At 39.7% G+C, this 144,179-nt stretch overlaps 1 protein-coding gene across 2 annotated transcripts; it reads right to left on the bottom strand.

The window, feature by feature from the left end:
• Positions 1–34,162: 34,162 nt before the first annotated feature.
• TBC1D4 (TBC1 domain family member 4) lies at positions 34,163–143,609 on the bottom strand. 2 transcript variants are annotated; one of them, XM_035561289.2, is made up of 20 exons: positions 142,978–143,609; positions 79,672–80,274; positions 78,132–78,221; positions 74,386–74,490; positions 71,429–71,561; positions 69,402–69,493; positions 68,494–68,604; positions 67,760–67,879; positions 64,157–64,231; positions 62,912–63,138; positions 60,931–61,080; positions 52,452–52,612; positions 51,402–51,611; positions 47,899–48,057; positions 47,170–47,328; positions 46,569–46,813; positions 44,020–44,179; positions 41,802–41,971; positions 38,861–39,037; positions 34,163–36,410 (listed from the first exon to the last, which is right to left on the bottom strand). In XM_035561289.2, exons 1-20 carry the CDS (start codon positions 143,446–143,448, stop codon positions 36,192–36,194), a joined length of 3,837 nt encoding a protein of 1,278 aa, XP_035417182.1. In that variant the 5' UTR covers positions 143,449–143,609; the 3' UTR covers positions 34,163–36,191. The 2 variants fall into 2 exon arrangements, with proteins under 2 accessions (XP_035417182.1, XP_035417183.1); XM_035561290.2 differs by lacking the exon at positions 60,931–61,080.
• Positions 143,610–144,179: the final 570 nt, after the last annotated feature.

The following is a 144,179-nucleotide window of genomic DNA, read 5'->3' as shown; positions in this document are numbered from 1 at the left end:
ACTAAAGAAAATCATGCTGAGCAAAAGTCACAAATGAAAAAACTTGCCTGCCATACACTTGAAAAAAAAAAAGAAAAAAAAAAAAGAAAAAAAAAGAAAGAAAAAAGAAAAACAGTGATGATATGTAAATAAAAAAGAGCACAGTCTTTCTTTCAAATCTCAAGGTGAATTTATTATTTTCTGATCAGTCTAGTACTATTCACAGTATTGCTTCTCATAGCTAAAACACATGTTGAACCATGGGACATGGTGGATTATACCTACCTCGTGTTAAAATATACAGAAAAACGTCAAATATTATCTAAATGAACAGTGGTAGAAGATGCTATCATACATCTTAGTTGAGGAAACTAAAGAAACTATTGTCGTCCTCCACTGTGTCCTTTGTTTCCCTGGCATTCCCCTACATCCCAATTCCTCACGTTCATGAAGGTGAGGGAAAAAAGTTTCTATCTGTACCTTAGGAAATTAAGACGTCAAGAAAACTTCTGCATTTTCATCCTACAGATTCCATCCAGCTGACACAGATGCTTAACTTTAGGCTGCTCCTCCCTTTCCATACTCTCACAAACACCCTTTCACGGATTTGTTCCTGCCTCCCTCCATTGACCATTTAACATGTAAACCTGCACCTGGCCAGGGCAGAGCTGGTCGGTCAGTGGTGCTGCAGGACCAGGACCTGACCTCTTCCACACACCCAACCTGGGCTTCCCATTCCCGTGGGAATGGTGTCAAGCTGAGGCAGGGGAGGTTTAGGCTAGAAATCAGGAAGAGGTTCTTCACTGGGGAGGGTGGTTGCACACTGGAACAGGCTCCCCAGGGAAGTAGTCACTGCACAAAGCCTGTCTGAATTTAAGAAGCATTTGGACTGTGCACTTAGTCACATGGTCTAAAATTTTGGGTAGACCTGTGCGGTGCCAGGAGTTGGACTTGATGACCCTTATGGGTCCCTTCCACCTTGGGATATTCTGTGATTCTATGATTCTTCTGCTGGAGGGTGCAAGGCTCCCCTTATGAATGCACTTTATTGTCTGCAGACCTGAGGGCTAGGAGGGGAGTTCTGGTAGTGGGAGGAAGAGTATGAAGCAGACATAACAAGGGTCTCTTCCCATTTTTCTCTATCGCTGTAGAAATGTCTCTGTCTAACCCCCCACCAAAAGATGCTCTCCCAACCATCCCAACCTCTTGCCCATCCCCATCTCCCCACTGCACATATTTATCCACGTCTCCAAGCAATCCTCTCAGCTCCCTGTTCACATCTACAAAGGGTTTATACCCTCTTCCTGTTCCCACCTTCATGCTGCTTGTGTGTCCCCAGCTGGAAGTGCTCAGCAGAGTCACTGCTGATGCTGAGCACTGGGATGAGCCAGCAAGAGCAGGGCCGGGAATAATTTGGAAGTAGATGAAGCTCTGAGAGTTCTTGTCACCTCATTTGAGCTCTTCTGATGGTTTCAATAAGCAAGTTCCAACTCTTGTGCTCCTGTGAGCTTGGTGTTTCTGGAGGAGAGTCCAGCAGCTGCACTGGTTGCAGTCTCACAGGGCTGTTTACATGGCGGTACTCACCCTGTCCCCTTCCACCCTCCTGTCCATTTCCTGAGCCCCTAATTCCCACAGCACACTTGTCTGCATGGCCAGACAATGAATCAGACAAGGAACTGATCCACGTTGAATCTGAAGCGTGATTTTAGGAACCATCTGAGGTGACCCAAGAGACTGCTACACAGCAAGTCCTGGTCCTGACCTTCCCTCATCCACAGCACACAGTCCATCTTCCTCCACTGCACCAGCATGTCTTTAGCTGAAGGAACCTAAACTCACAGGAGATTACTCCTTTTATTATATTAGTAGATATTTGCTACTGGATGAACTACCTGGACCAGCACACCACAAGATCAGCAAAGCTATCTGTGCTGATGCAAGGGAGCAGCGGGAACAAGCAGTATAGCTGGCTTAGTTCATGAGGACACCAGTAAATGCATCCCATGCCCAGCCACCCCATGCACAGCTTCTCATTACCCTGGAGCATCCTCCTGCTCTCCTGCACTAGAGGACCCCAGCAGAAAGGGGGGATGAAGAGCAGGAGGGAGCAGCAGGGGTGGGGGATAGGGGCTGCTTCCCCCAGGGGCTCTCCTGGTTACGCCAGCAGAAGTGTTTGTGAACTGAGGGGCTCAGAGTTCTTTTTGCAGCGCTAACTGAGTACATCTGATCAGGAATTATTCTCTGATTTTTTTTTTCCTTTGGAAGCGTCCAATTGTAGAGTACTAGGCTGTTCTCAATATTTTGAAATGATATTTTAATTATTAACATGTGTCAGTTTGAGATTATCTTTTATTGGAGATCTGGCTACTTTTTGGAGTTCAAAATAACTCTTCCTAAAAGTTTGTTTATTGTAAGAAATCCTAAAAATCTGAAATACGAATTTCCAAATGGACCAATCTTTTTTTCCTTTTAAGTTGTCCTCCCTTCTCCCCTTCCCTTTTCATCTTAACTAAAGATAGGAAAAGCCTCACAGATTCTCCTTCAGGCAGGAAAATCAGTTCCTCTCCTTCTGTGGCTCTGAAGCAACATCATCAATAGCTAGTGTTTCCCTTGAACACTGACCCCTCTGCCGGGGTGGGGTGAGCTAGAAGCAACCACCTGTGAAGGCAGTGGAAGGAGCAGGAGCTCCTGTTTGGATGCAGAGAGCTCCTGCAAGGTCACCTACAACCTTCACCACCTCTCAGGGAATACAAGTATTCTGGGAGCTGAATCCCCAGATTAATTTTTTTCAGCAGGAGCCACCCTCCACAGGGAGAATTATGATAAATGAAAGCCCATGAGTAAGAAATTAAATGAATGTATCATCTCTTATTTAAAAAGAGAGAGAGCTGCATGTAAGCATTGGTCTCTTGGCAGGCAATTCCTAGCTGTGGCAAGTTTTCTTCATGGTTAAGTAGTTGGCAATAGGTTGTCTCCTGCTGTAATAATATGACTCTGAAACACAATCCTTGATGCTGTTTTGGAGTTCATAGATGAAAATCCTTACTTAGTTATTCTCTGTATGTCCTAAACATGGATGAGACCCATCTTCTCAAAGAAGGGTCTTCTGCCAAGATAGCAATACTTGCTTGCTGGTCACGAAGATAGGACCATTTTTATAAAAGCTGGCCACCATCAATAATGGATAGAGAGCTATTTCCATATATTCAGGGGTGTTTGATAAATCAGTGAGAATTTTTAAACTGTATTTGACAGTCCTGCTTAAAATTAGACTGGAGATTCATTGGAAAAATACTTAGATATTATGACAAGCTGGATGAGCTAAGAGGCATTTTTCTTCTCTCTTCCTTAAATAATTTTACAATTCTTTACGCAGGCTTTGCCCCTAATGGGAAGGATCTTTCCACACACCATATGAAATAATTTCCTTCAGGATGATGTAGTGAGAGAACATGTTCTTCTTTGTAGTAACTGAAGACAAGTAAGCTGTGGTACAACAAAGATGTGCCAGAGTGCTTGTCAGGGGCACAAATACACACAATGGAACAAAGCTTAACATGCTATTATATAAAGGAGAGAATGGCTATAAATGCTAGGTAATCAGGTTTTTCACGTTTATAACCCTGCACATCTATCCATTCCTCGGACACGGGGCTGCATTATTTAAAGACAAGTGCTGGACTATATCGTAAAGCTCCAAGTGCTTTTCAATTGCCTCGCATTCCCTGACTGATATTAAAAGGAAAAAAAAATACACAACAAAACAAGCAGACAGTAAAAGAAAAAAGAAAAAAAAAGGAAAGAAAAGGTTGATGAACATGAAATATAGCCTTAGACTGGATTATCATTGTTATTATTATTGGCAGGCCATAGAAAATATATTTTTAATAGGAAAGGAAGGTATGATAGGCTAGACTTATGTTAGAGAACTAATAAACACTAACAGACTAAGTCATGTAGATGTGTTTGTGTCTCTCCCAGTCAGACCCATAACTGCTTTGGCATATTGTTCAGAAAGAAACCATGAAAAGGGAGGCACGCACGGTTGAAACACTCCTGGCTAGCCTTCAGGGTTTATCCACTGAATATCAGCTCACTGTCAGCACTTGATGTGCTGCATCTGTGGGTAAAGAAGACAATCAGGGATCCAGCAACATTTTGAACCACAAGAAAGCTGACACTAACCCACAGGAAATGAATTTTTAAATACATAAGAGTAAACACCTGTGCTATTTGTTAACATTCTCCTTGCAAACTAAGGTACACCATTGCTTGCCTCTTCCCACAAACTTCCAAGTAATTAAAAACAAGGACTTGTGAGTGGGCAATTTTTTCTCATTTCATTCATTCCTGTTAGTACTGTGGATCAGAAACAGTATCTCCAGTATCTGGATAACCTCAATAAAATACTCTTTCTAATTCACTAAAATTAATTTCCTTTTTCTTTCTTGGCAGTGCAAAACCTTGAGAACAAAGGCAAAGCAGCAAGCCCTTGGAAACTGCCCTCTTCTCCTTCCCCTGCTGTTTGTGCTGCAACTAGTGCACCAAATGGCTGCAGCCAAAACTCCACTGAAATCTCTTCATATGGTAAGTGCTTAAAATTGGAACATATAGCTGGAAATAGAAAAAAAAATCATAGAATTCAGAGAAAATTTTCTTAGAACTCATAGAATTAGTAAAATTCACACCACTTATAGAAAATCAGGTCACAGGCATTCAGGATAAGGTTCACTGGCCATTTCTGTGCCATAAGGTCATTTTATATATAGTGGAGAGCACAGGCATTACATCTAACCTATCTAGACAGCTACATCAGAGTGAGATGAATCATCCTCTGAGGATTCCTACTCCCATTTTCTAAAGGAGCTGTGGGGGGACTAGCTTGGGCTTTTGTCTCTGTGTTAGATACTCAGCTTAGGTCAGGTGAATCCACAGCAGTTCATAGGAAGTTTTCTCCAAGTCCGTGCTCCCCTCCCACCACCACCACCCACCTCCTCTCCAGATCACAGAATATCTTTAAAATCTAGTAACAAGCTTGAAGTCTACAGCAAAAGACTAAAAGCACAGACATAGTTGGGCAAAGAAAAAAGCAGGAGAGATCAAAAATTCGTCAGTGGTCTAGATCCCTCCAATAAAAGTAGGTGTGTTAAAAAGAGAATTGACATAAGTTCTTAAAAAGTTGTCCAAGCCCTTATACTGTGGTCAAAAATACCCTCCAGTGGTCCCTGCCAGTCTCACCTGGAGGAAAACTCTCTTGGTTACCATGTGGGGAACAGCTTCACCTGAAGCAAGACACACTGCAGGCACACAGCAGAAATTAATCTGAAATCCTTAACAGCATAGTCGTCATCCTCATGTGTATCATCTCTGTCTGAAAGGTCTGGATTGGCTTGTGCCAGATGCCATCATGTCAGGGAGGGGGGACAAAAGGGCCAAGTCAAAGCAGAGGACAGGCTGGCTGAAGGTAGCAGGAACAGGGTTTGCAATGCAGGGCAACACATGCAATCTGATTGCTTTTCTATAGACCCTGCTGTGTTCAACAGACCTATTCATCATGGGTAGCTGCACTTTGCAGCAGCAAATGCATGTCTGATATGAGGATTAAGCCTAAAGACAAGAGAAGTATAGATTCCCTGCCTCAGGGACTCTCCCTCACTCCTCATGGTAGTGAATGGTTCTTATAAAGAAGGATTCTGTCTTTCTCAAAAGAGGATGGTTTTGCCTTTGAGATGCACCATCTGCACCTGTATGCACATCAGGAATTTCCAGACCATTTTCCCGCAGCTTTCCATCCTTCATGTTTCAGGAGATGCAGGAGCACATCCCGACAGCCGCTCTTTCTCTCTCTCCATCTCTCTCCCTCCTTGTCTTTATTCTGTCACTTCAGTGACACAAGTAACACATTGCACTACGCTCCCTGTGCACTCAGCATCTCAGTCTTCACTCAGAGGGTGGTGAGGCACTGGAACAGGTTGCCCAGAGAAGCTGTGGATGCCCCATCCCTGGAGATGTTCAAGGCCAGGCTGGATGAGGCCCTTAGCAACCTTTTCTAGTGGGTGGCATCCCTGCCTGTGGCAGGGGGGTTGGGACTAGATGATCTTTGAGGTCCCTTCCAACCCAAGCCATTCTATGATTCTATGATTCACCAGCTTATAGTCTACCACAGGCTATTTCAACCATGGGCCAGATATTCAAGAGTGCTCAGCAGCGATAGGAAGTCCTGAAAAGCTACCCCATAATGAACTGCAAGTTTGTCTTGGCAAGTAGATGGCCGTTTCATTGCTTATGACAAAGTATTCCCTATAGCTGAATATATTATAATAGATTCCCAATTCCTCCTCCTGCTTAAATTTCTTAGTGTGTTCTGTGCAATCTGTGGTATTAAAGCAGTTATGATACATAGGAAGATTCTTGTTTTGTTTTGTTTTTAATGGAGAATGTCTCAGAATACTGAGTGACTCAGCTAATGTGACTTCTGAAAATGTACTGACACAGCTAGACACTTGGAGATATGGGGTTTTCTTTGTTTCCTTCCCCTCCCACCTACTTTCTCATTGTTTGCAATTTCTCTGGCAGATGAGCTGAAAATCAAAATCTTACTGCTGGAGGGAATATACCGTACATCTGTTTCCAAGTTCAGAAATTATTGAGATCATATTGTTTGTGGATCTACAAAGGCATTCCCTTGTTCTAACAAAGACTAATGCCAGTTCTGTCTTGTTCCTGCTGCACAGAGTTATATTATTGCTGCTCTATATTTTCCTTATTAGTTTTTAAAATTATTACATTTCATCTTGATCATCAGATTGGTACGATACACAACACCATGTAGCTGCTTAATTATGCATGTGAGTGTTCAGTTTATCAAAACTATACCTTTCATGTGCAAGTCTCGTAAGGCAGTGACTCCTTTGTAGTTGTCTTGTGAGACATCCCTACATGACTTCGCAGATACCTACATCAATGTCACAACATTCACAACAGCATGCTGTAATGTAATGCAATCAAAAAAATAGGAAAATGCTGCTGTTATGTCATGCTGACATTGTGTAGTGTGAAATGCATAGTAGCCACATTTTGCTAAAAAAGCACAGGACTTGCCTTCTCAAAACCATTCTCTCTGTGAAGAACAGAATCGAGGAAAGAGCCCTTGGGTGTACTTCCAGCCATTACTCAGTTACTGCTGTTTGTCTGCAGCTTTGTTGTCCTTCAGTGTTACACCTACACAATGACACTGGGATAGAGGGAAAATTCTCACCTTTAACAAACTCAAGAAGAATTAAATCTCCAGTGCAATGACACAAAAGTCTCAGTCCAGACCAAAGTGGACTGGCCCCCACATTAAAAATGTGGGTGACACTCCTGGTGTTTTCAGTAAATAGCTAATGATGAATACTCCCTTTACTCAAAAAAAATGGGTCTACGGATAGTGCAGGGCCATGCATGGGAGCTAAAACTGCCAGAATCTGTTCTGTAAGTACTCTGGTATGTCTCTGTGAGGAGAGATGACTCGATCTTTCAACACTATTTGGTCAAAATATATACAGAGAAACACCTACTTGATTTCACTGTTTTGATTGTCCTATATGCTTTGTAGATTGGATGATTACTTGTCAGCTGTCACTGTCTCCCTTGATTTCTGTATTAGATAAGTCTATTCTCTTGGACAAGGAATGTTATGCTTCTTAAACCATGCTTCTGCAGTGAAGACCTAAATGATTTGCTTCTTTGGATCATTAGCTTGTCCTTGCTGTTGAGAAAGGACAATACTGCTTATGAGTCAAACGTCCACTTCAGCTGATGAAGAATGCCAAAGAGATTAGCATAGCTTCATCTCCCTTTTGTCCACACTTCATATTGGATCTCCTCGCAGATTAAGAATAATGTAAAATGCTTAAATCATTGCAAAAATGTTTTGTGCATGCTGGCCTGTGGATAATAAGATATAATACTGCAAAGAGTAGATAGGCAGAACAAAGAGCTGTAACATGGCAAAGATAGGCAGGATAGGGACATAGTGATCAGCACAGGAACAGGACAGAAGGCTGTGGACCAATTTGGGGTGTAAATTACAGGGAGGTAATCGTACTGCAAACAGTCATTATGAATATGTCATTTTCCTCCAGGCCAGACATTACCTAAGGACCAAAGTAAGAACCATTTCCAAAACAATGATATGTTTATTTTAGTGAACTTTGCTGTAAAATAATCAGTTTTCCCATGACCAATATCTGCTTTTCCACGTATGGTGACAGGTAGTACAATAATGCACAGAAGGGACTTCAGATATTAGGTCATTTCCAGTGGTCTTCTGATCTTAGCTGCAGACCTCCCCTTCTTCTCAAAGCCAGGACCCTTCTCATCCTTATGTGTTGTATGGGGATGGTGCCTGTTGAAAACTCACATTTACTTCTTAAAACCCTTTATTTTTTTATTTTACCCAGAGTTCCTTGCTTTCTAATAGACGTAACATAATTTTCTCCCTTTTTAAAAGTAGTTTGAATAGCTGTTTTTTTATTTATTCCCCTTTTTCCAGAATTTTCTCTCAGTAGGGACATTACATTTAATAGCCCCAACTATGTTCAGTGTTGTGGTTTAGCCCGGCTGGCAGCCAAACACCACACAGCCGTTCGCTCACCCTCCCCCCTCCCTCTCCGGGATGGGGGAGAGAAACGGGAAAGTGAAGCCTGTGAGTTGAGATAAAGACAGTTTATTAAGACAGGAAAATTAATAACAATAATAATAATAACAATAATAATAATAGTAATAATGTGTACAAAATAAGTGATGCACAATGCAATTGCTCACCACCCGCTGACCGATGCCCAGCCTATCCCCGAGCAGCCGGCCCCCCCACCCCGGCTAGCCACCCCTATATATTGTTCAGCATGACGTCAGATGGTATGGAATACCCCTTTGGCCAGTTTGGGTCAGCTGTCCTGGGTCTGTCCCCTCCCAGCTCCTGCTGCACCCCCAGCCTGCTCGCTAGCAGGACAGAGCGAGAAGCTGAAAAGTCCTTGGCTTGGTGTAAGCATTGTTCTACAACAATTAAAACATCAGCATGTTATCAGCGCTCTTCTCATCCTAATCCAAAACATAACACCCTGCCAGCTACTAGGAGGAAAATTAACTCTGTCCTACCTGAAACCAGGACATTCAGTTACATCAATCTAAATACATCAGATTCCAAAATATGTAGTTTCCCATGTTTAACATTCAACTGAGTCTGCTTGTAGCTACTTCTGGGTTTTAATTGCTTTAATGATAACTTTGGTGTCTTTAGTTTATGGAAATTAGCATATTAGATGGATTATCTTCCTTTTTCTTGGCCTTTGCATTAGAAGTCTTTCCTATTAAATATGGAAAATCGTGATTCAATACTAACCTTATTACTTAGACATGAAACATGATTGGAAACATGATTCTTCTTTTTATTCCTATAAACAAAAAAAAATCTGTCCAATTGCTAGAATGCATTTATAGTGGATTATAATGGACTAATTGTTCACACAACCCTACCAATTAACAATATTACACCAGGGATTAATTTGCCTACTGACATTTATGACACATGTTGCACTCACGAAGGGTACCCACTAATATAACCTGACAATCATATTTCTGATTAGCTCAGAGTCTTTCAGAGAAAATCCACCAGAACCCATAACCATCTCTTTAGAAAACAATCAAAAAATATACCCTGGACAGTTGCTCCCCTCAGTACTTTACACAGTAGCTGCACTAGTGTTTTATATCATAAAATGTCCTTAGCTATAAAATATTGCCTTTCACAAATGCTTCTATTCATCACAAACAGAATGTGTAAGTGTTTCTACAAGACTGCATCCTCTAAAGCCCTGATCCTGCAAATGCTTGTCTTTGATGACACTTGAATGTGGCTATTACTCACATGCCTAAGGTTAAGCATATTCATGTCCACTGGATCACGCATTAGGTCCTAAGCATCTTGAAGCAGGAACATTGCCTAGAGATGAGTATACCTCTGGGAATAAATTTTCATTGATGTGCTTCCATGCACAGTGAATAAAGAGTCAATGATGTATGTATTTCCTTTCCTTTAATGAAAATAAATCCATCCTATGTCCTCAGCAAGACTGGTTTATCACCAGTACATCACAGCCAAATGAGTCACAAGTCAGCTAAGGCCAGCCCTGCCTGCTTAGACCTCACCTCCATGTGCCATGCTGGTTTCTACCCACAGAAACACAGTCTTTAACAGCACCTCATCAGGATTTATGCAACAGAGGACATGATGACAAATTCAAACCTACATATTTTCTGTGTTTCAAGTCAGTTGGTGAGTTGAGGTGAATTCTATCCTATTTTTATAGGGCCATATTGGGATGGAAATCAAACAGGGAGCACTGAACCTGACTGCTACAGCAGCAGATGACCAAATGAGTACAGGACTTGAAAGGATCAAGGCTGTGAAAAATATTAGTCACAAATGTTTATTAAATATCATTGCAGAAGAGCATGCTTAGAGTTCACTCCTGCTAGTTCAGCAAAACAGGAGAATAATTTCAGTTTATTATTCTTCACACAGGCATTCACCATTTCAGGGAGACAGTGGAGCAGAAGAGGATCAGAACTGCAGTGTGTGAGCAGCAGAGCAAGAAGTACACCGGTACAGGCAAACACAATGCTTCCACTCGTATGAGAAATCATTGTATCTGCCCAAATACGCACTGCTGAAATCAGTAGGAACATCTCAAAAATAAAGTTTTACAACCAGGTTCTTTGTTTAAGAGAGAAAAAACAAGCAACAAAAGAAAATACATGCACACACCAAAACCTCCAGCATGGCACTGCACACACGCACACAGACTTGCACTCCTGCCACTCTGATTTTATTGCGAGTGCCAGCTCTGCATCTGCCTCATGGCTGGAGGGCAGAGCCAGTGGTCCAGTGCCAGGAGTGGTCCAGAGCCAGGAGTCCAAAGCCCATCCCCACCAAATTTTGCACACAGACAGAAAAATATCGGAGGCGCAGCTCAGCAATAAACCTCTGCACTCCGAGGGAACAGCTAATTCAGCCCAAAGCTCAGTAATGTGACAGTCACCCCACATCTGCTGCGGGAGGGACTCCCTGCTCTCAGGAAGGCCTTCTCCAGGCCCAAAACCCCATGCCGCGTGGGGCTCCGCTTCATCCTTCACCCCAGCCAGCCCCCCCAGCTCCAGCGCTGCTGGCGGCCTGCCATCAGCGGTGGGAATCGGGGATATCCATGGCAACCGGCCTACAGCTGGCCTGGAAGCCTCCATCCTCCTCCTCCTGCCTCCGCCACGCTGCAAATTGGCAGGCGAGCGGTTTCCCCGTCTGCCTGAGATGGGGATGTTTGTTTCTGCCTCCCTTTGTTCCTCGCTTCCTGAGGATGCCCTCGCACTGCTGATGTTGCTGGCTTAGCTCATGCATTAAAAAAAAAAACAAAAACTTTCCCCCGGCGGTCCTCCCGCATCCTTCCAAAATTAGCACTTGGTAGGCAAACCTCTGACAAACATGCAGGCTCTGGCTGTGCCAAGCCATTTGCCCTCACAAACCAAGCAGCCACATAACGAATAGATTTTTTATAACACAGATTGCAGCATCAAATAAATGTAATCATTATGGAGCGATTGTTTATGCCACAGATATGCAGGCAGGATAACAGGTTGCACGTTGCTGCTGCTCTGCTCACCGGTGGAGCCAGAGCAGCTGCTTTGCACACCACAGCCCTGTGGAAAGGCACCTGAGACCCTGAAAGACTTGCAGCAAACCTGTCAGCCATGGACCATGGTCTGTGGATGATGAGCATACAGGCATACAAGCTTTCACACTAATTTTGGTTAATTTGCGGTATCAGCAGCCCTGGACCAAGCTGGGCTGCCAAAGATATTTGAACTCTGTTCAGGCAGTGTTTCCATCCTCACTTGTGAGCTGTTTTTGGATTTCCAGCTAAATGTGAGTTTTTGGATTTGTATTGCTTGAATGAAACACTTTTTTCTTTCATTCCCTGGCACTTCTTGCCAGATCCTTGGAAGGAAGAAAGACAGCAGTTTGATGGGAATACAGCACTGGCACTTAGTCCTTACTGAGGCTGCAGCAGCTCAGCGGCTAATGCTAAACCTCTGTTCAGCGTACAGGTTGCCTCCGACTGCTGTATTACCCTAAAGGGATGCTCAAATTCAAGCATCTTACCTTATTTTTTCCAGGGAGAGACCAGTGTCAAATGCCTCTGGATTTACATTCCCAAAAATCTGCCTTTCTTCTGGCCAGCTTACACAGAACACTGTGCAGCCCTACTTTCTTGTAAAGGCTTTTCAGTATTAGTCACTGAATACATATGCCATTAAATGCATTAGAATATACCTATGAAACATCTGTGCTAAATCTAAGTTTTGATTTTAAAAAGCCACACATTTGTAACTATTTTAAATATTAAGGTGATTATTTTCCCCCAAATACACAAAAAATTTGGAACATCTGTAATCTGGAGAACCTCTTTATGCCCCCCCTGCTTTAAATCCAAATCCCAAGGCTTGCAGTCAGTGAGTTACTGAGAGATGGGATGGCTGAACGGTGTGGATCACAGAGGTGCTGCAGGTGACTGATTGACGTAACCAGCTGAGATGGCACCACCATCTTCTTCAGCCACATTGTGAAAATAGCAAAACCAGAAACCTGTGTTTTCCCCAGACAGATGTGGCGGATGGGCCACATATGCAGCCTATTAATACAGAGAGATGATATATACAGGCTTTCTGCCTCATCCTTCTAAAAAGGTTATTAACTGTCTTACTTACATCTAAGGGGAGAGATTGGCCAGAGCTGTCATATGTTCCTGTCAGATTTTTCATACTAGCGCAGCAAATTAGGGCTTTGGGGAGTTAGCCAAAAATAAAGATAGGTGGTTTGGAGCTGGGAGGAAGGAAATGTTGAATATTGTATTTGCATAGTGTTTAACAAAAACATGAGCAGAGTGAAATTCAGCCCTGTGCAGGGGGGTAGCTTGAGTCTCATGAAACACCCCATTAAACCCTCACAGCTTGTGCACTCCACAGCACCAGCCAGGGTAGATCCTTTGCACAGGAAAAAAATACTTCCATTAAAAAAGAACAGTCTGGCTTGGATGTCCACAGCATTTCCCACCGACTCCAAAAAGATATAACGCAGTGTCAGCATACACTAATGCTATCCTCAAGCACAATGAAGTACATCAGATGCAGCTATCACTAGCACCTGGAAGGGGCGATAGAGATAGATAGCGGTATCATTGCAATTTTCTCCTACACAGGGACAGCCGATATTGGTCAGGAATACAAGAGCTATAGAAGTGATAAATTTCTGCGCTAGAAGCCTAGTTATAGGAGTCCTCCACTGTGATGTAATTTGTATTCTGAGAGTGCTCACTGTGTGTTAGTATGTTTACAAAAGCAACATTATCAGGCCTTATTTTTTCTTTGGAGTTGCTGTATGTGTCACATCCTGTCAAAAGTCTGGGCACTTCACAGGCAGCCCTAATGCACAATTCCGATGTGGAAAAAAAAGGGAAGGAGGAACTTCCTGTCTGGATGCCTACCTGTGAGGAACTGTCCCATCTGGACGCCTACCTGGGCAACCTGCTCTAGGGAACCTGCTTTGGCAGTGGGGTTGGACCTGATGATCTCTTGAGGTTCCTTCCAACCCCTACAATTCTGTGATTCTGTGACTACACCAAGCTCCTGCCACGCCTGCCCCAGCCTGCTCCAGTCTAGAGTGAGGCATGTGGTGCTTAGGTTAGAGAATGTTCCTACTGAACCAAAATTTGATACAAAATGGAGCCGCAATAGCTGCTGAGATGACTTGCAAGGAAAAGATGAAATAATCAGTTCTGGTAAGAGAAGAATTCACATCATGAGTTGCCAGAAGCTTGACAAGCCTTAAAAAAGAGCATGAGTGTTTTGAGAAACTGGCTAACCGCCCACATTTATAAGTTCAAACTACAGAGCTACCACAGGAGAGTTTATTTCCAGCCTAGCTCAAGCTTCACTATCTCCTTTATTTAGATGGCTCAGGGCAGCTGGAGGCAACAACTTGTCATTTCATTTATTTGTAAAGTTTGTTCCATGTATATAGTATATACCTCTTGCTCCATATATATAGTAGAATGTTAATAGTCAATAGAAGCAATGGAAATCTCTGAATAAACAGCAGATAAGTACTAAGAGAGTTTCCAAGATTTTTGAGTTTCTCAAAGATCTACCTTGCATCACTGGAAGGCATAACTCACTGGGTGAAAGGTAATAAAACTTGTGCATGAAACTAGCAATTTGACTTTAACAACAATTTTCCTTGTATTGTTTTTGAAGATACTACAATTTTGTGAAAAAAGACCTTTCACTGTCCAGAACCTGGCTGTTTCTTCTGCTTGATCCTGCAGTGAAGTCATCATAATCCTGTTTTATGATGCCACAGTCTGTTGCTATGAAAATAATTGCCATGTCATAAATTCAGCATTATAACTTTACTGTGAGATGGAGAAAAAGAAAACAGACTGTGGGGTTAAAAATACTCAGTGAAGCAAACAAATGCCTTTGAAAATTAGCCACAAAGTCTTGGGGAGGAAAGAAGATAAAACACCTGAAAGGTAAGCAGATGTAGGCAGTGACGCAAGTCAAAGTTGCAGTGTGAAAACTCTCCCACATGAGACAAACCAGAGCATTTAGGTCACAGAAAAGCCATGCTTGCATAGAGGGTGGAACATATGGAATTTTTTGCATTTAATTAGGGTGTGCCTATGGCAAGGCCACTGCAGTTGGATTTGCTTCAACTTAGAAATGCTCAGCTCAGCATAATGGTCTGGTTGAAATTCAGAAAAGAAAAACAAGTGTTTTTGTTTGTTTATTTGTTTGTTTTCCATAAATGACAGAATAGACTATGCAGAAATCTGGAGGAAGAACAATGAGAGGAATGGAGGTGTCCCCAGAGACTCTGAACTAGGGCAGTGATGACCCAAGTGTGAACCCCAGGTTTGGGGCTCCAGGTAGGACACTGGTCCTGTGCCTTTCCATTCTGCTTAGGGTCAGTTTTGCCCTTCAGAAAATTAAGACAGTGACATTTAGTGACCTACGTGAAGTTCACTGGGTTGGGATGAAGGAGATCTGGTCTTTGTTCTTGCCACTTCCATCATTGGCTGAGTAATGTTGGGCCAGTTACTTTGCTATACCCCAGCTTGAATAGCTAACAATACCGACCTCCTCTACAAAGGCTTCCCAGTCCAAAACAATCTGGATATTATTATAATGATTGGCAATCACAACACTAGGGTGGGATTAATTTGTTGAAATTCAGATGTTTAAAATATTTTTAACTCTTTCATACCAGCCCTAAGATTGTTTTCATAGTCAATGGAGAGAAGATGGACACCTCCGGTGGGCAATTCAACTCATTCTGGGTTGGATCCAACTCAGTTTTAATGGGTTCCTGATACTTAGTGTTTAGCCTAAGCTTTTGTACTTAAAAGACAGTTACGGTTATTATTCTGGACAACTCCTAGCCCTTCCCAACCCACTGCTCCCCTTTTCCACATTAGTCACCTCCCTCTTTGTCATTTTCCTTTTTTTTTTTTTTTTAGTTAGCATTCTCTGTTGTGTTTGTGTACAGAGATCACTAAATGTAAATGCAATCCTCAATTTGAACTACATTTAGAATCATCTTTTTAAGGAAACATTGAATTATCGGGAATTGATAACCTAAACTATGATATGAAACACTCTGGTGCCTAAAAGAAATAGAGAACGGAGCCTGTTGAGGTCCATTTTGCATATACTGATGACTTAGCAATAAATAGAAGCCTTACTTGTGACCCCTAGCAAAGCAGGGCCAATCATACAGTTATTACTGTGATGACTGTTTCTCCTGTGAGATGTTTTTTTTTGTGGCCTTGCTCTTCTCTGAAGTGAACTTCAACAAAAAATCAATTTCAAGACCAATAGCAAAGTGGCCTTCTGTGGACTTTGGATCAGGACTGTGGTGAACCATAGCGCCATGTCCACACTGGGCCTCACACAAGTATGAATGTGTCTTTCTTAATACTGTCTTTGTCACAGCCACACAGGGACCTGACAGGGTAGGTAGGACAGTATGTGCCTTGGGGGCAAACCTCATGTTCAGTAAAGATCCTCAATGCTCATAATGAGCTTCAGAGCTAGAAGAGGCTTGATGATGTCACATCTCAAGCAAACAGTCTTTTAAACTGTACTCTCTCACCTGAGCATGAATGGGTCAAAATTAACATTTTAAATGAGATAATTTGCTGCAGATACAAACAGGTACAAATCATACTTGATCTAGGTCTTTCCAGTAGAAGAGATGGTGAATGAAACTGCAGCATTTAAAAGAAAGAACAAAGAACAAGCCGTGCTGTCTGTCAGCTCCAGAATAAAGAGAATGAAATTTTAGAGAGTCTCCACTACAAGGAGATGCCCCTTTTGTGAGCAAGCTTTATTAAAATAGCTCACAGCTTTCATATTTGCGGTAAAATTTGATATCTGGAGCAAGCAAAAGTCAGCTATGTTTGAGACATGACTCTTATGGTCTGTTTCCTTTTGACATTTTCTGTTACAAATTTGCTTTAACACAGCATGTATTTGCTAGTTCATTTGACAGCCTGTGCTGCCCTATATGTAGACTTGCTTATTATATCAGGCTCACTGAGGTTCAAGAGCAACCCAAATGTGAAAGAGAACCCTCATTTGGTTTCACAGTAGTGTTGTACAAAGGTATCTGTAATTTTCTGAAGGACACATTGACCCCCAAACTACTGTGGGATACCAAGATTTTCCATCAGTGTTGCAGGGGTTGAGAGCCTGAGAGGTTTTTTTGGTGTATTTTTTTCCCCTGCAATGATTTAACAATGGAAATTTACATCACATGAGACTTTCCAAATATAACCTGTACTGATGAGAAGAGTTATATTTATCTCCCTTTCGACTTCTCTAAGACCACCACAGATACAAATAGTGGAGGTTATTATGAGTGATGTCCCAGCTGTTTTAGTATTTCAGTAGTGCAGCTGAGTTTATTCATTAGGCTTACACTATTTAACACCTGAACACAGGAAAAAAAAAAAAAAAAAAAAAGAGTCCTTCACTGGACTGGGGAAAGGAATTGGGTTAAGGCAACAGAGTTTATGGCTTTTGTTCAACTTCAAAGATTTTTTTCCCCCAAAAAATGGAAATACAACGCAAAAACAAGACGTTTTCCACTGTATGTGTTTTTGCAGTCCACTTAGAAGCTTGTGAAATTATTCATGGTATTTTCCTTTGAGATAATGATCAATAGAGAAAGAAAATGTAATCTCTCAACCATTTTCTCCTAGGCTTGAGATAGCTTCTGATGTTGACTAAGTTACTTGAAGTTCAGCATCACATGGCTAGAAAAAAAAAAAAAAGCATAGGAGATAAAGGTTGGATGCTTTATTTAGATAACTACCCATATTTTTTCTTGCTTATCTGAAACATATAAGATATCTGAAAAATGACTGAAACATACACAAAAATCCCAATAACTTGAAGATGCATTCTTGTCTTACTTCACATCTCCAAATTCACTCATGTCTGGGCAGACTCTGCAATGAGAAGTCCTTATTCCTTATTTATACACATAGTTACCATTACAGAGCAATTACTTATTTATTTGTTTGTTTATTTACGGAAATTTAATGAAGGCCATCCATTATTGGCTGTTTTCACCTCTGATTTACCATGTGGCAGGTAAAGGAGAGCAGTCTCTCCAGAACTGCTCCGTTGCAGTCTCAAGTGTTAAATTACTGGCAGCTAATCTCATATTTTCTGCTACGCTCCCTTCATGGTAGGTCAGGTTTGAACCAGTAGTTAGGATTCATTTTCACTGATAACCATGTCCAAGAAATGAAAAGAACACAGTTTATTTGAAAGCAATAAGGAGTCTACAAATCTGTGTTTGTAGGTTCAGCTGGGTTGCACAATGCTTAGATGTGCAGTCTCTGCCTTTTAGTATAGTTAATACCTTTCTTTAGCCTAACTCCAAAGGCATTTCATTACAAGTCTAGACATGACCACTTAAATGACCTATTCCAGAGAGATGATGGCTTACTAAATAAAACGTTATTTGATCTAATCATGTTTCAGAACTGACTTATCCATTGATGACCTAGAAAATCCAGAAGGAAACACAAACATCCACATCCTGTAGCCAGTGTGAGTGGTAGATGTGCTACCACTTAAACTGTGCTTCCTGAACAGTTTGCCAGTGGATGAAACCTAGGAAGCATTTATAAAACTTCAGGTGTACCTGCACTTTGAGGCCTAAAGTTCTTTCTCAGGAACTCAGTGACAAGAATCCCCAGCTCGATTAAATTCAGCAAATGGGCAAGAAATACTGATGAGTTTATCTGAAAATGCAGACGTGTTCCCTATCTATTGCTATCACCATCTGTACTGAAAACAACCGACAGATATTACAAAAATTGCCAATACATTACCCAAACAGTCCATTCACCTTGGAATTTTACTCAGAAGTAAGCAGCTCTGGTAAAAGAGGACAGGAACTTGGACAGGCACTTACCTGTGGGTGGGATTTAAACAAGAAGGTCCTACCACAGCCATCTGCGTACAGAAGGTGTTTTTGAAAGAAGATATGTCACAGCTAGAGACAGAGGGCCTGGACAATAGGTGTGATCAGCTCTTCTCCTCTCCCACACCAGACCAAAGCAACATACAGAGGCTCACTCTGTCTTCTAGTGAGTGCATGTTATGTAGCTTATACCCAGTTACCAGCTCTCCCCAGTACAAAGGGAAGAGCAGGGATCATATCTGAGCCTGTAAAGTATAAATCTACTTTTCTGGGAAATAAAATAATAATAATAATAAAATAATAAAAAAGAACTCATTAAACACACCTTTCCCCATGTCAAATAATTTGAAACATCAAAAACGCCATGTGCCTGCACAGGTATAGAGTTGGAGTGCATATTTGAAAGGCAAACCTGGGAAGCCCTGCCACATTCCCTAGCCTACAGCAGGAAAGGTCATCCCTGCCCCAAAGCCAGCGCTGGTAATGTCCTACAGACGGGGCAAAAAGAGAGATATGCTTACACACTGTATTGGTTTGATTAACTTAGCCAATGTAGCTCATTTCTGAGACAACCAACAACAACAATATTCATTGTTCACTGAGAGAGTTAATGTATCAGGGTAGCAATTTTCCCCACGAAATATGCAAGTAATTGAAGGAAAAGGGATCTTTGTGAAGAGATGGGAATAGTTGGTTTTAAAATGATGAATACTCTGTAACTTCATCTAGAGATGGAGCTTCAGATTCTTGAAAGGAGACTTAAAATGTCAGATGTGCATCAGTTTATAAAACCACGTGTCAAAGGTCCAGCACCATACCTGTAGTCACCCTTTTCTGCCTTTCACTTCAATGAGCTCATAGATTCTAAGTGTACACAAACATGTTATCTTCTTAGATATTGAGCTTCAAAAACAAGGGGGAAAGATGTACTTTCCCAGGTCTAGACTGCTCAAAGGATTATACAGCTACAAAGATCAATCCAGAAGGGAATTCACATGAGAAAACACACAGGATATGATGAAAAAAACAAATCAAGCCAGCTCACTAGACTAAAAAGAATTTTCAAAAATTTAAAATCCTCAGACCTGATGCTTTTCAGGATCCTAACCTTTAATTGATGAAGCCATGAGAAGACAAAGATTATTGAGGTGGCATACTGGTAGTAGTTCCTCCACAAGGGAATAAAAGGTCACGATGATGTTTTCCCTCCAAGATGTAGTTTCCTCATTTTCTCTCTCGGTACCAGGAATGATTCACTGAGAAAGCTGTGCCCTTGTGGAAGGCGTGAAATCCTCTGCTTAATATTTACATCTTTACTGAGCGGTAATATGGAAAACAGGTTTGGGGAATGTAGAAGCAAGCAGCCTGGGGAATACTCTAGCCTGCGCTGAGCCTCTGCAGAGGCAGACAGCCACCTACTGCCAAAAAAATGAAACAGAAAACAGCCACACAGGCTTCCTGAGAGCTGCATTACAGAAATCCATGCCTCACATGAAACAGCTTTGCTTGGCACACCATGCAATCCATACTAGCCAGCATCAGAACAAACCTGTCTCAGAAAACATAATTTTTTTCTCTCCCAATGACATGTTCGTGCTGCATCCAGGGAAAAAAAATCAGAAGCAGATGATGAAGTGGAAGCCTTTTTCCTATAGATAGGCTGCAGGTTTTCAGTTTCCATTTGTGGAAAATCCCTTCTCCCTCTCCCTCCTCCCCCCTCAAATATGCACAGCTGAATTCACAATGAATCCCCACAGACCGAGATGCTCTGAGCACTGACAAGGAAGGGCAGCTAAAGGAGGCCAGCAGTGCAAATTGGAGCAAAGGGAGTATGCCGCAGGTAGCTGAGTATCAGATCATGCAGACGAGGGATGCACACAGCTTTCACCTGGCAGGAAGGGAAACAAAAGCCTCCCTTGCTGCCACCCGGTTTTGCAGGGATTAAACACAGCTCCCCTTGGTGGCAGACCAAGGCTCTCACCAGGACTAGGGGGCAGGCAATAAACTCTGCAGGCTGTCCCCAGGGAATGGCCTATTTTAAGCCTGCTTGCAAACATCTCTCTGTATATGTGCTGCTTTTTCATGGAAGAATAATTTAATCTTCATTGCCATCATTAATTTTTGACAGAGAGCACCATACGACATCCCGTTTACAGCCCACTAAATCTCCATTATGAAGCCATGCTTACAGAAAGAAGAACAATCTTAAGAGCCATGTTAACTTTTATGATTACTTTCCATCCCTGAAATACAGAAAGATGATTAAACTTACAAAATAATAATAATAATAAACACATTAACATTTTTCTCTTTTGTTTTCAGGCTCCAAAACAAGAAAAATCTTGTTTAAATAACCTATAGTAATACAGCAGATACCCTTAAAAACATATGTGAAACATATCGGCGTTCATCCTTACAGCAATATTTACTCTGTTGTCTCCATCTTTGTTGAACAATACAGGTAATTGCCACTATTTAGAGCCATGCAGCAGAACAGAAATCCTGTGACAGCAGCAGAGATTTAATTGTGATGAGTGGGGTTTTGCTAAGACTTGTTCCTTCTCTCTTTCATATCCTTTCATTTAGAAACCTAAATGTTCTAATGTTAGAAGCTTGTAGAATGTTAGAGGCTTGATAAAACTACTTAAACCGCAAACCCACCATCAGCAAGGAAAACTGAGGACAGCCAAGCAGTCCAGAAGGCTTTCAAAAGGGAAGCATCACCTGTACCCAGGGTTATGAGAGAGACTTGTAAAACCCCCACCAAATTCAATCCAATGTCATACACACATGCACAAAATCTTTCTCAGTGCACCATCGAACAGCGACAGTCAGATCAGAAGGATTTCAACAGAATTTCAACATTTCAACAGAAGGAAAGTCCCATCATTTAGGCCTAGACTTACTCAACTAAGTTAGGCGCACCCAATTAATTTAACACTTCCTCAGAAGTCAGTGAAACAAGAGAGGTCCCTCCAGAGAGCAATTCCAGTTTTGGACTAAATTACTTCAAAATTAGCATAAGATCTGGATTTTCCTCTGGAGGTCTCTCACTCATCTCCTCCTGCAGAGAGCGCATAGAAACACACAAATTAGTGCCTCATGTTTTGGGATAAATCTAGACGATAGCTCTCCTCCGACCCACTGCCTTCCCTTAGCTTGGAGACGAGACTTTGTCTTTCATGGTGGTTTGAAGGACATCCAAGACACAGACAAGGTTTTTAGCCATGCCTTACTCTTCCAGGTGAAACTATCTTTTTCCATAAGCATAAGTATGTATTCTAATCAGTATTTTGTTAGAGACTTAAGTATATATTTAGTGCAGATATATTAAAACTTCCCTTTCAATCCTGTTTCTAACAGCAATCATTTTTCACCTACATCCAATCTGCCTTGGATTTAAAAAAGTTGTTTCATGGCTTAACATTCTAAAATAATCCTCATTAATGGTAGCTCCCAGTCACCAGTTTGCAGTGAATAACTTCAGCGGTACGTTTGAGGTGACAGCTCTTGCCTATGCAGGGCAAATCCAGGCTCACCTCAGTATCTCCATACAGTGGGCGTCTCTGGAAAGCATTTCTCTGGAAATCAGGAGGAAAACAATGCAACACTGAAGCCAACAGCACTGTGGTTAAACTAAGTAGCATCATCTTCATAGAACCTTAAAAAAATAAATAAATTAAAAGTTTAGCATTACATGTATTTTTGAAAATTTACACAAAGCCTAAATTTCAGATTCATTATTCTTTTCAGTCTCCAAAAACCTAGCTGCAAGCATCCATAACTCTCTTTGTTAAAGGGGTGAAGGAAATTTAAATTTTTGGTACCATTTTTTTTATTTGGGTAATAAAAAAACAGAGAATGACTGACAGCTTCACTGTTTTTAGCAAGTTCACTCAAAGTTAAAGAGTTTTTGCAAAAAGAGCAGAAAACATTTTTATTACCACCTTCAAGTATTCCTATTAATAGCCTGACACTACTGATGGCTATCAGATAATGACCATCCTCTTTTATATACGTATATATACATATATATAATTAGCACAGCCTGCTAAAACTCACTCGAGTCAGGGTATTGACAAGGCTTCATCTAGGAAGCCCTGATGTTGTCCTGTTTGACACCTCCCCTGCAACCCACATGTATGCTTCCCCAGTTCTGCTTTTTGCCTCCTTCACTCTTTTTTTTTTTTTTTTTTTTTTTTATAAAAAAGTCATTCTACTTTCTCACAGCTTGATGTCCCCAACTGCCTCCCTGCCTTCACTGGTGACAAATGCCTTCCCCAAGCCTCCTCCCCACTCACCCCTCCTAGTCCCTAGGCTCCTTTTGCTTAGAGCTGTCTCTTCCCCTTCCCAGCCCTCTCTAAGCCTTCACTGGGGAATTGCAAAGAGGCTGGTGAAAGAGAAGAGGAAAGCCTGGACTGCTCCTCAGCCTCAAAGAGACAGCATTTCTTTTGCTGTCCACACTCCTCTGTGAAGCTCTCTTTTTTGCTTCTGATTTGCTCCACCATCACTTGACCATGCCCCTTCATTTGAGGTCTCCAGGCTGAAGTGTAAGGAGCAGGTGTAGGAAGAATTGAGACAGTCTTGTTTTTTTCTGAAGATTACATCACTTCTCAATTGCCTTGGTCATCACCATCTCAGCTTGGCACCCTGCTGCTCCATCTGCAGTGATCCTTGTCCTCTTTGAGCTATCTTGCTATCTCCTTCCTTTCCTTCCAGCACACACAGCAGAAAGCAAATAGCAAAGCTTTCAGTGCAGACTGTGGTCTGAAAAGAACTGAGTAGAACATTTGCTTTTGCTGACAATTCTTTGTTTCTGTGGCTATTAGGGACAAAATTGAAGAAGGAGGTAGAAACAGCAACTAAATCAGCTTTGCACAATGGTTCAAGAGCCACCAACTCTGCTGAGAAACTGATGGTTTTTTGCTTTTTTTCTTTCCCTCCTGTCTACATCTAATGTGCTTCTATTTAATTGCTCTGACAAAATTTGCCTAGTGGAGATCAGATATAGGATTTAGAAGAGAGAATAATTGTTAATGCCTGAAACAATTAGATTATGTAAATGAGAAGAGTGCTTAAATACTTAGGTAGCAGACTTGGCAGAAAGCACAACACCACAAACCTTTGCAAGCTCAGTGCTACACTTTAAGTTAATCCTACATGGTATAATAGCCATGAATCTGTGTTGCTTTTTCATGTGGAAAGAAGGGAACCAAGAAGAGCTTCTGTAAAAAGGTACCCAAAGTATCTCAGTACACAAGTTTTATTGGCCCTGCAAAATCACAGAAATATGCTATACACTCTTGTGCCCTCTGTACTGAAGTTTTATTTATCACTTACATGGACAGATGAATGTTTAATTTAACAGAGAGAGAGAAGCAGCAAACAAACCAGATGGATGCTGCTGTACTTGTAGGGTTACAAAAAAGCTAACCCCAAGGAAGGTGCATACTCTTACTGCCTGGCTTAGTACTTGGATTGTTTTCTGAAAAGAATGGTTTCTATTCACCTGCAGTTCATAGACAAAGTCAATGGATTTTTTTTTGTTTTTGTTTTTGTTTTTTTTTGATGTAGTAGATGTTTACCCAAAACCTCTTCCTTTCCCAAATTTCAAAAGTTTAAATGATGCCGAACTTGGTATTTTGGAGGGGGGCAGAGCTTTACTCACAGTACTAGAGGATTTGGTTGTACATGCTCCCACCTCCCTATTTTGCTATAGGGAAAGGGAGGTGACAGTTACACCTTGACATGTTTTCAGCTTGCTGGCAGAGCCTAGAAGATAGATCATGGACCTGATTTGGAACTCTAGACCTCATGGTGACAGGCACTACCAGCAGACAAATGAAAACTGGCATCTAGTTCTCCTTGCAGGCCCAATGCAATCCCACTTCCCTCCTGCAATACAGGATCCTTCTTTTCCTGTTGTTTCTCCTTTTCCTTCCCAGCCTTTGGATGAATTACAGTTTTAGCTCTGTCTGGAATTGGCTATGGCTGTACACACATTACAGATGGTGGTAGAGTGCACATTTATTTCATGATAGATGTATTGAACAAGGCCCCAAGCTCCAACACCCTCTCCATCTACTTGAGACACCTGCAGAAGCAGCTCATCCTTCTCCTCCACCATCCTCTGCAGCTCCAAGCAAAGTTTCTTTACTATTTATTTTCCTATCACACACAGGATGGAATACAGTTTATTTCTGTTTTGACTGAGAATCTCTTCAGAATTTGCGTCCCATGGGATGAGGTGAAAGAAAAGAGAAGAAAGAGAAAAGATGAGTAGCTCGGATGACACCACAGCTGCAGAACAGCAGTGCCTCAAGTGTCAGCATGGAGAGTGAGAGCATTGCACTCCCCTCTTCTCTTTCCTGTCCGTCCCACCTTGACCTGGTGGGGCTGGAGACCCCAGCTCTGGGGGTCTAGGAGGAAAGAAGGGCCAGAAAGTCCTACCAGGATCCTGGTTCAGAAGAGTGGGGAGAGAGATTTATGCACACTCCAAGGAGCAGAAGATCTGCCATATCCTAGATAGCCTGAGGGTTCGTGTTTTATTTAATAGCATGTTCATTACAATTTCCTTCAGAACATGCCATAAATGGGGAGAAAGTCAATAATTGAGAACCTTTGAGGGTCTAATCACACTCTATTTGAATCTCCATGTATAATAATAAAGAAACAGACTGTGTGTGCTATCAGCATTACATATTTTCACTTTACTTACATTTTTTCCAAGGTGCCTTTACTGGAGAAACAAGAGAGGAAGGGGCAAACGTTTTATGACAAAACACAGCCAGACAGAGGTGGATATCAAAATTAGATGAATTAGATTTCCTCTTTGGAGGTGTCTCTATAAAGTCAGTGGGGAGCTTGAGGGAGACTAAATCATGCCTCCCCACTTCTGAAAGCAGGAACCCATGACGTAGTTGCACGTCTGCCCAAACAGATCCAAGAATTGTTGGAGACACGCTGCTCTTTTTAGCAACTTACTCTCATCCTCCTTCCCACCTCTTTGATTTAGTGGTATATTTCTTGGGACACTGTACATCTTTTGCTGTCTTACCAGATTTATATTGCTGCGTCTCTCTCTAGGCTTTGTTATAAAACAAATACTAGATACTGTTTCCAAAATGCAGGTTCACCACTTAGCAACTTCACATCATTTTAGTGCTTTGGCTTTTTTTGTAGCTTTTCTCTAGGATGCCATGATCATTTCAGGCAATACAAGAAAATATACACATTTTCTGTAACGGGTAAGTGGGACAAATGTCAAGAAGCCAGAAATCCTCAAAAATTGGCATGTTATCATGTGCTTTGGCATAAATAAGCTACCAAAAGGCAGAAGTGTCTGTCACATCCACTTTATGATTTCCTGTAATAATTCAATTTCTTCCTGCCTTCCCACACAAAACCACTCTACACATCCCCAGCCCTCCCCAGCTAAACAAAAGTTTACTCCAGGGTTGTTTAACTGCGTCAGGCTGGCTTACACTGTTAAAAGTAACCCCTTTGTGTGCTAGGGGTGTTACAGTCATCCAAATTCTGGACCATTAACAAGGAGCTAGCAGGCATATAAAGCATCCTGTTGCATTGCTTGTGTGTAACCTCTGCAAGAGCACATGAGCTTACCCCAAGGAACTGGCAGGCGAGGCTATCTGCCTTTTCACATGATGGACAGCAATGCTACTGCCCACCTGGCTGGTGGAAATGCACCTCTTCGAAAAACACGGAACTTTGGTGCCACATTTCTCCAGCAGGCCTGGGTAGGTGAGAAGAACACCACACACAAACCAAGGAAATGGCCAATGGTCCCACCCATTGTGAGGAATGCAAGCAGCAGCGGAAAGGCTGCACACGTGGGAGCCAGCTGGCCTGAAAGGAAAACAAGTTACACAGCAGGATCCCATCTTCCTGCAGAGGCAGCAAAATAAAAGAGCATTTAAGAACAAATGTTCAGGAGAGCAGGAGTTGTCTGGGAGGCAAGATATTTGGAAAAAAACAAAAAGCAACATGGATAGAGGCAGTGACATTTGGAAACAAACCTCTGAGTAAAAAGGAGGTGGGGGGGATGATGTTCAAGAAGGCAAAAAGAAAAAGTATAGAAGGAGAAAAATATGAAAAAAGTGGGAAAATAGGGGAAAAGACACATGCATACTTGCCCAATTTTAATATTAGTTTGTACTTTTTGTTCTGAGGAAAGTCAATGAGGACCTTCAGTCATGATCATGCTGTAGAAAGAGTTGGTACAAAGTAAGAGTGCTGGGCTATCATCCATTGCACCTTCACATTTCACAGAATCACAGCATGGCTGAGGCTGGCAGGGACCTCTGGAGCCCATCTGGTCCAACCCCTGCTCAAACAAGGTCACCCAGAGCAGGGTGCCCAGGACCGTGTCCCAGGTGGCTTTTGAAGATCCCCAAGGAGGAGACTCCACAACCCCTCCCTCTGGGCAGCCTGTGCCAGTGCTCAGTCACCCACACAGCACAGAAGCACTCCTGGTGTTCAGAGGGAGCCTCCTGTGCTCCAGTGTGTGCCATTGTCTCTGGTCCTGGCACTGGGCACCACCGAAAAGAGCCCGGCTCCAGCCTCTTTGCACCCTCCCTTCAGGTTTTGGTATACTTTGATGAGGTTCCCCCCTGAGCCTCCTCTTCTTCAGGCTGACAGCCCCAGCTCTCTCAGCCTCTTCTCATGTGAGAGCTGCTCCAGTTCCTTCATCATCTTGGTGGCCCTTGGCTGGACTGTCTCCAGTATATCCATGTTTCTACTGCCCTGAGGAGCCCAGAACCAGACCCAGCACTCCAGGTGCGGCCTCACCAGAGCTGAGCTGCGGGGAAGGACCACCTCTCTCAACCTGCTGATGATACTTTGCCTAATGCCGCCCAGAATACCATTAGCCTTCTTAGCAGCAAGGGCGCACTGCTGGCCCATGTTCAACTTGGTGCCCACCAGGTCCTTTGCTTCAGAGCTGCTTTCCAGCTGGGCAGTCCCCAGCCTGTCCTGCTGCCTGGGTTTGCGTGTATCCTGGTGCAGGACTTTGCAATTCTCCCTGTTGAACCTCATGAGGTTTCTGTCAGTCACTATCCCCCTATTGAGGTCCCTCTAGATAACAGCATGACCCTCTGGCATATCAACCCCTCCTCCCAGCTTTCTGTCACCGGTAGAGTTGCTGAGGTTGCAGAGTTGCACTCTGCCCCACACCACCACCATCCTTTGAGATCACTAATGAAGATGTTTGTACAGGATTGTAGCCAGTATTGACCCCTGGGCTACACCGCCAGTTACTGGCTTTCAGGTTTAGCTGCTCTATCAGTTTCCCCCACCCACTGACATAACCAAACAACCCAACCCTTCACCACAAAGCTAAGTTCAGTGTACCACCATGTCAAGTTTATTCCTGCACAAAAAATAGGAACCAAAATATTTGTGGAGGGAGTCAGCTCAAAGCCAGGAGAAAGGAGGGTAGAGAGAACAGCACAAGTCAGGGGCTGTTCTTTTGCCACTGCCCCACCTCACCTCTTGTAAACACAAAAATGTTTTTCTCCCTCCCCTCCCCCCAAAGATATTGGCAGGTTTTTTACATTTAAGGTTTTGTACAAAGGGCCTCGTAGGTGTTTAAGTCATCTTACCTAGCTTAGTTTCTTAGCCAAAAAGAGCTAAAGAAGGAGAGATTTATTATTATTCTTTTAAGTCAAGAGCTTTACTTATGAGTCTCCATTAGAAAACTGTTAGAAGTACCCCCTAATTGACTTATTACACAAAAGCACACATTATTATAAAAGCAGTTAAGCCCCTGTGAGCAATTCAGTGGTTTGGCACACCTCTCTTCCCTTTACTGGTCCATTTGGAGTAGGAACGATCATGCAGTTTTAAACTGTTTTAGCTAGAAAGTGACAAACTGATGGATGTTCTTCCAAAAAAAAAAAGAAAAAAAAGAAGAAGCAGAAAAAACTGTTATCTTTGTTCCTTCTACATTGTGCAATAGCAGGAGCCAGCAATGAATACCCATTTCAGCCCATCAAAGGCCACTCAAGTTTTCAGGATTACCGCAATGGCAGAAGACACGAACACCACAAATCTCGGTCAGGGCAGTGACTTGGCAATGCATCCAGCCCCAACAGCCCCACAACTGCTCAGCAGCCAAAGGACAGCAGTGAATCACTGCCACGGGGACCGCAGGCTATGCTGGAAGGAGATATGTCCAGCAATCAAGCTTTTAAGGCCCTCTCCCACTCTCTAGAGCCTTAAGGGCTGCTGAATACAACATTGTTCCCAATCGTTTCTTAAATAAAGATGTGACATCAAAAAATTACTCTGTAGATTCTCCCTCATCTATATTTACCCAGGCATAATACCAGCTGCCTACACAATTTTTGTCTTGCTAATGCACGGTAATAATCATAGATCCACCCACAGCCCATCTATTTTGGTAGAGTGCAGAAATAGACATTAAACCTATAAATGTCAGAGCATGCCTTCATTTTAGATGTTAGTATTATTTAAATTAGCTCTTGAATGATGTTTCCACAACGTGATAGCTTTTCAAATGATGGTATATTGCACATGAAGTGTACCGGCCCTGCTTTAAGCACCTCCGACCCATTAGGCCCATCTATAATTTGGTGCTTTTAGGAAGGCAAACACATTGTAGAAGAGATGTGGTCTCTGTTTATGCCCAGAGGTCCCCAGGGAGACGCTGATGCCATAATTACCTAAATATGGCTTGAACACTAGGCTCTGGTCAGTAGGTAAACACGCCTTGCGTGTGTTGTCCAGGCTTGTTGGAGAATAGCTGTGTCTTGGTGGTTGGAAAGTGCATTACCCTGACCATGTCCTCTGCATTTTGGTGGTGTTGGAGGGAAAAAAAATTAACTGTAAAATGGAATTAGCAAGTAACGTTTTCTCTGAACCTCTGAGGAAAAAAAAAAAAAAAGAAAGGGAGGAAATGTTTCATTTTTGTTCCAATCACTGAAAAGTAAGATCACAGTAAGATTAATTAAGGAAGCTTATTGCAAGGAAACTGTATTAAAAAAAAAAAAAAGGAAAGAAAAAAATAATAGCAAGTGTAGAATTATGATGCAGGTAGATCAGCTCAGTGCTGGTTTCAAGAGAAAAAAAAAAAAACGCTACTCAACCCGACCAGCACAAAAGGAGACACCCAGGATCCAATTGCAGGGTCACAATATGCCTATTGTAAGGTTTGAAAGTGGTTGCATAGTTCTCTTGCACAACAAAAGAGGCTAAAGACTGCAACTGAGGCAGCTATTTCCAAGAAGGCTGCATCTGTCATTTAGTAAGTCCTCTTATAAGTACAATAAATTACAATAAATTCTTTGACCAAGAAGGTCAAATTTTATTACAAGTGTGCAAATAAAGCATCATGCTTCACCAGGCAGGAGAATGATTTAATTCTCACAATCGTTTAATTCTCCTCTTTAATAAGAGCCACAGTGTGCTGCTTGCACTCTGTGCATTGCACAGGAGCAGTGCAACCAGGAAACTGTACACAGGCTTGAGAGATGCACGTACAAAAGCAACAGTGACATCTTGTGGACACTGCACTGGTACAAATTTAGCAACAGATTTCTTCTGAAGCATTAACTTTGGTAGATTGATCACTGAAAAGTTTATGGAAAAAATGTTTTGTCACGTTGGAAAACCACCCTTTGCTGAGTGCTGAGACTAGTTTTGGAAACATAGCACGAGGCCATCAATGCGTAGTCACCTACAGCACGGTTTTAGTCAGCATCAGGCACTCTCTTTGATGGAAACCTCCCACTCAACCCCACTCAGCATCATAGTGCAGTCTCAGCACCTAAAATTGAACTGGAAGACATCTTTCAGGAGCACACAGATCGCAAGGGGCAAGCAGGAGCCCAGTCCACAAGAGTGGACTTGCCCTTGTCTGAAGCACAGAGCCCCAAAATGCGGCACAGCGGTGATGTGCAGCCCTGCCAGAGCCATCCAGAGCCCCAGATCCCTTTCTGGATGTTCAGTAAGCCAGTCTTCACATGGTGTTGGAGCAGCTGCTGCCAGGCTCTGGCCAGCCCGGACCTACTCTTCACTTCATGCTGTGCCCCTGATTACCTGCATTCTCCAGGACTTCCATTATTTCAGGTAGCCCACTTGCCCAGCCAGGGGAAAAGCTCCTACAGGCTCAAACCAACTCTTTCTTCACTGTGCATTAATTCTGTTCTGAAACAAGGCTTTCAGCCAGATGGTTATCTTGGGAATGAAGGGAATACTTATGCTATACAGAACGCTTCATTCATGCTCAAAATTGGGTGGTACAAGCAGCTTAGACTTTTTAGACAAAAATGGCTGTATGCTTCTTAAATATCTGCAACTCTAAATGTTAAGGGTGTGCAGGTGATCGAACCAATCATTCGGGCAGGTAGCAGCACTGAGTACACACAGCCAGTGCAACTAGGTCTCTGTTTAAGTTAGACGTAGACCTAATTTCCTGCATTAAGGGATGGCCTCGCTTTGTGCAGCATTTTACAAGCACAAGCTCACTCGATACGTCTCCCAGTGAATGTTCCAACAGAACACAATGCAATACGTTTCTGTCTTCCCTTAGCATGCACTCCCTGCACTGAGTATGCACTCCACGCACTCTAACCAGAAATAAAACATTAGAACCAATGTATTCAAAACATCTAGCTTTCTTTTAAGAGAGCGGAGACTTGAATAAGTCGTAATTTGAGTATCGAAATAGCTTGGCTAAGCTCAAAGAGAAGTTTTTCTGATCATGAGACTAGGAGCACCAACAAGTCCCAGTTCCCTTATTAAAGAGCAGTTGCTGCGCAAGACTGCTGAGGAGAACAATAAGCAGCGGAAAACACCCAAAACCCCCCCTCCAACACAACATTTTGGTAGTGGAGCATTACCAGCTCCTTCCTTTGGTCCAGGATTAAGGTTAATATTGAAATTAAAAACACCAAGTACCAATCCATTCAGATTCTACTTCATTGCAAGCCAGTCAGCTCACAAACCATAAACTGCTCAAGGCACATGGTAATCTCTGCTTTAATCCCTAAATTTTGAATGAGCGGATGTATTAAACTTTAGGCATGTAAACTCTATCCCTTGCATGCAAGATATCTGGGGGAAAGATATAGCTAAACATTAAGTATTCTTCTTTTTTTTTTGAAAATAAAGTTAAATTTTGTTCTAGTCACTAGAAAGACTGATGAAAACAAAGCATATATTGAAGGCATTTAATAGCTAACAATGACCATAGAAGCTGAAATATGGAAATACAGAATCAATTATAATCCTTCAAAACGATTGTATAGCCTGGCAAAAAGCTTAAAATGTTACAGACTGAACTGCCTGTCAACAACCATCTATAACAACTATGTAGATTGAGTGGTTATTCACTATTAACAGTGCCCTGGGTTAGTCACCTCAAAGCACAAAAGACTATTTACACTAATACCTATGTAGTTTTAGGTTTTGATTAAGTGTCCAGATTTAGACCCTCTGGACCATACTAATGATATCAAATTCTTAGAACAAACTGCTCTAATTGCTCTAATTGCAAATTGCTTTGCTTTCTTGCAGTAATGATATTAAGCAAAGCAGGGTCATGCTGAACAGGAGATAATCATCCCACTTAAGATTAGTTAGACATATCAGACTGTGCTTTCAAGTCAGACCCTCAACTGGAATATGCCATTTGTTAGAATATTTTTTCAGTAAAATCTAATAGCCTTTTACAGAACAGGGAAAAAAAAAAGGCAACTTAAAGGCGCCTTGCCTTACCTTACCCTGCAGAGAAGGGCTTGGGGGGTTCTGGTGGACAAAATGTTCAACACAAGCAAGCAGTGTGTGCTTGTAGCCCTGAAGTCCAACAGCATTCTGGGCTGCATCAACAGAGGAGTGGCCAGCAGGTTGAGGGAGGTGATTGTCCCCCTCTGCTCCGCGCTTGTGAGGCCTCACTTGGAGTGCTGTGTCCAGGTCTGGGTCCCCCAGCACAAGAAGGATGTGGAGCTGTTAGAGCAAGGTCCAGAGGAGAGCCACAAAGATGATCAAGGGGCTGGAGCATCACTGCTATGAAGAAAGGCTGAGAGAACTGGGTCTGTTCAGCCTAAAGAAGAGAAGGCTCTGGGGTGACCTCATTGCAGCATTTCGATACTTAAAAGGGGGCTTATAAAAAGATGGAGAGTGACTTTTTGCTTGGGCAGATAATGATAGGACAAGGGGGAATACTTTTTAACTAAAACGGTAGAGTTAGATTAGATGTAAAGAAGAAATTCTTCACTCAGAGGGTGGTGAGGCACTGGAACAGGTTGCCCGGAGAAGCTGTGGATGCCCCATCCCTGGAGGTGTCAAAAGCCAGGTTGGATGGGGCCCTAGGCAATGGGATCTAGTGGGTGGCATCCCTGCCCATGGCAGGGGGAGTTGGAACTAGATGAGCTTTAAGGTTCCTTCCAACCCAAGCTGTTTTATTTTATTCTATTCTATTCTATTCCATTCTACATAAATATTCCTCTTGGGGTTAGGTGGGGGATAGCTTTCCAGCCAAGATTTCCATCCATAGAAGAAGTGAATACCAGAGAGTTCCCTATGTTAGCCCTTCTTACCAGACTGACCTATTTCAACTGTACTCCTGGCAGTGTAGTGTTCTTCATTTACACGCTAGTTTGCTAGCTACAAAGATGGATCTCTTCCCAGACCTTTCAAGAAAGCCCTCTGCCAGCAGAAACCAATTTAAATTAGCTGCTCCTGAAAACAGTGGATACTTTTTCCTCCTAAGTTAGTTCTCAGCACATTGACTGTCAAAATCAAGAGTGCTATTGTGTTTAGCTGAGGCAGAACAATAGCTTTATTGTGAAAACATTTTTCCCCTAACAGAAAAACAAGATACAAGGAAAAAAGAAAAAAAAAAAAGACCAAACCCAGGAAGCATCCTTTCTCCCAAGCACACACTTTTGTTGCTCTGTCTCTGGCATATTGCACCTTAGACTTCCCTCTCCACTTTAACACAGCTGCAACTAAACCCCATAAAATAGCCTCTAAGATAGAGGGTGAAAAATGGAACAGATGGAGACAAACAGACATCCTATGCACAGCCTTCCAGATCATTTTGTTATTTGTTAGCTATTTATCTTAAGAAGGTCTGCAGCATATCTGCATGATTGTAGGTTTCAAGCTAGACACCCTAGAGATAGCCAGTTACAAGCCACACTTGTGTCCAGAACCCAAAGGCTACCAAAAATATCCTAATGTCATGAGACACTTACCTCAGTGTATTTTCACTTCTGTAGTTTATTCCTACTTGTTGATATGGTCCCTCCTCCTTCCAAGCTAGATGTACAGTGTAGAGTTCAAAATACCATTCTCAACATACTTATACACTAAATGTACTTCTACAGAAGAAAAATACCTTGTAATTCATTAAGAACAATGAAAAATATTTTCCTGCTAAGAATTTCTATATTCCCTATGTCCTTCTATAAATCCCATTTTATCACAACTAGAAACTAAGCAAATCCTTTTCATCTTTCACATAAACAGTACTACTACCAATGAGATTGGTATCTGAAGTCTGAAAAAACAGAAGTAGCCTGAGGCCATGGGAAATGCAGCAATGACATTTATTGGAATTTCTCCAGGCATTACATGAAAAATTTGATAAGTGAAACAGAAGATAAAGCACATTCAGTGCATCTTAAAAAAAGATGCATCTGAATAACCTTGATTCTTTGTAATACACACTACTGCAGTTCCTGGGATTGGTTTTTGTATATACACATCAGCTAAAACTTACTTTGAACAAAACAGCAAAGAACTGCCTTTTCACTTGGCATTTTCCCACTTGGTACAATACAATACTCTAGAAATATCTAGACAAATTCCACATAATTTTATACACAGTGTTAAGACCTTGCACCCCAACTGTAAAAAGAAAGACCATTAAGTAAATCAATATTTTTAATCAAGTAAAACACCATGGAAGTAAAAAAAACAACAACAAAAGAACCCAAGAGACCCCAAGCCCCTAAGTTCCGCAGCAGTGTGCAGCAAATCAGCATTGTTGTTCCTCACTTTTATTTATGTTAAAATAAAACGTAATATTCTTTCAGTACTTGCTTTCTAAATTGGACAATCTTATGCATAAAGACACAGCTGGATTTGGCACTTTGCTTAATTGCTTTTCTTTAAAAAAAAAAAAGTGTTTCCTGAAATACAGTATAAATGGTAAGAGATAACATGAGCCACGGTAACACTCGATTAACAGTTCAGACATGCACTCCAAAATACGTGTCTATTACAAATTTGTCTAAGACTTCTCCAAAATTCCACTTCAAAACATTTTCAAATCCAAATGCGACTTTTTATACTGTTATAAAGATATTTTCTCCCACAAAATGACCAGAGCTTACCTCACCTTCTGCTCAGAACACACAAATTCATGACTTTTTTTCTTTAAAAAAAAAAAAAAGACCACAAAGCAGGATTAAAACAGGAATAACCTTAAATATTATTAAACTGCACCTGTACTTCAGAATCCCCTTTGAAATTTATATCCACTGAGAGGTGTACATAATATTTGCAACTTGCTTGGTCCTCTCTCAGTGCACTTACACTCTTCTTTCTGCAACCTACCTCAATTTTCTCTTCAAACAAAATTTCATATTAGCTTTCTGGCTCCCATTATGATAAGACAAGGCTTCTTGCAATATTTCTTTGGTTAAATGAGAACCTTTTATATGCCTAAATCTTATGACAGCAAGTATCCTGCAGAAAATTAACATCAGAATAAATACCACTCCACAGCTTTACTTCCTTCCACCCATAATCACTGACCAATGCCAGTACAGGCAGAAACAAGCAAGCCAGGAAGAAGGTATCACTCTTAGCTCTTACTTTTAAAAGTTCTGCGTGTGTATAGATACCTATTTCTTAAGTCAGAGTTATGGAGGCTTGGCGATGATGTGATGCTTTTTTTCAGGTCCAACATGCATGTGGAATTACATTGCTGACTGGTACAGCCCAGGCAGTGTATGGCACTAGAGTTCTTCCTGTATGAACCAGGTCATGATACTTATTCTGCATTACTGGTCTACGCACACGTCAGTAGAATTAAAAGAGAGGCACGCAGAGTTCACACAGATTTTCCACAGAAGATGTGAAACATGCTGCTCTTTGGAGGGCAATTACATTCTTTTTTTCTTCTTCAAGTATTATTCAACATATATATATATATATATATATATGTATGTATATATATATGTATTTATATATAAAGACACGCTATTTTCATTTCACTACAAGACAAGCACATCCAGAGTGAAATTGTAGTTTACCATTACCTTGGCTCTGACTACTAAAATTTATCTTTTCCTTTAGGTCAACTCTAAATATACATCTATTCATCATAATTACATGTGAGAATCCTTTATTTCCCCCTTGTGATTTATTTACATAATCATTAAAAAAAATAATAGCCTGAATTTGCATGCTGGGATTTGAAGGCCCATCTGTAGCTATGAGTGTCCCAGCACTAGTTTTGGATAATAATTGCCTATTGCTAAGTCCTTTGAAAGCAGCAAACTCATTTTTCTTTCCCTTAATATTTGACAAAATGCTGCCTAGAAAACCCTGGTTTATGGCTTATTCCTCATTTTGTTTTATTATTTGGATTGTAGTTTACTTCCTTCAGGAGTAGCTCACAGTCAGACAATGCTTCTGCTGGCAAATATTTCATTATCTGCTCAAGAGTCTTTTGATATGTTATCTTCTCCTGTTCCAGGGACTGAATTACAGTCTTCATTTTGCTCTCTCGAGTCAAAATAGTCTCCAGGCTGGATTCCAGACTCTGAATTTTAGCATGAGCAACCTATAAACAATAACATTATCTTTTTAATAAATCAAGACACTCTGAACAACTTTTTTTTTTGTCTTACGGCATGTTATTTGGTAACAACACAAGCATAGCTACATAAATGTCTCTAAAAAACATCTGTGTAGGCAGATGATATGAGGAACACCTACTGTGCATCATACACAGGATCTCCTTAGAGGTGCTAGATTAATATGAAGGATTTCTGAAAGCTTTGCAGAGGGAAGGAGATATGCTGCAGCAAGCAAGAAACATTTGGGAGCAACAACGAACTGAAATTGCAGGGGAAATAAGGAAATCAGCAGCTGGAGTAACACTGGAAAAAATTGTCTGACAGCGAGGGAGCAATGGTAACCCCATGGAATAAAATTATCAGAATGGAGAGGTGAGAGGGAAAGAGAACCTAAAAGTTTGGTTGCTTAGCAGACAATGTTCCCTACCCTCCAACAAAAAAACATACAGCTTCCTCTGTGAAAAGAATGTTGACTAGATATCAGAAACCCTGGACCTCATGAGTGTTGAATGCATCTCTGCAAGAAGTGGGGGAATGCTGATCATTCCTAGATAAAGGCCAAAGCAAAGAACAGCAGTGAAGAAGCCATACAAACAAAAAGACAAAGAGTTTAAGGAACTGATGAAGATAACATGATAGTCTAGAATAACAGAAGAATGAAGAGAAAAAGAGGAATGGAGACACTTAACATTATTCACTCATAATTATTCAATGCCCTTGGTGTGTCTATGTCCATTTTCAGAACAGAGATAAAGGCTCAGGTAGCAATGAAAAATAGTAATAATAATTTAATTACCAATGGTAATTAAAAAGCGACTCCTGTTTTCAATAATACTCAAAGAACAGAGCACAGCACCCTCAGCCCATAAACAGAAAAATAACAATGACTTAGAATCACAGAAAATCCTGAGCTGGAAGGGATCCACAAGAATCATTGGGTCCAACTCCTGCCTTCACACAGGACCACCTAAAAATCAGACCACAAGTCTGAAAGCATTGTCCAAACACTTCTTGAACCCTCTGGGTGCAGAACCTTTTCCTAACACCCAGCCTGACCCTCCCCTGTCCCAGCTCCATGCCATTCCCTCAGGTCCTGTCTCTGTCCCCAGAGAGCAGAGCCCAGCACTTGCCCCACCGCTCCCCTTGTGAGGGAGCTGCAGGCCACCATGAGGCCTCCCCTCAGCCTGCTCTGCTCTGGGCTGAACAAACCGAGGGACCTCAGCTGCTACTCACACATCTTGGCCTCTAGGCCCTTCGCCATCTTCGTAGCCCTACTTTGGACGTTCTCGGGTAGTTTTATGTCCTTCTCATATTGTGGTGCCCCAAACTGCACACAGTACTAGAGGTGAGGCTGCACCAGCACAGAGCAGAGCTGGATACTCACTTCCCTCAACCAGCTAGCAGTGCTGTGCTTGATGCACCCCAAGACACAATTGGCCCTTTTGGCTGCCAGGGCACGCTGCTGGCTCCTATTCAACTTGCTGTTAACCACTGCCCCACTCCTCCCCGCCCCGATCCCTTTCCTCTGGGCTGCTTGCTCTCCAGCCTCTCATCCCCCAGTCTCTATATGTACAGCCAGGGTTAGGGTTGCCCCTTCCCAGGTGCAGAATCCAGCACTTGCTCTTGTTAAACTTCATATTGTTGGTGATTGCCAACTTGATCTTTACTTTTTGTTTTTTTTTTTTTTTTCTTCTTCTGCTTCTATTTTCAGGTTTCTGAAGCTGAAGGTACTCTCTAAGAACTTCACGATGCTTGTTCAAATAACAATTATATCAAGAATGGCCTGGTGATGCAAGAACAACAACTTATCTTCCAGGAAAATGCAAGACAATACATTTAGGGAAACCTGAAACAAATCTTGGCCAGGCAATTGGAGAAAGGGTAAAGAATGACAGAGAAAGAGAAGGCTTTTTAAAGCACGACTGAATCAAGCAAGGTCTCAGGAGCACTCAGCTATATTAAAGTCTGCTTGGAGAGACCACCTTTCAAAACAAAAGTATGACTATCTGCTTCAGTAGATAGAAACAGAACAATACCACCTACAAGGGTCTGGAGAAAGCAAGGCTACTGAACTATGGATTATTTCTTGAAATTTTTCAGCACGGAAGCAAGGTGATGAAGGGATAGACAACTGATTTTTAGAACAAGATACGTAAAAATTAGCCAACAGTTTTCAAGGGAAGTAAGTGTAGAAATATTTCAAGAAAAAAGAAATTCAAAACAAGAAGGAAGAGTAGAAGGAATCCCAAAGGAGTTAAAAATATGCCTAACAGAAGCAAATAACTGTATTAGAGAGAAATGCTTAGCTGCATAAGATTTTACAATTAAGAGACTTCTGTACTTACTACTTCTGTGTTGTTTAGAAAAAACAATTCCCTATTGGCTGAATCATAGGAAAGATCACAAACTTGTGGAGAGGTCATAAGTCATTTACCTGTAGCTTCTCCAACAAATCCATGTTTTGCCTTTTCAGATGGCTGTTTGCCCTCTCCAGCTTCTCCAGAGGTTCACCTTCATCACAGGGATTCACATTTTCCTGGAGTTCATCCTGCAGAACATGGTACTCTACTTCATAGGCATGGAGCTGTTTTGAAATATCCATCTCAAACACCTGTCATGAGAGAAAAAAGAATTTTTGACTACAGAGAGAGAAAGCACTTGTTCCATTTGAAAGTTTGCGAAGCGGCAAATCTGTATGATTAACATTTTTTCCTGTTCCTTTCATAAAATAAAAAAAAAAAGTATTTTAAAGCAAGAGCGTTCTGTCATATAGAGTTCTCATTGTAGCCACAATGCATCATAGACTTTAGAATAAATTAGATCACCACTTGAATGGCTGCCAAATACTACCTCTTGCTATCAGATATATCAGCAAAGTTGTATTTAATCCAAGAACTTTATAACAGAGCCAAGTCTTATCATCTCTTGCATGGAAATATTAAGAAGTTGAAGAAGAAGTTTTTAATTTTTAATTTTTGAACTATCATCTTTTCTTGATGGGAGCAGGATCTCAAAATGAGCTAAAATAATCCAGGAATCACCAGATCACCTCTCTCAAAATTGGGTCTCTTTACTCCAAGTGCCCATGTAGACTTTTATAAAATACTCTTCATAGTTACGGTTTCTGTGCTGTCTCTAGACATACTACTTTCCTATTGGGATATTATGGCAATAAACACCTAAACATTGTGAATAAAGACTATGGGACTTAGCATCTCACACTGATGGGCCCATATGACCCTTCATCATTTATATACCTAGTCACAGCCTCTCAGCTTCTGAAAGTTACCAGATAGTTTAGACTGGGAAGGATGTTTACAGCAACATCAATTCTACTCCTTATTTTAGGAGTCACAAACATTTCACCATCAAAAGACACACACAGAATCCCCCAACAAAACAGGTTCTGCTTTATGTTCATCATTCTTCAGGTTATTCAAATGAGACAGAACTTTAAAGTACATATGGTGTTCAAGCTAGGCAATTGCCATTTTCCTCTGAAGTACCAACCCAGTTGACTCTTTATCTGAATATTACAGTCCTGCATACCTGCATTTTTCTTTCATTATTTGCCATCACAAAGGTTCTGGGAATGACAACGCTGAGACAGCCAAATTCCACCTGCAGCCCACTTAGCTAGGAGCAATATGATGTAAGCAGTGGGCATGTGAATGCAGATCCAGAAGGTTGATCAGCATGGCACCATACAACAGGCAAGCAGGTGACCTTCATCTAAGAGCTATGCTAACCCACATATAAAAACACCCACCTCTGCTCAGGCAACATAAACTGTTCCTTACTCAATCAGATATGGCTCTGCACAAAGCCACTTGTACCATCCTCATCACAGCATGGATACTCTGCAACCCACACAGAATGTGGGACAGATATTTAATTTCCAACAGTATCAAAAATATTGAACTACCATCTCCATCGCTGCCAGAATTACTGAATTGTGAAGATAGACACTAAAGTGCCTGACACAGGCTTAGCATTGTGATCACAGTCAATGCAATGAGGAACTGAAGATTTACATGATGTCTACAAGTGAATTAACTGACAGCACCTGAAACATTCAAGCGTTAACAAAGCCATAGGTATGTTTAAGTATTAACTGAGCTCTCGCATATGCAGATGGTTTTCTAGAACTCTTATCTTTGATTTGCCACCTGAACAGGGAAAGCTGCTCATGGGTTCACAGTTAAGCTACTAGACTGAGATTCATGTTTAATTTGCAGCTTCATTGCAGAGGAAGAGGAGGTGAAAAGATGAAAATCCCAATCATTGACTACTTCACAAGGAACTTCAACATGTGCTTTCCTTACATCAACAATTCTTTGTTTATCTTCCATTCTCACCCTTTGCCATGAAGTTTCAATGACATGGATGAAATACTCCAGTCCTCCTTTCTCTTACCCGAGAAAGGCAGGGGTCACTCCTGAGGAGCTTTTACTTCTATCACCAAGCACCTGACAGGTGTGACACCTACAAGAATAGAGTTAGGGTGAGAAGGGGAAGTTATACCAAGGCACTCTGAAAGCAATCCCCAGGAGGACAGAAGCTGCCTGTGCAACAAAACAGTAAAAGTTTACTTGACCTTATTTTTAATACAGACCACAAAAGCAGGGCTTCACAAACCTCCTAATTCATGATATTTTAAGTTGAAGGTGTTAGATGAGTCTCTACAGTGGGAACTAGTCCTGTGCAGCCAGGAGATCAAAGGATCAAGAGGAAACATTAGTGTAACGCTGCCTCTTCCTATCGTGGCAAATTCTGCTTCCCATCATAAATTATTGGACTGCTCACCCACTAGCAGGGAGTGACAGCTGGGTTTAGGTTTGGAAGATAGGCTGCTTTTACCACTCTGATGATGATGTGAAATGTGTAAGCAAAGACATGTTTTCCTAACAGCTGGGGCACAAAAACAAACAAAAAAACCCTCTAGATATCCTTTATATTTATGCTGAGGTAGCAAACAAAGTCTTGCTAAAACTGTAGTTCAAATGCCATTGAAAACAGATCATCACACAGTCACAGAATGCTTTAGGTTGGAAAGGACCTTTGGGGGTCATCTGGTCTAAGCCCCTGCACTCAAGCAGGGCCACCCAGAGCAGGTTGTCCAGGACCAGACCCAGGCAGCTTTTGAAGACCTCCAAGCAGTGAGACTCCACAGCCTCTCTGGGCAACCTGTGCCAGTTCTCCATCACCCGCACAGTTGTGTTTCCTGATGTTCTTTTCCTACACCAGTTACGGGAAGATGATTTCTTTGCATTTCATACCAAAAGAAACATACTGAGAAGACTTTTACATACACCTTAGGCATGGTCTTTTAAAAGTAAACTAAATGAAAAAAAAAAAGAGAAAAACAACTGTACCTGGGTAATAATTTTTTCCATTTGAGGCTGAGTCATGTCTGGAATAGTGGTCTTAAGAAAATCAACAATATTCTCAAAACTCTCACATCCCATTATAGACGTCTCTTGACTGCTAAGTAGGCTCAGTGCTACTTTAAATATGACTTCTGTTCCTTGAAGAAAAATAACGTCTAAAAAAGAAAATAATTAAAATACCTTGAAAATGAGAGCTTTCCAATTGCATAAATATATTATTTGCTGAGATTTTTTTTTCTTTTTAAGCAAACATACTGCAAATTTATTCAGTTCAGGAGAAGTGCAATCTGTCTTATTTCAGCATGAGGCTGAAACATAAAAGCATCTCCTGTCATCTTACAGATGTAAGAGTGCATTAAAGAAAGTACTGCATGCTTTTTATGTCTGTAGTGGTTGTTTGCAATAAACATTTCATTACGGTCTACTGTAGGCTATAGACTGTTAACTAACTACTAACTGTTTTTAAATGCACCTATGACTGAAAAACAATTTGGAAGTGGATCACATCACTATGTACTGATGTTTTACTGTTTTCTACATGCAGAAGCTAGTCCTTAAAAACGATCATGAAGCTTCCAATACCAACCACACTTTTTTCAAAATCCATCACAGTGATCACAATGGCTATAATTTAATTACCTCAAAGTAAAGATTTGAGGCTTAAATTATAATTACACGGATGTGAGAGGAAAGTCCAGGCTCTAGAGAAGCCAGTAGAGACAGTCTGCTGGACAGAAACTAGAAACTTGATCACTGTAACTAAAAACACAGTCTTGGCAGCAGCAGAGGACTTGTAACAACAGACGAACCCAGCACATGAGCAATTCAAATAAGCCTCCTGTGCTGTTAGGCTCTGTCACACCACCAAAAGCAGGGCTATGCTTCTCCACATCCTCAGCTTCTGATACTGATACAGCAAGATCATCCCTGGTCCTAATCTGGTATCACAGGGTAGCACCAGGACACCAGTGAGGCAATCATGTTTCTCATACACAGTTCCCAAATCTTTCCCTTCTCTATGATGCACATTCAAGCAGCATAAGTACAGTCTATAAGCATATAATTTGTGATTGGTAGACATTAACCACCTGTTATTGGTATTTGACAATTGTTCCAAAAACACAAACACACAAAACCAAAGTCTTGAGTGTCCAGGAATCTAATAATCCTACTAGCAAAGACATGCATCAATCACATGAATACCACTGAAAAACAGATACAGCAATCATTTGTTCACTCAAAAAGTGGTCAAAAAATGTTTGCTGTAAAAACACCTCTGGAATGGAGAAATTACTAGGTCAAAAACAAGCAAACAAATATGAAAACCCTCACAAACAACTAAAAAAGTGGAAAAAATGCATTTCAGTAATAAAACAGGAGACAAAAATGTATATTTCTTAAGAAAGTATAAAAGGTCTTTTATGAAAACAGAAAATCAAATGGAAAAAAAAAAGTCTTTTAAGAGGAAGCATATAATATGCACCACAGAACAACAAGCATATATTTGAATATAGCAAGTCTTACGTAATAAAAATAATAAATAAAATAAAATGTTGCATTACTAGTGATTTGATTAAGCTGGCAGTTTTTATTGACAATAAAAGAATACAAAACCGAGTACTTGTTTTGCTAATACTGTGAACAGTACAAGACACAGTCAGTAATTAAGCTTCTGTACTAGACATCTGAAGAGTATCATGGAACAGAATGCATACTGACACACTTCAACATACACGAATACTTATAACAACCTTTAAGTCTAAATTTACTTCAATTTTTACTAGAAGGCACTTCAAATCAGTTTTTCAGAAATATTTTCTTTAAAACCACATTCTCTCCCACACACACTGTGCTAAATTTCCGTTTGCAAGTTCAACAAGATAAACTTTTCTGTAGATCAGACTGAACACTTGATGCATAAAATACATTTGCAACAAATTTTCCGCCGTTCTCACTTCACAAGTCAAATCTTGGTTAATAACAGCACACATAATTAATTGTCCAAGTCTGATGTTTCAAAAAATACATTTGGTATTCCTCTTTGAAAAGGAGCTGACATCCCAGCATGAAGACCATTGCTACTTGCCACCCACAACAGTAATCCCAAACATCATTAGTATGCAGAAAACTATTCCCTTTTAGTTTGAAAACATTATGGACAATGTTGTTCTATTTATTATTGCAATAGAATAATCTTTCTTACCAAATACTCTGGCTACAAATCCTAATGGAAACTGGGATGCAAACAGTGTAAGAAACCATGGTGCAGCATAAAGACTGGGGCTGATTTCATTTTCTTCAAGATGATTATAGAGGTCTCTGTGATAATCATGAAGAAGCCTTGACAGCTGATACATCTGAATCTATAGTGCACAGGGGGAAGGGGGAAGGGAAATGGAGAAAGAAAATTTCAGCTTTACTCAGTTTTCCAAACCATTCACATTTCACTCAAGAGAAATTAACTTCAGTACAGATGGCACTGTAAAATGAAGCTTAATTGCTGCCTAGAGCCTCAGGTGATATCTGCCGCCATATAAACAACCCAGCCCTAATGAATTAAAACCAAGACAGTAGTCGATAACAACGAACAGTTTGAACCTGATTATTAATTAATGAAGTCTCATTTCAGTTCAGATTCACGAGTTTCTGGCAAGAGAACATGTTGATCTAACTTGATCAACAAACCAGAACTTCCAGTCTTGTAACAAGGAAAGTTAAGGCACATTTTCCAAGTAATGTAAAGTCATTGACATGTCAAAACTCTTAACTACAGAGTTGAACTATTTCTGGCTAAACTTAGGTATTTCAGCTTTCATCCTTTGAATCTTGGCCATATTTTTGCTGCATTTAAGACTCTTATGACACAGTCATCACTTTTTACAGCTTCTGTACACACTACATTAGATATGATGGGTCAATAGAGATGTACCATGTACATATTTTCCAGCACACCTCCTGCACGCCAGCAGTCTAGAGAAATTTAAGACTGATACTAGAAGTGCTGCTATACAATCTCTCAAAGGCTGCAAAGCACATTGGTTAAAAGTTGCTATTCGTTACTAAAAATACCATTCTGTAGCAAATTATTTCCTTGCGATTTTGATTTTATATTGATTTTACATTCCACGGTAAGTTGTTCATAAAAAGCAGAAAGTGAGAAGCAGGAATATATCGATTACCTGTCAGGTACAATTTTGCTGTCAACAGTGCCTTATCTTTAATATGAATCTATTGCTCAATAAGAAAATTACTTACTGGATCTAGTTCTATCCTACTTTTAGTGGTCATTTTTCCCTACCACAAACTGACTGCACTTGAAACTACCTGTCAGTCAGTATTGTCCACAGTCAGATCACTTCTCATTCAAGCCAGATAGTTAAATTCGTGCATGCATTTGAGTCTTTGCTTTAATTATCAAAGATGCTAATTAAGCAGAGTTTGAATAGTGTTGATACAAAACACATTTATATGGGAAATTAGAAAAATGTCAGAGGCAATAAACCAATTATTGGATGGGGTCATTATGAAATAAGAATCTAGAAAACTACTTTTTCCTGACAACAATTAAAAGGGCAAGTCAAGTAAGAAGTTTTCATTATCCTAAAGAAATATCCAACATTTTTCTTCTACAGAACAGCATCTAATTCTGCATGAAGATTGCTTGTGTTTTAGTATGGCAAATGCAAAAAAGAATTTGCAAGTGCTCTAATCCTGTTTAAAAAAAAAAAAGATTAGGCTTCAGAGAGATCCTCTATGTCATCTTCAATAGTCTAGTTTGTCTTCAGCAGACAAAACTTCTACTTTTGTCTAGAATAGGAGCAAATTTTGGGGGAAGAGAGCTCATGTAAATTAAAGGCAAACAGGGCTACATGTGGTAAACCTTCCCAAATGTAGGAAGAAATTCTTCCTAATTGCTTCTGATGAGGAAAGTTTCAGACTCATTTAAATCAGAAGGTGAAATCCTAAACATCTGAATACTCGTAAAGCATCATATGTTATTTAAAGTCTACAACTGCAACAGAACATACAAGCTTTAACAGGGCATCTCCCATGGGGGGGAAAAAAAAAAAAAAACCTATGCTGAAAGAGTTCCTGTCTCCTCCTTAACCAGCCGTAAGTATTTGTAGATAGCTATTAAAGACCAATATTGAAGAACAAGCCTCATTTCATAACTAAAATAAATGATTAATAATTTGTCTGTTTTTCCTCTGTGCTGGGGTTGGCAGTGGGAGAAGACGAGAATGTGAGAAAAGAGGGGCAAAAGATGAGAGATCATATAAGAGAGGCCTGCAGAGTACACTGACTGGCCACTGGGTGTCACTATTGGTTTGACTTTAAGTTACAAAGAGAAAAATCTAAGTATGAACAGAAGAAAAGCAAAATTTTATTTTTAAACTGTATGTACCGATGCAAGCAGATAGTGTTTTTTGTTTTTTGTTTTTTGTTTTTTTTTTTGAATAAGGAAGAGAGGAGAACAGTGAGGAAGAGAAAAGGAAGAGCAAAACAGCAGAGAAAGCAGAGTTTGCAAACAGGAGATCATGGGGATGTGTGACAGGAAGAGTCTGCAAGTTCTAAACTTCTTTGTTTGCAAATTCAGAGTTGGAAAGGGGTTTAACAGTTATATTTTTTTGCACCTTACAATCTCCAAAACAGCGTAAGAAGTTTCATAAACCCCTGGAGAAATTCAGCAACCTCTGATTGATCTCAACTCATTCAAAACTCTGTTTTGCTCTAACAGAGGGACCGACTTACCTGTAGTGACATCATGTCTGGCCTGTATTGTTTACGGAAGCCAAGGTCATACATGAGGAACTTCAGCATTTCAAAGGCCTGCTCCTCACTCATGTGTAGAAGCAGCACTCCAGCTACAAAGCTTATACCTTGACAATAACCCACTTCCTTGTCCAGCAAAGAGTATGCTTTCAGGAGATTAAAGAGCGATAGCTGTCCTGCTCCCAGCTGGGTAGAAAAGTAAGGATGTGTAGGGAATGTTCGTCCTGATGTAAAGAGAGGAATAGTAGATATTCAGTTCCTCTAAAAAAAAAAAACAGATCCTTCAGATAAACAGCCCATCTCTCTTCCCATAGGCCTTTTCCCTTTGCTTTCATATGCAGGTTGATTTTAGATCAATCTACATTTTACCACTGACTTCAGATTGTATCCATTGAACTTATTTCATATTCTCTTCTCCTATGACACAAAGTGGCATAGGTAGAATGTATCCTCACAATACAGAAAATGGTGTTTATACAGCAGCATCCATCTCCAGCAAGAGGTTCCATTAAGACTGGTGTGTTTCCACTCACACACTTGGAACACCTCAGAAAAATCTCCCAGCTACAAATGGACATACCTAGATCCACAAGGATGGCGTGCTGCTGTGCCGTCAGTTGTTTCAGAAGTTCTTTGTAAGAGACATCAGGAGGCTGCTGCTTGTTTGGCAATCTGTGTCTGACTCGATGTTGCACAGCCAAAAATTGCCAAATTTCTCCCCGACGACTTTTTGGTACACCTGCAGTTCAGTCACAATACAAGAGGCCTAAGCAGGGGCATATTTTTAGTGCTATAACATGCAAGAATTTTCTTTGTGAAGTCTTGGCTTAACCAGGCTGGAGCATCCCTTACAACAGACAGCTTCAGAAGCTGTCCACTATGTATTCACTCAGCTCAGTCCCACTAACTAAACATTAACTACAATTTCATAGTAATTAAAACAAGCAATTACATTAGGCAACCAAGACACAGACATCACTTGGTTTGCCACCTCTGAGCTGTTAGCCTCCAGCAGGAAGAAATGCACAATTACATGCAGAATAGGATAAGATGCTACTTTTAGAAGTATGCTACTTTAGAAGTATATACATGTTTCTACATTGCTGACAATGCAAGTTACAGACACAACAGCAGGTATTTTCAGTTTGGCAGTAGGAGGTGACAGTATGTGCAAAAAGAAGGCAATTTTTTCATGATTTTCTGCTACTGGAAAGAGGGTACTGGTGGTGGATTTCCTTTGGTGTAAGAAGGCAACGGCAAAAACAACAAAAAAGAGACTTCATAGTTAAAAGTCACCCTATGTAAATACCTTCTTTCAAAGTGCCATGAATATCTTCCATGTCACATCGAATTTTGGCTCTGCAGTTAATTAACTTCTTATCCCAAACATTTATGACATCTTTCTGACATGTACCAACTTCATCGTAGTCCAGTTTGACTTTTCTTGATTGGAGCTCATCTCTGCTTGCTACAGCACAAAACAAAGGAAGAGAACACAAAAAAATTATAACATCAGGAAACTACACAAAACATCAAATATGCAAAAAGCCTTTGAGTTAGATAAACCTATCTGACAATCTGACTAGGGATTTAAAAAAAAATCTACAATTCATTAGTTAATAGTTGAGATGGGCCCACTCCTCTGTCCTAAGATGCTGCAGGTAGCAATTTGACTTCTATTACTGGGCCATGAACATTAGTAATTCATGAAGTACATCAAAACATTTTTTAAGGCTTGGGGCAAGAACAAAAACCCACTCAACACATTGAACTTCACCACATCTGCTCCTGCTTTCAACTGCAAAAACACCTTTGATGATTGTTCTCATTTATACTTAAGATCAGAATGGTTTTAGTATAGAAAATCTCAAACATATTAATGTTTATATTAGAGATTTAGGGAGAGAAGCTAGGCAAATCTTCTAAAGTGAAGTCTGTCACAGTGGGCCCAATTTTTACATGTCCCTTAAGAGAGTCATAAGAGCTGCTGGCACTGCTACCTGGCACCATCAGGCTAATTAGAAGTAAATAAAATGAGGTATCCAATGTGAACCATATTCAAAAAGGAACATCTGTGCCTCAGCACAGAACATGTATTACTGTACACTTAACAGATTTGCTGCATGACTACCTGCGGCAAGATATTTTCTCCAGAGGACTATTTCTAACATAAAACCATGAGATTACTCTGAAATTTCATGGAGCAGTAGCTTCCATTTCCATTACTAAGAAATTAACTGTAGTTATTTTATTATACATGACACGCATGCAGTAAAACACACTATTTCTACACACCACTGCTATCCAGAACTGTAGTCTATTTCTGAATCTCTCTTAATTTACAAAGTTATGTTCATTTATAATTGGACTGAACTGTGCATTTCAAAATATACTCTCTGGAACCTGCAATTTAATTTATCCCCCCAAATTTGCCTTGATTTGTGTGCAGTACTCACTCCTTGCAGAAGTCTGCTTCCCCTACAGATGAACCACTGTCCCCAACATCATTTCTACGTTAAAGCAAACTCTCACATCATTATACAACCTGCAAAGCAACACAGTCAGTTCCTTCACCTAATCACCTTTGGATACAGCCAATATTGATGAATCTGTAAACTCATTGCCTAGCCCATTCAAAAGTGGTAGGTGATAAAATATTTTCAAAAGCCATATGTTACACAAGTGAGACCCTATCTACTGAAGACTATAGGGGACCTTGAGGAGGCAACTATTCTGCAAGGTGCAATACTCTTCTGTAAAAACAGGAATGCAGTCTCACCAAAAGAACTTGCAGTCCAATTATTTTAAATTCTGCCCTATTGCTCTGTTATTTCATTTGAGAAGGCTCATTCTTACAAGCAGTATGGAAGTCTGTGGCAGGTTCAAGACAAAAGTAACATATCTCTGGGCAACAAGGAATTCCAGAATTAAGTGCACTGGTACTTAAGTTCCAGTGCACTTAAGTGCACTTAAGTGCACTGGTAATTAAGTTCACTGTACTTCGGCTCTGCAGTTAACCCTGCCGCAAATTAGCAAGCTTGCCTGTTGAATGTAATTATCCATGTTACCCACTATGCCAACCTTGGTTACTTGCAACAAACCCCGTTAATGCTCTACACATTGCAAGGTGGCCTGCTACTTCTTGTAGCACTTTCATTTATAGGTATTCGACTAGGAAAAGAAGCTTTTAGCTGCTCAGAGAAGAAAACAACAACAAAAACAACCAAGTTTGTGCAATTCACAGAACTTACCTTCTGCAAAGCAAAGAGCTAATAGTATTCAAGTCTCCTCGACAGCAAAAGGAACAGGGAAAAAAGGTTCTATTAACATGTTGTAAATAAAACCAACCAAAATGTAACAGAAAATCACTGAAAACCATTCCACAGCAATTCCAATCTTAAACCAGTCATATACAGTGAATAAATTCACAGCTAGGAACCTGGCAGCAAGTAGAAAAATGGGTGTTTTTTTTTTACTACATTTTTCATCCCCAAGATGTACCTTTAATTGTAGGTCAATTGTTTTTTACTATGAGCAATCAGGCAGGCAGAACTGGACTGACTCAGCTGTTTTTAGTACCTCTTGCCACGTAGGGATGGTATGGAAAAAGAGTTTGTCCCTCTGCAGCTCATACTGCCACAAGGAATAACGTGAGATCCGTCACTACAGCAGACATCCAGCTTTCCCACCCCACAACATTAAAATGCCCATTTGACAAAATAACAAACAAAGATTTTGGCTTAAGTTAAAACAGACACCTCTCTACATGATCCCTATGAATCTAGGAGCTTCCAGAGAAGTGTGTGCCAACAGGGAGAAAAGGCATAGAGAAAGCACACAGAATAATATGCTACATGTGTAAGAAATATATTCAAGTATGTATGCTTGTAGGGACATGGAAAGATTTCTGCCCTGCTGTTTTTCTTTCCGTTCCTTGTCTTCTCAGTAAGGAACACTAGAGAAGAAAAAAGAATTAACTGACCTTTATAAGACCATGATGTTTTGTCTGAAGAATCCAACTACCATATAATGAGGTTAAGCATCATACAGGAGAAGATGAGGGCAGCAATTGCAGAGAGGACATTTTAAAATTTTAACTTGCATTGAAAGCTATTCAGTCTATTATACTCAAGAACTTTTATATTCTAGGATAGACAGTACATCCTACTGTTTATTTGTGCAAGTCCTGACCACTCATAATAAAATATTTTAGCCAGGAGCTCTGACCACTGACACATCAGTATGGCCAACTTCAGATCCTAATGTAAGCAGGCTAAATTTTCAGTGTATGGTGCTCATCGTGTGAAAAAAGAACTTTCTGACCTACCTCAATAGTCAGTTGCTCAAAAATCCTACTTGGGTTCAAATGTTTACATTACCATCATGATATGGTTAATGAGAGACAGAAAGCCTGGTCAGAAAACTGCAAAAGACTGAAGTGAGATATAGATGGCAAGGTTTACCAGACTTAAAGTTCTCACAGCATCCATTCTTCTGACGCCACTTCACATTAAAATTCTTGGACTTAGGTCAGCTAGAACACAGACTGTAGCAATTTTTGTCTAACATGCACTAGAAAGCGTGGAAAAAAATAAATCATTTTCTTCTTTAACTGAAGACTTAGTGAGTTGGCAGGTGGACAGAAAACCCATTAAATTGACACAGGACTGGGCAAACACATTTCATGATAGTACTGTTAACCCAGAAGATACAGAAATACAACAATATTTGAGGCACCCAATTCCAGTACAATTTTCAGTGTGAGGTAGCAGAATCTGTAGCAGTTTTAAGGGCATTTTCTAAATAGCTAACCTTCCAGCTTCTGGTTTTCTTTCTCCATTCGAAGCAATAGAATTTGTTGATGGATGGCTTTTCTCCACAGACTTTGTAGCTCTTCTGAGTTTTTCTTCTCTCCAATTTTATCTGTACCATCCTCATTTTGCAATGCTAAAATAAGAGGGTCCTCCTCCAAGGGTGGAGCAAGAGGGGATAATGGTAACAATTCACTTCCGTCGTGACCATCTGCAAAGAATCAGAAGGCTATTACAGGAAAATCAGATTGTTTGACATACCATGAAAATTTATGTCAGGGCAGAACGAAAATAGCTGTCTTTCATGTTCACCAGTAAGACATTGATTCCAAAGACAGAAAAAGAGGCATTTCAACGGTAGAGATTTTTTTTTCTTTTTTCAAATAAAGTGTTAGGGTTACCCAGTATTTCAACACCTTCCCCTGCTAGTTTCTTTTAAAGTTACAAAGAGACATTTATCCATAAAGTCTCCTTTACTGCTGAACTTGTTTACTGCTGTGATTTAGCACAGGCTCTGTAATAGAAGCAATTTACTCTATCTGCTAAGCTGCAGTATAGATTTACTGTACTGTATGGTCACTAAATATAAAGAGTCTGTAAATTCTGCCAACAGGACTACATCACAGATTTCAGGTTTCTACATTAAATGACCTAAAACTATATGAATTATTAGCACACTCAACAGGTGCTATGTGCAGTACAAGGACAAAGCAGAAAAATTACCATTTTCTGCCAACGCTGCTATTATGTAAGCAGGCTAGAGCAAAAATTTGCTAGCTGTTAAAGAGGATATCTTTGTCTGCAAGAGGCAGTTCTTAGTTCCTTGCTACCAGGGCAGACAGGGCAGGCTGCAATCTGTTTCATTTCTGATGACAGAATCCTCTGTTCAAAGCAACCAAAATCAAAATTCATCTGAGCTCAACTTCTTCCTACTGAGGCTCTACCAAAAGCATTGCATCAAACTGACCCCCTTTTTCCTTTTATATCTTCACATATTGCAGTACAAACTATTCAGTAAAAACTGTTTGTTTATTTAAAAGACCACACAAACCTGGACGCTGCATTTTCGAAGGAGATTTGTTCATAGGTGAAGCTACCCGCAAGAATATTCTCTGCCGCCAGGAGATGCGGCGAGGTGTGAGCGTGGCCCCCACAGCATTTAGAGATTCGCTGCTGCAGACAGTTGATGTTCTTTTCTTTCCCTCACCATCACTGAAGGAAAAAGGAAGCAGATTGGGTGATCAAAGCAAGTCATCTTTGGAGGAAAAAAAAAAAAAAAGAGAAAAGAAACAAACAAACAAAAGGTCTTTATTAAAACTGTCTAATGTACAACAAAACCTGCAGAAGCATTTGCTGGAAAGCTTTACAAGGTAGAGTGCTGTGTGGCAGTTTCACCTTGAATACAGAAGTATCCAACTGTTTTCTTGTAGCACACCTTCCTTGCTGGCTTTACATATTACACACAACCACGAGCTTTTTGGGAAGACACCATCAAATATTGGGAGATTTGTCTGCAACTTCATCTTCATCGCTGGTATAACTGCTGTATCCAACAGCAGCTGCAGTCAAACCTTCAGCCTGTGAAGAACTTCCATGTTACAGAACAATGTCCCTAAAAACAGTTAGATGAAAGGAAGCCCGGTAAGTTGGGTGTTTGCTATGCTTTTAGTGGTATGTCAGTCGCACATGACCAGAGTTTTCCAGCTGCAGCCAGTCTCTCCACATTGGGCTTACACAAAAGGAGAGACCTGCAATGGAGGCGTGACCATGTCTTCTTGAAATTTCAGCTAAACCATCCCAAGCAGCACGTTTCACATTGAATACTCTGTGCTGAATGATAACTTACGTAGCTAGGACAGGCCTTCCTGGTGGATCAAAGCTGTCCCTATGCTAGTGATCTACAACAGCTCCTGGATGTCCATAAGCCTCAGCGAGCAAACTGAACTCACTATTACACACAGGTACTAGACCCCATTTCCACGTCTTAGCAGAGAAATAATTGTGTCCTCAAGCTCACGTGCCCAGACTGAAGCAAGCGTCCCCGCTTTCCCCTAAAAACATCCAGGGCTGACAGCCCATAGAGGTAACATAACAGATAGTCCAAATTATTTGCTATTCCTGATACAGTTTCTGTAATGCTTCAGTTCCCTACCCTTGATCCTATTGGTGGGTGGTCTCAGTTGAGCCCCATGTTGTACCAACCAAAAGAGCAACAGAAAACCTAGTGGGAATCTTCCTGAGCTAACTTTTACAGAGTCTGGGAGGGTGAAGGCGGGAGGAAGGAACCCCTGTTTGTGCTGTCAAAGTAGTGACTACTAAACCAAGTTTGAATCTAGAGCTGCTGTTTTCAAAAGGTATTTCAGTCCAACAATTCCTGGAAATGTATTTGTTTGGATATATTAACCAGAACAACTCATGTTATTTATAAATAACTAATGAAACTACTACTCGCTATTTCAAGTCCTACAGATTATCTGTTAGAACACAAAAACTAAGTCATTCCAGGGCTTAAAACAGAAGTTATGCAACAAGGGAATGAAAACTTGATTTCTGCTGCCATGTACAGAAATCTACACATGGCTAGTGTACCCCCTAAACAGACAGTTTTGGGAATAGCATTTAACTTACAGTAGTAAAATTTACAGGAAAGTCTGAATAAGAGGTTAGCTATTTTAGGCTACAGAACTAAGCTGTTTAAGTCATTCAAGTTCCAGAATTTACAGTGGAATGGATTAGTCATTATGTGCTACCTCACAAAGTGTGCAAATCATACCACTCTTAGGCCTTATATTTCTATTGTTACACCATCCCTACCAAAATTCCCCTGGCATTTTGAGCAAGTACCATTAAATCGTCTCCTCTTTCAAAGAGCTGTCTGATGAGTGATTAGAGGAAATTTTTTGAAAGTCTCATGCACACCCTTTGCCATATTCAACAAAGGGCAAGGAGCACCAGTGAAAACACCAAAATTTAAGAAACAGAAGATAAAAAGAGAGCAAAGTTTCCTTAGTGATATTTTGAAAGTAAGAAAGAAAAAGAAAAGTCATAGCTTAATATAAGATCTGAAGGTATGAAACAATAAAGAATAAAATCAGGATGAAGTCAGAATAAAATGGTAATATCACCTATCCTGTGATGAAGTGGTTCAGAAAGGTGGTGCAAAAACCTTGTGAGTTAACTTGGTTACACATTTCCCAACTTGAAAACAGGAGTTGCATAATACTTATCCCTAGATTTTCCTATCTCCCATACTTAAATTTAATTGGCTGGCTTCACTCTTGATCAAATTTGCAAGAAATTAGGTTACTTCAGGTTTTAAGGTAGCTGTGGATTTTAAAACACAGGCAGGTAAGTGCTCTGCTCAGACAGGCCAGCAACAGCTCTGTGAGTACTTCGAAATGGGGGTGGGAGGGTATATCTATCTGAGCATTCATTACCAGCTCCCTGCAAAATGTAGAGGTTTATTAATGCGAGCAGAGAGACTAAAAGCAAGGGCAGCTCCAAAACAATGACATCAACAACAAAATCTTAAATGGAGTTCAATCATTGCTACCAGAAAGCAGAGCAGAGTTTTCACTGCCTCGCAGTGCGGGGAAAGAGAGACACTTTCACAACCTTCCTGTCAGGGCAGTGATACTCAACCTCAAATACTCACAGGGAAAACTCTTAAGAAAAGGCCATAAAGTCCCTGTTCTGACAACATACAGGGTTAAATATCTACATGGGACACATTTCACAGGGTTATCTAGCAGAAATAATCCAACCATTAATTCCAGTTTTTAATGACATTTTCCTCAACCTCAGACTCAAGAAATTGTATAACTGCTGTGTAAACTATGGATCATAGAGCCTAGACACCAGGGCAAGGCAGAGGATGGATATTTCTTTGGTTATGCACTGATATAGGCACCAACAAGAAGGGAAAGAAAAAAAACTCAACTACATTCTACAAATAGTTACTGTCCTACTGCAAGCTACCCACAACTGACCAAGTTTAAATGCATCAGAGTTGAATTACCACAAATGAAGAGATGACAGTATATAAAATTTTAATGAACTACAGAAGAGATGTTTAAGAACTGAACTGCAAACTAGGACATGATTTGCAAGAGTGGATTTTTTTTTTTGAAGTAAATGACAAGTAGATTATGGTACAGCTTCTACATAAAATATTTCAGCTTGATAAAACAGACATATGAAAGGCCAAGCCAAATAATTCAAGAAAATTCCCAGAAAAAAAAATATTTACTTACATAAGTAACTTTACTTTACTTTACATACTGTTTATGTTTAAATCACTTGACATACCTCTGACATGGAGTTTTGGAAAATGACAACACGGTAGTACTCTACATTTAAGACAAATGCATCACAGTTCAGTCTGAAGAACAGTAGTTCTCCCTCCATAAGATTACTTAGCCTATCTACTGACCAAACACAGAAACCAAAATGCATAAGTTGGCTTGTATCTTATAAAAATTGAAAAGCTATAAATTCAACATAATGTCTCAAACATTTTAGTTTTTACTTTCATCCTTAAGCAGCCACAGGTGATAACCCAAATACTCAGGACTGAGAGTATAGATCATCTATGAGTTGCAGTTATCTGAGATAAAAATGCAATTTCACCAATGCATCCTCCCATTCACTATTCTATCAGATAATGCACTGTATAAAGATGAGACAGCTAGGTTGAAAAAAAAATTTGAAAAACAAAAAAAAAGTTATTCTTATTGCAAACATGCTTACTGCTTGGTTTCAATTACCCAAATCTCTTCCCAAAACTTTTCTTTGAAGTGCTCCCACGGACTGGTAAATCAAAAAAATAAAAAGATACCCCAATACACATGAATTCATTACGCAAAACTTACCTGAATTATTTTGCATTTGAATCCATGTAAGCCAACTATCTCAAGAATAAAATACTGTTGCTGCTCTTGCCAAAGTTTTCCCTATTTGCTTTCATTTCAAATTCTGATTTTGATTGCCCTAGGTAACGACTGATTCAACTCAACCAAATCTGCAACTTGGAGGCTAACATGGTACAAAATCCCCCAGATCAAGTACAAAAAGGCAAGTAATATTTCAGTTCCTAGACTTCAGATGACAAAAGCCTATATGTAAGCCGAAAACACAGAGTATTCCTCCCTTCAGAGAAGAAGAAAAACTAATTCCAATCAGTTTACACCTCTCTATTGGTTCTCGCTCCCGTCATTTATCTTAACTCTGAATAATTACTTTTTGCTATTTTGCTTATTCTGAAGTATTTTGCTTTCTGCATGAGGAAAGAAGCTGTTTTGAAAAGGCAATCTGCTCAAATTTAAGTGTCAATAAGTCAACTTAAATTACCATTGTATAACAATGCAAAGAATAGAGAAACTGAGTGCAAGTCAAGCCTATGCTGGAAGGTTGTCCCATTCTTAAAAAATGGTGCTTTTATTTTTCTATTAAAAACAAACAAGCAAACAACAAAAAGATTCTTCCAATGGCCTGTCTTTCAAGAGTAACAAAAGCCAGAAGGAGGACAAAAGCCAGAAATTACAGAAATATAAGTTTAAAAGCAGATTATGCTCACAAATTCATATTTGTTTACCTCCATGTAGACAAGATTTTTTAAAAAAGATCCCTGAGCTTGCTTATGTTCAATCTTAAATACTGCACATTTGTCAAAATTAAAAAAAAATGTGTGCACCATTTCCATTCTAGACTTCTCTCTAGACAAATGAATCGACACTGCAGTAAAGACATTCTGAAGGCACCTATTAATATTGTGTTAGCACCCAACTTTACTATAGTGTTCATTCCTTACAGCAGGAAACATCTCTCTTGTACATAAAGCATTATAGCAGTGATTATTAGAATTAAGAACAAAAATCTCACCATGCTCACAAACACAACAAAAAAGATATGTCTTTTCCCACCGTGAAATTCTCTGGAGAATGTGTTTTTTTTTCCTCCTGTCTTTAGGTGTCTCCCATTAGAGAGACATTTAAACAATAACCATTTAAATCTTAGCCAACTGGGGCTTGTTCTTTAATGAAGGTCAAGAGACACTTAGACTGTGATTCATCCTTTCTAAATGGAGAATTTCCCAGTGACTGGCACAAGTGACTGTATTAGTACTCAGAAAGAAAGGTAGATATATAGGCAGGGTCAGCTCTGTAAACGTCAGAATAATACAAGATGATCAAATTAGGATGAAAGCAATTGTGCCACAGAAATGTTTACTTCTCTCAGTTGCTTAGCTGAGATGGAGATCTCTACAGTCAGGCAAGAGCCACTGTGCCCCATATCTCCAATACCCTAGTAGCAGTTTCCCCTACTATCAGTTTCTGAGTTTGTGACCATATGCTTAATGTGATGCTAATGTGCATTGGAATTATCTTCTCTAGAGCAGCCAATACATAGAGACAAAAATATAATAAGCAGAGATGCTTTTTAACACCCTACTCCCCAGCTTACCCTGACTTGATGCTATTTGCATAAACCCATCTGACCGCTACAAATCAAACATCTTTTTAAAATGAATTCTGACTGAAACTGGCTCTGCTCCTGCACATTGAAGTTCACCAGAACACCAAGAAAAGCTGCCTGCTGTAGTATGTGTTACCTCAAAGCTACGCAATATGGGAAATCAGATTGTCAAGAATTTTCCTCCAGTGCAACATGGATAGGATACACTTCATGAACGTATAGTCACTGTGATTATTCTTTGAGAGGAAAATGCATTAAAGTTTTAATTAGGGCTCCTAACACCTTACCGTTCTTCATCTTGTAGTGGCTGCCACACTCTATTCCAACTTACAGTCACACAAGAACAGTAGGAACACCTCATGTTGAGCCTGATACTCTGTCAGGATAGCAGACAGCCCTCTCAGCAGAACAGAGCCAAAGGAGAAAAAGAACGCCATGAAAGATTTGAACTTCCTCTCATGCACAGACCTGATGGAATGACAAGGTACTTTCATCAACACATTTGCAAGCTAAATCGGGGAAAATTTAAAGAGATGAACAAACATGAGTTGGAAAATATGTCATTTTCCATCAGCCAATTAAAATAACAATTGGATTACCTGAGTCACACCATATGGGGATTATTTGTTCACCATGTTTTTTTGGATGTATTTTTCACATACACTTCACTAAAATAAACCCAACTAGTTGCCAGGGCTTTGCCCTTGGCTACTGCAATTTCCTTATCACAACAGTTTAGAGGCCCAGTTGCTCCCAGCAAGATCCATAACTGATGAGATGCCATTTTCACAGTTTTTACACAAATTCAAGATTAAATGTTTTCAGAAACCTGCATACTACAAAACTTAGGCAGAATTTCCTGTGGAAATTACTTCTAACTTGAAGATCTCCCCATCTTGCTGTTCAAAACACTTATAATAAAACTTAATACCTTCACTAGCACGCATAGCCAAAACCAGGAAAAGTAGTACCTCAGACACTTCATCTTGGAACTACCTGGCATTAAGTACAGTCTTAGTCAATACCTACATTCCCCAAATTCAGAACACTATGTTTAATGGGTTCAGCTGCCCATGAAAAGTGATCCAGGAGTTGGTTCAGCTTGAACCAAGACTGCTAACTGAAAGGACCACAGAAACAAAGTTGGACTAGAACACAAAAAAGTGGTTAAGGTAGTCTGTAAGAGGTTATATTTCCACCCGTATCTCTGCACACCCCAGTGTGCAACCATTAGTTGTCTTTATTTCTAATATAACGACTCACTTACTTGCTGCTTGGTCTAGTATTACTTCAGTCTAGTAAGGAAAGGAAAATCTAGGCATCTGATTCACTTACATAGTGACTATTACTGGATACAAGGTTTAGAATAGGTGATATTAATGGCCTACTTTTAGTGGATGAGATGACAATTTCTCCTCTCAAATTTCAAATATATACACTGCTTACTGCTTATTCATTTGTGCTTGGGTAGGGTCAGTTAGAAAGTTATTGCATCTTCAAAGCTGTGAAACATTTCTAAGGTTGATCTTGAAATTCCTCTCAAAAATAAGGAATGATTGATTTATATTACCTCAATATTAGAAGGGGAATCTAGGTAATTTACCATTTACTTTTTAAAAGCTGTGGAATTCGGGGCATGAGGGAAGTGGGCAAGGGTCCTGACACAAAGGCTACATGGTCACCTTCCTGTAAGGACGTCTCACCTTATTGCACTTGCACGCCAGCTTATTCTGCTGGAAAGACTTTTACTGTAGAATTTTCTGACTATGTGTTTCATAGTCATTTCCACATTAGAGTTTTTGTGTGCATGTTGTACATTAGTTAGAGCTTAGAGGCTGGGAAGAGACACTTTAAATGTCAGTAAAATCAAGGCAGGATATGGTGTGCTTTTAGGGATGACATACCTTGTATTTAGTTACTCTAACCTATATACTATTAGAGACGACTAACCCAAACTGTACCTTAAAGCCACCTTTAAATCAACTGCCTGTCACATTAATTTGTGCATTTACTTAATTTCTTATGGTCTATCCTAAAATGGAGATGACATAATGACGTGAGCAAGTTTAATGAAACTGCATTCCACAAGGTAAAAAAAAAAAATTAAAAAGTCTTTAGGCACCCCTAAAGAAGTTCCACACACATCTGAGAACTGAAATCCCCATGTAGTAGAGTCCTGACACACCTGAAAACAAGATTTCGTTATCATCTGTTTGCGTTACAAATGCAAACTATTGTTACTTTTCTTCAGAGATGAAGAGTAGCAGAAACCTCAGAATAGTTCTGTGTACAAGGCCAGACTGAAGTTGTCATTGACAGAAGAGAAACAGAGAGGCTTGCAACTGGTAAAAAAAAAAAAATAAAAAATCATGAAGTTCAAAACAAGGTCCATCGTGAATAAGGAGGAGCCATACTTCAGATGAATAACCCATAAGCGGTTTCCTCAAGCACTCTCCTGAAGAAGAGCTTATTCTTATATTAAAAAGTATAACTTCCATCCAGATACTCAGTCTTTAATGCTGATGTCAGAAAAGCCCTTCTTGCATCTTGGCTTCTTCCCCACTCATCTTTAATTGGAAGTCACTTGGCAATTCCCTCTGAACATCTCATAGCTAGTATCACTCAGCTAACTTGGCATTTCCCCTTCCCTGTGTACAGACATGCCACATTAGTACTGTAGTCTTCTCACTTTGCTCTTCTCTCATTTTCATATGCCAACAATCACAGCAACAACATGCATTCAGCACAGAAAGCATCACAGTGGCATAACACTCTTGAAAAACTCTGCATTTCAAGCAACAAACCAATGCAGCAGATATGAAACACTGCAACAGAAATAGGACGCAGTTACTAGATGTCAGCAGACAAGCCTCTATTTTTAACAGGCTTTTTTGGCCAAAAGCCTGTTCGGTGATTTGCATCAAGTATTTAGAAAGTCTGTTAGAAATGCAGGAGCTCAAGGCAGGATGGGAGAGATCCCATGTGTGGCATTGCACTGGGAAACGTGTTGTTAAGTTGGTGGCATTGAAGAACTAGTCAGGAGACAATGCTCTCACCTCTTGGAGAGGTCATTTTCAGAGTGCTGGAGTAACCTTCCTGAGCCCTGGTAAAGGGTTTTCAAGAAAGAAGGGGCAGAGACAGAGGAAGGGAGACCAGGTGATGTAGATTCACTCTCACTGAAAAAGCGTCGAACCCCAACAATTGGGCTGTGCAGGCAATAAGAGAACATAGATGTGTCAGCACGGAATCAGATACAACAAAATATCCCAATTAAACATACTGACGAAGCAGCTCATTTTGGCTTACAGTAACTCAATTTTCCAGAAGATAGAGTATACCAAATGCACTACTGGACAGTTTCCCTGATAAACATTGATTTTATTGTTATGGTTGATTTCTCTTAAGAATTATTTTGATGACATTTAAGAACAGACAGATGACCATAATTTTTGGCCTTATTTATTCTCAAAGCAAATTCAGAAAGACTTTCTGAAATGATAAAAAAAAAAATCCTTAGAAACTTGCTTCCAATAACATAGACCACCTTGTTGCTTTTTTTCCCCTTGTTTCTTGCTTTTAAAAATAATTAAAGTGGATTCCTAGAACACATTATACAAAGTAGAGATTATTTAAATGCACTATTTTGGAATTATTTTCTGATTTTATTTGTTGAGTATTTTAATCAAGGAAGACAGTCCTACTATATGTTTAAACATTACTTAGAGAAAATCTGTGCTGGGGGGACATTAAAGTCAATTCAGTTTCCTCTACTTAACATTTTTGATAATCCCCAATAGGAAAGGGGAGACTGCAAATCCCAGCCAAGAACCAAGTTGTTACAAAGCTGTTTTGACTGAAAATCTGCTGATGATGTGAATTAATCAACGACTTCTTTAAAGTTATTACAAAGAAGTGAAGTCAGCAAGTCCTTCAGTTTGAACTGCCAGGGCTTCCTGTTTGCATACAACATGGAAAGTGGAAAAAAAAATAACCAAAGTTTATCTCAGTAAAAAAAAAAAAAAAAAAAAAAAAAAAATAGTTCTCTCTTCAGAAACACAATGTAACAAAGTTACTTCAAAGCTGGTTTCTTACCCTTCACCCCCCATAAGAATAAAATTCTTTGTCTTTCTCTACAAGCCAGCATGGCATTCATACTCATATTTTAATGTAGACACCAAGCACGTGATACATTATTTAAAGCCATATTTAGAAAGAGTCATCAAGAAGCATAAGTTGCAGCCATGAACTGCACCAGATGATTAGTTTGGAGAAAGTGCTTCTCCAGCACAGAAAATTCATCCTGAGACTTGTAAAGGTTTTGCAGTTTGCTCGGTGACTTACTACAGACAGGCAGGATGCAGACAAAGTTAAGCACATCCAAGCAGGTCCACAGTGAACTATGGGGACCTCTCCTGACCAAGCTATGCCACGCTCCTGACGTAGTCGTATCCCACATGACATTTAGTTGGAGAGCCTCCAAATGGGAAGGGAAAAGGAGTTACAGAGGGAAACTCCTGAGAAAAGCAAACAGTGAAATCACATGCCTCACAGTTCACAGTAGGAGTTTAATCCTTAAGTCGTTTTTTGAGACTCTTCAGTAGTTTTAATTCTGGGCATACTCTCCAGGAGCCTGGCGAACACAGCAGCTGACATTGGAAGCTGATAGTGCTTTTTTTCATCCCAGTGCAAACCCTCAGGCTACTGTCTCTGCAGTTAGAAGTGGTAGGGATCTCTTCTCTGAAAGGCCTGACAGCCTCCAAAAGGCACAGCCAAAAAGACTCATCTCAAAGTTGGCCAATAAACAACCAACCAACTTGGCATCCAGCCTGCTGATCAATTCGATGGATTGTTGCTTCCCCTCTACCACTAATTTGGGGATTAGCGAGTTACTGCAAAGCACCAAACTACTCGGAGGTGGAGAAGACAGGTTGAAAAAAAAAATAAACGCAGAGCAGTGCAGAAACAGAATACATAGTAAGTTAGTGTACTGAAATGTCAGGTGGGAAGAGGCCCGTGGCATGTCAAGCCCCGACTCACCTCGGCGGCTCGACGCAGCTCTGCCGCAGGAGCGGGGACCGGGCACTCTGGGACCTCCCGTTCTGGAAGGTTATCCTCCGCCGGGCGCTGGAGGGCGGGTGGCTGAAGGTGTGTGCGCGCCTCCTGAACTGGGGGGAGTCTGAGTCCTCTTCAGGAAACGGCTGCCAGGCCGAGGACACGGGTGATGCCGGAGGAGTGGCCGGTGGAGAATCACTCGGTGAAGCGTCCTGGAAGGAAGTCCTGGACGAGTGAGGCCTGAAAGAGCTCGCCTAACCCCGCCAGCCCTGCGCCGCATCGGGGCACCAAAGCCTCTCCTCCCTCTTGGTCACGGCCTATTGTATGCTAATTATCACCCAAAGCAGACATCCTCTGATAACTTACGCTAAGACAGCAGCATCCTTCTTGGGAAAAAAAAATAACGGAAAGGAGGAATAAAAATTTCTATACAATACAAAAACATACTAATTACTCTGGCATCCTCTTACAAAGATCAGCATTCCAGCTACCAGACTTCTGGCTCTTTCGGGAGAACACAGGGACTGAAAAGACTAGGGAAACTGCTTTTAGCTAGTTTCCTCGACATATCACGAGCATGCTTCCTGTACCGTCAAAGCGATATCCTGGAAAAGAGGCTGTTATTACACAGCCAGTTTGTGAGTAACTGTGGCAGGAAAACCATAACAGAATCTCCATCTCCTGGGAAAAACAGCAACCAATCCTCACATGATGTAAGAGGAAAAACATTGAAAACAGGAAATAAAATGAAAGTGAACAGGATTCCGCCCCCTTGCCACTGTAAAGCATGCCCAACAGCTGGTTTTAGGTCAATATTTTAACTTCCCTAAAGCAACTATTACTTACAGAAAGGATTCTTCACCTTCAGAGCATTTCCTTTTATTGAGATAGGACCATTTTCAATTGCTTCAGCAAAACAAGGTAGAAGCTGACCAGAAGCACTTTGCTTTTTGTAAAAGCAAGGGAAATGTACAAGAAAACAAAACAAAATAAAACAAAGAAAAAAAAAGCCAATGGACTGGCAATCAAACAATAGATTGAAGCTGAAGCTCCAAGTCAACATATATTCCAGCTTTTCTACAACCTCCGCCTCTCAGTGGAAACTCTTATTTGAGTTTTGTAAATTGATGTGCTTTGTGCTACTTCCTTCAAACTGAAAAGAGGCATATTTATGCTTCATTACCACCCATGCATGAACGCGTGCCAATTTTAACTAAGTTCCTTACGTACTTTGTCAGAAGCAAGGCTGTTGCAGCGCTCAAAGCTGTCCACACTTCCCAGGCGGCCTCTCATTCTGTTGGCTCCCTACATGAAAAAAAAGTGAATAATTTAATCCAAGCTTTTTCTCCTTTTTCCAAAGGTTAAACAAAGATGACAACAGCTGTGCAGGTGAACACAGGACAGTTCAGGCATGCAATACATTTGACAGAAGACCACACGTAATAGGGCAAGCACTCGATTTTGCAAGCAGTAATCTTTAGCTGGCAGAACTGTATCTTCTCCCCCCACTCCCAGGAGTTTTAACCCTACAGCTCTTGTCTTAAGCAACCGAGTATTTCTTCATCCATTTGAGGCAAAATAGCTGAGTTGGCTTAAACAGTCAAGTCAGAAAATCTCCAGACTTCCATACTGTGCCTGCACTGCAGCTATCAGATGCACTTGATATGCTACAATTGCAGAGATCTCACTACATATCCAGAGATTTCAGACAAATTAAGTCCACCGGGGCAAAAGTAAAGAAAGCACTGAAACTGAGACAAGTGCTCTTTTGCTGCAAGTCCAACTAAATAAGGTTGGATCCAAGCAAACCTTTTCAATGACAATGCTGAGCCAAAATTGATAGTGCTAGTAGATCTTTGCCAAACCTGTTCAGAGTCATCTGGTTTCACAGAAAGAGGTGATAGATTAGCAATGCTTTTTAATACCTTCAGCCTCTGTCTTTAACTCCCACAAAACACGGGTGACATATGCTGCTGGGCATTACCAACTGCTGAAGTAAGTTGTTTTCAATACTTTAACAGGGAGAAAAAAATAGGGGTTTTAGGAAAACTATAGATAGACCAAGGGCTCTTCTTGGTATACTTGCAACTAGAGGGCAGAGTTTTATCAACATCAGCAACATTTATGTAGCCTACTTTTTCCTGGTGAGGTTTATTTTCATTTTCAAGACTTGCAGTGCCCCTTAAGTACATTATCCCATTTAAGCTCATTACCAATGAATACTCTGCCTGAAGAATCTCTTCACTGACGCTCTCACAATAAAACAAAGGGTAACCCAGAAGTTTCTTACTAGCTTTAAAAACACATGCTTTTGGCAACGTAAGAAAGGCTTTTTGATTCAGAAAAACACAAAGGTTAGTGCAACATGGGCTAGTAGAAACGTGTTCAGGAGGTCAAACAGAGGTAATGTTTGTTTTTTTCTGAGGTATCTCGTTAGAAAACCACAGCCTGTTTCCAGTTCAAACCTGACAAAAATAAGACCATTCCAGCAAAAACAAACAAGTGAAAAAGTGACATTCCTGTGGGAGTAAGAAGCCAGAGCACAAAACCCAGCATGTTTCCCTATGGTCAGCAGTGAGCAGCTACTTGTTCAAGTAGCTTAAAATGTCACTTGATGTTATTTATCTAGCTAGAAAGCCATCCCCATTTAAAGTGCTCCTAGATACCTGGTTACTGCATACTTACATTGCTAAGATTGAGGCTGTTTAAGTCTCCCCCCACATTTGCTGACTTTTATTTAAATCTTTATTTTTTTTATATGCAGTAAGATGCTGTATGCCAATTTTATAAAATATATTTCTTTCCTAGAATCTTTGTTACTATTTATACTTTAAAAATAAAGGTGTTAAGTCACGCACAATTTGCATTCCCTTACATTAATGCCATGCAATTTGCAGCTGACTTAAGGGCAAGGACCACTACACCACAGGGTATTTGGTGCCTAAATACCTTTAGAAATTAACCATGATCTATTAGGCTTGTTATAGTAGTCTGTTGAAGAGTAAGAATTATCAAAACAGTCATTGTACAACACATGCATGCACATATCACTCAGAATGCACACAGTGCATGTACAGTAACGCTGTATAGAAACAATCATATATACCTGATCTAACCAAATTAATAGTGTCTGATCTGCACTGTAAATTATTTTTCTAGTTCTTCTATTGTGTAACCTTTAAATAAATCTGCAGTGATGATCCCTGTGTGCATCATGATTCACTGCAATATACTGCTGTTCCTGATCTCTAGCAAAAGATGAGACAATCTTTCTCACTGCAGCAAGTTTGCTTCATAAACGGGCAAACTTAAAACAGCCCTAGTGCAGATTTGGGTGTCCCCTTAAACTAGATCACAGACTAAGTAGAACCTTGTACTGTAACATGTAGCATGGCTCAGAGATCCTGTGAGTGAGAAAGGAACAAACTATACCAAAAACAACAGATAAGCTGTCTCCCTTTAGAGAGACTTCAACTTAAGCAGTGAATTTCTTCTAAATGATTTTTCCTTCACATAATCACAGAACTGTGTCCATATACAGCAGGGCTGCTTTACTGGGATGCTCCCAGTGACGTTCAACTTTTCCACAATGACTGCAGGGTTAGTGCCCCACCATCAGAGCTAGATCACCTTCCAGTCACATGTCCTTTAGACATGGAAAGGAAATCAGACTCAGTAGAAGCATGACTTTAGCTGTCACCATTCGATGATATTTCAGACTGCTGAAATTATCCGTATCTTCTGACCAACATCTCTTATTTGCTCCCTCTCCATACTCAAATCAAGTTCCCAGTGTGCAAAATTTGCCACCAAAAGTAAGCCAGGTTTGACCAGGTGAGCTTTAGCCCTAGGTGAAATTCACCCTTAACCTTAAGTACAAGCTGTTCTAAGGATTGTCCCTGGCAAATAGTGTTTTGCCTCTTTTACAGGGAACATCTGTGGCATCTCGAGATTGCAGGTTACTTTATGACATGCCCATACAAGCTGCAGGAAAAGTGCAACTTAAGCCTTGATTTAACACGGTATTTTTAAAATTACTAGCGGAAGCTTAACTTCACTGCTTGAACTATAGTTGAACATTGTCATTTAATATCACAGCTCATTGCACCTTCTCTGTAACACCATACAGGATCCCAGGCACCCAGCCTTCTTTAGTTACTCCTCTATAAGCCTCTTCTCTGTTTTTAGGTTTCTCCCTCCTAAGCAAGGGACAATAAGCAAAATCTGAAATTCAGATTTCTTCTTTAAAAGGCTAATTAATATGAGATATTCCCAGCAATTATCCACACCGCACCTAGTTAGCAGCACTGATAAGAGGAGCAACTCACTTTTTTTTTTTTAAAGATACTGTGTTTTTTTTCCTGCAGAAGGACTACTTTGCTACTACTGTACAAAAATTGTTAATGACCAACATGAGCTTTTAGATATAAGAGGCAATGTTAATTCTCAGAACAACAAAAATCTCCAGTTTATGTAAAGACATTTATTCGCTTTCAAAAATAGTTAATATATCCCTTTATGGGATCATAAAACCATCCTGAGTAATTTTTTTTTTTCTGAAGCAAAACATCTGATAATGCTCAGCTAATTCACTTGCCACATACAATGAATGCTCATTTTTCAGAAAGTTGCATTTTTCCTCTGTGTGTGTGTGTGACCCTACCATAAGCTTTCTAGCATCGTTAAGGCACCATCAGTCCAGCTATAACCCTCAGATTTCAAAACAGTGATCTAGCTTCATAAAGTATTTAGACTGAGGAAGAAAAAAATCTGATAGGATTTTACTGTCAAGGATATCAGGGAGAACTGCTGACAATGAATTGTTAATCTTACCCTTGAGAAGATATTTTCCAGGGAGCTAGTCAAGGATTTCTTGGCCTTGTTTTTCAGAATGTCAAGCTTAAACCTGCCACCACTGGTGGTGTTTTCTGGAATTGCACTGTTAGAAGTAATCTGTTGAAATGAACAAGGACACTATTCAGCTTTGACAATTCTTTTTGCAATTGCAGACCTCCAAAGACTAGAGCCGCACCAAGTTACATAATAAACAACACATCCTTGGCCTTTATTAAAAAAAGAAGTAGTTAAAGGAACATTTAATCCCTTAAGACTATCGTGAAAAAGCATATCAATTTAACAACATTGTTATCCATTTCCTTTGCTAGATAAGCTTGTAGTTTAAACTGAAGCCATTGCCCTCTTCATTCTTACTTTATTCTCCGTAGGAATGGCTGTTTGAGAATAGGGGTCAGGGAGGAAGGAAAAGGAGAGAAGAAGTGGTATCCTCACACTGTAAAGAAACTGAGATCTAAAAATAATTGCTTGTCTTTTTCCCTCCATTTCTGCCCCCAAACTTTAAAAAAAAAAAAAGGGGGGGGGGGGGAAAGGGGGGGGGAAATGCCACAGTAAATCAAACCAAATCATGTCACTTTCACAGTTCTCTCTCAATTATAATACCCAGCTTCAGCTGTCCCTGATGAACTCTAGCAGAGTCCCCTCTGGTATTCAAGGTTGCATTTGAATAGGATGTGGAAGAGGGAGAGGAATAATACAAAATTCAGCTTTACCGACGGTGCTTCACCAATGTGAATGTGTGTTTTCTGCTTAGTTTCACAGAGTTGGCGTAGATGTAGGATCACAAGTTCATTTTCTTCCTGGTCATTGTCAGGCTTCATTTTCTGTCAAGAACAGCAAAGAAAACAAAAAAGTTGTCTTTCAAGTCATGATTTGCTTATTTTCATTTCCATATGTATGTATTCTTTGAAGTTAATATATTGACAGTCCAGATGCCAGAGTGCACAATTAACGTGTTGTATTACACCATAATTTGTGTGGCTTCATACTCCCAAGCAAAACAGACCAAAAACTTTCCATATGGAGAAGGTTGCAGGACAAAGAGGGAAGGAGGCCTTATGAATACACATTTTGTTTTCAAAGGTTGTCTGTCACTGTCTAAGCTTATAAATGGAATAAAGAACCCACATAAATCAAACAGGCATTCCCTTCTAGAGACCACTAGAAAACAGTGTAGCTGTTAGAAACCTAAATTATTGTGTAGTTGATCCACTTGAGTACATTTGTATACACCATTTTGCCTCAGAATTTAAGTCAAATGAGAGCTTCTGAAAATGCCCACCACCTGCCTGATACCTTCATATCTCACTCAACTCATTTCCACATCACTTTCAGGTAGGAAAAAAATATTTACAGATGAAGAATTAAGATCAGTAAAAGAAAATAAAAAAAATCTCTGGGTATGAACACAGAAAGTTTCAGCAGATTTGGAAACCAAAACTGTTCTGAAAGCAGTGTACCATACATTAGATTAGGTTGGATCATGCTATTTCAGTATGGTGTTTGGTGGAACAGTAGTGAATTCTAGATCAACATCATAACAAAACAAAACAAAAAAAATGTTTAGTTCACTTTGTCATTGTCTTCTTCAAATTTGAGACAATAACTTCCAACTTATTACCTGAACACGTTCAAAAATGTCTGCTTGCTCATTATCAGTTAGTGATGACAGATGTCTCTGGATTACTAGCTTGGCTCTTGGTGGATAAAGCCCTGAGAAGAGAAAAGAAAAGTAAAGCTTCTAGACTCCCAAATGATCTCTCAAAACACTTTTGAAAAAAAAAATATGTTAATTTACAGGTATAAACTTGCATTTAAGTTCAAAAAAGTTTGATGTATGATATTTGGATACCTGTGGTGTACTTGATACAAGATAATTCAGGTTTTGCTAAACCATATGTTTTCTTATTTCATTAGCAGTAAAAATAGAACTAACAGCAGCTAAGCAGCTGGCTCCTGAGTATAAGGTTACAGTCCCTACCCCACTGACATCTGCCATCCTAGTACCGAGAGATCACTATGACGGAAGCCTGACATCTGTATGGGACGGGAGGAAGAGAGAAACAGATCAGGGATATAACTTGAAAGATACTCATTGCACAAGATACTAAGAAGTTTTCAGAGGCTTTTAATTGAAAGTTTATATGAATTTCTAGACAAGGAAAGAACAGGGTGCAGGTCATACCAGAGAACAGAAGACATTACCTTTAAAAGCAAGAGCTGAATAAAAGCAATACGTTAAAAAATAAAATTAAAAAAAAAATTCTTATCTTTGATAAAGTCTACATTTGCTTACAGACCTTATTCTAGGAATATTAAATAAATAAATAAATAAAAAAAACAGGGGAAAACAACCCCAGCAAATCAGATGAAAATATGTTTTTCCACCCAGGGTAGATATCATTCATACACAATTGCAATCACAGCAGATAAAGATTTTCAAAAGTCATGAAGTCCTGGGTTTCATTATGATAAATTTCTAGATTCTAAACCAAGAAGAAAAATAAAATGAAAAGGAGACTAAAGTCTTTCAGTCACTAAGTACAAAGTAAGAAATTTCTGTTATGTTATTCAACTTGTTACCCCAAAAAAGATTTTATTTTGATGCCAGATACTTAACCCTTGCAAGTGCTCATATTCAAGATACTTATGTTGCCTTATACAGCAGCCCCTGTAGTTTTCCATTTACAGAAGACTTTCCCAGTTAATGTCTATCACTTCTGAATGCCTGTTGCTGAACACAGAAAACATCAGTCACAAGCTTAAAAAAATGCCTCTCCACTAGAATTTTATAGTTTGTTTTTCATCCACCAGAGGGAGATAATTAGCAATATTGACTTTTGATGAATGAGAGAGCTGGTAATTGTCATCATCATTGCAACCAGACCAGAAGATACAAGAATATTGTAACATACTTGCCCCCCCTCCCTTTTTTTTTTTTTTTTTTTTTTGCATACAACACTTTCCATGGAGACATATCGGACTACAAAAAATAGGATCCTGCAATTAATATTTTTGGAATTCTATCTTGTAATGTATTTTGCAAGAAATCAAAAAGGGTTGTGGATTCATATTTGAAGTCAGGTAGTTTGCCTTGACTTTATTAGATATTAATCTTCTATCTTAATTTATTTCCTATAATAGAAAGGAAACCACGCTTTGAAGTATATAAGAGAATGAAAACAAAAAAGTTTTTTTTTAAGTTAAAAAAAAACGGCAAAAAATATCAACACAGAGGAAGGAAGGAACACATGAGAAAGAAAGACCATTTCTTGATCACTGCTCTCTTTTTATGATCCATTTTGAAAGAATGCATCTTCAGGATAACAAAAGGAAGAGCTGTTGGTTTTTTTGGCTCTCAAAGTTTAAGAGAAGTATGACAATGAAAGAGTACATATATATAATACAAGCTGTATTACACTCAGTTGCAATAGCATTACTACAGTCACCTCCATTTAACTGTACAGACTGGAAAGTGATGGTAAGACCTCCTTATTGGGGTACTTTTCCCTCTGTTCTTACATCACATAAGTTGAAAGTGCACAATTGACATAATTAAATTGAACATGATAATGATGATTCTATGATAATAGTATAACAATTCTAGAATAAACAGAATAAAAAAATGAAAATAAACTCAGCTGTTACCTTCGATTCTTTCACAAAGTTTGTGCAATGAATGCATTGGGCAGGCCTCACACAGTTTAACCTGTGTCTTGGCATTTTGAAGAGCTGCAGCGGTGCTAAAGGCTTGTTTCAGGGTAAGCATTACCTCATCAACCTAAAGGGGAAGGAGCAAAAAGATAGCATATAAACAAAAATCCACACTATATACATCAAATAAGGTTTATAAATCACATCGAAGACAGGCGTTTTGCAATCAAAGAAACCTGTTTGTTGTTTTCTAAAGATTTCAAGGTTGTATCCCCAGCCTATTCTCTGAAGACGAAGGCAACGAGGTGTTAACTGGATGTTTTTCATGTGTTTTCTGAAACTTCCAACTACTGTGCTTATAGAGGCCTTAGCAATGTAAAGAACTTCAAAAGGTAAAAGGACATATAAGAATAGACGACAGAAATATGTATTTAGAAAGGCCTCCACATCTAGCTCCCATTGCATCTGGGATATGTCCAAAATCTGCATTTCCTAAAGAAAAAAGGTACCTAGAAACTCATCCGTCAGTATACTTGAAAAGAGCTTTAGAGCTGTACAGTAAATTTCCATTAATAGCAAAAATGATAATAAAACCACAATTTTGGAAAGCAGTTTATCATGTACTCATTGTGCAAGGATCTCAGACTATGTTACCAAGATTCTGCTGTTGAACTGCACCACCTCTTTGGCGTGAAAAAAATCTTCTCTGGCAAGCTACATTTCCATAGTCTGCACTGAAATATGAGTTGTATGGATGCTCACCATCTTAAAGTTCGTTTAGAAACTGTGATTTTGTAAATCATACTGCAGCAACTCAAGGTTACTGACTAAATAGAAAAAAAACTTTCATTTCTTTTCTTTAGCTTCGAGTTTCTCCTGCACTTACTCCTTCTCAATTATTTTAGCACAAAACCCCACAGACCTCTCCTGCTGGCAGCCAGGAGCTTCCCACAGCAGTTCACTTTTCTCCAGACCAAAAGACTACCAGACTGGCCACCAGCTTCACTGCAACCAATAACTCATCTATAATTACTGCTGACTTACCTTGCAGTCTGCCCTGATCTTTTCTCTTCCACTACCATAAATATAGTAGTGCTATGTTCCCACACATAGAAAGGTCAAAAGTTGACAGGATTTCTCCTCACCCATTCAAATATACTACAAAGCACTTGGAGTTTCCGTGTTTGTATTTTAGGGCAACACAATCCTTATTAAAAGCTGTTTACCCATGTCTTTGCATTAGCATGGAAAGAAGGAGGCAAGATTGAAGACAACCTTTGAAAAGAAATAAGTATTCTACTTCAGAATCATGTCCTTGATCTTACCTGTTGCACTGTATAAAAAGGTTGAAGAAAGCTGAAACGTGAGACAAAAATCATGCAGTTTAACATTGAAAATATACAAGCTCTTTTGAAGGTCTGTCAGTTGCAAAAATAAAATATAATAAATGCACCTGAATGTGGAAACTTGAATTAATTGTGGCCTGATTTATGATTTTTTAAAAGAGTTTTAAGCACTACAAGTATTTCCTCAATGCTCTCCCTTCTTAGCAATAAGGCAGGCCGTTGAAATATGAATGTCCATCTTGTAATGCTGATATGTAATTCTTAAATGTAAGTTAGCAAAGATATCTTGAATGGAAGATACACAGGACAGCGCTAAGCGCATAGATTCTGACCACACTGAAATCATGAGAACTGTAGCACAGGATGTAGCTAGGTTTAGAGCCAATATGCACAAGACTACTAACATAGTCTGGCAGTGTAGAATCCAGACAGCTCTTGTTTTTTACAGCTCTGCGCTGCTGCTAGTGTCAAAGAATTTGTTCATTTCGTATTGCAATGTGGACGTACCCACATACAGCAGTAGCTGACTATGTAAAAGGATTCATAGATATGTGTTTTCTTTATACACCACATTTTAAGCATCTTTGAACTAAATTATTCATGGTCAGATTTATCAATAAGTCAGGTGTAACATCTCATGTTAGTACAAAGAGTCAGCTGATCTCATAACAAACTCTTATCCTGATAAAAGCACAGCCTCAGCTACCATCGTACACCTAGGGACATTACTTGTTAGAAGCTTTACTGACATAAATCTATCAACTCTCAAGTTGGCTACCGGATTTAGAAATCACATTTTCAGCTAGGTAGAAAGGTGATTTTTAAGTTTAGTTGAAAGAGTTAACAGCTGTTAGCACAGCCATAAGTAGCAAATATGTTTCGGAACAGAAACCAATTTCTTTTTAAGTGTCAGAGTTCAAAATAAAAATGCAGTAGCCAGAATAATTTCCTGTAAGTCTCACATTATTAAACTATCTCTATCAGTTAAATCGCTGTCACTGAAATCCTCAACTCATTGATACATACTTCATCAAATGCCCATTGGACTTTTCATTTGGATACATCCACACATAACATGTGTGAACTTAGGTTTTCTGCTTCTTTGATCAGATGCTGTTATTTTCCTCTCCTGAGGAACAAGAGAGACTACAGCAAAAACACAGAAGCCACATGCAGGATCAGGCCAGTAGTTGAAACCCTACCCGGAAAAGTCTGTTTGGGTTTAATCATCAGCTTTGTTACTGATTCAATACATGTAATTGTGTATTTAACAGGCAACCAAGTGTCTCAACAATCAGAAATGCAAGAGTTAAAATCAAATACAAAGTCCAAATATGCTTGCAGCCTGCGTGTGAACTCATCCATCTGGACTCTTTCCATTTGTTACTAATAACCACATGGTAGAGTACCAGGATAAGGCTATATATGAACAGAATGTATGTGTTTTCTTTTTCTTATTTTCAAATTCATAGTTGAGATCTCACACCTTAGAACATGTGATCACTGAGTCTCAGCTGATATAGCAGAGCAGAGATTCCCATGGCTTAGGAAATGCTTTAGACATGCTCCAATGGAAAAGTTAGGATAGCTAACTTTTATACTCACCAGAGACTCACTTGCACACTGGAACACGTAGCAAACATACTGGCTTAACCCAGGTTCAACAGATTCCCGGCAAATGAAGCCAAAGTGATCAACATGTTTTATACCCTAAACAAAACAAACAAACAAAAAGTTTAAAAAGGAGTTTAAAAGAGTTTAAAAACAGCACTAATGAACTACTTTACAAACACCTTGGTTTCCAAAATGAAAAAAAAAAAGTGACCAGACTCCAACACTTGCCAACACAAAAAATTGAGAAACTATAAATACATCCTCCTAATGATCTATTACACAACTACAACAGTTAATTTTTCATTAATTGTTTTTTTGCATTAAGAAGGTAATAGAGCTCCTAACATGAGATAAACAAAAGTCATACAGCAATAAATCTGGATCTGAATGTCCTCTAATAGAGGAAACTGAATGGGCAGCCAATGAAACAGTCCTAGGCTGTATTTGGAATTGCCGCTGCAGTGAAAGTTGGATGCAGTGAGCCCACACTAAAACATGGGACCGGAGGAGCATCAAAGTAGTGACGGATCTTCTCTTTCCTGCAATGCAAACCTGGACTACACCAAAAGGAGCACAGAATGAGCGGTGGCATGTAGAATTACAAGTGGATTCTTAAATTCTTTGTTTCGAGACTGAGTTACATACCAGAAGTTTCAAGAATTACTACTCGTTACTACCGATGTTTTATTTCAAGATCTAACTGCTAGTCTAACTGTTTGAGAAGGAATGTTGCCTTGCTAAAAACAGCACTGAGAAGATCAAAGAGAGCTGCTTCCTAAGAAGCACTATATTCCCAGTCTCGATTCATGGAACATGACTCACTATTGTTAAAGCTCTTGCCAATGTTTTTATCGTCTAAGTATGGTAATAGCAGATTCTCTCCAAAAGAAAGCCTAATTCCTCAAGTTCAAATACGACAGAAAGCAGAACTCAGCTGCTTGGATCTATCTCCAAAGAAAACACCTATATAGCAAAAGAGGGGAGGAGGCAAAACAACTTGCCTGTGTGTACAGAAAACACTCTAGACAAAATTGGTAACATACTACGTGACAGACTGAACATATTGTCACTAATCCCAGTAGATTTTAAAACTAAAAACAAAATTCCAGAGGTTACATTTGTGCTGCTTAGGCGAAACTTAAGTACAGAGACCACCTATGATGGCACAAATGCCATTATTTTACTGTAGTCCACATCAATTCTGATTTAACTGAACCCATTTTCCTCTAACATGCAAAGCCTTCAAAGGCAGAAAATGAAAAAGAACAGATGTATACGCATATGTTCATCTCTATAAGGGCGAACTGTTGCCTTGTTTTGCAAGAAAACTGTATTTACTTAAGGCGGATGGGAGAGATGCTGGTTCCCTCATTGCTGACAGTGCCTGAGCATATTTCCTGCTGTCAGATTTGTCAGGCTGCATGGGAGAACATGTGGTGGGGAGAAGGACTTGACATTTGCACCACTGAAGCTGTAAGTAGCATTAACAGTAACTCCACCACTTTTTCTTTAAGAGGGGGGTGGCCTGGCTTGTCATGCCAAAAGAACACATACCTTTCTCATTTTTCTCAGTTCTCTCAAGGTCAGCAAGGCTGAAACAAGAATATTTCTACAGATGTCTGATAGCTGAGCTTCACCAGCACACACAGGGATTTATCATCCATTCTGCTGCTTTGACAATTATGCAAAAATGTGGATAATGAACTGAATGCAGCCAATCAACCATACTTAAGTTATAGAATAAAATAAATTTATTAGGCCAGACTAAAAGAATCCAGAATGCAAGCTGAAGAGAACATCTCTTTTTCATCATTCTTGAAGCTCAGAAGAACAAACATTGCTAAGCTGCAGTCTCACAATATGCAGTAAATAGCTTCCCCATAAATCCACAACAGAGAAGCCCTGTGGCTAGCACTGAATGCTTAAAAGAAAGACTGATGAGCAACCAAATCCTTAGCCTTGAACAAATTAAATGTTTCATTTCTATTGAACATAGAAAGAAAAAGAAAAAAAAAAAAAAGACTTCTCTAAAGTATCTCTTGCATTAAATGAAGAACCCACAGTATTGTCAGTGCCTGTTTGAGTTATTCAAGCATGCAAAATAACAAAAGCTTTGCTCCAAATGAAAGTGAAATCTAATCTTCCACCTCCAAAACCCAACATGCAGCATTACCTGACACTACTGGCTGCACACAGTTATTTTACTGAAGGAAAAGCTAGGTGTCAAAGGTCTACAATGATCTTGCTGGTCTCCATCACACTTTAAAGTTAGCTGAAAAATGTTTTCTGCACTTAGGAATTTTGTTTCCCTGTTACAAGCATGTAAAATTGAAGTGTCACTTTTACTGCGCTCAATACACCCACAAAGGGCGGGCAGGTGGAAGGAAGACTCAACCATCTGCAAGTTTTGCTCTCCATACCACTGCTTTGAGAATCTTTCTGATCTGTATTTATTATAAAGTTATTAGTAGGCAATTGTTTGATCATTGTTCCATTCTGTATTTGCATATGCCTTTCTCCACTCTCAGCAGCAACATGAGTTGTAGTTAGACTCTACATAAGGACCTGGGCCTATAAGTTGATAGTTTAAGGCTCCACTTGATTCAGAAGTACTGACCAGTTCTTAATTTGTATTAGCATTTGTAGCACAGTTATGCAAGAGCAAATTTGTTATTAGCATTAAAATGAAAGCACTTGGGGGTGAAAGGAAGGTTTAGAGTATGCCTGAAAGCATACTTTAAACTACAATAATAACGTTTAAGGTGGCCTGAAGTGATGCACCTGCATAGGGAATGGCAGAAGGTTAAAAAAAAAAAAAAAAAAGACCTTAAAACAGAAAGTACCAGAAGTAACAGCTGATGAACAAGACAGAAAGAAAAATCCCTCAGCCCTGATGTTTCACTTTTTATGAGACACATGTATACTGGAGAAACCTAGGTTCATCTATTACCATATATTCCAGAAGAAATGATGTAGGTAAACTGCTGTTTTTCTGGAGGACTGATCTGATGCTCTCCTCCCTTCACTCCCGAGGCTTTCAGATCAGCAATTCAGAGACAGCACTCCCAGAACATCCTAAATGGAGATTAAGCTACTACCAAAGTAAATCCAATGCTCTCACAAAGCAGAACAGTTTATACTTAGCTTTCTGACCAACGATCAAAGTTACCACTACTGCATCTCACATTGATTATTCTGTGTTCATCTTTTCTGTATTTAAGCTCTTTCGGAATGACATTGCTTCATAAGCAGCTGCAGCAGACTTGAAGTAGTGATGGCAAAAAATTATAATAGTGAGAGCTGTTATTCAAATCAGGATTGCGCTCATCTGGTAGCAGTTTCAAGTAGATATTGCACAAAAATTATGCAATCATAATTTAATATCCAATTTCTTCTGTTGTACTCCCCAAAGAAGTCAGTAACATTTTGCTGTCAAACATGATGCGGGGCTTGCATCACAAACCTGCACAATCTCCCCAAATCCACCCTATTTTTAAATTAAGGAGCAAATGGGGCAAAGCAGCAATCTATTTTCATTTGTTGTGATTTAGACAAAGAGGATAAAATATTTAAAAGTGGCCTTTGAGACTGAATAAAGGAGAGCAGGACAGAATGCTAAAAAAAACCTCCACATTTCTTTTTTCTGCTTCCTGTATGTTAGCAAGGCAACCAAGCTGAAGAACAAATCGATTCCTTTTCTTCTGATAATCTATACTCTGCTTCTTATTAATGCTTACCTGAGAACATGAGGAGATATCTTTAAAATTCTTTTCAAGCACAACAGATTTGGTGTCTGGACTGATGAGGTTAACTTCAAATCTTCCAACCTTGAAAAAAAAAAAAAAAAGAGAAAAATAAGAAAGTCTAGTTTATGACTGTTTTGGAGGCACAGGGCACAGTGTCAGCAGCAATAAAAATGTCAAAATCTAGCCCTTTCTTGTTCACATAAAGTACCTTCAGCATACCAGCTCACTCAGCAGGAATAAGGGTGCCATAATTTAGCCTCGATTGAGCAAGAGTATTTCAGAACAATACACTCAATTCAATAGGAAAAAAGATTTGGAAAGAGGCTTTGGGTTTCTTGTTTTTTGTTTTTTTTTGTTTGTTTTGTTTTTTATAATTTTGAATTATTTTTGTCAAAAGATCACATGCTTGGCAGATAATACCAAAACCTTTAGCAAACAGTGTGGCTAAATTATAAGGTCCAATATAGAAATCAGCAAAACTATAGAATTTGTGGGTGGTTTTGATTTAAAACAAACCCAACACCATAACAGCTATTCCATAGATCAACTGAGAAACTATGCTGATCTTAAGGTGATACTTTAAGTTTTTGTAACAATTCTGACTGAGAAAGTGGAGGTTCTGCTACAAATCCTTCAGCTTTCCCAAACTGCTTTGCAAGTGTATGGAACTTACTCCACAGAGCTTCAGGAGTTTTACAGCTAAATCTTTTCATTACCAGGGATAGCTGCGGCTTTCCAAAGGGCAATGCATTCTCACTTCAGTTAGCATTTCCCCAAGAGAATGAAAGGCAAGAATGATCTTTAATGCAAATCGAATGACAAAACTCAAGCATTTAGCTCTCTGTTATTTTAAGTTCCAAAGATCTTTCCTTTTATGGGTCACCTCCTCTAAGTGTCCTTTTGTTTTCTCAGTACAAGCTCTGAAGATGTCAAATACAATTCAGGCAAGAGAAGAAAGAACTCCGAGGTCTGAAGCAAGAAACCTTCAGTGCAAGCAGAGACATTTGACTACTCATGTGGGAAAGACAGATGAGAACAGTTTGACATCAGTGCAAATTATAAAGAGCTGGCTCAAACATAAGGCTGTGAACTTTGGGGCTTCTTTTTAGTCATACAGAAAAGATGATTTGTTCATAAGAAAATCTTCATGGATTATCTTTTCGAATAAAATACTTTTTTCAGCTAAGTCCTAGATCTCACCAGCACAGATGAACCAGGATCACATATGAAAGTCAGCTCTGCCCCTTGAAATTCTGTTCTTGTCCATGAGCAATTCCTTTTTCTTAAAATTTACCTGCACTCATGAGTCATGCTGGTTTCCTTAAAGTGTTGTTCCTAATTGTGTTTCAATCATTTATGAACATATGCATAAATATTTCTGACAAATCATGAAACTATACCGAATCCATGCTAAAATAAGATGTAAAATAATACATGGAAGATAAGTCTTACAAGACTTGTCTCAGCTTCAAACTGCACAGGTGAAGATGATGTACAAAACCAACATGAAATCGCTCATCCTAGGACACACCTGAAACAACATTGTCCTGTTCTTCTCAGAATCGGAGGGCTGAACATGACTGGGTGCACTTGCATGTCTTCTGCGTGGCTGTATTTTCAGGTTTGCATCGTGAACCCTTCTTTGCATAACTGCAGTGACACTGCTGCACCGGGAACGAAACTCCTGCTGCTCATCAAAGCCAGAGTCCTCTAAAATTCGCTCTGGAAATGAGCTACGTGTGCTGGCCAGGTTGGTCAAGTTGGTCTGGCTGCCAATTGTAAACATCGCGGCATGTTCTGTGGTGTTATTTGGGCTCTCCAGCTCCTCAAATGGGCTATCCAATGGAGAAGATGGCACATTTCCTTCACACAGGGGTAAGTCCAAACTTGACTCATTATTCCGCTGTTCATTTAATAGTTTCAGGCGCTGACGCTCATGAAGGCTGAATTTCTCAATGCAATCATCAATTAATGACGAGGGAGCCTTCTTGTGAGCCACCGTCACCTTTCCACAGTACAAGACCTCAAATTTTTGAGAGTTATAGAAGGCATCTTCACTATCTTTACTTGGTTTGGCATCTTCTTTCAGTGCTGCTTTGGAGACTTGTCTTATGCTGCTGATGACATCAGGAACCTAAGGGATAGATTAAAAGATCCCTTTAGCAGACACGAATGAGATAATAGACAGTGGTATCCCCCCCAAAAAAATGTTACTGTAAATATCCTCACAGGTTATTTCTTCAGTACAGTGCACTAGCTTCTTGGCTGACAACATAAACATAGTACAGAAATTGCCTGTGCAAAATTTAGAATGAAGTGGGAACAAAGCAAAAAAGTTTCAGTAAAAATACTATAAATTGTTTTAGAATCTAAGGTTTTAAATTACCAGAGCAATGAGCTTAGAGTCTACTGACAAATGTTTACATATTTTTTCCTTTTACTTATACTGCCTTCTCTCTTTTGCAGCCCTCTTCCTACATCAGTGTCTCTTGCTGATGTGTTTTGCAGAGGGCCGTCATTGTTTCTTTACTTTCATTTTGCAGAGCCAGACATTCTGTTCTTAGGACAGCTGTGGAAACCACATTTTGTGCACGGAGAGAGACCAGTAATGCCCATCAGTTTCAACTGGCAATTCTGTGATACAGACAGCAAGCATATGGAAATGTTACAGAAGTACCACGTACATCTGAGAGAGCATGTACATGACAGCATTAGCTCTCGTTTATTATCTACTACAAAAGCTTTACCTAGTCCATCCTATGACAGAGCTTACTTTAGGGTCTCATTTCCCTGCTTTCTCAGTCATCACACAATTAAGAACACCCAGATCTCTCTTCTCCACCATTGTTCTTGCCTACAGCTTCCTGCTATGCTCTGTAAGGCCAAACTGCACATCACTGTGGCAGAAACTCTCCATTTCAGACCTGTATCACCCAGTCTTTTAAGGCCACGAGGCTCTTCCTCCATTTTATCCCAATCACTTTGAAGGATGTCTGCCTTCAGTATCGGCATATTTAATATACAAGTTCCTTTTTCATTTTGCCTTCGCTGAAAAAAGCCAAGACTCATCCAACGCTACTGACAGGTGACCAGAGTGATTCTAGTTCCTCTTTCAACAGTACACACCTCTGCTTAACCCAGGTCTCACCTCTGGCAGACAAAATAATGAATGGCGTCATGGCACACACATTTGGAAGGCTGCTAGTTACAATAAGATCAAGGGATGATATCTACCCTAGTTTCACCACAAAACAAGTCAGTTCTCCACGCTCACCTAATCCAACAATCAATAAATAGTGTATGTTGTATACCATACAGCCTTCCCTCACTTGTATAATATTTGAAAATGTCTTTCAAAGTTTTGGAAAAAAAGAAAAAAAAGAGAAGATAACTCTGAAGTCACACCTTAGTAAATAAACCATGTTTCCTACAGTATCTTTTTCTTCCAGTCACAATACCATCTGGAACTTGCTAATAAGGCAGTGATCTTATAAGCCAATACTTTTGCAAGTCATAGTAGAAAATTACCTTGTCTTAACCCCTATATCCCATTACACACTTCTCCTCAACTCAAACCTGCTTCCACTTCATTTGCTTCAAAATAAAGTTCAATTACTCTATGTTCTACTGACCATTTGGCTTTCGTCCCTATAGACATCATCATCTCAGTTTTCAACGACGCCAAAAGTTAGGCTTGATACGGTGCAGGCAGTAGACTGTACTTAATCTTTTTACTCGTTCTCACTGATGGCTGCTTTACCATTGCCCACTGTCCAGCATTACCATTTACCATTGTCCAGCTCAGCTGGACATAGACAAATCTCATGCTGATTCATCTTCTGAGATACATCTTTTTCACTGATCATTTTTCTTCTCATTCTTTCAATGGTTTGTGCTTAAAGACACTCTAAAGTTTAAATCCCTTAGCTCTTGATTTTAGCAAAGTTCACAAGCTAGCTGAATTTTAATTAAATTTCCCTTTTTTAAATCCAAAATGTGATACAGTACAATTTACTTATATTTTATTCAAAGTACAGTGACAAATAATAATTCTATTCAAAAACAAATCTTCCCTGCAGTTTAAGCAGGATTAATTGGATTAAGCAATGCCAGCTCTTCATTCAGCTATTTGGATTTTTAAAAAGCATGCCATGACTACCACTCCAATAACTGGGTTTTGTCACTTGCTCGTAAATTCCACAATAGAGACCAGAGAAGAAATTCTGAAGTCTTACAAATAATACCTGAGAGCCTCCTTATGCATCCTATCCCTACCTCATTTGCCAACAAACATCCAAAAAGGCTGGGGACAAGAGACTTGCACCTATACCACAGCAGGATTCCCTATCCCCTCTTTTCCCTCTTTTCCTGGAATCTCCCACACAGATACAAACATGGAATTTTATGTAGTTATAATCCTACTTTAAAAAAAAAAAAAAAAAAAAGAACTACCATTCTGCTGTGTACCACTTGGTTTTATTTGTCTTTTCTACATCATCAATACTCTTCAATCACAGAATCACAGAATGGACAAGGTTGGAAAGGACCTCATCTGGTCCAACCCCTCTACCAAGCAGGATCACCTACAGCACATTGCACAGGATGGCATCCAGGTGGGTTTTGAGTATCTCCAGAGAAGGAGACCACACAACCTCTCTGGGCAACCTGTTCCAGTGCTCTGTCACCCTCACAATAAAGAAGTGCCCCCTCATATTCAGCCAGAATCTCCTGTGCTTCAGTTTGTGCACTTTGCCTCTCGTCCTGTCGCTGGACACAACTGAAAAGAGACCGGCTCCATCCTCTCAACACCCTCCCCTCAGATATTTATACACATTGATGAGGTCCCCCCTCAGTCTTCTCTTTTCCAGGCTAAACAGGCCCAGCTCTCTCAGCCTGTCCTCGTACGACAGTTCTCTAATCATCTTCGTAGCCCTCCTCTGGGCTCGCTCCAATAGCTCCATGTCCCTCTTGTACTGGGAAGCCCAGAACTGGACACAATACTCCAGGTTTGGCCTCACCAGGGCTGAGTAGAGGGGCAGGATCACCTCTCTTGATCTGCTGGCAACACTCCTACGAATCATTAGTATGTGAGCCATAATTATTATTTCATGATACCTGCTCCCTCTATTGCTTTTACTTCTACCTACCACATGAACAGCTACAGTATTTTCATTTCAACATAGAGGGATCCTAGCATTAGTGCAGAGTTTTCAGCTCATACTGTAGTTATACATGCGGATTTTAATGTCTTCAAAGTAAAAGAATAACAGTATCCCAATGCTGATGTGCCAACTTATATTGTTAGATCTGACCTTCTTCCCTTCCAGGACCATGTTACCTGTCAAGAACCAAGTGTCACTGCCATTTGCTGAGACTTGCACCTTATCAGATTAAAATATTTTCATTTAATGTTTTGACTTTGGGAAAACACCGTAACTGCAGTCAAGTGGAATCTAAACAAGAGTTTGCATCTGTGTTTTCCTGAAATGCAAAATACAGGAAAAGTTACAAAATTATCAAGGGTGGCAACCACTCCAACACGGCTTTTTAAATATTTATTCAGTATAGAGGTTTTTTTTTGTTTGTTTTTTTGCATTTTGCTCCTCTACATATCAAGAAGCCTCAGTCACAAGAGTTTCACCATCAAAGTTGTGTAACTTTTTTGGATTTAGATATTAGCTTATTAGCTATTAATGTTGAAATTGCAGGGCAAAGTTAGATGAGAGAGTAAGCAGAATGGACATTAAAAATAGTGAATTAACAGGATGAAACCTTTTAAATATTTTTAGAAATCAGTTTAGTAACATTTAGAAGATAAATTACTAAAATGTTCAAAACTTATTAACGTGTTTCGAATTTCTAGTAATTCCCTGCAACAGACCCATGAAATTAGGCAGGCAAAGGGGAAAAATGGGATTCTTATTTCTTAAGCCCATGGGGTCATTGCAGATCTTCCTGGATATAAACTACCAGCAATTATAGCAGAGCAAAAAGTTTAAACAAGTTATCACATAAATAGTTTTTTGGCATTTACCAATATACAAACAAAATAAATGTTTAAAATACTTAAACAACTAATCTAACACACTCAGAATTTTTGTCATTAAACCTTGAGGAAAGTTGCTTCAAGCTGGGAGACTGGCGTAGAAGTGGATAGGCAGTGTATTTGCAGGGTGAAAGGCATACTTCCAGCCCCAACAAACCCAGTGGAGCTAGTCCTGGAAAAATGCAAGAGTTGATTCTCTACAAGTCCCACAGTCTCAGGGCCTATCACCTTTTTCCAAATATTGCTAGGCAGAGAAGGAGAAGATGACTACATCCCAGAGGGAGTCGCCGAGGGCTTCTCAGGCTGAAAGGTAGGAGCTAATGGCTTGATAGGCCTTGCTGGGACAGTGGTTCTCAAGACAGGAGGAGGAACCAGAAGCAACATGCCTGTGTTTATCATTCAGGAAATTTCCCTATACTGATGAGGAGTAGCAGACTATTACATGAAGTAGGAGGCAATAAAAAAAAAAAAAAAAAAGTACAGTAAGATGACAATGAAAGCTTGTTAGAGACAGACGTATTCCCGTCTATACAAATTAACATTATAAGCATCTTAAACGGACATTCTAAATATTAATTGTACAATACACGGTATTTATTGACCACATAATGTAAAAAGTTCATTAGCTTTTCACTTTAAAAGGTTAACAGAAGAAGAGGAGGAGCTCCTGAAACAGAAGATACAAGGTCCTTAGAAAGAGGAAGAAACCATGGAGCACACGCATCACCAGGCAATTAAAAAAGAGAAAATTTGTCAGAAAACAAACAGAAGTCCTGACAAGCTTCATAAAGAGCTAGGTAGATATGGTGTATTATCTAGATGAAGGAACTAGACAAAACATTTACTTTTTGTTTACATTGTAACAGCACACAGACAGAGCTTTCTCTGCCACAGCAGTGACCTCATGCTTAAATAGCTGAAGGCACACTAAACTCTTATCAGGTACTAATAAACTGATACCAGGCAAAATGGACATGTATCAGATGAGCTTTCCTCCCTTCCAGGATGCTGAGAGATGTACATATCTATCAGGAGACAGCAGTGGCACTTGAACTCTAACCGTCTTGAAAGAGTGCTCATAGTTATTAATATCTTAAATCTCAGTAATTTAGTGGAATTATTGAGATTATATCTGAGGCACTGAGATGTTTTCCAAGGCTAACAGTTGAGAGTGACTCTTTAGCTATGTTTTAGAGCCAAGAGGACACAGAAGAGCAGAAGTCCTTCTTCAGGGCCTGTACCAGAAGCCCCGCAAAGGTTTTCAGTGTGAGCAGCACTGCCTCCAAAACCTGGTTCAGCAAAAACAAAGGTGAGAAGCAGGTAAGAAGAGCTCCATAATGACATTAAGGAGGCAACATTTCACTCTAGGGAAACACAATAGATCTAATAAGTCTAATTAGGGAAAAAGCCGCTTTGGAATCCAAATTAAATCAGTTATCAGGCATATTTGAGTAGCCTAAAATTGTATAAATCATTCTTTACCTAGTTAGATCTGAATCAAGATGTGGTGATTCAATAAGGGATGTCAGCTGTGTTCAAATCAGAATGGATGTCACTAGTCGAGTTCTGCATCACCTACAGTAAGATTCAGCTCTGAACATAAGAATTAAAGAGTGATAGGAGTTAAACTCTCTCTAACTCTGTTTACTAGGCTGTAGAGTTTTGGTAAGCTGAAACTAGTAACTGCATCAATTTTATCCAAATGGTCCTCCAACCTATTCCATTTGTACCTTGTACCCACAACATTGGTTATAGACCTTAGAGCTACTGCAGTGCATCAGCTATTTGGCCAGCTAGATTGGAATAACGCTGCAACACTTAACCCTGGAAAAAATACACATTAATATGTCCTATATTAATATTATCCTCCTATAATTCCACCTCTGCAGTTCATGAGCTCCACCCTACCCTGTCCCTTGTGACTAGGCCTACAAGTGGGTCATGGAAGGAGAACAAATATCTTCCTCAAGCATAAACAGTACACTGTTCAAAGTGCATATGAGTACAGTACAGCCAAAAAACATTCCACTGTATATCAAGAAGCATAACTATGTTCAACACAGAAATGTATTCTTTTTTTCTGTTGGAAACATCAGTTAAATTGACAGAACTAATGCAAGCTTTGGTTCTATAAAGTCAGATGAAAAAGTCAGTAAAAGACCACAGGAAAATATTTAACACCAAATTGAAACTTTCTTATCAAGTCTTCTCATGTCATGCAACTAGATTTTTGCTAAAATAAATTCCAACTTTATCAAACCTCCTTTAAAAAGAACAAGAAACTTAGGTGTTTGTCATCCATACCTTGAAGTTGTAAAATAGAGAGTCTATCAAGCCTACTAAATCATGCATGCTGCAGCATTTAGCAGCTTTCTTCTGTGCTTTTTCTTTGTCATAACTCTAGGCAGAGTATCTCCATGGTGATACTGCACGCTGTCTTGAATAGCAGTGACAGAAGTTAAAGCTTTAAAAAACATACTTCCTTTGAATTTACAACAGCCTTCACCGAACAAAGGTGGAGCTCCCTGTTTTTGCTGGAGGACTAATGTACAAACACACCCAGCAATAGCTGCCCAGCAGTGCTTTCAATTTAAAGTGAAACTTAAAACTTTTGCTCTGTGAATATTGCAAAGAAAAACAAAATTCACTTGCTGGATATTTTCATATCCACAGCTAGAGAGAATTTCATTATGCTGCAACTCTTTTTAGTTTGTTTCTAGTTTCTATATGGCAAATTTCTGCCTGGAGTTTATCAACAAAGCAGAGCCCCTCTTCTTAGTGCGAGGCTGAAAACCATCAGCATGGCTGTGAAGGCCTAATCTAACAAACATGCCTAATAGCTCCAGCTCCTTAATGACAGCAGTTCTAGTAAGACGATTATTTTCAAAGCAGTGAAGCAGCTCGGCACCAACCACCCAGCTCGCCCTCGTGCCAGACCGTTTCTGACACGCCACGAGAAAGGAGAAGGGTGAACACCCCGCGTGCGCTGAGCCATCGGTACCTTCTGGCGCGGGTTCCAGCTCAGAAGCAGAGGCATGTTCAAGCAAAACCGCCACTGAAGCGTGGAGCAGCAAGCACGAGCGCTCGAGAACAGATTCCTGTGAAAGTGCGAGCAGAAAGATCTGCTGGTGGTGAATTCAAGGTATTTCCTCAGGCTCTGTTCGTGGGAAGGCAGCAGCACAGGCAGGGCTCAGCGCAGAGCCGTTGTGCTTCCAAAGCCAGGCATTTCCTGACTTGGGGCGGGAAGCTCGGGTTTGAATAGCTACAGGCCCACTAATGCTCTGTCTCCGTGTATTTGAAAACAAATAGAAATGAAAGAGAGGAATATAAAGAGAGACAAGACCCTATCTACAAATCCATACTCCATGTTTTGCTTTTCATTGGAAGTTCGACATCTACTGATCAGAAAACAGTGCTGTACGAGAAAATAACAGGAGTTTTTGTACAGCAGCCATACAGACATCCCTCCCCTTCCAGCCAGCGTTAAGATGCACATCCACAAGACAGGAGAAGAGAACTGAGCCACTGCAGTGAAACACAGAGACAAAATAAGCCACATATCATATCCTGCTACATATGAAGCATTCAACACTGAGGCAAAGTTTTTATCTTCTGTAAAAGCACATCCAAATACCAGCCAAATTTCATATATCCATAACCTGTCACAACCAGAAAGAGGAGTGGGAGAGGGAAGAAAACCTCTTTACTGCTAGTTTCACTGATGTAAGTGTTTTTAGCCCCATCCAGTTAGTACAAGCACTGATCATCCAGACCTTCTGTACATCTAAATCTATAGCAGTCTGCTGCATCACACACTGATGGCAACACGCCAGAAGTATTCACTATTAAAAATGCATCTCTCATAAAAAGAGAAAAGACCAACTCAGAGAGATTCAATTTACGCAGTCACACAATCGATTTGTTGACTTTGTTTACACTAGAGATATTTAGAAACTGGAACAGAAGAATTTGTCTCCATCAGCTGACTTTGTGCTGAGGGAATACCAACTATCTTCAGTTTTACTGAAACAAGGATTCGCAGCCAAGAGAAATACTATCATAAATGAAAAGAATAACAGATGAATTGCTTAGTATGTCTCTAACCCACCTGCACTTAGTGTACTTCTTAAAATACAGTTTATAAAACACTAAGTCAAGTTCTCAGCAGGCAGTAATAAGCATCTGCCATCAACTCTGATACACTCCGCTGCAAGTCTGTGCTAACATGAAACAAACCCAGTAGCAAGGAAGCTAGAACTGGAAGGGCTGGCAAAGACAGACCTGGTGGAGGCTGCTTTTGGAACTTCAAGCCGACAGTCACCCCTGGCAGCCTCTGCTTTCACGTGTCTGCTCTTCTCTACAGGTTCATGAGTGTAGCCGAGACCTACAGCAAGGCGTAGGAATAAGCCAAAAAAACCTTTATGGATTGCACATAATAAAGTTCTGTTTTCAAGAAACACAGTCCATCCCCTACTTCTCTGGCCTATACTTTTTTTCCAGGTGACTGTTCAGGACCAAAATAGGTTTCCTTCTAAAGAACAACTACAGAGCAATGTACTTATTTTACTCCGATATTCAACCTCATGCCATATTTTGGGGACATTGTATATTCCTGATGAAGACAGAGCTGAAGACCACTGCTATACCAGCCTAAATGCAAAGAGATTTTTAGATAGGCAAGATAAAAAAATATTTTTATTTTTTAAAATCTTACTTGAGGTCAACCCAGGAATTACTTGCACTATTTAGTCTCGGGGCAGTCGCTGGGCAGAAAAGTCTACACCAGTTGCAAGGCTTATGCTTAGAGAACCCACCATGTTACCTAATTTGATTCTGGAAACTTGTGGATCACCTAACACATTCTGCATGCTACACGCACACAGGATGCTCTTTGCCAAGTATCCAAATTTAAATAGGCAGGATACTGATAGAGGCAGGATACCGATAGAAGGGGGATCTAGTTGCTTAACAGGGAAGAATGTGTAAGAGGTACAAGATTGTCTGGATGCCTGAGCAGACAACAGATGCCTTTTTTTATACTTGCATGATAGCACTCCACCATGGTATATCAAAGACCTTAATAGATGGCAGTAACAGCACAGTGCAAGGCTCTTGCATTCAGTATTTTGTTCCTGCACTTAGGCCAGTCAAACTTATGCATTTCCACCTTTCAGATACAGCTCACATACACCCTGCTTGAATAATTTCACAGCCTGAAGAAGTGTCAGGACAGAAAAGCACAATTGTGACAAGGATCCTTATGTTCTCTGAATATGTAGAATAGTAAGTCTCAATTCACCTAGCAGCAATGTACTTTGAGCATACACAAGTATTCTTGGGTTTGTTTTCAAGTTCAGGAGGTAGTTCCAAGTGAAAGATTTAGCAAATTACAGCTTGCTTGCGGTAGTAATTCAACTTAAAACTTTCCAACTGTTTTATCCCAAGTTTTTCAAAAGTATAAAAGTAGAAATTAAGATATGAATAGCAGATTTACTCCTGAAACTGCACTTTGAATTTAATTTGGCACTTCATTTTCTAGAGATTTATTAGATGATGATGTTTTGCTTTTTTTTTTTTTTTTTTTTTTAAGATCTCTATTGTTTTTAATGCATAGCCTATTTTTAAAAGAGCTTGTCAGAGAAGATAAGATGGTCACGTGGACCTCCCAAACAATTAATGCATTCTTTGCATTCATTTCCTTAAAAAATAAAAATAAATAAAAATAAAAAGCTACAGTTGGACAGCCCACTGAAGCATTTTGCCCATTTATGGCCACTCTTCAAATGCAGATCAGAAGCTAGGGAAATTCATTTTAGCAGATTTATGGTGCAAGTACTAAGACAACCATGTGCTCCATGTTTAAGGAAGCAGCAGAATTTTTTCGTTCAATAATTTTAGACAGAAACTGTCAAGACTTTTATTTAAAGAGATGAACTAACATATTGATTGACTATGAAGCTAACAAGAGATCAAAGTTTACAGACTCCTTCCTGCATGGCAGACTACAATGACTCCTAGAGTGAGTATGAGCCCACATTTGGTTGAAGACCACCTGCATCTGACTTCCAGGGATTCGACATGACCTTTGTAACTTATTTTCTGATAGATGACACCTTGTGTCACTGAAAGAAAAAAAGGCAAGTGTTTAGTAACTCATCTTGACTCTGGGAAAAATTAGGAGAGCTGGCAGGTGCCTAAATATCTAGTCAAGGACATAGTCAGGTACTGCAATAACAGGAACAAATCCCCTTACTGATGTTAAAAATTCCTTAATGACACAAAACCAACGAATTAGTTTTTTTCCCCCACTTGATGTTTTCCCAGCTAGTCTTGACTGCAGTCCTAGGAGGTTTCAGACTACAAACCTTTCTTGAAAAGGACTCTCCTTAGGAAAGGTGTACATAGAAAACAGTGTCAAGCAGCAGGTGACACTGCAGCACAGATACAGAATAAGAAGTTACTGTTGATTCAAGGCTCCTTTGCTAGAAAGATCATTCACTCAGAAACCATGAAAGACAGATGCACACTGTTTATCAGCCAGTGTGCACCTGGTAGAAAAAAAAAAAAAAAAAAAAACACATGGACTGAAACCTAACAGCCTTTCAACAGTTTCTCTATTCTTGCCAAGAAAAGTTCATTAGTTTCTAGTAGTTTAAAAATGCCCACCTGTGCAAGTCCCAGCTTGCCTGGTAATCTCACAGTTTACAAGAGCAACTACATTATCTCACCTCAGTATCAACCGCCTAAGCAACCAGTAGCACAATTAACTTTTCCCAGATAAGAAAACAGCAAACGTCCATAGCTTAAACACAGCAAAAGGGGCTTCAGAAGCCCTGCTGACCCGGAGGCCAAATTCCCAATTGCTTGGAGACCAGGTGCCTGGCAGAGCAGAAAGCTTTCACCCAACATGGCTTCCTCCAGTACCACTGTCTTGGATCACTGCTTTGCCTGGGGGAGGCAGAGACACAGGGAGCACTGGGCCTGAAGGCTCAGCTAACACCACAAAACACCAAGTGCTGCTCTCACCGGGAGTCACGGGTGTAATCTTGTCCATCTCTAGCTGTTACAATGCTACAATTTCATCAGCTGCTTATATTAGCTGTGAAAAGAGTTCAACGCAGTTAGATAAGGCGTTCAAAATTAAATCCATCCATCCAGTCAAATGGATAAGTAGCTCAGATTTAATAGCTGCAAGCGCTTGTTTTATATTTTCCACATGGAGGAATTCCAAAATAGCTATGGAGTTACCATTAATAATAAAAAAAAGCCCAGTTCACCAGGCTCGGGGGTAAGAGAAAAGAAGATGCTTTCCCAGAAAGCTCTGAGACAAGTCGATGAAGTGAAGAGACAGTAAGGCGAGACTCTCGCTCCAATAGTGATACACATCTAAGGGGGTAAAGACCCAGGAGACCGTTTGCATATATACCCAAAAAGCTTGTGAGAAAGTGTTTTGCTTTGGTTTATAAACCGTGTTCAGTAAAACTATCAGGAAAGAGACAGCATAAAGGCAGTCCCTGGGTAAGGAGGAAAACACAACAGGTGATCAATACAGAGAATAAAGACAGATGGAAAGGAGCTGTGGCAGGGCGGGGGGTTCTGTCTGTAGGAAAATATTTGCATATACCACAGATAAAGTAGCATTTGTAGTGCTTCACTAATTGCTGCTGATAATTAAAGCACACCAAAGCCCATGCTGCTTTACCTCCTGTGACAGCATCTTCATCTTCCTAGTGTTACTAGCACATCTTACTTTGATACCTATATATTATGGTATATTCCCTGCATGTACAGGAGAAGGGCAGCAGAGCCCCAATGTCTAGGGCTTGGCAAAAGCATACTTAGATATAACGTGGCAATTTCTGTACCGTGGCTGTTTCTAGCCTAAAATCTAAACACCCATTTCTGGACTGGCATGGGGAGGAATGAGAAGGGAAGAGTGCTGTTGCCACTGACCCAACAGCACTCTCAGGACATTAAATAAGTTATTTTAAAGGATAATATGAAACCATTTGCTTCAGAATACCACAGGAGTTTCTTAAATCATTTCAGCTAGGATATTACTGCTCATGCTCCGCTGTAATCAAAGCAAGACCAGGCTTCAAGTAACTTTAAGAACTAGGTGTGTGAGTTCTTCTAAAAAGACATTTTTCTCTGGATGGATGCATTTAAAACCCCTTTTATTCAGTTTCATCGTTCAGCAGCTGAAACTAATTTTTTTCTTAAGATGGTCTAGATTATGAAATACTTCTTTCTGCAACTGAAAGTCATTTTGCTGATGAGAGTTAGCAGTGAACATGAGACTATTAACAGGAATAGGAATAGCTTATTGCTCCCCTGAGAAGTGAACTTCATTCCTCCCCCTTCCCCTCATCTCCCCTCCCTCCCCCAGGGGAGCTTCCCCTATCTGGGAATTATCTACATTGGAATTTATTCTTGCTCACGTCTGGACGTCCTGTTCTCACTGAAGCCAAGGCTGAAAATTGTTTTGCTAAGCCAGCAAGGAGACATGACAGTTGTCTCAGCAAGAGTGAGAACATCTCATAACATATCTGTTCTGTGCTACCCACCAGCATATCTAGGAAGACGAGCTGCATCTTACTCATCAAGCTTCAGTCTCTTGTGTAGTGGGATCTACATGCATGCCTTCCTAGCATTCCAGCTGGGACATCTGTAAGGGCTTCCAAAACAATTCCATACATTTCTATACAGTAGACACAGATGTACTTCAGAGAGGAACAAGAGAAATCTCCACTACAAAGCTTATACCAAATATGAAAGAAGTAGGCAACACTAGTTAGATTTATTATTCCCTAAGGAGTTTTGAAATCACATTTGGCATAGTCACAGGTGCTGTACTGTTTGTGAATTCTCAGGGAGCCAAAGTTAGACTAGTATACAAGTTGACATGTTTCTGTGGTTTTGCTCTCAGAAAAATTAACATCTTGCATAAACTAGGTAACTTCAAAAGAGTTTTACAATGAAGCAGGAGTAACAGATTCACAGCGTATCAAGAGGGTTTTATTAGAATGAAAAAAGTTCAGAAATGCACATGGAGAGTCAGCCAGCAAAAATATGAAAAAAAAAAGTAGAATTTGTTTCAGAAGCTCAATTAAATTCACAGACCAAGATGGAGTTTAGTTCATAGGAATTTGCATATGTTATATAAACAGAAGTAACTAAAGCTGAATATACTAACATCTTTGTATCTTCAGATGAAGAGAAATCAAGCTGACCCAAGTAGGATTTTTTTTTTCTTCTAAATGAGGAGTCCACTATAAAAGGTTTATGGTGTATATTAATGTAATGAAAAAAAAAATAAGGAAAAAAAAAAGAAAAAAAACAGAAAAACATAAGAACAGATATTTGCTTCCAAATCCAGTACTTGGTATGTAAGTCATTTCAAAGTGGTATGTGAGAGCAGCCTTCTGCAGAGTTGCAACCTGCCAAGCTGAAGCTTCTCTACATAGACAGTTCAACCTAATTCCTTGTAAAGAGATTTTTTATAGCGTATTTCCCTTTGTGGCAACACTGGGAATGACTAGCTCAGACTCGGATGCTCAACTTTATATCATCCTAAAACTACTGCAGCCCTTGTGAAGAGTATATGAGGTGATGTAAAAGGAGCTTCTATACCCCTACTACCTTAGACAGATAATCTGTATTTCACGCTGTACAGAGCAGAGAGTTCATTTTTCTTTGTTTAATCTATAATCTTAAACATGCTTTCTTTCCCCAGTGAATACATATAAGAGGACCTATTTTACTCCAAGAGTCTTATGCTTATCACAGTCCTTGTTTGGCCTACGTGACTGCTTCAAAGATGCACTGCATATAAACAGCTATTCAAAATCACTCACCAGCATGTAATATTTGAGAAAATATCACTTTCCCTTGGTAGCTGCTTCATACTGTTAGGCTAATTTGTTTAGATGATGCCTGCACTGAGGCTGGCTATAGTGGATAGGGGTTCCAGAAGAACACAGCATTGCTGCAAGGAAATTGGGAGGCTCAGTAGCATTTTCAAATATATGGTAAAAAATACTACCACACAGCAGATTTAAAACTTGTGCCTTTTTTTTTGTACTAAGATGACACGAAGAAGGTACTTCGAGCACCCATTAGAAATTAGTCCATGTTAAGGATATACTGAAGTAAGAGCTTACAAAAAAGCATTACCTACCAATTCAGCTAATTACAGGAATGCAGAACAAAGTCTGTTAAAAGTTGCTGGATTGACAGGTCTGAAGTTTTTAGGTATAACTGCAGACCAAAGAATTATAGTCTTTCAAGTAAAAAATTCTCAAAAACATCAAGGCTGAGTGCTTTTCAGTTCTAGAAATCAGTTGCTGGTTTAAGTGGATAAATAGGTAAGTAGGAGGCTAATTTTAAGGCAGAACTTCAAAGAGACACATTAGGTAATAACAGACATATGTCATGTAATAATATCCTGGTGTAATACTGAGTGTTTTTAAGTGGCATGAAGGTGCAATACAGGATGTAAGAGATACAAGGCTTATTTCCAATAGCAAATATCTGATTACTGGAAGAGTCAGATACTGGTAAAGAACGATAGGCAGCACTAGCATTTTGTTTGTTTGTTTGTTTTCTTGTACCTAATCAATATAGGTAGGAAATGAAGATCAAAGTGAGGTGATGCAGCTGTAATAAATGTTGACTGTAACAAGTATTTTACTAGAAACAAAGGGTCATCTTGCAGGAAAGATTTTTTTCCCCCAAGAGTCCTGTGTTGTAAACATATAGCTACACCAATTGTCTGCTGTGGATTCCCAAGCGGTTAAAAATTGCTTATGATACGCAAGCTTCACTAATAGCCTCACCTTGATAAAACCTAAGGGATGCACACTTGCCACACAGAAATCAGGATTCCCCCCAGCCTTTAAATTACATCTTCTTTCATAATCAGGAAGTTTACAGTAAAGGAATTGTCACTCCAAGAAAAAGATATTTGTATAATTTTACCCATTTTATGAAATATTCTACTGTTTAATCCAGCAAGCAAAAAGCCATTCGGATATTTGGGAGAATACTTATGTACTACACAAGGATTTAAAAAATATTTTTTGTTTGTTTGTTTTCTTTACAGCCTTATTTTCTCTATGCGCCAGCTTCAGAACGTAGAAGATTCTTTATATGGGAAAAGAAAGCTTTGGGCAAGAGAGGAAAATACTTAATGGAGGAAGTAATCATCCACTGCTTTTTAATTATATTCCTTGAGATTTGTTTTTTCAGGGTTTTGATTTACCATGCTTTCCAGGGGGAATAAAAAAGACCTGCACCTATAGGAGCTGTCAAATCCCAAGACCTGATATTCTCATAAGAACAAAGTAAATGGTAGTTAAACTTTTACAAATCACTTGTTACATTAAAATGTACAAGAATACATCATTTTGGATTCTGCAGTTCTCAAAGGAACCTAACTGGAAGCTGAAATCATGATTCATGCAGCTAACAGCTCGGTAGTATTGGCATAAGCAGTAGAAAGACGTAATTACTGACAAAGTACTGGACCTCTCAAAACAAGCAGAGTTTTGCCTTCAGAGCAAGACCTTCTATTTCAAAGCTTGAAATTAGTGTTGGGGAAGAGATGAAAGAGCCAGGAACACCAGCTGCTGAAAGCGTGCATGCGCACACACACACACCCTTGCTGTTACTCTTGGAACTTCCAGGCATCTATCAAAACCTCAGTGGACAAAAACTGTGTGCATGTCTTACACCGTGATTCCAGGTAGCACAATCAGAAAGCCTCCAATTGACAGAAAGAATGACATGGGTAGTGACAAGAGGACAGATGAAACCCCTGCCAGGTGGGAACCTGCCTCAGCTGTTGGTCCTAAACATGCAGCCAACAAGGAGGAGATTTACCTCGAGGTGAGATACTGAAGAGCTCCCCCAGTAATTTCTCAAGATATCACGCCAAAAATGTTCATCATTATAGCTGCATACAAATTAGACTGCAGACATTACTGTGTTTTTTTACAGGGTTTACTTAGATGCTCACACCCATATTATGTACGAAAATAATTCCACTTGGTCATTTACAAAAAATCAAAGTTTTGCCAACCCAACTCTACCCAGCACCTTCACAGGTTTCGTGAGCAGGATTTCTCTGATCACAGATGAAAAAACATGCGCTGTGAAACTCTACCCAGCAGCTACTGTTCAACAACTGGCAAAAACGGAGTTTCAGAGCTATAAAGTCCATAGGTAATTTAAAGTATCTAGTGTCTACTAGACCGAATAGGGGAGGAAGCTGCTCTAATACAAGATGTCCCTTCATCACTTTAAGAACAAAGCTGTATTTATATTATTTGACTGCTTATCTGAACACCACCCTATGTTATCTAGCAAAACACACTGTTCTTTTGTGATAAAACACCCCGCACTGAGTTAACCTTACATTTCCACCAAGCCTTGAACACGTTTACTGAAGCCAATTACAGGCACCACAGGTAGCACAGAAACAGCAGATTTCAGGTTTATGTCCTCAACCTGGATTTAATCAGCCACTTAACAAAGCCTCTGCGTGCCCACAGATCTGAGAAGAGCAATCACTGAGGAGCTAAATGCTTTTAGATGGATGCTGCTTGCATAGTGTATTAATACAAAGCTAATCAAATTATGTGTTGTGTTTAAATACTGTATTTACTTTGATAGCCAAGGGAGGATAGTCAAGATGACATGGGAGGACAAAACAAATGTGATGATAACAGGGACAGCCCTAAAAGAAATGATGGATCCAATGCTTGGTTGAAGTTTGCATTTCCCCTGTCCTGAATAAAAATTGCAGTCTGAATGCAAAGCCTTCTTGTTTTCCCCTGAAGAGAGAATTTTTCTCAGCTTTCCCACTTTCCACCACTGCAACCCAGTGCCGGCAGCAATCAGAGCCATATAAGAGGATCTGCAAAGTTAGTAGGCAGGACTGAAAGAAATCCTTCATTCTGCATACAGGGAAAAGGGAGAAGTCTAAAAAACACAAAAGGGCTCAAGTTTACCTTTCCAAGTAGACACTTTTTGTTGTTCTTCCCTTTCCAAAAAGCCACACTGCAATTTAGGAGCCTATACGCCCCTCTCAGCTAATTAAAAACTGAATGTTGGATGGAGCGTCCATGGCAAGGTGGCTGCAGGGCTCCTCTGTGAGGAGAGGCCAGGGCTACCCAATGGAGGACACAGCCTATGTGAGAAGGGGCAAAAAACGCTGTACAAGACATGAGTGAGGAAAAAAGGGGCAAGAAGCAGCCCTGTGAACACCCAGGTGAAAGAAAAAGGAGGGGATGAGGTGCTCCAGGTGCTGGAGTGGAGATTCCCCTTCGGACTGCGGAGAGGGAGAGCGTGGCGAGGCAGGCTCCCCTGACAGGAGCTCAAGGGCTCCCAGCCCGTCCTGAAGGGCTGCAGCCATGGACAGGCCCCACAGCGGTGCAGGGGCAAAACATGAGGAGGAAGGAGTGGCAGAGAGGAGCCGTTATGGACTGCCGACCACAACCCCCATTCCCCATCCCCCTGCACTGCTGGGAGCGGAGGGGAAGGCCAGGAATGAAGAAGTGAGGTCAGGGAGGGGGGAAGTGTTTTAGTTCTTTTTTTTCCTCTGTTTCTCAACATCCAAATCGATTTCAATTGGACAAAAAAATGAATTTTCTCCAAGTCTGTTTTGCCTGTGATGGTAACTGGTAAGCGATCTCCCTGTCTTTAGCTCAACCTAAGCATTTTTCCATCCTATTTGCTCCCCATTTCCAGTTGCGGGGTAGGTGAGTGGGTGTCCAGCTGCTGTGCTGGGCAAGGTTAACCCACCACAGACACTTACCATTTCATTACTACCAATATACTGCTAAATATTCTTATTTTTTCTTCAAACACAGCCTACTTTTACACATGGATTTAATCACACTGTTACACAGCACAGCATGGATGACCAACACAGTAACAATCTCTGAACTGAACAGACACTGCAGGTCCTACTGTGTGCCTTTGCTGCTAGTGACCAGCTGACAGGCGTATCACCAATGGGGGACACTTCAAACTTTAAGCAGAAAATTATCTTGTGGCAACCACCAAATGCTGTCTCTACACCTGCAACTTAATCCTAGAGCTCTGCTCAGGGAGCACACCAGTGCTTTATTCTTACAGGAGACTTTTGCACCCTAATCTTTGTGGTTTTACATCAATAGACACATTCAGCTGAGAGACAGCCAGGAACTGGACAGCAGGATTTTATTTTAATATGAGGTCAGCAAGGAAGGGAGCAAGAGACACCCACTACACGCAAAGGTGCAGTAAATCAACCTTGCGGCATGCACAGTGGGCTTCAGAGCACTTGGCAAGGGAACAGAAGTGTGGCCGAGAGGCTACAATGCCCAGCCTTGTTCCTGTTGTTCTGCTCTGTTCTGAGGGCTCACTGAGGACCCTCTGCAAGTGCTTTTAGTTTTAAAAGCAGAAACTGAGAAAGTAGTCCTCATTATACTACGAATGGCAGAAAGTGAACTTGTTTAGTACAGCATTTGTTATATTCATGTGCAAGTTCATTTCTTTGGCAGACCTGCCAAACAAGTTCACCACTAAAAGGTTACGGTTAGAATACTGAGCTTGCTAGTCTATCTGCTTGGAGGAAAAAGAAGAACTCACTTTTCCGAGGCATTCAAGAAGGAGTTGAAAAGTGGAAACCTCTGCTCTTTCTAGCAGTAATTACTGTCTCACCCTGTCCCACCAGTGTTTCTGCATTATTGTAAAGATGCAGGCTCTAAGGTGTCTCCTTCCATGTCCAGAAGACTACTGATAGACTGCTTCCTAGAAACATTTCTAATAAGCAGGTGTCTGAAAGAAAAGGGGGTCTTCCTCTAAAATTCAACTGCGGGATCAGAGTTTTAAATGCCTGCATAGGTTCATCAGGTCTGATGTACGTTGTAAGATCTCTATTATGTAATCGCAAAGCCTATGCAATAGAAAAAGAAAGAAAATATTTTTCTTACATGAGAATTATTATAACTTCTGTTAAAACATTTTATTTATCTTTTTGTTGTTGTTGTTAACCAGAAGCAGCCTAACCATAATGTCAAAACATTTTGGGTGTGTGCGCGTGTTTTTTTTTGTTGTTTCTAATTAAGTCACCTTTTCTCACCTAATCCCTGACAGCTGAAGGAGCTTGTTTGTTCTTTAGAAGAATGAGGGGTCTATGTGTACTTCAGTCCTACCTGTTTGACTAGGAAGCTAGAGAGGAAATGCTCTTCATTTTACTTGCTAGCAGTGGAGGGGAGGAGCAAAGAAACTTGTTTGCTATAATGTTACATAAAAATGGAGTGCAACTGATTTGAAGTTTTTTATACTTTAAGTTTAAAAGCTTCTCTACTTTCATCTGACTTTTTTTCCCCTTTAAATAAAGCCCAAGCCTTTACCATTTCTTCCAGACTACAAAGAACAAATTAAGTCTAATATTTTTCCTCCTTTGTTCCTCCTCTTTGCTCCCAGAACTTGAACCAAAGAACAAAGTCCATCTTTCCCAAGAGGAGAAGACAGAAGATAAAGATTTCCCCTCTATTTCACCCATCATTCATATACTTAACTGCTTGCTGACATCTCCTGAAGCAGCCAAATTCAAGACAGCCTACAGTAGTTCAAACAAGGTGGACCAACAGCATCCACTTTGTATCTTTCCTAGTCTCTCTGAAGTCACTCATACTGACACCATTTTCCTATGCATTCAAGGAGCTGGATATGGTTTAGAAGATGCACCCCACAGATTTCAGCAATACGGAAAGGCCTCCATCAAACTTTTTTTTTTTCCTCTCCTTGAAATACAGGATTGAGTCTTTATGTACCAAGCAACTGAAAATATTACAACCATGCAACTTCTACATGAACTTGGAGAACTAAGAGGAAAGCTAAGTGCTTTGCACTGAATTCTGCCTGGAAACACTTCAAAGCAACGGCAAAGCACTTTCAAGGATTTGGTAAGAATTGTGTAAAAGTGATATAAAAGCTCCAAGTCACACACAATTCGTATTCAAGTTTATTTTTAGGCATCAAGTTCTGTTTCTTCTTACTTCAGAAAGTGATATTCCAGATATTCCATTCCCTAGTAAAGTCGACTCATATTGCATAGCAGATAAGTAGCGTGAAGAGTGCAATCTAATTTACGTTTCTTTGTTTCATTGTTTTGTTTTTAAATGAAGTTACATCATCAGTTCCATCTCGCCTTCTCCATCCTAATAAGCATCCAGAGCCCAAGTCTCCCACTAAATTTGTCTTCTCACTGCCGTAAGATCGACCATATGTTTGCCATGAGGTGGGGCTTTTTAGATTTTTTGTTTGCTTGGTTTTTTGAGGGGGAGGAAGGAAGGGGAGGAAGAGAAAGTGAGAGAGTGGCTGGGTAAGGCAGAGACACCCACACAGAGAACTGTCAAGCATGTACTGAAGGCATCTGCTCTGCTCAGCTGGCCAATGCACATAGAAGTGTGCTCTAATCAAACATCAGCTGCAGCTGGCATAACACATCTTTTCTTGTCCAGCAAGTAGCTGAGGACATAGGATAATATGGAAAACTACAAGACTAAAGATACCAAAGAAAAAAAAAAATTACTGAATCACTTTACATGAAATAAATTCTTACTGTGGATTTTATTTGCATGTTTTCATTTCACTCTTATTTCTGCTTCATCTCACCAGGTGATTTCACATTTGTTTTCTAGGAAATACTGGAGGCCTAACAGAATCTTCTGAGGTATCCAGCAGATTACAATACAACTTTCTTATCTCTTAAAAGCAGAAGGAAGTGGATCAAAACGACGTAGTCCCTAACTCACAAAATGGCCTGAGTATTCGTTTTGCAGCAATCTAGACTTTTCTTACTACCCAATGTTTTACAATTTCACACCAACACTAACACAGTGTTAGTCACTTCAGGCATGGTGAAGATCCCTTTGCTTCACAAGTACAAGGCCTCCTTTCCTACTCCTTCTTAGCCCCACACACGTTGCAGTATTTCATTGGTTACATTCGTAGTTCTCTACACTATTAACCCAAATGACTCAAAATGCTGATAAACCACATAGACACTACACTATTGATCATCACCAATGCCATACCAATTTGCTGCATTTAATATTGACCTGTCCGTACTTACACTTAGCAATATGTCATTCAACACCATCTGCTGCTTAAGAATTTGACTGCATTTTCCTGCCTTCAATGCTGCCTCTGAAGCCAAATTAGAGACTTAACATCTGGAGCTTCCCCTCCACTAAAGGCTTACACTGAAGAGCAACAAGATAGAGCCACATCCTCAGCAGGACAGTGGTGAGTCCAACACAACCCTGTTAGCTTGTCTCACAGTGCTTGTCCATGGCTTCTACAAGTGAAGACTTCATGTTTTACAGATACACAAGAACTACCCCTCATGTCCTTCCAGTGTTACTCAACCTTTATGCACTCAAACCATTCTTAATTCTGAGTATAGGCAGCTAATATTTTGCTATTTTGTAAGACAAAACAAAAGCTACTTAAGCTATAGCCAAGTTCAATATTACAAAAAAAAAAAAAGTAAAACTGATTTTCTATCATATTCAATAAAAAGATGGACTCCAAATAGCACATAAGACACTGATGTAGTACCATGTTTGGCTAATCAGATGTCTTCAAATGCAGAATAGCCATATAATACTTTAAAACTGTCTGGGACTCATATTTTTATGAAAGTAAGCTAAAGAACTCATGAAGTAGTTCTGAGACTGTTGATCAAAACACAACTTATCATGCTTTAGACAAGACTATTTATTATGAGTTATGTTAAGTTATATATGAGACTGGATTAATAATTTAGTGGAAAGTAAATAAAAGATGGTGAGGAATATTATTACCATACCTTATTCATGTGTAGTAATCTGATGAAGATGGAACTTGAGTCTTTAGCTGAATCCCACTCTGTCATGCTGTCCTCTTGCCCCCTAGTATCTTCCCATTTTTCTCCCAAACTAAGTCTTTCTGACTGAAGAATCTGAATTCACACTACAGGCAGCTGAAACAGAGTTAGATAACAAAACACCTTTCACCAAGCCTTGAGGTAGATGCCAACATTTTGTCAAGCATGGGCACCCCAGACTCCGTAGACTTGATTTACTACGCTGCCACTGAAATATAATGGTAACTTGAACATCTCAGTTAAGCACAGGTTTGCGTGCCTTTGGGTGAATAAATTCAGGACTGTGAAACAGCAATAATCCACTAACACTGAGCTCAATTTTTTATCACCTTTGCATAAACCATCCCTAAGGTAAGGCCCCAAACCAGGCAAGAGTCCCTTTGAAGATAAAGACACTCAGCTTATCTTCTTCTGTTGTCTGGCATTTTTCAGTTTATTAATTAAATAAATAAATAAAATCCCAATCTGGTTTCCACTGAAGTTATTGGGAAGACTCATTTTCAAATGAGCACCACACCAGAACCAAAGTTACTGAATCTGATCTGTTATCTTGAGTAATACTGAACAGGTGAAAGCTTTTTTTTTTTTCCCTTCATCCTGGTTATTTACTTACAATTCTTTTCCCAGTTATTTCCTATTACCATTGCATCTCTGCTTCATATAGGTTAGGAATTAATTCCTATTTGTAAAAACTTCATTCCTTTTAAAGCAAATTCTTCATACCCCACCAACAACCTCCCCCCTGCTCAAAGTTACACAATTAAAAAATTGGGTTAAGGCAACAGAGGTATTTCCTAATATCCACCTATCTAATTATGAGAATTTATGTACTTCAATTTTGTTTTGTAGCCAGAATTTAGCCTTCTTCTCCAGGACAGATGATAGTTTGCATATATATTTAACATATATATATATATATGTTTAAAAGCTTTCCCATCTTCCCCTTACACTACACTATTATCCAGAAGGTTCTTAACCCTGTAGTGTGGCTAAATGATCGACTGCCATTTGAGCTGTTAACGAACCAATGGTACTATTTGTTATCAGCTAAATGATAAACATCAGAGAAGGCAGGGCTTTTCCTACTGCATGCTGCACACCTGACAGCGGCATTTCAAAGGTTTCCAACTTCAGTCCCTGGTAGTAAGCACACTCTAACAGGAAGAAGGCCACATATCTATACTACAGCAGGTACAACAACCTTCTGCCCTACAGCCTCCACCATCCCCTGATGTACTCATTAAGAGAGAGTTTCCTTCTTAATGAGTAGGCCTGAGAAAAAGGAAGCAATATGAGAGGGATCAGTCTCCCTGTTACCACCTCTGGTTCCCTTTCAATCAGAGTTTATGTTTAGCAAGATAAACCCTAGGGAGGCTCGAGCTAAGTTGCATCTAGCAAGCCTGGGAACTTCAGGGAATCCCACCACAAAGCTCTACCAAGTTGCTACAGGATCACCTCACGCACATTTAGAGAACAGCTTACCACACTTGGACAGGTCTGGGAAAAAACTCTTCCAGACCCTCCCTTATATCTGGGAGTTTACAGCTTCCAAGAAATCCTTGCACAAGTTTTAGACATTAATCAATGCATGCTTGATGACCCTTGCTTACAGAAAGCAAATAAACGTATTTCAAAATCTCAGTCTGAGATATATACTCCCTCTTGTGCAAATGGTGGTTCTGCTAGCTCCAAGTGGTTAACTTTGGGCAATAGCACTGATTATGAGGGAAAAAAAAAAATGACATTTAAGGGGTCTGCTAAAGTTTCCTTCTAACGAATGACCAGCTTCACCAAAACCATGCCGTGCACTGACAGTGGTCTAGAAAGCATATGAACTTTCAGAAAATACTATAGGTTTCTACATAAGTAATCAGCTTGCAAGCTGGGGGAAAGGCAGAGGCAAGACCTGAAAAGTGATAATACCATCAAATACTCAAGAGTTCAGCAAAAGACAAACCCTTGTCAAATACACGTAGGTCTCCTCCAACTGATTCTGTCAGCCAGTTTTTTTTTTCTCTTGGTTTTGCTTTTACCTAAACAGACTTGGGGGGGGGTAAAAAAAAAATATTAGGTTAAAATTGTACGTGAGACTTAGTTTATGTTCACTTGTTGGAAAGATCATCTTTGGAAACTTGACTTCTGACAGCAGAAAAATCTATGGAGGTGATCCATATGAGGTTAGAGAGGGTCATCTGCAAGTGATGATATTGAAGTAACCTGTAGAAGAGAACCCATTTGGTGGAAATTGCATGGCATTGTGAAAACAACACCTGAACATCTTCCAGTGCCATCACCTGGCAAACAAGGTACTGCTTCAAGTCCCATGAAACTCAGCTACAATATACCTGTTGATTCTTTGCCCCCAAATGCCATTGCTGAAGTATTTCATTAAATGTAACATCACCTGTACTAACTTCAACAGATTTTTGCCCCCTTTTTTTCCTGTCCCACACTTACATAACTGAAAGATATTATCAATTCAATTACTACAGCTATGAAGACAGCTCAGCTGAAAAGGAGATATGGTTGTATAGCAATGAAAAACCTTAGTTTTAAATATGGAAAATTATTTTGGAGTTAAATATAAGATTTAGACCTTTCACATGTCAGGATTTCTATAAATATTATGGCATTAGTCAAAAGACACTTTTAGGAAATTCTGCAAAAATTAATAAGAGATTTTGTTCTCAGTGACAGAAGTAAGAATAGTAGCTAGAATTTTTCTAGTTCTTTGGGGAAAATTGTACAAGCAGCAGTAAGAGCTGGTCTCTAACAAGAGCCCACTCTGCTGCTCAGCAGGCCAAAGTTGTTTTTTACAACTTCTACTTAAAATGACCAGTAAAACAGGCTAAGAATACACCCAATCAACCATACCTCCTACAACAGAAAATTCCTTTACTGTAGTCTCAAAAGCCAACTATTATACCTTTAACTATTTCAAAAGATGTCATGACTTGTTCCCAACCAACAGCTCTGCTACAACAGCATTGCTGCTACTGATACAGCAGCAGCTATGACACTACCTGGCAGCACATAACCACCTACCTGGACTTTGTTCTTGAACATGATAACGAGTAAGGGAAAAACTATCTTGCAGCACTATAAATTATTATTGCTACATCAGTGATTTGGTCTGGCTGTCTCTCCAAAACCATCAGCATAAAAAGAAGAGGTCTTGTGCACCAGGTAGACATGATGATAAAGGTATTTAACAGTGTCTTCAATTACAAAAATACAAACTAGCTGAATGCACCCCAAACGAAAAGGGGTTTTCAGAGACAAGACAAGTTTATTCTTGCAGACGTAGCATCTGTTCTCATTGATAGGACTCAGGCTAACAATTTACCTAAATCTTAACATTTGGAACAATAAAGTCAGAGCAATGCGTCACCATTCAGCGGATCCTTTCAAAATCCATTGGTATGAACCACAGATGCACCTAAGTACCAGAAACGAAGCATGCAACCATTTAAAGGTAAGTAGTTTATGGAATAAGTGATGAAGGAAATTTTTGAGCCTCTCAAGAGACCCCATCAAAAAGTTTTATTAGAAAGTATATTGGATGAGAAGTTTTGTTGTATATAAATTCCTAACAAAGAACTCCCTCTCTAACCCTGCCTCTGAATCAAAATATATTACCAAAGAGGCTCATAATCTTAATGGATGGGAGGCTTACATTTTTTTGAGTGCCTCGATGATCAAACAGAAATCAGAGCATACATCTTCAGTGCAGTTATCAGGCAACTGACATCTTTGCAGCTGATGATCAGCCAGGTTAGCCTACCAAAGTAAAGCCCCACAATGTTCTTGCACATGCTGTTTCTGCGCAACACATCCCATGGCTGGTTATGCCGACATGCTTTAATTCTAGCTGAGGGTGGGAGGGAGATGCTGAATGGCTGCTATATTACTACTTCGAGTAAAGAACAGATATTGCAAAGTTACTATATAGCTGCCAGCATTTGAACACTTCTCCCTGCATCTTTCCTGCAAAGCAGACAGGTTCGAACAAGAGCTGGAATGTGTCTTGTGCTCTGACCTCTGCCTGTCTCAGGGCTGGTCTGAAGGCTTTCCACACCACTGGTGCAGTCTAATGAAAGAGAGCATGGGTTTAGCGGAGATGTGCTGAAAGGTGGCATTGAATTAGTTTACTAGGTCTGAGGATCCTAGGTACCCAACCATGCACATTCAACAACAGGGCTGCCATTCACCAGGTCTCTTCCAGAGAAAACTATTATGCACAGAGTAGGAAATAAGGGAAGTACACTCTCCTATCTTTAAGAAGATCTGGAAGTCTCATCCATCTTTCAATTTCATATAGCATCAAAATGACAACAGCAATGTACCTAAGAAAGTTTTACTTCCTTCAATGTAATGAACTAGGTTGCTCTAACTAAAAACAGAGTAGACATTGTCCTGTTCTTTCCTTAAATATCTTAGCTTCTCAACTGATTTTTGTCTTATAAAGTCAAAAGGATCTTTGCCTGAAGTTTAATTAAAACTATTTGCCTTAGGAAGTTGTTTTGCTGTTTGTAAAACATGATTTGTAGTCAAACAACCTGGGGAGGGCTACAAGACGGAAGAAATTATTCTGTGCTTTAGTTCCCCTTACTAGGAAGAAACAGAAGGGATATATCCTGTATCTTTCTTTTCCTTAAAACCCACACATGCTCCATATCAGAAGCTAGTGTCACTGAAAACTAGAAAAGCCAGATCTTACTACAGAAGAGAAATATATCACCCATTTTTACTGCCAGTCATTCAATAGGGGAATTCAAATTCATAGTGTTGGGATTTATCAGTCAGATGTTTCCTACATGTAACTCCCTTTGGGGTGGGGAGAGGAAAAACACATCTTTTAAAGATTACATTTTGCATGTGCAGTGTAACTCAATGCCACACACAGAGTGAACAGAATGATGCACAACAGCCTGAAACCACCGTTTCACCAACAAAAATTCCCTTCCAGGTCCAGAACACTGCCAACATCTTGGGGTTTTGTTACACAACTGCAAGAACCATTTCAGCTCCCACTGTTTGCAGATTTTCTCTGCTAACAATTGTTAAAGACTGTTTTTCCTACTGTGTTATGGAACAATGGGGAAGATAAATGTACCCAAGAGCAATATTTGAGTCCAAGATTATTGATATCAAGTGCTGGTGTTTGGCATGAGATAAACTAAGTTCTGCTACATGATGGACCCCTCTGCCAAAACCCTAACCTCATTTTCCATAGGGGAAAAAAAACAAAACCAAACCTCTGTGCAAGTAAAAACACTGTTAGGAAAGTTATCCACTTTAAAAGGTACAGCTAGTCCCACTATTTCTTAGGCGTTGACAGTAAAATCTATGCAGCTAAGCCCAGGCATGTTTGATCTGCTGTTCAGAATGGAGAACCATAAAGACTTTGGCTTTGCACATAACGTGTCTCTTCCAGGACAGAGCTGTTACACCGACAGTCACTAGTGCGCCTTGGCCCACTTTCTTTTAATCAAGGATGTTTGTTTATTCAGCCATTACAAACTGGGTGAAAGTAGGGTTTTGCTTTGGTAAACTTCGATCACTGTCAGCTCTCCCCTGGGAATCATTGTTCATGACGGCATAATTTGCTTATCTTAGTATTTCAGTATTTTCTCCTATTTGTACCGAACATCCTTTATATCAAAAGGTACACATACCACTGTTATTTGAAGCACTTCAAAGCTTTGCTTTTTAAAAGCAACTGCTAAGCAGATACCCAGCTGCAGCTTACCCCCATAAGATGCAGCTTCAGGCACCTCTTTCATACAGTGCTGGAAGTGTCTCGTGAGCTCTGCACTCCCAGACTCAGATGGGTGAGACGGACAGGATGCACCTTAGAGCAACAGTGGCATCAGGATGTTGCAGCAGAAGAGGATGCAGGATTGGAGCTGTGTTTTAGGAGGATGTTCAATGGTAAGGTGTGAGATGAGGATGGCAGGAACGAATTACCATTGTTCTACATAAGTGATATATAGGTATATATATGTAACTGTCGCATTAATGATAAAGGCAAATGTCTGAGGAGTGATATTTAGTAATAAATACAAGCAGCTTCTCAAAAGCTGATGCAAAGCATGAGGTGCACAAGTGCAGAATGTGTTTCAACTAAGGTAACCAAAGGTTTATCATTTTTGATAAATGAAGTAGCATAATCAGAGGTTGAAACTCTTCACTTTAAACCATTCTGTAAAACTTAAGTATTACAAGAGCCAAATTACATCTAAAGCATTTACTTGTATGTGACTACATGCAAATCCAGTGCTTTGGTAAACTTTAGCAATAAAAAGAGAACATGCGGAAGTTTGGCACAATATGCACATTGCTTAAGGCACTCTGAACAATACAAAGGAACAGACAAAATTGTTTGAAATGGAAGCACTTGAAAAAAAAAATTATCTCCTGCCTTACTAGACATACAGTCCTTGTGAGTCAATTGAAAGACACCATGAGCTGATTCAGGATTACAAAAAAGGAGGAAATAGGACTTGTTCTTCGTAAAGTCTTATATTATAACTTCAAGTCTGTAGAAGTGACATAGAAGTGACATGAAAAGATTACCCTTTAAACGCATTGCTGCTGAGACATAAGAGACTTTTTTCCAGACTAGTTCAACCCTTCCTGCATTAATAATCCTTCTCTATCCCTTAGCAACTCCAGCATTGTTCTAATGCACATAGTACAAGTACCTTACAGCAAATTTTGCTGCAGAACCTCTTAAACCTTATGCCTGTGAATGGAATTAAGAGGAAATTCACATTTCTTTAAGTGGAAATTGCTGGAAGAATGTAAGTTGTTCATCAGCAAGGTCAATGGAACAGACAGAGCTTAGGTTAAAATACCCACTCCTTAGAAATGTGGTGACTGTAATTGTGGTGTATCCAATTGCACATAGCAGAAGCACATGTCAGGTGTGTCTGTGTCTGTGCAGACGTTGCGTGGAGTGGCATGAGCCACTTTTGCTGTTCAGAGAGATCAATTCGAGAAACAAGCAACAGGAAAAGTCACGTCATTTATAAGTGTAGCAAAGAAAAGGAGGCAAATATGTCTATCTTGTAAGTGATATGCTACATATTTTATGGAATTCTCCTCAGTCTCCATTACAACTCCATTTTCCCTATCCACATCTGCAGCTCATAACCAATTGTAGCTTACATCAATATTTGCATAACAGACTCATAAGCCTCAGCTTGAATTCAATATTTGACCTTGTTACTCCCGCAGCACACTGAGCCTCACTTCTCTACATGCTTTGATAAACCAGAGAAGCCATAGTACCAAGACACCACTGCAGAAATTCCCTTAAAAACATCATAAATACCAGCTGCGTACCAAAATTATTAGAGAGCAATTTAGTTGAAAAAACTCTGGAGATCTCATGAATAATTTGCATTTGCTGTAATTTCATGATTTGTGATGCACACATTCCCATTTGCAGGCTATGAAAAACATGCATCAGGGAACCAACACTGAACAGGAGAGCATCAGCACAGGCAGCAACCGAATCCCACAGATGTACCCAAGCATATTTTGTGACTCTATATTTTGAGACTTCTTTTTAGTCTGGCAAAGAAGTGATTTCATTAATAATATTAAACTGCAGTGTGATATTTCACACATTCTGGCAGAAAAAGATTACCATGTTTTTAATCATGACACTTTTAAATCAGCAGGCAATTTGACAGCCCTATTGTGGAAACATTTCCTGATACAATTAGTAAAATAATTCTGGCTCTGAAATTCAGAGTCTAGGTTTTTCTCATTAATTAACTACAAAGGCAGTGAAACCCAAGACTCAAATAAGCTCTCAATCATTAATCAAAAGAAGCATTGGCAAACTCCTTATCTGAGACGAAAAAATCACCCAAGTAATTTACAGCACAGAACTTTTGTCATATTCCTGCATAATACAGGAAATAAGGTACAACTTGTATAAATGGGTACAAACACTTCCTTCAAGTAAAATGGATTAACTGTTCCTGAAGATGTGTTTCGCTAAGCAAACATTGATTCACAAATATTCTATTTTGCGTTAATAAAAGAACATTTTCTTAATGTCCTAATTCATGCACAAAACAAAAAGAAATGAGTCATAGAAACGAATGCTGAAACACCCACATACATCACAGACCAAGATGGTCCAGCATTATCTATTCAATCACTGGAGGAGCTCCCCCTTTATCAAGGAACTAGTTCTTCATCAGTAAGATTATTTCATTTACACAGTTGTATAGACTCAGTTGCTGTTAGATGTGACCAGCTTTATTAGTTCCCAACAGTCAACTCCACGTGAAGTTCTGTACAAGCACTCTGAAACTTTGCTGTGCTGTGATTAATTCAAACACGTGCTCCTCATACTACCAGTCAAGTGGCTACAATTGCCTTTAAGTACCTCTACAGAAGTTCATTCAGTAACTTGACCTAAGCTTCGGGAACAGAGACAATCTTTAGAGGAAAACTCTTGTACAGAAGACTTTTGTCATTGTTCCGCTGCTCTCTAAAACACAGAAAGAGGATGTGGCAGGTACAGAAGTTTAGATGCCCATGAGGCAGAGCATTGTACAGCTGCAATAACTCCATCTGAATCCTAACACTTTTATTTCATTTTTTAAATCAGGCATGACTGGGAAAACACTATGAATACTGTGAGTTTTTTTATAAAGTGTTTTCAGTCTTCCCTCTCCAAATGCAATAATAAATTTCTACCAATTCTACCTCTTGAGAAGACAACTTTTTTTTTCGTAGTTTCATTCTAAGCAAAAACTGTCAAAGTCAAGACAACCAGCGTGATCTAGGTAAACTAGCTCCTCCAAAACAGTGTTAATGCCTTTGAAGACACCGTTCGCTATCTTTTGGTCACTAATCTCCTGCACCTGTAGTACAAATACCAGCTGACTGAAAGCACCCTCTGGACACACATTTCTTGACTGTCAGCATCACCATCTCTTTCCCTGAACAGGCTGTTGATGAGTTTAATGTGGTAAAACACGTTTTTGACAACCATGAAAGACACTGAAGAGAAGGCTGTGCATGTTTTTCATGGTGCATCATTGTGGGTAAATACCTGGCCAAGTGTTTTGCTGATACTTTTAGAATCATTGAATATCCTGAGCTGGAAGAGACCCACAAAGATCATCAAGTTCGACTCCTGGCTCCGCAAAGTACCACTCAAAAAAATCAAACCATGTCTGAGACCATCATCCAAATGCTTATTGAACTGCAGCAGGCTCAGGGCTGTGACCACTGCCCTGGAGAGCCTGTCCCAGTGCCCGACCACCCTCTGGGTGCAGAACCTCTTCCTAACACCCAGCCTGACCTCCCCTGTCCCAGCTCCATGCCATTCCCTCGGGTCCTCTCACTGTCCCCAGGGAGCAGAGCTCAGCACCTGCCCCTCCGCTCCCCTCGTGAGGGAGCTGCAGGCCGCCATGAGGCCTCCCCTCAGCCTGCTCTGCTCTGGGCTGAACAAACCGAGGGACCTCAGCTGCTCCTCGCACATCTTGCCCTCTAAGCACTTCAGCTTTGTGGCCCTACTTTGGACACTGTAATAGTTTTATGTCCTTCTCATATTGTGGCACCTAAAGCCATACAGAGTACTTGAGGTAAAGGCACCAAAATAAAATTGTTTGAAAATACTGTTTGATGCCTTTCAATCTGACACTTTCTTACAATTCCAGTCCAAAACCTCAACCCTGCTCACCCATGCTGTGCATACAAACTCACTCCCAGGTGTCCTGTTGACTCTCATAGTCTTACCCATTTGTTTTCCTCAAACACGAGGCATTAAGCAAAGGATAATCTGCTGCACGTCCCCTTTACAATAAGGGACAACAGTAAGACTGCATCAGATTTGACCCTATTTGCCCTAGTATCAGAACAATAATCCTCAACTGCTGTGGTTCACCCTATATCACCCCTTATCCTCCCTTCATGTTTGAAGGGCTCTGAACCACGTAAAGCACCTACCTACTCTTGGAGGTCCTGTGCCTGCTCTACAAGAAACCCAGACCAAAGCCCAGGCAGATGCTGGGCAGTGTGGACACTACCCTTACCCTCCAGATGGAGCTGGCCAGGCAGGCTCAAACAGAGGGCTCCGATCTGTTTGGTGCTGGAGTCAAGAACCACTTCCCAGAGCACGTGGCTTTAGCAGGATGTATGGCAAATCAAAGAAGCTCTTCAAGGACAGTATCGTGTCTTTATTTATGCTTGCACAACACCCACTGCAATGCAGCATTGAGTCTAGCTGTTCAGCTGTGCAAGAGAGACCTCAACTGTTAATGCTATCAGCTTCCCTGTAATTAGATTAAACCTGTCACTCAAGGCTGTACTTCACATGAAACACTACCACATCCAGCCAGGCACATGCTGTTCACAATGTCATTATCCTCTAAGAATGTTAAAACCAGTGACAGATTCACATGCTTTTCAGTATCAATACATTTAATGCTTACTTCTTAGGCAGTTTTGTTTTCCAGGATCAGCAGGACCCCACAGTAACACACAGAGTTCAACGGGAGTTCATGACATATCTAAGCTCTGCTCCTATCTGAACTCTGAAATGCTGTTTTGATAGACACAGACACAGATTTCTAGGTTGGAAGAGACCAAATGATGAACTAATGCATCCCATACCACTGATAGAGATATATTATTTCATGAAGGCAGCACTTTGTGAAATACAGGGCACAGTGATAAGACTTTCCAGGTTAATCTCCTATGCATGCCTCAATTTGAAATCCCAGCAATAATGACTGAGAGTACCAGCTCTTTGGATCCAGGAAGGTAACAGACTGATTGATACAATTCAGGGCACTAAGCCTATGTCTCTGCACTACAGTGTTTTTTCTTGGCTTCAGCTTTTGTCCTCTCCCAGACTAGAAGAACATCGAAACTAAAGGACCCCATTTCTATTCCCCAGCCTGCTGACTGGGTTGGTGGTCAGCAATAACTTTTAACAACTCTGTTAGATTTACAGAGCATTACAACATCAACAGTTATTGCAGTATTAGGCCTTTTGGACAAGGTACAAGTTTTTGTGGACCTCTGAATTGAGAGAAAGATTTCTATTCTATATTTTCTCTTTAAAAGCACAGGCAATCTTAAAATATGAGTTTAGACACCTCCTTAACCCAAATATACTTGGGATATGCAACCCACTGCAAAAAGATATCCTCCTTGTCTTTATCTCCTCCATCTTCATAAACCTCTGCAGTACTAGCTCCACAGCACCGGTGTCTCAGTTCTGCCAGATACATCAATGCTACACTCCACACCAAGCACCTAGTAATCTCCATATTTAGGTAACTTGTAAATCTGAATGTATAAAGAGATATGCATGCTATGACTTCTGCTCTTTTTTGTTTTTCCTCACCTCACCAAAGCTTTTATGAAATACAAAATGCACCCAAGAATAAAGCATGTCTCACCAACATAGCTATTCTAGTCAAAGTTTTCTACTGAAGGATATTTTTTTTGAATTGTTTTCCAAGGAAACTATTCCAGAATACATTGCAAGCACAAACCACAGAGCAAGCTGTTCTGAAGAACCATTTCTGCCATCATATCCTAAACAGTTTTACTATGTAGGCAATACCATGGAAGTCTGGTAACAAGCATGAATAGAAAAACAAAGACAAATAGAGAAAAACAAGAAATAATAATCTTATGAGTAGAGTAGAATTTGCACAGGAAAACAGGAGCTCTAATGCAGCAGACCACCTGCTACAGACCATCTCCATGACTTTAGGAAAGGGATTTTATTTATTTATTTATTTATTGAAGCTTCAGTCCCTTGCTGCAACAGTAATGATCTAGATAGAAAACCATAAGTATAAAAGTACTAATATTTATAATTTATTTTTCACAATAGCTTTTGTAATTAACAATAAATAAATAAAAATAATTTTGCTACCTATTCATAAAGGAAAAAATCAGATGTCATAAAGCAAAAGACTGCACAGATAGCCCTAAGAGATGTATTGCACTGAAGCATTATCAACAGTAAATAACTTGGAGGGCAGGAGAAAGAAATAAGGCATTGTACAAGTCAGCTCTGGAGGCATTCTAATAAACTATGAGAAATCTTAAAGTAGGATATTTATATAAATAAAACAGCTACTAAAAATCAAGCAATTTCTTTGATTTCCTTCATTGTCTTTCACAACTTTATACAACATATACTAAACTATAACATAAAAGAAAATTAAACACAAAAAAACCTTGTCTACAAAAGCTGTTCTTTTGTATCTATTAATATATCAAAAAGCACTATGAATTTCCATTTGAATAACATGTTAACAGTAAACAGCTGAATTCCCTTTCCTAGAAGTATAGTCATATTAACTTAGTCTAACACATACTCTAATTTTCTTCAGAAATGCTGGCAACTGGTGGAGGTGGAGCCAAGATGGAGGTGGGGCCAAGATTTTACACAGAAAACACCTGATACCACATTCAAAGGCTTAGATATAGTATTTACCACAGGTGATATTTGCTTAAGGTAGTATTTTGAGGATTTAGTTCACCGGTTTTCCCTCTTGAATGAAGGATTTTTATTTAGCTTTCTTAGAGAGCAAAATTAATTCTGAAAACACGTGATTTTACTTCTCTAATCTAGAAACTATAAAATATATAACTATTTTTGTAAGTGGTATTACTTTCAATATTTGGTGGTTATGAACTAACCTGAAAATGATGCTGCTTAAGTTTGTCTGAAAATTTATTTATACAAGACCTACTGCTATGTTCCCAAATAGAAGTAGGAGTAACTTTAACATAATAACCAGAATCTGGTTCAGATAATCATAAAATAAAATATACTACCACTTTCTAGTTTGAGAATGAAAGTTTAAGTCTGAAAAATACTTTGTATGTTTTTAAACACTGGCTTATATACATTGCGATATTGCAATGTATATAAGTATATATAATGTATACATATAAAAATATATAATTGCAATACATTGCCATATCATGGGTTTTCTTGACTTATTCTGTGCTATAATTTCCAACCGTGTCTTGCTAGTACAACAGTAATGTAAAAACTGTTGTGCCTCAGTTGTTCAGAGCAATTGATAATAAACCTCATTTTTTTCCAGGTTAGTAAGTTTGCTTAACTGGTCTTCTTATATTCTTAAATTATATTCTGTATGCGTGTTTTACTAAATTCTCTTTTACTTGAGTTGGTATTTTAAGCTTCTAAGTACTTCTAAATTATCAGATATGAGTTTACTTGTATCTGACACAAGTCTGAAGAACTTCTTCCTAGAAGCAATGGTAGTGTTCATTCACTGAAAGAAAAAACACCTTACTACTAGTCCTTCAGCCGTGTTTGACATGTAGTCAATATGCTACAAAAACTCATGAATTAAAATGACCAAATTTCAATGCCTTCTAAAACTCTGCCAATCAAGCTAGAATACTTCTACTTAATTACTCCCCAAAGTTGCTGTGCTACATCTGTTAGAGAAACTTGTTTAACTTCTCAACTCCTCAAAATCAAGCTCTTCTAAACTCTTTCATGGGTGAATAACATTTTGCCCTTAAGTAGTATATCTTATTGATATCTTGTATCAATAGACTCTTGTCCCATTCTTTTTTTTCCCCACTTAGTGACCACTGATCTGTACTACTAAAGGATATATGCCATATTATCCACATATAGGTATGCCAGACCCAGAGAAACATTTAAGATGGAGTAACTACACAATCCATCATAAACCATCATAATTGACAGATACACTGTGCAGAAAACTTTAGCTTAGAAAAGATCATGAATTTTAAAACACAAGTAGTATATTTTTACTTGCTAGATGGTAGGTATGAATTAACAAATGACGGCTTGACAAGATCAGTTTCTGCAGGAAAAAGATTAGTGTCAACTAAGTGTCAAAAATTATAAAGTGTGACAAATTTATGGGTTACAACAGAATATACCACAATCCTATGAAAATAAACATTATTTCTTAAGCTAGTTCTAATGCTGTTAAGAGATTAAGGACGATCGAAGTCTGGCTATCTGGAGCTTTGTGTGAAAGGCCTTAAAATTGAGGATGAATTAGCATGACCAGAAACTGGGAGAGCTGGGGGAAGGAAACCTTACATGAAGAAAAATAACTTTCTATACCACCGGGATGTAAGGTCAAACAGCTCAGAAACAGGTCAGATGTTGTTATCTTATAATAACGCTTTTAAAAAGTAACTTTCTTTCTATTCTATTTTTCTAGAGAGCAAACCTCACATTTGGACACTCAAAAATACTGGGATTGGTTATTAATTACTTTCTAATATGATCAGTTTCAAATTTGTCTCTCCTGCATCTAGGCAAGAGGAGTAGCGTTTGATTGCTTCACTATATCAAGAAGTATCCAACTGCAAATGATTTAGCATTTTAGGCTCTTGCCCTGCACTTATTTCTACATCTCCTTCTGTATATTGTTCTACTGAGGCTTTGAAAACTCAAGCCTAAAAAAAAAAATATTAATCCCCTTTTCAATCATGAGATTCCTTGTTTTGAACAGTTTTAACTGCTATCTCAAATACACTCTGCACTTCTAATGATCAAGTTAGAACATTCAGCTTACAGGTATTTTTTTGCAAGTCCTTTGCAAGGACTTAACTGCTTTTCAGCCACGGAAGCAACCATGTGTAGGATCTGTGTATAGCATACATTTCTCACCACCGTCCCACATTCATGTCAGTAGCTGTCTGTACAGCCAGACTGTATATCTCAAGTGTCAGCTGATTTTCCTTAAAATGTATACTTTCTTGGCAATAAGAAAACACCCCAATAATCCCAATAATGCTTGGGTAAAAATTGCAGTTACCTTTTGGGTACATCAATGACTCTTTAATGCCTTTTAATGTCTTTTTAATACAACTCTTCCCCCCCCCCCCTCAGTTGGTAGTTCTGCTAACTCAACCTAAAATTCAAAAATCAAGATGGATTTTTTGGGGGGAGGGAGGGAGGGAGTACTTTTTTTTATTAACAAATAAAATCTAGCAATAAACTTCTGCCTTCAGCTGCATTGTGTTTTCCTATAATTAATTGCAAGTTGTGCCTGGAGTTTCATCAGGACAACCAAGGGCAGAACCCGCAGGCTGAATGCCGGCAGCCTTGCTGCACTGAGGCAGAACAGCCCCAGCCCTGCTTGCGCTGCACTGACACCTGAATTAGAAACATGGGAACATGCCTCATTAATGGCAAAACACACAAGGGTTTGACTGCGCACGAGGAACAAGTCAGCTGATGAGGGTGTTAATTTTCTCAGTCATTGCCTCCCAAAGCAAAACCCATGGCAAAGTTTCCATCACGGCCAGCTAATTGTTAATCAGCTGCTTTGAATATTCATCAACTGAGTTGAAGCCCTAAGTTAATTCAAAGTACACCAATTATTTTCATTTTGTGCTGCTATCCAAGACGTGCCTAATAGGATCTTTAACTTACAGTGAGAAAAGGCACTGGGGGAATTAGAACAGGAAAGAGAGTATCCGTGCCCTGCCCCTTGCAGTGCTCTGCTGCTGCACCTGCATCAAATGGCAAGGATACCAGAAAGCCACACCAGAGATGCTTAAGCATTTAGCTTTTTTTTTTTAACTATGTATTGTATATATCCTACACACATATGAGAACATGAACTAATGCAGTAAAATAAACCACTATATAAACCGCTCTAAAAGCTTTACGTCAGCATTGCTTGTAAATAGGTGTCTGGATTTCTCTTATTCTGCTGCTTTTTTGTGGCCTCACCGCGAATACATCGACGGATATATAAACTCAAGACATGAGAACAGCTCAGGAGCTGTTCTCCCCTCTTGAACTGTTCCAGAGTTTGCTGGCATTTGCTGCTGCCATTCCTCCAGCCGTCCTGCAGCACCGCCCTTTTCTCCCTTCAATTCAGTCTCTCCTTGAGAAACACTCAAATTTATTTTAAAATAAAAACATTATAATGGACATCATACAATCTTATTTTCTCTCCTTCTCAAAGAAACATTTTCTTGCATTTTTGGGGTTGTTTTGCATGGTAACTAGCAAAATGCACACTTTTGTAGTGTGCCATTACTCAGTTATGGCTAAGGAACTGCATTACAAAACTAGTTAACTAATCTGTGAATTCTTCTCAGCACTTACTAATCTAATAGGAGAAAAGCTTTTCAGATCGTGGAGACTAAGAACACAGTTGCAGGCATAAAAAGGGGAGAAGCTTTCGAGTAGACTTAATTTGCAACTCATAACACATAATAATCTCCAAATCCAGGCTCTTCAGTAAACGTGCATATCTGCTAGAGTTTTTCCTAACCACATGACCATAAAACTTACTGTCGAAATGAATCCTGCCTAACTGTCAGCTATGGCATAATTTATCTGATATACTATTTTTTTTCCATGAAAGCACAGCACTATGTTATTGCTTAAAAGCATCATATGTCATCTTGTAACTGTATTCCAACTGGAACTTAAATTGCAATATAATTAAATATAGACACAGATGAAGTATAAATAACTTCAACTCAATGACTATAGCAGAAGCATCTTCACAGTTTATCTCTATTTCATATGACCTCAGTTTTAAAAATTTCAAGCCACTTTCCAATGTATTTAGCTGATGTGTTGTCCTTAGCGAGTTTGGGAATCTTTCTGAGAGGCCTTGAACAAATAAAATGAAAGTTAAGCAACTGAGAGCAGCAGTCCAACAAATATATATAAAATCACTAGCTAGGGCTTTTGCCTTAATACAAATGTTTCAGCGGTGTAATTAACGTCACCGTTAAAGCAGTTTTAATTTCTGAAAAACTTTGGAGGAAGTCTTAAATAACTGACACCCTTCCCCTTCAATAAAAACATGATAGCTTAAATTACACACAAACTGAAAGACCACAACCAACAGCCTGCACACTGTTAGAAATATTAGGAACGCAGAAGGACAACCTTGCACCTGCCTTGCACTGGAAGGGAAGGGAGTCCAGTGATGCTAATTAAACCTTTTCTTCCCTTCCCAAGGTGAAGACACCATGTCTCCAAAGACATTTCTCTTGCAAAATCCTGATCAATACTTCCAAATCCTCCTATGGAGAAGCAACATATGGGTTGTGATAGCAAAAGATTTAAATAAAGGTAGAAATAGCATGCAATGTAATACATGCTCACTGTGGTTTTCTCTTCTCGTGCTCATCTTGGACAGGGAAAATGCTCCAAGGACCACTGTTACCAAGTACCTCCTACTCCCATTTGCTTCTGCAAACTAATTTTTTGTTGTGCTGCTATCATCTAAATCATGAGAGGAAAGGTGGCCTTGGAAGAACTGGTATCATTTGTCCAGGAGGATGAAAAAATCACCAAAATAATCAAAACTTCACAATTTAAATGACTGTTGTATGCAAGAAAAAGCAAATCTTACAATTCTGGACTAACACTAAAACCCCTCTAACATATGTGAATGAGCAGGGTGACTTTCAATAAGTTCAAAGGAACAGTACAACTGACAAGCTTTGATTCCCCTTCTAAGAGTTAGCAGCTTATTTTTACTGTGAAAGAACCTGCAACCTGTAATAGCTAAGCATGAGCAAAGATATTGAGAGCTTGAGCAAATTTGAGAAGTTAGCATACGTGCCATTTCTGAATTGTCCTATAGTACAATTGGCCAAAGAAAGGTTCAGCAGACTTAAGCTCTCCTGCACCGTGTTTTCCCTTATTATATTTGATCTTTTCATTTTGGCTACAAATTTAGTGGATTCTCAGACATTTGGCACCTACAAAAATATTGAAAAGTATTTGGAAATCTTATGATCAGACATTCAAAGTTGTATTTACAGAAAACCCTTCAGAATGCATCACTCACACTTTTATTTACCTCCTCACTGTTTTCTTATTGGTTTACATTCTATTATTATATTTTATGTCACGTATAAACTTTGATTGGTAACCCTAATTCATGCGAACTGCAAAATGCAAATTAACGTTCCAAAGTGAAAAACAATTTTATTTCTCAGCCTACACACATGCTACAGATGTCAAAGAAAGCTCATTACAGTCAGTGTTCCCTTAAATTTCAGTGTTGTTGTTTTTTTTTTTCCTTAAAAAGTGGGTGTCTGAATTCACCTACATGAATATACTACATCTTTTTGTCTTACTGTATTTTTCCTGTTCAATCTTTTTAATATTTATGAAGACATTCTTGAAATTTTCAGAGTCTAAGCGGCAAGATCATCCCTTCTTGAGACAGTACTGGTAGAACAAGCTATAATGTCTACATAATCTCATAGTGTTTTGTTTTTTTTATCCTAGACCACTTGTACTACAGTTACTACTTCACAGTGAGTAACCTACATCTGTACTGAAACTCATTATTTCTATGCTTTAGCTTAAAATAGTCTAAAATGAAGTATGCTACATGCACTGAAAAACAGGAGTGCACATTTCATATCTTAAGGCATCAACTTCCAAATGAAAAGCATCACTAATGGTGGGTAGGTTTTTTTGTTTGCTTTTTTTTTTAAGTAGCTCTGGGGCAAATTTATGCTTTCTCTAATAAGTATTTGCAAGTTCAATTAGCTTGATATTTTTGAGATTAAACAGTATGCTCATCAGTATGGATGATTACCTGTCCTTACCACTGAAAGAGCAGAAAAGTAAATGCACACATTTACTTTTTTATTTAATATCAAAGATGAAAACTCAAAGAAAAAAAGTCAGTCACTGTAAAAAACACAATTCTTAAAAAATACGATATTCCTCTCTAACTACTCCATAGGCCACTGTCTAGCTAAATAACATGTTTTAGAGTTAATTGGGGAACTTTTAAAAATACAGGTGTTTACTGGAAAACAGATTTTACCTTAGCACCACACGGTGTTTATTCCTGATTAACTTTCTACACAGGCATTAATCTTTAATACACTAGAAACAGTTCTTGCATAACACACTACTTGTCCATGGTGCCTGGAGGTTATGTTCCACAGAAGTGTTTTGGTGTTCCTACCAAAGACCTGAGGTGCCATGAAGCCAACCTTGAAACAATGTGAATTTATAATATGTGCAACATTTTTTATTTATTTTTTATTCAGCTGTAACATGTGAGTGAAGGAAATGCATGTCAGGAATTCTCATACTCTGACTCATTACTCTGAAGACAGGACTGGGGACTGGTGCTTGGGGGACCAGCGTCACAGATCTGGGACGTGACTTGGATCCTTCCACACTGGGAATCGGCAGGGAGCGCCTGCCTGCCAAACAGCTGCTTCCAAAACCAGGCAGAAAGTAGATGAAAAATCTTCTGGTAAGAAAGCAAGTCCAATTTCCAAGGAAAAGGGATTTATTTTGTTATGCCTCGTTTCCAAAGACAGATTCCCTTTTCTGTAATACACAACAAATGGCTAAGATATGGCAATAATAAACCTACAATGTGGGTTCATTCTATGACCTTATGCCATGGACACAGGAAACCAGATTCATGAGCTGAAAAACATTCCTGGCTTTCCCATATTACAAATACCAACTAAGAACCCAGTTTATTTTCTGACACCAAAAAGCAACAACTATGGATTTTTCCTCATATAGACAAATCTCTGTCATCCATATTTTATTTGAAAATCAGAATAGACTAATTTGTGCAGTTTATTTGTGCAAGACAGAGCAATTTTGCTTAGCTTACACTAAAGCTATACAAAACTTGCACTGAGCAACAAAAATAGACTGATGTTCTTCTGGATATGTAAGGCAACCTCCCATGGAAATTTCCTTCCTGTTGTGGTCTGATTAAAACACTATGCTAGTAAGTAACTGTTGAACATTCAACTGTTCCTATCACATAGTCTATTCCAAAGGTTTCTAAACCTCTTTGTGTCATTAACTGTCTTTAAAGAAAATCACTCTGGAGGAATCTTAATGAATGAAATGTCTCCTCTCTTCATATGCAACAGTTTTGGTGCGTATATGAACATAGAAAAATTCAGAAATGAGACTCATTGCAATTGTTGTTCCCAGTCAGTGGAAAAATCTTTGTGAAAGAGTGAAGATATGGTGCTTTGCAGTAGGATGTTGGTTGGATGTAAAAAAAAAAAAAAAAAGAAAAAAAAAAAAGCATTAACAACAGATTTCAAGTAAAATGAGCTGGTTCTGCTTAATTCTAAAATAAAGTATATGGGCCATTATACTGAACTTTATTTATGTGTCCATAATGTCCCAAATTCATCCTCTATAAACTGTTTCAAATTCAGAAATACCCATTAGTGATTAAAAAATTGTTGCAGTTTTTCTATTATAATCTGAGAACCAAAGGAGACTGAGCAGTCACTACCAATAAATACAGCAGGAAACACCAAAGGGAAAATGAAGAATGTGCCCAGATTATATCTGTATTTACATGTAATATAGGCGTTACAATCTAGGTGTGAAGAAATCATAGAAATCTGTCTCAAAATAGTCAATATCTGTCTCAAAAGGATATTGGGGAATTTTACATTTAGTTTCAGATAAATGGAGTTCTTCTATAAAAGCTTCTATTAATTTCTCTGACAGAGAACCATATTTGCCCTTGATATACATTAACAGCCTAGAAAGTAACTACTGTATATTTAGACCGGTTACTAAGTGGTAGGCTATTAAAAGGTGTCCTCTATAATTAAATTCAGTAAATGAGTAATCATTTCCTTTTTGAAGTTGTATTTGATAAACATGCATTTATTAGGAACTATAGTTTCAAAAATTAGACCAGTTACTTTCAATGAGGAATGGACCAGTGTAACCAGTGTCTCAAATTCAAACGTAGCCAAGAGAAGTTTTTACAGACTATAACAGAAAGGGTAATACAATCTTTAGTGAAGAAGCATGACTGAAGTCATTTAAGCTGTGAAATTATTTTTAATACTATTGGAAGACTTATTTCTTGAAAATGAAATTGCTTTTACTGGACCAAATGCACGATTCATTAACTCTAGTACCTCCTAGTAACATAGCAGATCTGCTGTTTTGAAATATTATGGAAATAGACTAGATTTTCATCCTTTCCATAAAATCAAGGGAATTTATATAATGCTCCTGGATTGAAATGCTTGTGGCTAAGCCATGCTATTACCTCCCAGTTTTACTCTGACCTGAAAAGCAGCTCCTGAGAACTCTCTTGTTTCAGTAGCAGGCTCAGCGATGGACAACACATATACGGGCTTTGCCAGCTCACCAGACTGCATACAATATATAACTCCATCATTCTGCCTTTATTGTCTACTCTTAAGGCAAAAGGGATGACATCAGCTCTGCTGATGTTCACCTCTTTGTAGCCCTCATACTGCCACACCAGGAAGATGCTCTTTCACCTGGCATTAGTTCAGAAACAAGATTAGAAGACAGCAGGTGAAAGGATCAGCTAACTGCATCACTATCTTCTGTCCTTTCTGAAGGTGATCTCACAAAGAAATCTCTGGTTTTAGAGGCTCTTGTACCACCAAAGATTTGAGTTCCTCCCTAGTTGCTCTTGCTGGTCTGTCAATCCACCCGGAGAGAACCTATGGCACTCCAGTGCTTAAAACACCATGCTTCCTTTTTTGTTTAAAATACATCGGAAAGCACAGCTTTCTTCTTGTAAAATATGAACTGAAACAGTAGTTCTAAATAGATGAATATCTGTAGCACTAGAAATCTCAGCGTTTGAGAAGCCAGGCACTAATACCCACATAACAAAACCAGTCATCCACCAAATCTGTGGCCGTGAAAGTGCAATGCCCTGGTAAGTTCAAAGGAACTCCACTATTTTTAAGAACAATTTCTGTTTTCCACCTGCTAGTCTCAAAACACAAAACGCATTTGTAGATTTCAGTATTAAGCTGTCTTTTAAGTGAAAAATGTGGGAAATTTGTCCCCAGACAAACTCACACTTAGGGAGTAACCCTGCCATATCTAACAAGGGTCAATAAAGTGTGAGCATACACCTCTTTCCCACATCGGAGAAAATGCACCTAATATTGGCTTGAACTAGGGTAAACTACTGCTCTGCCTTTCTCTTATGAGAAACCTGTGCTCTGACAAGAGGCCAGTAAGTTACTTATCTTTTGATCTGTTTAACTCTTTCTGTAGATTCACCAGATGTTTAGCATCCAGATTTTGGAATGAGCTGGAACTGTAACCCTACCTATTTAGCCTGTGTCCGTAGGATGGACAGTCTTCTCTGAAAGAGCAGAGCTTTCAATTGATTTTACTGGTCAGCAGAATTTCAAATATTGGTTTATCATTCTATATTATGGACTTGTAAGCACCACCCAGGGAAATATGGGGCTTTTTACTAATGCGCATTTTGGTATTAGAGATGGAAATATTTGTCTAATGTTCAAAGTAATAATGGGAAACAGTAGGTCTTTAATTTCTCCTACTCCCTTTCACAATGCTGTCTCTTCTGCTATAACCTCAATCACAAAATGGAAACATTCACTGTGTTAATCTGAATTTTTTTTGAACATACATAATTGCTCATTTCCAAATACTTATGTCTGAGACTAAATTAATTCATAACACATATCCCGCCCCCCACTCATATTTTTGGTAAAATTCTTATCACTTCTGAGGTGAAAATATCTTCAAAAAAGAAAAAGAGACAGTATCTTCACCCAGGTAATCTGCAGGAAGAACTAAATGACATGTTCAGCAAATTAAAATAATAAATTCTCTAAATAGGTTAGCCAATAGCTCATGCTGCAAGGTTCTGGTTTTCGATCGCCATTTTGTCCAGCTTTCTGGACTGATATCTTCAGAATAGTTCAGTCACTGCTAAGAAAGAAATATTTTTTTTTCCTCTGGATTTTGGCTCCTGTTAAAAACTCACTGCAAGGAACTCCTCCAAGGCATTTGGATACTCAAACTCTTCAGTTTGGTCTCTGCAAGACATTGGCTAACAGAGGTTTGATAATAAATACATATATAAGTGGTCAGAACCCGTGGATGCTCAGCAGACCCTTTAAGTACTTTCATCCAACCTTCAGGAAAACCGGCTCTATAAGAATGCCTCTGATTTGAGTGCTACAGGGACAGAATTTGAACCAAACAGGCAGAAACCAGGATAAAAAGAGGCTATGGTTTAGAAGAGGAAAGAAAGAGGAATTGTGAGAGAGGGACAGAGGGACAAGGGAGACTGAAATTAATTACATTGCAATACGGAAAGTCCATAAATTTGGGAGTAGGAAGGGAAAAGGGACTGAGAAAAGAAAAGGAATTGCAGGGGGAGCTGAGAAATATCAGACACTTCACAGAAGGAATATGGTACAAACGTGCACAAAAAAATGATGAAGACCCATGACAGACCAAGGACTGCCAATAAGAAAACACTGACAAAAACACAGAGATCAGAAAAAGATCTAAGAAGTTTGAGTCATACCGAGTGCAAACAAGCAGAGCAGCAGCAGCCTGCAAACTGGGAAGGAGGTACGATGGCAAAGCAACAGGATTAGGCAAAGATGAGCTGGAAGCAGAACATTTTACATGAGAACAAAGAGAATTTAGTGATTCTCATCCCAGCATCTGAAATGTTTTTTTCCCTCAGCGAATGTCTGGGTAAAATTAAAAACATGTTTTCCCCACCCCCATAAGCACTGGAGGATGAAAGTAGTCAATTGCCATCCATTATCTAACTAGTTCAAAAAGGATTTACAGTGGATATAGGGAGGTTATTTACAATTTTTATAAGTATCAGCTTTTTCTTTCATGAAGATCTGGTGGTTTGGTTATTTTTTGTTTTGTTTGTTTGATGTTTGGTTTCTTTTTGCTTGTTTTTCCTCTCTAAATTGCTTTTTCTAAAAGGTTAGTTGTGCATACAAAAACATATCTATAACTACCCAGCTTACAAAGTCAACATCAAGACAGAGCACTGATTGTGCAACTGCTCTGGAATTTGTGTGTGCATATTGCAATGGTGATCGGTAGCTTAAGTGATGCTTTTCTCTCCACAAAACCCCTGGCTCATTCCCGTCAAAAATGGGCAAGATCTGAGAATGAAGCAAAACCACAGTGGAGGATACACTTGCTCCATGAATACGCAAGCTAGTTGCACATGGTCTGAGGAACAGAAAGTAGAAGTAGAGGATGAATTTGTAGTTACAGAAGATAAACTGTAGTGAAGGAGACTGTCACTCTTCTTCTACTGTTGTTGTCTTCTGTGGTGCTAGGCAAAGTGCTCCAACCAATGAGTCCAACACTTTGAGTGCTTCTCAGGTTCTGAGTGATGGATATAAGGTGCTGAGTCTGATTAGCTGGAAGGCTGTGGGATTACTGCTGGGACAGAACTTGGTATAAAGTCTGGATATATAAGCTGTTTTGACAAGGCAGTTCCTAAACACCTGAAATCAAGCATTCAAATATTTTCTATTTCTATTCCTTACTGGGATTTTTTTTTTCTTAAATTGAGACACCTCCTCCCTTTTCTCACAAATGTAACACTTTAATAATGCTTCTGTAAAACATCCAGATTCTATGGTAATAAGTAGCTCACAAAATTCTTTGAAGCAGTTAATACGTACATCAATGCGTAATACATTTTTAGTATTTGGTAAAAATAATAAAGACAAAAAATGTGTTCTGGTTGTTTTCTACAGATTTATTTATTTATTTATTTGTACCTTCTGCCATCCTCAGGGACTTCTGCAATAAAAAAAGGGACTTTGTGAAAGAGACCCTCATCATCAATGCCTATGGCATACCTCTGGTAAAAGAACTTTTTCAACAGACATTATGGGAATGTCACAGAAGACTGCAATCTATTAAAAAAAGTATTTGTAAGAAAGATCCAGTAGCAAGCCCTCAAGTACCTGAGTTTGTGGTAAATCAAGTAACAGTTTCTTTTTAGAATATTTTTGTATTTACTTGAAGTTGATAATTCTTAGTAAAGAAAACTATGACTGCTGGAAGAAGATAGGTGATTTTCTAGATACATTCTTATTTAAGCACATTTCAAAACAGCTAACAAATATATATATATATTTTAAAAGTCTCTATAAAAATTAAAATTTACAGTAATCTTTTACAAATCTAATAGCCTTCATGAAGAAACGAGTCCTATGTTGAACTTCAGATTAACCCTGAGTCAAATTTCAGGCTTACAGCCAGTTTCTGGAAAATTTATGCACATGAGCAAACTCCTTGAACTCTAAATTAGACTTTTATAAGAACACCTGAAGGGTTGTACCTTTAGAAATAAGATTTGAAAGAATCATCACTTCTAAGTATAAGCGTATTCAGTATTACCAAAATAGCAGAGTTCTGCACAATAGCTGGTACGTTTAGAGTCAACCCAGCTGCAACACAGGGTAATTGTGTCCTGAGTCAAACCAGGAACTGCAGCTCAGAACAAGGCAGCATGACTGCAAGGTCATAGGGAAGGTTGTTTTTAAACTGGGAAATAACCCAAAGTAAAATACTTTATTAGAAATTACAGGTATGATCCCTGCTGCATGTTCTCAGCAAGGGATCTAGATCTCTGGCTTATAGGAAAGGAAATATTTACATGATGCATAGAGAGCTGGACATTTTAGGATCTGTCCCACAAACAGGAGGTCTACATTCGTTGAAACAGGACTCATTTTGTTCAAAGCAGCCGTTAAGTATTGCATTTGTAGATTCCTTTATGTGAAACTACAAAACCAGCTAGAAAAATCCAGTGCACTAAGTTACGCTTGATAGAATCCAAATTGCTTTACAAGGTCTAGATGTTCCCGTGTGTTTGTTTTTGCAAGGCATGGAAGTTTATGTTTTACACTGTTGTGCTGTGGTGCACAGGGAAAGGTGTAATACTTTACATAAAAAGTCAGATATTCAGAATCCAAAAGAGGAAAGTGAAAGTCACTTATAGTGAAGAAAACATAGTGATGGTGGACGCTGCAGAGAAATTTTACAGAGACAAAATCGTCCTTCACAAAAAACGCTAGAGAAATGCACAGGTATTAGATCTCCCCAAAGGTTCTAGAGAGACATTTTTGCCAATCTGGGCTATTAACCACTACTGGTGACTCAGTCTATTCCTGCAAATATCTAATCTTTTTTATAGTCCTAATAATCATTCTGCACATAAAGGCCAAAAAAAAAAAAAAAAAACCTGCACACAATCATTACTTGCCTCTAAATTTTCTAATCTCTAAAAGATTTTATCTACTCTAATTAGATAATTTTATTTCCAACCTACAAAATCTGCAATGTCACAGAGAAATAATACTTTTATAAACTGAATATCCATACCTGAGGCATTCAAGTACATTTTCATGCAATAGCACCCTTAGAAAATAGGTGCTTTCTGGATGTAGTTAATATCTTCTCTTTCCACAGCTGACACCATTTCTTTGTTCATACTACCTGGATTGGAGTAAGACCTATGCACTGATGTATACTATCATATACTTGACTACTACAGATCGAGACCGTCTGACTCGACAGAAAGAAATGACTGGATGAAATGTGTGATGAAGACTTCTTGTAGCACCCTGAGCTCACTGGTCAGAAGACATTGGCAAAGGTTTGGCTCCCTAGGGTACTTCAATCTGTCAGGGTCCAGAAGCAATTTACTTGAATAAATTACTCCTGTACTACTGCTTCCCCGTGTCACTATACCTGTGCAGATTTCAGCAAAGCAAAGCAACAAATGAATAACTATGACATTAAAACCTCACGATTAGCTCCTGTCTGAGATAGATTAAAAAAAAATGGGCCAAGAGGAAAAATAGTGCCACAAGGATAAGAGACAGAAGGTTACATAGCTACTGGGAGGTATGACTCCTAAGAAGTCACAGATAGCTTTTATTTTGTCTGTAAAGTTGCAATGCTACATCTGTGAGCAAACTGGCAACTAGCTCTGATTGTTTTTTTAGAAACAGCATGATTTAAGAACTGGAAGAAATGCATTTGTCAGAGTCACCGGTTAATTACGCAGGAGTCTGATCATCAAGCAGGACACTACCACCTTCCCTTTCCTCCAAGCTGACCCATCCAGCAGAGCAAAAACACCTCCACGGAAGGACTGCGATTCCCTAATAGAGAAGGGGAATTGCTCCTTCTCACCCCAAAACTTTAAACTATGCTGCCAAAGCATCTCAGAAATGGAACAGAAATGATACCCTGAAATTCCGTGAAATACTGTTTCAACTCCTGATGAATTTGCCAGTTTCTTAAAGACCAGAGAAAAAACAGAGGGCTCATTAAAAACTCTTCGTGTTGCCACAATGCACTGGGGCAAAAGCTTGGGAGATACTCTTCACGGTCAGTTTTGAGCCTGTTTGCTTGGAAAAAAAACATTTGGGAGCTGAGGGGCAAAGGCATTATTAATCAAAGTACAAATCCTCTTCATCTTCAAATAAAATTTCAAACAGTATCCTATGAAATGATATGAAAATGATTGATAGTTAGCAGAACTACAAAGATAGTTATCATAAGGCGTCAGGCCTGCTTTAAAAAAATAATCGACAACTAATCTGTCAAAAAAATCTTTCAACAGAGATAATGTTCAAAGACCACAAATTAAATATAAATTTTTGAAAGAATTAATTTTACTCAGTTGCAGGGAAAGGATACATTGTGGTTCATATTAAACACATTCAAACCTTATTTGATATATAAAATATCAGGATAGTGACCTACAATGACAGCCTTGTACTACATTAAGATTCACAGAAGTAATTTTTAGGACACTTTCAAGGTCAGATATTAATTTTACAAGTTGATATATGAACCATAACTGTATTAACAGTAAAAAAAAAAAAATCCTCTTCTACCACTATTTGTGGATTCATACAGAAGAATAAATTAGAAATCCGTGATTATCTCAATGTCATGAATATTTGCACATTTTAAAAGCTCAGCCATTAGAAAATGCTGCTGAACCAATTAAATGTTCCAGAGATTAGAGCACACTTATCTAGAGTTTACTTTTTCGCAGCAGTTCCTACCAGGCTCAAGTTTGCTTTGCTCTCACCCAGGCAATCTACCAGCTGCAGCAGCAGCCATGCAGTAACAGGCATCCTCCAGCAGCAATTTGTCTCAGTACCAGCAATAAGTGACTCAGCTGCCCATGTCATGCTCCAAGAGTCGCCCTGCTAACATTACAGCCTTTTAGCATACAGCACAACATCTTTTTTCCTCCACCGCAGGTTGCTGTTTTATTTATTTTTTTATTATTTCCCATATCCTCTTTCTAAAACGTGATCCAACTGACCTGATCACAAAGGAAGCTAACTTTCACTTCTTATCAGCCACGTGGTGTTGACTTAAAAACAAGTGCGTGCCAGGTAGTGTCTTTTCAGAAAAGGTGTGAAGGTGAAAATAATAAATCTCAAACACAAAGCCAGTAAAAACATTAGAATAGCCCTATTAAAACTGAAAGTACCTTCATGCATGCTTATTTTTCCAGAACGTTTTCTGTTCAAATTTTTGTGCAATAAACAGCTGTTATTCAAAAATACATTAAAAAAGTAGGTTAATGCCAAGAGAAAAAAAAATAACCAAATGCACACAAATGTATAAGAGCTAGACTGTTTTACATTTTTTTTTAAAGCTGGGCTTTTTCTTTCTTTAAATTTTTAATTTGAAGCCAGCAGGGTTGTGGGCAAAAGGCCACACCATGGCCAGAATCACGTCTTCACAGCCAACGATATTGTATGCAGTAATGAAAACTCCTGCAACAAACAGATTATAATGGTGGATTGGGACTACTTCAAGGAGCTGAGAAAAGCGGAAGAGCAAGAGACACGACATGAGAAAATAATAAACAGTAGCCTTGTATGCCCATATGGTAACAAGATTGAAAAAGACTGCAAATCTGAGAACTAATGCATCTGTTGACAAGTAAGGGATCTTGCAGCGCTCTGTGTCCCCTACTGTTCTATGGGTGGCTCTGATTTCTGTAGCAGGTTCCCCTTATCTTTATGCTGCAGTTCCTAACCCTGACTTCACTGTGGCCATTCATGGGCACCAAGCAGAGAAAACAAGCCTTTAACAGACGTGTTCCTCTTGAGGAATGCTCCTGGTGTGAACAACAAACAAGGCCAGCAAATCCATGTGCCAACAAAAATTGTTATGTTTCCTTAGGTCTCTGCAGGGCTGCAAATGACAGTAGCACCATGTACTGAATCTGAATTAGAAACATGTCACATCCTTATCCACCTGCTTATTAAATCAAGCTGAAAGATATTTTGACATTTTAATAGGAACAGTACCAGCAGAAACAAGAAACTTCAAGACTATTATTTTTATGACAGAGTAATAGCAAAAGACTGCTGTACTTGATGGTAGGATAATACATGAGACAGTATAAAAGCCTGAAACGTGCTCCAGAGCAGTAAAACAGTACGACCTTCCAGCAGCTGGCAGTCCTATTGGAAAACACTGCACAATTCTGGCAGCGTTTGGAAACTGCTCCTTATTGAAGAGCAGGGCTCTCTAGACAGAGTCTCAAGTTGTTGACCGAACAGTCCTCTGAAACTGACCCGATGCAATCAAACCTGGGATGGAAGCCCTAGGCAGATACTGCACAGCTCCATGCAGATTTTTGTTGGTACACAGCAGCAGCCCTCAAGGAGAAATGATCCAGTGCAATTTATATAGGCTGCTCCCCATAGCATGGCTGGAGAGCCAACATGGCAACACAACGCTCAAGGGAATTAATTTACTTCTTTAAATTATGCCATGAAGCCTACATTTATTCCAGCCACTATAGGATTTTACTGGCCAGCATAGGGTTGAAACAAAGTATTTTCTATATATTGCATAGGTAAAACACTTAAATACTTTACAACTGATGGAAAGAAGAATATCATGCATACATAATGCTTAAACTTTTGGTGAAGAAAATCAGGGGATCCTGAGTTTAAACCTTACACTTGATATAGTGTTGCTTGTAATCAGTAATCCAACTCAAAGGCATTACATAGATGCAAGCAAGCTTTAAACCATTACCTAAAAGACTGAAATATGTAGCATAGTAATAAGAATTTTACCAATGTATTTCTACCATATTAGGTAGAAACTACTACGTACTTGGCTGTGTAGGCAGATATGAGCTGGCTATTTGTACAAGGGTGGCAACAACCTGTGGGATTCAGCAGAGTATTCTGAGCTTCCCACAGAGCTACAGCAAGAATTTTAAAATCAGCAAAATAAGCATCAAAGCCTGTAGAGCAATGTGGGAGTTTTTCAGGTGAGGGTATACTAGGCTTATAAAATCTAATGGTACAATTGCAAAATATAACAGCAGGACTAAATATCTAAAAGGCCTCTAACATTTTAGCCTGGGTTGGCAAACAATGCATTAGCACTGCCATGTTTCATTCTCTTACTTTCCTCCAACTTTACACTTAGCATAGTAAGAAAGTTTATGAAGTTTCAGTTTATAACATGATTCTTGAAGGTGCATCTTCAGGTACCTGACAGACAATAAACAGCAGCCCATAAATATACATCCCAGTCTGCCTTAGGTTGGCACTCCCAGAAGTCACAAATGTCAGCTGAAGTATCCATTCTGTAAGGCCACAGAAATCACGAAATCAGAAATTAGAAATCCCCTTCTCAAAATCTGACCTTTTTTGTGGCAGACATGAGAACTCAAAACAGAAGCATACCAAACAGATCGTCAAATCTGAAAAATTAAGACTCAGATAAGAAATAAAATGGTACTAAGGCTGAGTTTCCATTAAAAGTTTAAGAGAAAATTTCAAATAATTAAAAAGTTTAAGAGAAAATTTACAAATCCAAATACTTATTATTGATACTGTCATTAAAAAGAATTGCTGAAGTTTTAACCTGTAATTTTCACTGGATGCAGAAAGTTACCTTTCAAATTCCCATACAGCCACAACAAAAATTAGCAAGCGTATTATATTAAATAGCACAACTGAAGTGCAGAACAGTGGGTGAATACATAGAAACAAAATACTTGGTTACATAAAGAAACAACAGATACATTAATCTAGCCTTCTGGGCTCCTCTCTACATTTCTCACACTCCCAACTGTGATACTGTATAATTTAAGGACAACCTACATATTGAGCAAAAGGAAAAGAAAATGCAAGAAGAAAAACAACATTCATACAGATGGATTGACATGTTCATTATATATAATATATATATATATTTTTTTTTTTTTTTTTACAACTCCTTCTTCTGTGGTGATTTTGCAGAGTAAAGGTCACTGTGGAGGAAATGCATTCATTTTGCAAACTTCATGCCACCACACTGAACTGCAGATATTATTTTTAGTTCTCCCCTGCACTAAACAGAGAGTGAATCTGAGGCATGGGGAGGCATCGTGCCAGGATGTAAACCCACTCCTTCTGAGCTGGCTTTAATCATGTTGTCTTGCTCCCACTCTGTTCCTGTGTTTAGGTCAGCAAATTTCCTCAACACTAAATTTTGTCAATGCTAAATCTGAACACATGCATACACATATGTCGCGGACAATCTGGATGTGTTTTATCATGAATAATTCAGATAAAGTAGGATGTGCTGCTCCAACTGAAAGGCCCACTTGATTTTCTATTTTGGCAAGGCTTGCCCAAGAAAGTGCTACTGAAGAGCAGCCAAAATATTGCCTCTATTTATAATGTGGTTGGTTTACAAAAAAAGCGGATCCTCTTCACAAACTCTTGTGTAGAGCTCAAGCTTGCAGTCCCGCTGCACAGAAAATTAAGCAGCTCTCATCAAGTGTGATCACAAAGTCAGGCCAGAAGTATTTTCTACAGAAGGCACACTTCTTTAAAATATTTCTCTATTCAAAGCAAAGTCTTGTACACAAGCCTAAACAAAATGTTAGAAAAAAAAGTATTTTCCACAGAAAGCTATCAGATCCTATAGGATTTGCACACTAGAGCAACACATGAGTTTCTTAAATTACCTTTTCTTGCTGGATTCAGTTTTTTTGTTGTTTGTTAGTTTTCCTAAGGACAACTACAATGGCTTGTGTGGGAATTTGTGTCTGAAACAGCTGCTATTGCCACAAAAGTACCATGACGGTGGCTGCCATTTGGTATTTATTTCCACTGCCAAGCATGGAAGCAACTTGTATACACAATACTGTCTCTTTCTAATCTGCATAATAGCAAGAGTGAATTTCTATGCCTCAGACTACCAAATCCATAATTTTGCATGCTGTGACAGAGCCGGGGCAGGCAGGAATCACCGAGCTTTGTGTGTGTACAGCAGCCCACCCATGCACATCAATGTGAAGGTCACACACCAACTTTCAGTACAGAGCTAAGCCAGAATTGGTGCACTTCTTTGTTTCTACACTTCCAGCTGGGTGCTCCTAAAGAGAGCAACTTGTTCCTCTCTGGCAAACAAGGATCTGTTAAATTTGTACTACCTTACTTCTATTTTTATTTGGAAGTTCTACCACAATTTGATCTCCAGTTGTAAGAATAATCAAGCCAAAGCAAGAAACAAACTATGAGAAGGCATATAAAAATGTTTCAAGTTATAGCATTGCATGTCCTAGTCTTTCATTGCTCTCTTTCTGAATATTTACCCTAGTTTAGAAATACTAAAGAACCCACAGACCACTGCTACTCCCAAAGTTCCTGGGACATTGCTTTTTTTTTTAAGAACAAACAAACAAAAAAAAGTCTAAAAGAACACAACAGGAAACCCACACTGGTGTCACAGAGTACATGAAATATATTTAACATCAGCATCCTAAAAAATTAAATATTTATTGGTCATGCTAGGAAAAACAAAACTGTGAACAGTCTGGAAGGCAGTCATTGCTATGCCCCAGAGGATAATATTCCTACTTCCCACAACATGTTTTTAGATGCATCGCAGATCTCTAAACAGCACTGTGCAGATCTACACGTTCTTGCTAAGACGTGTAATGAAATAAAACATAACCCTAGTCATTATAACTGAGCAGGCTGCTTGTTAAGGTTTATCAATGTGCAAAAATGAACCGCGTGACCGAAAACCACTTTAATTAAAGTAAGCTACAATGGGAGGGGGAAAACCACAGTGACAGGGATGGTGGAGTAGGAAAAATGCTGCACTTGTATGGGATTTGTTTTATCTCATCATCTAGTGGCTTCTGCAAGTCTTTTCGTACACCGTTTGAACTCTAAACAAGGATCTTCTGTCATATTTGCATTTTAAATTAATCCCTCAGAAAATGCCACGTGCCCAGTACTGTAAAATCCTTCTCACCTTCAGTTGTTCCAGAGAACAAGAAAAACTTTACCATATTACCCTTCCAAATTTCCAGAAGAAAGAATGTTTCAAATTCTAAGTACAAAGAGAGAGAATGATAAAAAAAGGAAATTACAGATTCTGTGAGAAAACAATCAGATTTGAACAGAGATGAAGATAACTCGCTATTACAAGTAACTAATATGTCAGGAAATGTGGTTTGGTAGATACAATTCCTCCAAAGCACTAGCAGAATTTCTAAATTTAATTGAGTCCATTAAAAAAAATCATTTTTCTTTTTGCAGTTAATCAACTGAAATATTTTGCCTCTCTTATTCAAACTGAAGAGAACTGTACTATATCTAGGTAACTAGTCATTAATTTGTGACAACTTTCAGAAGGTGAAAATTTAAATTTAAGGCATGTTTTACATGTATTTACTATATGCCATCTACCCTGGCTGAACAGCCTTCATGGCATGATGGCTTTTGAAGTATGTCTCAGGGTTTTGTTGAGCTGACTTTAGGAACTAAAACCCAAGTGGAAGAACATGAAGAGCCATATTTAAGTTCTGCAGCTGAAGGCATACAACACTGCATTTCAGGAGGGTGAAACAACACCCAGGGGCCCCGCTGCTGACATGGTTCTCCTTTTTCTGCCCAAAGAGAACCTGCTCAGAGAACAGGGGAAGCCCCAGCAGCACCATCCACTCCAGAGGAGAACCAAGCAATTAACTTCTGATTGGGAGCCCCTAATTCCCTGCATCAGGGAGAGGCAGGACCAAGTCCTTGGTTTCTTGTAAGGAGGATGCCTTTAAGCAGCCTTCACGTCAAACAGCAGGCCATAACACTTTACTGCAAGTAGGATCTCAGATGTTGAGAAGTAGAGGGGAATTAACATAGCTACAAACGAGTAGATTTTGTGATGGTAAAGGAAAATTGTGTTCAAAATGAAGACTGACTGGATTTTTCAAGTCCTTAAAAACATGCAAAGATACAAAAAAACACAGAATAATATACTGCAGTTTGGGTTTCAGTGAGCCCTTGGGGGTGTTTGCATGTGTTTTTGTTTGCTTGGTGCTTTCTTTTGTTTATTTATTTTCTGTGTGGTGATTATTTTCAGTGTTGTTTTCCCTGTAGTGTCTAAATATACTACTAGAACTAATCCCCTATGGTACAAACAGGCTTGCTTCTGACAAATGCTGAGAGGAAGATTGAGTTACCAGACTACTCTCAGATCTGCAGAACAATCACATATGTCTATTTACCCAACTCACTGATCCACCAGTTGTTACCTAGTTAAAACACCTGGAAAGGAGAATAAAACACCTGGAAAGGGGAAAAAATGTTCATGAATGAACACACTCATACATAAAAGTGATGTGTGTTCTCTGCCAAAAGTGATCACAAAACAGGTAACATACTTTGTGCAACCTTGGTGCAGCCACCTCCACATTTCATGATTTCAGCACCCCTCTAACATTTCCAACATTCTCTATCGTCTTTTTATACTTTGAAGATATCTTCAGAGCAGGTGCAGTTGTTTCTGACATGATCATATAGTATCTTGCATTTGTGATGCTATGATTTACTTGGAAACCCATTGCATATGGTTTATTATTGCTATTGCATATGGTCCTCATGCACCTATTTGTGTCAGAAAAAACAAGGTGATAGACATGGTATTGCAGTCTATAAAGAACAGAAAAGCACAGATTCTGTTTAAGAATTAAGTCACTTCACTTTTCTGCCTAAATTATGTTGTCCAGCTGCCCTCAGTCACTGCATTATTTCTGACCTCTACAAGACTTCCAGTAGGTCTGGCCTTTTTATTCAGTGATCTCCCTATAGTCTCTAAAGCTGCTTCAGAGCACTGCGGCAGGTGAAGGTAGATGGTGCCATAATTCACATATGGGACAAATGACAAAAGTCATAACACTGAAATAAATTCTTCTCTTTTTTTCTTGTCTCTGCACTAGAAAGAGTATGTGAAACCACAGAGAAAACAACACCAGGTGGCAGAGGACAGCTGGCACCATGAGAGGACCATGCCAACACTGCTATAAGTTTTGCATGACCCACAGCCTAGACAGCAGCCCCCACAATCGGCCTCTGAAATTCATCGCAGAGTTCACCTCGTTACCTCAGAGAAACACAGGATGGTCAAAGAGACCAAGGCAAACTGGGAAAACAGAAGGAAAAGATGCAAAGAAGGGTGATCTGTGCACATCCAATGCTATACCAGCCTCTAGGAAACAGGAGGTATGGGAAGAAGTCAGTCATGCTACTATTCTGCAATGACTGTTTAGAACTCTAACCTTTTTTTAGCATTCACTTTTATAAACACTAACTTTGGTCTGAGATTTTCACCACCCCTAGAAATCAGGCTCTACCTATTGCCAACATATACATAAGCTAGCCAAGCTTTCTGGAAGTTAGTTTTCTGTTTAATCATTTTTGAAAGGATCTGCCTCGACATTTGAGAAACAGGACAGAAAAACATAGAAACATCCTCAGAAGAGAAGGCTTGATTTGGTGTGCAGAGATGCACATCAGCTCTTTTCCTTAAACCAAATAGTCTTATTTTCTAGTCACTGTGTTACCTGCAGCCATTCTCACTGAGGCTGTATTATTTCACATATTTACCATCCTATATTTAATTTTACACTTCAGAAAAGGCAATCCTCAGTAACATCCCTTCTATTCCCAAATAATGGGTTGGGTTTCAGGAACTGCAAAATGAAAAATGCAAGAATTAAACATATGTATACAGCAGATAAGAGAGCACTCAAAACTGTTCCCTCTTTCCTAAACATTAATCAGAGATAAAAGGCTACATAGCAACACTTAGAAACAGTTAACAATTTCATTATTTTTACTATTCCTTAAATTTGGGACTTGGCAGGAAATCATCATGGCTAACTTTTTCTTTTCAAAACTGGAAACTAAAGATAGCTGTAAAAGCCTAAAATGAAAACCACACCAAAAAATAAATAAATAAAAAAGTGCTGAACCTGTCATTAAGAAAAACAAAACAAAAATGAAACCTCAAGCTCTCAACATTCAGTTCCATTTCCCAAACCTTAGGTCAGACATTATTTAAATGAAAATCCAAGACTTCATTTGAGTCTCTGTAGCCCATACAGGCTGGAGATAATGAGGCTGCTAGCAGAACAATTCTGTGTTCATTGCAAGCCTTAAGCATCCACTTTGTTTTGAGTCATTGCTTTTCAATTTCTCATTCAATGAATGAAATTCTAACCCACACAATTTTCCTTTGTTCTCTCCAAGACTTGTTTTCTTGATAAAACTGGGAAAACAGATCTTTTTCATGGGAAAGAGGTACCTCTTTCCTCTGTAGTCAAAGCGTGCTCAAGTCTACCTAACAACCAAGCCATGCATCTCTCTCATTTCCCTCAAAACCCAGAGCCCATCTTTTTTCCATCATGTTGGTTATTCCTATTTAAAACACAGCTTACCCGATGACTCAACCTGTGCAACATTTCTCATATGAATTGAAAAAATGCTGTACATACGTATGTAATATGCCGAGAATTTGCATGGATTCAGCACATGCTCCTACTCTACATAAAAACCAAAGCACAAAATCTGAATGCGAAGTTCACTATCTGACTTCCTTCTTCAAATGTTTCCAACTTACATTCTCTAATAAGAAGCCTTACAGAGTGTGATCTTATAATATAAAAGTTTCCTTCAAATAGCTAAAACTGGAGATTTTGTACTGATGCCTTGTTTTCCAGAACAAGCTGTCCTATGGCCTTGCTTTACTGAAATGTATTATCTAACAGACAATTAATACTCACTTGGGATAGACAAACAATTTTGACTTTTAGCCTTTACAGTGATTACAGAGCAAGGATCTGAGTTACAAAGAGCTTGCCTCCAGCTCTCATCTCTAGCCCTCTACACCTCTCTAGTTCTTATCACAGCTTCACTTGGTCAGCAAAATGCTCCAGCATTGGCCTGAGACAACCTAGTCCCACTAACTTGCGGTCGCAGCTACGTTTGAGACAAACAAAGGCTAAACCATACTGAGGTCTGTGCATTGGAGCAGTTTTCTCTCAGGGCCAGCTTGGATTAGTTTTGAAAGCCATAACAATATACTTGGATCACTGCTAATAAGGTTTCTACAAGAAATACAAAACGCATCAAGTAAGTTTTTGCCTAACTGGGGGAGGTTATGATTATGTAACTATCTTCACTAATAAGAAGCAATTACAGTATAATTAGATATAAGATTCCAGTTCAGGTTAAAAAAAAAAAAAAAATCTCATAAGACAGACTTACTCATTTATTAAGAAAGCATACAGTCTAGATAAGCACAAGGAAAAAGAAAGTGTAAAAACAGATCAGACCATAGCCTTTTTTCCAGAAAACAAGTAACTAAGTAACTCCAGGCAATCGTCAAACCATAAATCGTCATACCATCGTCATAAATTGTCAAACCATCTGTTTCAATCAAAATCTGTTTTATAGAATAAATTCAGTATTTCACAGTAAAAAAATCATTGAGATTGAGGTTGCAAACACTACTCAAAAGGGCTTTTCTTGGTGGCTGGGAGGAGGGTATGCCTGCTATATTTAGAAACTAACTTTTGGTTTACTAAAAGAAAATCTGTTCCTGCGGTTGTGAAGAAAATCTGCCAAATATAAAATGAGACAATGCTGTCATCTGATGTCTACAGACAGACTCTGTGCATCCTACATAATTCTCAAATGACAGCAGTGCAAAACTAACACATCTCTGGCTGTTATTGTGAAGCTACTAGCCAGCACTAAACCAGACAACTACCCTCATCCAGTTCAGCTGGCTGCTGCCACTTTAAAAAGTTATTAGGAGCAGCCAATACTGCAATAATTCTGAATGAAAAAAAGTCAAAAACTTTCATTCCCACCCTGACTAGACAGAGAGTTCCAGGAGTTTTCTCTCCCTTTTGTAACTGAAGAGCAAAAGAAAGAGACTCCCCCCGAGAAAAGCATCTTTGCATCCACCCCCATACTGACAGCTGAGCTCTGGGTTTGACACTGTGCCAAGGTACTACTCCAAGACAGCAACCGATCCACTGACTCCTACTTTTCAGCTTTGCCTACAGTTTGCAGGTTTTCAAATAAAATTTTAGGATGTACCACCTCGCTCAAATGTTTTTCTTCAGTCATGGTAAGTAACACTAAAAGATGTTGTCTCCCTGCCTTATGTTGTCAGGGCATATATATTGTGTTGGCTTTTTATTGGTCATCTGCTATAGAAATTTGCAAGAAGTATTGCTTTCTTTTGCAAACAACAGCTAGTTTTGCTGTAACAGTGAATGCACGTGCATCCTAGACACTGCAATATCTCTGGTGGACTAAGCAATAGGCTCAAAGCCAAAACTTTCCTTCAGCTACTCTGTATCCTGAATTACAGCACTAGCACCAATATCCTGGTAGTTGCATGTTACCATCTCACTTTCATAATTTTCATCCACCATTGAAAATTATGACTATCTGTCTTCCAAGTCAAAGACTACAGGCCAGCTCCCGCAGCCTTCCTGAGCCACCGTGGCGTGCTGCTGAACTTCATACCACCAACAGCAGTAACACCACAACTTTGTGGTCAACTTAGGCTAGCCTGAAGTCAGCTCAAGTGCCGAAGAGGCCATCCCACCCTTCCTTTTCTCAGCCACTCCTTGCTACCTTGTGCCTCCAGCCTACCTGTGTTGATATATACAGTATTGCATTGCAAAACCAAGGGAAGTCATTTGGGACCAATCCGGCAGAAGTGGGTGAAAAGCAAATTTAACTTGAGTCAATTCCCTGATCCCATTTGTCATGCGGCTGCACAAACAACAGTTGTGCTGACATGAGGACAAAGCCAAGAGGAAGGAACGAGGGGTTGAGGCTTGAAGAGGGCAGGATCGTGTCTTGCAGCTGCAGTGCCAACTTATGTTGGCTGGAAGGAACCGTGGCCCAACAGCAAAAATGAGGTCACCTTAAAATAACAACTGTGAAAAATACTTTCTAAACTAATATGCACCATGAAGCTCACATAACCAAGATGAATCAGATGCATGCACTTAAAGATCGTGAAAGTGTGCAAGAATGGCATCTGTTTTATAACAAACAAGAGTATCAAAAGAAGATTTTCAGAGCTAGCGACTTGCAGCCTGGTCTCATCCAATCAAAACTAGGGTTAAGCACTGATCAAGAGCCAGAGACCGGCACAGACTTAGCCAATCAAGCCTCTCCAGCTGGTAAAGTAACTTAGGAGGGAAAGAAGGTAGAAATTTCTTTCCTTTTTGATACCTGAAAAAAAATAAATTACCTGTTAGTCAGATACTCGTGAATCACATAGCTGGCTGTGCATCTACTACCCTTATTGTAGCTCTTTGTCTGGAAGCCTGTGCCAAGTAACCCTCCTGTAATGGCCTTTTATTAATGATAAAAAGGTTAAAAAAACATCTTGCCAGATAAAATGTAGACTATACTGTCAGAATAAAATAGGAGTTTATAAAAGAGAACTTGTTCATACTAATAACTTCCTTCCAAAGGAAGACTTTACCTGTAGTATAAATCTAAGTCCATGCACATAAAGACATTCTCCTCCATGAGGAATGAAGGGAAGACATATGGATAATCAGTTTAATCAGAAACAGCATCCCAAACGTAAATGTGAACGTGAGAAATACCAAGTGCAAGAGTAATATGCGCCCTGTATCTCATAGCATGAGGTTGCCTTACAAAGCCATAGCATCAGACCAGAGCTACCCAAGAAATAACATTCGTCTCTACGCCTTCTGCCAACAGCAGGAGCCTTCAGTCCATATGGCCAGACTCATAAAAGGACATCGTGGCTGCACCCTCGCCAGACGCCATCCCCTCGGTTTCACGCTCTTGCTGCGTGCTCTCCTGACCCCAAATTCCCTTTTCCTTGGCAGGACACAACAGCGGCAGCAGCTGCCAACAAGTTAAGCGCAGTTACCTCTGTTCGGGATACCTCTCGTCCCGTCTTTGATGATGGCTCAAGCCTTAGCTAAGTACGTAATCTAAACCCTTCCAACGTAACAATCTCTGGCAGCACGTTTGCTCAAATCAAAATTAATAAAGGAAAAATTTTCAGTAAGCGGAGTGGTTTTGGTAAATTCCAGTATTTCCAGCTACATGCATTTTTCCTCTATATGTGCCTCTGAAAAACCGGGGGAAGGTGTCTTGACTTATTCACCCAAGGTATTCTCAACCAAAGGCCCTTTTCTTGCCGCCACCACGCTAAACCAACAACCAAACCCAACTGCCAAACCGCACTCCAAACAGAGAGGAGAAAGAAGCCTGCCACTCCACATTTGACGCGCGAGCCAAAGCCTGTTGAGGAGTCAGAAAAACACGGTCTTGCCGTTCAGTTTTTTGTTGTTTTCCCCCCATCTGGCACTTTATCAACAATGCCTCCACCCAAACCTTGGGCTGTTTGGAGCACCGGGGAGCATGCCTGGGCATAGCCGGGCGTCCTGCCCGCTGGTCCCAGGTGACGGCTGCTGCGCGGTGGTTGACAGCACGACCACCGCAACCATCCCCAACACCACCACGGCCACTAGTACCATCCCCAACACCACCATGACCAACGCACCACCACGACCACCACTACCATCCCCAACACCACCATGACCAACGCACCACCACGACCAACACTACCATCCCCAACACCACCACCTTCAACCCCATCTGCCCCCACTCGCCTGGTTGGGGTCGGTGGCTCGGAAGACGTGGCAGGCCATGGGGGAGTCGGGGTTGTCGGGCTGTGCCTTGATCAGGTAGGCGAAGTAGGTGAGGTCGTGGCTGTTGTGGACGAAGCGGGCGATGTGCTGCGCCTTGTGCTCGAAGATGAAGACGGCGGGCGCGGGGCTGCCGGGGCGCCCGGGGCCGGGGCTGGGGGGCCCGGCGGGGACGCAGCGCAGCGTGGGGGACCCCAGCTGCAGCAGCACCTCTCGGGCCGGCACGCCGCTGCCCAGGGAGCCGCCGGGTTCCTGCCGCTGCCCGCGGCGCCGGATCTCGGCCATCAGCCAGGGCAGCATGGGCAGCGTGGTGCGCCGGTCCAGGCACGACCAGCCCACGTACCACAGCCTGAAGCGCTTCTCCGCCGCCGGCTGCGGCTCGGCCGAGGGCTGCAGGGGGTGGGAGAGAGGCTGGACCCCCGGGGGCTTCTCCATGGCCGCGGCCGGAGGGCTCCGGGTGCGGCCGCCGGGGCCTGAGCTCAGCGCGGGGCGAGCGCTAAGCGCGCATCCCGGCACGGCTCGGCACGGCTCGACTAGGGTCAGCCCGCGGGGACGGGGGGGATCTCCGCCGTCCTGTCCTTCCCCTCCGCTCCTCCTCCTCCTCCTCCGCCCACCGCCCCGGGGAGGAGCGCGGGAGCTACGCCCCGAGCGGGAGGGGACGAGGATGAGGAGGTCCGCAAGGGGAGGAAGGTCACCCGGGGGAGGGGTGTGTGTGAAGGAGGTGGGGAGGCCGCCGGGGTTTTTCCTACTTCAATTTCGTGTTAGTTCTTTTTTAAATCCCATTTTATGCTTGTTTTCATTTTATTTTACTCCCATTTCCTCTCCGGTGGCTCCCTCAGGCCAGGGGCTTCTCCCTTCCGCGGGACCTCGCCGGGTGCCCCCCGGCCAAGCTTCGCTACCGAGCCACCTTCAAGTCACACTTTAAATTAAAACTGTTTTCTAAATATTTTTCTTTTAGGTTTTTTTTTCCTGCTCTGAGCTTCCAGGTTGTTTTTTTCCCTCGCTATCGCGATAACATCTGACAGTGTAAAATCTGCCACCTACTGTAAGTGGGAGAAACTGGTCTCCAAGAAAGAGGCTTTTCCAATCATACAGCATCCGTATCCATCTTGTAATTATCAAATGTAGTGACTGCCCTTGTGTTCACGTCGGTAGGAACAGCAGTG

The sequence above is a fragment of the Cygnus atratus genome, chromosome 1 (assembly GCF_013377495.2).
Source record: "Cygnus atratus isolate AKBS03 ecotype Queensland, Australia chromosome 1, CAtr_DNAZoo_HiC_assembly, whole genome shotgun sequence".
Taxonomy (NCBI): Eukaryota; Metazoa; Chordata; class Aves; order Anseriformes; family Anatidae; genus Cygnus; species Cygnus atratus.
This window is presented reverse-complemented; position numbering and strand designations above follow the sequence as displayed.

What these genes read in the sequence shown, in the direction of transcription:
- TBC1D4 (XM_035561289.2), bottom strand. Translation starts at nt 143,448, where the DNA reads ATGGAGAAGCCCCCGGGGGTCCAGCCTCTCTCCCACCCCCTGCAGCCC. An exon ending in TTCGAAAATGCAGCGTCCAG is followed by an intron (nt 51,612 to 52,451) that starts GTTTGTGTGGTC and finishes GATTCTTTGCAG; the next exon opens with ATGGTCACGACGGAAGTGAA. An exon ending in TGGAAAAAATTATTACCCAG is followed by an intron (nt 39,038 to 41,801) that starts GTACAGTTGTTT and finishes CTCTCATGACAG; the next exon opens with GTGTTTGAGATGGATATTTC.